General features: G+C 39.9%; 1 protein-coding gene, 1 long non-coding RNA gene and 1 other non-coding gene across 3 annotated transcripts; 1 reads left to right on the top strand and 2 right to left on the bottom strand.

Annotated features, from left to right (window-relative positions):
* Window positions 1-9,994: 9,994 nt before the first annotated feature.
* On the bottom strand, window positions 9,995-11,955 carry LOC132371887 (uncharacterized). The gene is made up of 3 exons (XR_009505004.1): window positions 11,674-11,955; window positions 10,465-10,602; window positions 9,995-10,058 (listed from the first exon to the last, which is right to left on the bottom strand). It is a non-coding gene; the product is annotated as an uncharacterized LOC132371887 (long non-coding RNA).
* HERPUD2 (HERPUD family member 2) lies at window positions 11,935-60,754 on the top strand. The gene is made up of 9 exons (XM_059933618.1): window positions 11,935-12,303; window positions 12,504-12,924; window positions 36,077-36,154; window positions 38,547-38,660; window positions 41,151-41,305; window positions 55,601-55,723; window positions 58,295-58,618; window positions 59,326-59,443; window positions 59,896-60,754. The coding sequence occupies exons 2-9, from the start codon at window positions 12,778-12,780 to the stop codon at window positions 60,055-60,057; spliced, it is 1,221 nt and encodes a 406-aa protein (XP_059789601.1). The 5' UTR covers window positions 11,935-12,303; window positions 12,504-12,777; the 3' UTR covers window positions 60,058-60,754.
* Window positions 60,755-86,775: 26,021 nt separating this feature from the next.
* On the bottom strand, window positions 86,776-86,882 carry LOC132372285 (U6 spliceosomal RNA). Its single transcript, XR_009505153.1, has one exon. It is a non-coding gene; the product is annotated as a U6 spliceosomal RNA (small nuclear RNA).
* Window positions 86,883-144,179: the final 57,297 nt, after the last annotated feature.

Genomic DNA, 144,179 nt, shown 5'->3' on the forward strand with positions numbered 1-144,179 from the left:
AAAAGCCTCACGGTAATAAAGAGCATGCACTGGCTAGCCTTGTCTTCTACATGTGTATTTCCTCTGGGGATCTAGCTGAATGGACAGGATTCAAGTTAGAGATCCTGGGTTCTATTCATCTCTTACATCCTTTTCACTAAAGATATTACTAGCAATCTAAAGGGGAAAAAAATGAATTCCTAGTAGAAGGGGAGTATTTGAAGGTGCTCAAGTGTCCCCCTTCCCCTTCAAATTCTACCTTTCTTAGTCTTGTATGATTGTCCTCGATTAAAAACTAACCAACTCTATGGAGGACAGTCATTTGAGTCCTGGGTCTTAATTTGATTTTTTTGGATTCTTTTCAACTCCTGTTAACTTAAAGTAGGTTTTGATAGGAAACAGATTAGAGAGAACATTAGGTCACTGGACAGTGGTGGTAGGTCTGGGGGAAAGGAGAAGGATGCAGAAAGGGGAGACAGAGCAAGAAAGTAAAACTTCTTACTTCACAATCTTAAAGAGGGGCAACTCTGCATTTACATTTATAGATATGAAGAAGTTTAGAAACAATATAAGAAACGGATATGTTGTTTTTGTCTGCCAATAGCCCCTCTAAGGCTCTCACCTCTTTCCAAGTCCATGGTTCTAGTAGGGCTGTCAGTCACGGTGCCTTGCCCTTCACCTCCCCACGCCCCCAGGGTCAGTATGTGACCAAGATGGGCCAAACTAAGTACAGTACTACGTCTTCATGGACAAAATGATTAATCCAGGGTAGGCATTAGAGTCAAGCAAGGATAATCAGAATCCATCAATGAGATCTGATCTATGGAAGCCATAGTCTTAAATAACTAGGCTTGAGATCTCCAGTGGCCATTTTCCTACTATGGAGAAAGCCCAACAAGGAATGATACCAATAATATCATTGGGAAATAAATGAAGAATGGGAAAGAGAACTCCTGAATCCAGCCATGCCTTTTTGATGGTTAGCTGATTATCACTTGCAACAAAATAAACTAAATGACATATTTTCAGCATATTTTAAAATGTTTGATGATATAATATATTAACAGCTGGACTAAAGCAAGTTAAAATAAATAATGCCAAATATTTAAATTTATTTTCAGTTGATTTAAAAATATAATGGACAATGTATATCAAGAGTTCAGATCCTTTGACTTACTAATCATTCTTCTGGGAATATATTTCAAGTATAAGGGCTAAGCAAACCAAGATGTTTATAGAAGCATTATTTTTAAAAATGAAAAACTGTGAACTCACATATCTAAGACTTGAGAAATGGTTAAATAAAATTATGGCATGTTGATATAGTATTTCATTTTGAAACTTCAGCACTGATAAATACGACTATGTAGAAATAAAAAATAACCAAATAGAAATAAAAAGAATTTATAAAAACACTTTTACGTGGAAAAAGGAATTTCTAAAATTGTGTGTGCATACTATTACAACGTTATAAAACTATATACATATGAATTTCATTATAAATATGCATACAGATATAATGAAAATCAGAAGAAATAAAAAATGATAGTTGCTAACTTAGGATGGTTAGGCTATACAAATTAGACTAGAATTTCTTATGAAGTTAAAAAATGTTTTAAATAAAAGAAAATCATAGCTGATTTAAAAAATCCTATGAAATAATAAGAAAAATGGTTTCTATTGACAATAAGTCAAAATGAGACCCCCTATCCAAAATGGAGGTTTCTAAATGAATTTCGAAAAAAAACCAAAAAAACAAAAAACCCCTGGAGAACCAATACATAAATGGTGGGGAGCAAAGAAGACCGTCTCTCACATGAATCTGAGAAAAAGTATTAATTTATGCTGAGCTTTCTTTTCCTTCTTTAAGCTTATTTTCTTTCATAGGTTTCTTGGCATCCTCACAAACGCAGGTGGTTATAAGGAGAGTGCCTCAAGTATTTCCCTTCCTGAAGAGTTACTCTATAAGCTGCAATTTGGGGTGAGAGTGAATAAGAGTGAATAAAAATGGTTGTGTTAACAAAGAATAACTTTCATAGACACAAAATAAAAAGCTGCAAGTGTATAATAATTATAGGAGATTCTAGTCATATGTGCAATAAAATATAATAGATTAAAATACTGAGTTTGGCAGAGGAGTTAGCAGGAAAATGCCTGTGGTATAGCTAATCATTAAATGTCAGAGGAAAGTATATAAGAGATAATTAGGTACAATGCTGAAATTCCTGTGGTTTTTTTCCTCTGTTTTTCTGCATAGTTAACGAGCAAGTTTATAGTTAATCAGGGATGCTGCTTTTGGCTACCTGAGATTCCTAGCAGATGTCTGAAGAGTGATGTCCCCCCATCACTTCTGAACTTTGTCCCTGTGATGCTTTTGCTGACCTCATGGTACATCTCCTCAATTTGGCCCAGATTTCTGTCCTGTAGTTTTCCCAGACACTCTACTGTCTGCTATTGCATACATGAAAAAGGACATAGATGGTTACCCCAAATCCTACAGATACGGAAGTTAGAAGTGGTGTTAAACACAAACAAATAGGAAATGCCATAAAATTCAGAGGCTTTTGTATCAACAGCTCTATCAATTATTAACTGAGTCACCTTGGGCAAATTACTTATCTCATTTACCTTCTCTGTAAATTGAGTATTATCATTTAGTCAATAATATTCATTGTTATTAAGAAAAAGGGATTGTGCTGGGCAATAGTGATAAAAAATTTGTTTAAGGTATAATATCTAGCCTCAGGGAGCTCACAGACTTATCAAGAGATAATTATCACATGGTAAATGAAATAGATTTCACACAGAAGCACAGACAAAACATCTAAGGATGGAGCAGGCAAAGTTTGCAAGTGAGGGCTCAGGGTTTATCTTGAAGGGATTCAAAGAGATCACTACACAAACACACCTAGCACGCTCCACGTCTGTAATAAGCCACTCTATTAATGTTAAATTGCTTTGTCTTCATTCTGGAATGATCTTAGTTACAAATTTTTGCAACAGAGCTGAGCATTTTGCACTGGGCAACATCAAAGTTGTGAAACATAAATTCCTTCAGAGAGATAAAATCCTGCATTCTTTAAGAATGAGTGTTAGAAAGACTATACTCAAGAAGCTGTCCTATTACTCTCTAAAGCCTGGAATTTAACAAATTTTCTTAGTCAAAGCTAGTTTGCTGTTTCAAAGACTCAGCCTAGTTTACAAACCCTAGGGAGTCATGACACAAAGAAAGAAACTAAGAAGACAAGATTTTTCTCAAGAACTTTGGCCTTTTCTATTGACCAGTTATGAAACTACTTAATTGCTATGCACGTTTTTGGCAGTATTTTTCGAGATAAGATAAAAAGTACAAAACCTTTGAAATGTGAAATACTTTGAATGAATGAAGTGGGTTTCTAGGGCACAGTATTTGAAGCACTTGACTTAGTTGTCATTCCCTTTCCTTACCCATGTCATTTAAATCAGTTATCCTGCTGATCCCAGATCTGGCCTCAGAATCTTAACACAGCTAATTAGGAAGCCACTGCCAACATAAAGAAATTGCTGCAGTTACTGGAAGCGAAATGGGAGGGATGGTGGAGAGTGTAATGAAAAAGGATGAAGCTGTCCTTAAGAATGGCACAGTGAAAAATAGGCCTTAAGAAGGGGGAGGTAGACATGCATGCCTGGTCGTGTGAGGTCCATCTTATCTCCTGTGGCATAGCTAGACCTCTCTGAACTCACAGTGTCGGCTGGGCTTGTGGAAAGGCAGTGGATTGGTTTTAATGAGCATATAATCTGGGGGAAATGTGAGAAAAAGTTGGAAAAAGCTGAGGAAAGGAAGAGTCAAGTCAAATTACTGTTTGCCTTTTGCAAATTGCCCCCAGCCCACTTCAATACAGCAAATCGCTCACTTTCCTCTTCTGCTTTTGGCTGAGACATAAACTGGCTGGGTTGCAGAAGGGCCTGGGATACTGCCCTTACTCTATTTTGTCTTACAGTCATTTGTGGGCTTGTCTTATTTTCTCCTAAGTTGTAAACCCCTTGAAGGCAAGTACATCTTACTATTCTTTGTGTCCTCTATTATAGTGAGTAGCACAAATATTATTATTGTAAATGGTGAACATTAAGTATTGTTGCAGTTGAGCTAAGAATTGACATTCCTCTGCATATAATGGTCTCTGATCCAAAGGATATACTGCATCCTATGAAACAGATTCTCATCCTTTCAGGGTGCTGTCTTCCAAATGGCACTATAACTAGGGAGTTCATCTCAGTGGCAGCATCCCCTTCAGTCATGCCTGGTCTACAAATGAGAGCAACACAGAGCTTTACAAGGATGTGGGAGCTCCCCTCACTCATGTATTTCTCAATGCCTTAGTGAAGTGAGTGTCTTCTGGGCCTTCTCATGGAACGTTGAAGGGGACGGGTGGGTGTGCAGGTAACACGCAATACATTTAACATACCTATTTCCCTAGGCCCCTGGATTCCTTTATCTACATGATGTAGATAGCTCTGGTATCTCAGCTGTATTAAATGTAGGCCATGGTTGAGTCCAAGTTTCAGTCGACCAATCAATCAATTGTGAGAGCTACCTTCAGCTTCATGAACTAACACATCAAACCTGGAATCTACTAAGTGCACTATATCCATTAATTTGGCTCAACCTAGTGTTGTATTTCACCCTCCGAGGTCTAACACTCTTAGAATATACTTCCTATTTCTGCTGATATAGATTAGTAAAGTCTTGCAATTATCTTGGTGTGTAAGCTATTTCTTCCTGGGTCACTGTGTGTACCTGTCGTCATGGAGAATGCTGAGATTTAACCCTAGTTTTAGGTCTAGGGGCAATAGTGGGTGGTTATAGTGTGTCTTGTGGAGAATAAATATTCCGTTTTAAGGCATCTTCCCCGGTGAGGTTATCACAGAGTTTTTAAGCAAAGGAAGGCTAGTCTCCAGAGGGCAAACTTCTTTCTTTAATAGAGGTAGCTTAGAGTGACTTGTAGTTTCAAGATGATTAGCTTCATCTGTGTTCAAGCAGCTGTCCCCATTCCAATTTTCAGGATCCCATTCTTTCTCATTCAATGCTTTAACTTTTATGTAAAAAATGAAAAAAAATTTAGCCATTTTATTTTAGTAATAATGATGATGATGATGATAATGTTAAAAAATGCAGGCTGCATCCTACTTTGGGTTTCCCTTTTTCTTTCTTGGCACACTTTTTCTTTTTGCCTAGTACACTTTGTTTTTTTCTGTAACCCTGGTCTTTCCTCTCTGCCCATTCTTTTCTGTTTTTTCCTTTTAAAAATGTTTATACAATTTTTAAAGGTTACACTCCATTTACAGTTATTACAAAATATTGGCTATATTCCCCATGTTGTATAATACATCCTTGTAGCCAGTCTTAACACCCAATAGTTTGTACCTCTCACTCCCCCACCTGTATACCACCCGCCCCTGCCACTGTTAACCGCTAGTTTGTCGTGTGAAAAATTTGATGGAACTGTGAATACAACTATTGTTACAGTTCAGCAATCCATATAATAAAATTTTGTGCTTGATTTTTGACAATATCACCCCTATGTCTGAAAGAACTAAAAGATTCTTTTATAGTTATCATGGAAGCTTCCTGGTCTTAGACTGTGACTTGAGCTGAGAGTTGAAAGAAACGAGCTTGTGATTTTCTTTCTATAAGTGCTAAAGGACACTCAGAAGACTCTATGCCATACCATTGTCCTTAGAGACATCTTAACTGCCATAGTGGTCAAGTGCAGCATCCAGCTGGGTAATCTCTTGCTTCAGTTGACATGTCATCACGATCAACCACAGATGACAGTTTGATTACTTTAATGCCCTCATCTCACTTCTCAGTGGAGAAGAACCCAGCCAAAGGGCATGACCAAGGCAATCCTCAAATTCTTTGTGTGTTTCTCTCCTGGGATCACTACTGATACCAATTCTGTATCAGTTAGGGTCCAATCAAGAGACAGAAATCAAACAATATTTTGAACATGGAAGGTTAAATATAAAGAATTACCATTTATAACAAGGAATTGGAGTGATAAGGAGATGGATAGTAAAGAACTAAGAAAATGCTAAAGAATATAGGAAAATCAGATATAGTGATCATCTACTGCCCTAAGGGCTGAGATAGACCCTCCTTGAAGAAGTCCAGTGACTGTGGCTCATTTGATGTCAGAGAAGTTTGCTGAGGGAGAAAAGTTGCCTAAGGGGTGTGAGGGGAAGCTATTCATGAACAGTGTTGTACTGGTGGTACTCCATGTGAAGCCACTTGATGGGGTTCCAGGGAAAGATGCTCATGGGTGTTGCCTGCAAAGTTGCCTGTTCATGGGAGGTGCTACACACTGCTGGCCACTGGGCACTGCTGGAACTGAGAGCTGCAGAAGCCACACGTGCTGTAAGAGCCTGCCTAAGGGAGCACACCACACTACACAGGTAGAGAACTCTATTCTTCCTCTAGTGTCCCTCCAGTGCTCTTTACTGACAAAGCTTAATATCATGAGAGCTGGAAAAGGCGAAGTATTGATATTTACAGGATTTATTTCTATTATCACAAAGCAGGCAATGAACAGTGTTTTGGGGCCCTTGAGGCAGTAACTTGGTAATTGGCTCAATAACCCATTTCCTTTAACTGGAAAAACCTTACAATGAGGACTAAATTTTGTTGCTGCTCTGAAAGGCATTACAAATGGCCCCTTCAAGAAGCTGATAAAGGGCTTCCCTGGTGGCGCAGTGGTTAAGAACCCGCCTGCCAATGCAGGGGACACGGGTTCGAGCCCTGGTCCGGAAAGATCCCACATGTCGTGGAGCAACTAAGCCCGTGCACCACAACTACTGAGCCTGCGCTCTAGAGCCCATGAGCCACAACTACTGAAGCCCGCGTGCCTAGAGCCCGTGCTCTGCAACAAGAGAAGCCACCGCAATAAGAAGCCCATGCACCGCAACGAAGGGTAGCCCCTGCTCGCCACAACTAGAGAAAGCCCGTGCACAGCAATGAAGACCCAACGCAGCCAAAAATAAATAAATAAACAAACAAACAAATAAAAGCTGATAAAAACCATGGACTCTCCCTCCAGATAAATGCACATGTGTACATATGTACACAGTCCTATAGATAATTCAGGGTATGTCTCTGGACCCAGATTAAGAACCCCTGAGTTAGGCCCATGACTACTCTCCATGTTCAATTTAGTGATTATTCTTACCTTTATTTGAATGTAGTGTAGCAAATTTAATATTCCCAAACTCAGCTAAACTATATTTACTTTTAGCAAAAAAGATAAACATTTATAAACATTTGAGAAATATAGGCAATAGAGTTAGATAGTTCTAATTTTGGGGGGAGGAAATTGGTGAAACATCTCTGGGAAGAGAGAGGCTAAATGCCAGAGGAAGGGTATGCAGTTGTGAACCAACTCCAAGGTTACTATTGGGATTTGGACTTGGATAGCTGCATACAGAAGGAGCAGGGTATCCATTATGACCTGCTATGCTTTGGTAAGGTACATTATGGTAACTGGCCTCCAATATGACAGGAGGTCCTTACCTCCTGGTATTCATGCTCATACTACTCTCCTCCTACAATGACTCAGGGCTGGCCTTTGTGACCAAATAGCACACCATGTAGGTGACAATGTATGATTTCAGAAACTAAGTCATGAAAGGCATTGCTGCTTCAGCCTTGGTCTCTAGGATTCCCTCATTCTGGGGGAATCCAGCTGTCTGGTTGTAAGGACATTCAAAAGCAGTCCTGTGGAGGGACCCACATGGGGAGGAACAGAGACTTCACACCAACAACCAGCCCAACTTGCCAGCCTTAGGAGTAAGCCATCTTGGAAGTAGATCCTCCAGTTCCAATCAAGCCTTCCGATAACCAAATGCCAGCTGAAATCCTGACTGCAATTTCACGAGAGACTCAAAACCAGAACCAACAGCAAAGACACTCCCAAAATTCTGACCCGGTTTTAGGGGCAATTTGTTTTGCAGCAATAAATAACTAATACATACATTTAGGTCAAAATTCTTTAGAGGGTGAAAAATATAAGGGATTTCCCCTTCCCCCCTTCCTCTGGTCACCTAAAGGAGGTCAGTGAGATGCTATTTGCTACAGTTTTCTCCAAGTGTTATGATAAATAAGTCAGTGGATTAACTCATCAGAGAAATTAGACTTCTGTCTTACCCAAATGGTCGCTCTAAGAACTGACTAGACATATAGTTTCTGAAAAGCAGGAAATCCAACTGCTAAACTACCGTATGAAGATTTATATTAATACAGAAATAGAAATATAGATGTGTCCTTATGAAGACTATTCTAGGGAAATCATGTGTCAAAATGCTCATTATGGCCACCATAATTGAGGAGGGCTATGCAAACTAGTGTGTTCAAAGGTTGAGTCAATGTTTTGAGTGATCTGGAAACTATTCTTAAGGATGGTTGAAGAATCTGGGGATGTTTAGTTTGGATAAGATGTAGACAGCATTTAACCATTTGAAGGGCAGACATGGAATAAAAGTAAACATATTTTGAATTAATCAAGAGGAGAAAAGTGGCCTAATGACAAATTATAGCAATGCAGATTTTAATTCACTTATAATAACCATGGCTGTTTAACAATAGGTCATGCTGTAGTGAAAACTATGGTGCTCCCTTTCCCTGGAAGGGTTTAAGCCAAAGTTGGGTGACTGCCTTTCTGAGATGCAGTAAGAGTGATTCCGGCAGTACTTGGAAAGCTATCTAGATGACCTCTAAGATGTTGTTCCTGAAAGCCTTTTCCTCCTGAATGTGTCTTGTTATGCATGAATATCTTTAAGACAGTTCAGTGTAGTGGAAAGACTGTGTATTACAGAGGAATCAGAATTCTGTTTAGAAGTTACTAGCTGTGTGACTTGGGGCAAGACATTTAGCCTTTCTGAGCTTCACTGACCTCACTACCTCTCAGGGCTGTTCTGAAAATTCATTAAATGACACATCACTTAAATCATCCACTTGGCATTTAATGCATGTGTGGTTTTCTTCCTTCCATTTTCTACAATATGGTTTATAATCAAACATCTGGGACCAATTAAGATTTTGAAAGTACAGTGTTGAAATGAGCTAATTTTCCTAGGCTTGAAGTGGAGGATTTCACTTGTTTTTAAACAATAAATTTGATTGAGATTTGATTAGATGCTTTGTGGCACAGCATCTTAAAAAAAAAAAAGACAGGTTTGGTGTAAACAGAAGTAGAAGGAATCAGAAGCCAGATGGCTATCATCATCTTTGAAATTTTCAACTGCAAGATCATCACTTGACTAAAGTCTTTCTTCCCAAGAGAGTTATCATAAAAACAAAAACAAAAAACCAAAACACTGAAAACTATATTATTCAACATCATAAAGTATTTTACCTTCCTGGAAGGTATTCCAAATTTTAGTAAGAAAAGCTCAGTAATAAGCACTCTATTTTCTTTAAAATTTTAAAAGAAACTGGAATCTCACAGAAGGAGTCGATATAAGCTTTTCTAGCTGTCCTCCTTCCCAATTAAAAGAATTAGAAGTAAATATCCCACAAATACTGGAAATCAGTTTTATTATTTACAAATAATTTTCTTTAAGTGTTTTACTTTGTCAACAAAGAAAGTTACTCCATGGGCAGAAATCACCCTGAATTACTGAACTAGCGACTAAAATTATGTGCATTGAATAGTTAATATTGTTAAAGTAGATTTGGCCTTAACAATCACAAATCCTTTATTATCTATTAGCATCCTACCCTTAAGCATTCTCATTAGAGGCTGTCTTTAAGTAGCAAATGGTAACTGAGATGTGTAGTTGTTCCCTTCTTATGTGCAACATGGACAAAGAACAAACAGCTCACAGCAGCCTCTAAGTAACTGCTATCTTGCATCCCCTCCATGCTGTTTTTCCTACTCCAAATTCCAAGTTAAACACTATCAATAGTCTAGGGACTACCCTTTCATACATTTTTCTATACACACATACACGTAATTTAACAAAAATGGGATCATATTTACATACTGTTTTTATTGTGGGCAAGTTCAACAGCATCAAAAGCATTTTTAGGTTGTTAATTCAGGTGGCTGTAAAGCAAAAAAAAAAAATCATTTCTGTCAGATACTCTATCATCTTTATACTCATATATTTCAAATTCTTGAATGTTCATTACATTTTAAAATGATTTTGTCCATGTTAGTGAACCTTTGATGAACTCTACTTTAAATAGTATCTATCACAGTGAAATGCATTCTCTCCATATTAATATTTATTAATATAATTCTCATTAATAACGTACATTTCAGAGTGCCAACCAAGGGGGATGACCACATTACTCTAAGGGGTTCCTGGAAGTGAGTCACAGGCATAAGTGACAGGAGCCGCTGGCTTGGGTGGTGGTGGTGCTTGTGGCAGTTGCGGTTGGGGAGACTTCCTGCCTTAAACAGGAATTGGACATAAAAGAATTCTTAGAGCAGACAGCTTGGGACTTACATGGTGGCACACTTATGCCATAAAGGTTTCAACCTCTTTCAATTGTTCTGTTCTGCCATCCTTGTAATATAGGCCTTTGTTCTCCTGTCTGTTGCTTCAGGACTGAGCTGTGGCTGCCCCACCGCCGGCATCACATTCCTTCAGGAAGAAAGACAGGTGTAGGGCAGGGATGAGCTCTGGTCTGCAGAACATGTTCATCTGGAAGCCCCAGTAGCAACTTCACCTTTCATCTTATGGACTACAGCTGTGTCGAATGGCTGCTGCTAGATGTAAGGGAGCTAGAAAAAGTACTTGTAGCTAGAATTAAGTTAAGGTTCTATTAAGATGACTAGATACTAGGTAGAAAAAGGGTCTGCTAAAGGAAATCCAAGTCATAGTAAACTGTTCTCATTCCATGACAAGAAATAAAGGAAACTTCACTCTTATTTTAGAAGAGCATTGAGAGGGTAAGGCTAAGATATGGTAGGTGTCCTATCACAAAGAAAAGAGGTGAAGGAGGAGAGGGTGTAAGGGATCCTGGGGCCCTAGCTGTTGAAAGGAAGAATTTCCTCTTGGTCACTAACTTTCACTAACTCCTCTGCAGCTGAGAGAGGAAGAGACCAGGTCCCCAAAGCCCCCTATATTATCTGCTTGTATTCACCTATAAGTGGAAGCCTGGACCTGTGCAAATGCACATTTCTTAACTTACCGCACTGACTCCTAAACCTGTGCAGAAAATGGAGAGTAAGTCGGCTTTGGGCAATAGCCTGAACCTTCGCGTTCCCACGTGTAAACCATAAACCAGAAAAATAACACTGCCATCCGTCTTCATCTCCCACTGTGCTGAGCACACAGTAGGTGCTCAGTAAACAAACACTTGCCAACTTTTGAGAAGACGGAGAGGAAATACATGGAAATTAATATTTAGTTGAGAGACTGATATACGCCAGAACTGTACCAGATGGCTTACCTACATAGCTCATTTAATCAACAGCACGCAGTCAGGTAGCCATTACCGTCCCCATTTAGGGAAGTAAACTGAGGCTCAGGAAGTTTAGCCAGGGTCACACGGAAAGTAGAGGTAGACTTCAGGTTTAACTGAAAGCCTTCTCCTTATGCAATGTACCCACAGTCTCTCCTTCCCCAAAGCTCCAGGTACCGTGCTTTACAGAGAGTCGACACAAGAAATTACGGGCAGAAGTCTGATTGAGCATCAGGGAGAACACTGACTTTTGCAGAGACAGCTCTAAGGATGAGGAACACTTCCCAAGTCTTCCGGGTGTGGTCAAAACAGAATGTGCTAACGCCAGCGAAGCTAGTGGAGGCCCGAGTTCCGCTGGGGAGGCAAGGCGGAGCGAATGGCCTGGCAGGGCGGGCTCGACACGCCCGAGTGGCTTCGAGGCGACACACAACTCGGCACGGGCCGCCCTGGGCCGCCCGGGGCGGTCGGCGACGGGACCTGGAGAGCAGCGCGCGTGGGCGAGTCGCCCCTGACGCACTTCCGCCCTGCGTTTTCCGGCTTAAAGGGGACCCGGACCTTATTCACAACAACAACAAAACAGGCGCACTCGCGGCCGGCGCCCCTATTCTAGTCCCCGCCCTCCTGCCACCTGTCGCCGCCTCGGCTGCGCCCGGCTTTGCGCCCCAGCTGCCCTGCCGGAGGCGTCAGGCGGAGAGCCTTTCGGCCAACTTCTCCCGCTGCCGCCGCGCCGCCTCGCGAGATCCAGGGCCGGACCGTGGGCGCCGCCGAGCAGTAGGAAGGGAGCGGCCGCCGCGGAGGACGCTCGGCCGGACTGTGCGATCGGTGGCCGTGCCCGGGGGCGGAGGGCGGCGGTGGCGGGCCCCGCAGCCATCTCTCAGGTAGCCCTGCCTGTCGCGGTTGGCCACCCTGAGCGGCCCGTCCCCTTCTCCAGCCCGCGTGGCGAGGCCGTCGCGTCGGGGCCTTGTTGCGTTTCAGCTTAGGGGTCGCGGCGGGGGCGGGGCGGTGGCTCGGGCTGTCGCGTCCTCACCCCTCCCTACCTTCTCACCGCTTTCTCTCTCCCCTTGGCCTCCCTCTGCAGACCGGAGCCCGGCGGAGCCCGAACCTGGCGGGGAAAACTGCACCCCCGGCCGGGCCCCCAGACCCCGCCGCCGCCGCCGCCGCCGCCACTGTCCATCATCCTCGGTACCGGCAATGGCCTTTGTATCGCCCGATGCACTTGTGACTGACTTGAACAAGGAATAGTAAGAACCCATTCGCTTCCGTCCCCATCCCAGCCGCGCCGGCAGTAACCACCTCGGCTCATTTGGGCTTAACTGCTGCTCCTCTTGACTCTGTTCGATCTTGGAGGCACCATGGACCAAAATGGGATGGAGATTCCTGTGACCCTCATCATTAAAGCACCGAATCAGAAATACAGTGACCAGACTATTAGCTGCTTCTTGAACTGGACCGTGGGGAAACTAAAAACGCATCTGTCTAACGTGTACCCTAGCAAACCAGTAAGTGTCTAAAAGCTGGGCGCAGCTGCTCTGGCCAGCAGATTTTCGTGTCATATACTCCCTTACTCCCTGCTTATCCCCACCCCTCTTGAGTCAAATAGGTCTCTTTTTGACTGCAAAGTATTTTGACCGCGAAGCATTTTGCGTTCCGAGGTTATGTGACTCTCTTGAGTGTCTGAACCATCATTAATATTTTCCTGATGAGGTCCAGTTAATTAGTAAGTGTAATTAGTAAGTGAAATATCAAGGCACATGAGAATCGGCAGGCATACAATAGGACCGTTTTCCTTGGACTCAAAGTCATCAACCTAAAATGGGAATGACAGGTGCATCCTTTAAAAAAAAAAAAGATAAGCACTGCAATCCATATTCAAGCTTTTATTGCTTATTAGACTAAAATTCCTTTTTACTTTCAACATCTGGCCCAGAAATTTGCTCATTGCTGAAGAGCGAATTTTGAAATAAGTATGTGACCCCTATGAAAGTTATACTTTACACACTAGTATGTTTCAAGAAGCAAAGAGTTAAACGTTTTAGATTCACTTTCTTCTGCCCCTCCCTCTCTCATTTTCCTCCTGTAGAGGACACAAATTTTCTTCATTTAGAAGAGAACAGTCCTTCCACACCCCCACCATTTGGTGCATCATTTTATTCCTTTCATATAGCCATTTGTAAACCAGTGCGGCAGTGTTTTTCATTCTGAATCACATCTGGATATTGCAAAGATAATAAATAAAATAGACAGTACGGCTCCATCTGTCCCCAAAGTTAGATTTGAAAGTTATCAACACAGTTGATAACTAAGTCTTGGAATAATTTAGAAAAGTATAATGTTGTGTAGTGTGTATGAAAGTTAGGCTTTCATGTTCTCCATTGTGTAAAAATTTCATTCCTGAATAAGTAGTTTTCAGTGATAACTAAACCTTTTTTTTTAATTAATGAAGAAGCTTGGATTTTTAGGGTGGGAAATATTTTTGGCATCTGGCAAATTTAAGCCAGCAGCAAGGATGTGTTGGAAGGCAACTGTGCTTTCTAGGTTTTACTTAACACTTGTTTTATGCAAATAAGTAAGGAAGGCACTTGATCTATATTAAGATGTTAATGAATTAGGACTGTTTCAGTGTTACAGTATTAAGTTTAGTTAGGCATTTAGGCTTCTAGAATAGCTATAGAAATAGGGTGGTTATTGCAAAAACAGGTGGTTTAGAAAAACAACTCTTAGTTGGCATTAGCTATGTTTGTCAGTACTTTTTGATTACAGATATTTTTAGTAGGAGAAATAAAAACCCTGAAGTATTTAAGTACTTAGAACAAAGTAGTTGGAACTCTCATTTTTTCAAATCTTTTCTTGAAAGGTAAGATTTACACAGGGGTAACAATTTCTTTTTAAAAATTTCTGCTTTACAAAAGATTTCCTATTGCATATGACTTGTTTTACACATTTTTGAAGTCGAAGATAGCTTTTCAGGATAGGCAGAATTGAAAGCCATAGACTTCCATAGCACTGTTCATAACATAGCCATTCCTAAGTACATTATTGAGCATATATCTAAGTACTTAGTTATATGCTCAAGTGTATACTTATGTGAGGATCTTTTACATTATATGATTAAACCAAAAGGGACTTGGTTTGCACTGTGATAGAACAAGAGTTATCACTTTTCTGAAACTTTTTCTTTTTTAAAAAGTATCTAAGAGAGGAGTGTGAACCCTATTTGTCTTATCTGCTCCTGGAATAAGCCTGTTTTTGGCAGGAGTTCTGCCATCTTAGCACTTATCTCAGTGGAGTGCTGTCAGTGCCCATGTGGATCAGTCAGCTGCTGGAGGACAGATCAGTTGCAAACTTCTCTACACCCCGCCCCCCTAAGCCACTTGCTTCTAGTACACACTGGAGGCACTTTTGGAAGGTGTACCAAATAATATACAGCCTATTAATTACCTAACCTTGTGGCAAACCTTTTTTCCTCTTCCAGCAAGTTTTCTCCAAGTGAATTGTAATATCTGAAGTTTATTTCTAGGTTAATGAGGGTGGGGATGGTGTACATGTGTTTCTTTTCTTTTTTTTTATAAATTTTTTTTTTTTTTTAAATTTTTGGCTGCATTGGGTCTTCGTTGCTGCGTGCGGGCTTTCTCTAGTTGCGGTGAGCAGGGGCTACTCTTTGTTGCGGTGCGCGGGCTTCTCATTGCGGTGCCTTCTCTTGTTGCGGAGCACTGGCTCTAGGCGCACAGGCTTCAGTAGTTGTGGCTCGCGGGCTCTAGAGTGTGGGCTCAGTAGTTGTGGCGCACGGGCTTAGTTGCTCCGCAGCACGTGGGATCTTCCCGGGCTAGGGATCAAACCCATGTCCCCTGCATTGGCAGGCGGGTTCTTAACCACTGCACCACCAGGGAAGCGCACATGTGTTTATTTTCATAGAGCTTCACTGAAAACTTTGTAAGGTTATTGACACACTCACATTCTAACTTTTTTATCACTTAGAACTGATTTGAAGTATCACAGTTGTTTAACAGACCAACTGTTTACTGATACTCCAAAGCCATAGGTAGTCCTCAGCATAGGAATTGGAGTCCTTAAAGTTTACTTGTAAAGTTGTTATTTAGAACAGAGAAATTTAACAATATAAGCAATATTATATTGTTGATTTAATATAAAGGAAGCTTAGATTCTTATGACCACCCACAATGACTACTTAACATTGATTCTGTTTTTAAGGGTCTCAAGTGCTGTTTGGTGTTTAACAGATCATTTCTTATGCCTGATTCCTTGCGCATAAGAAAGGTGGAGGTGGGTGGACTTGGAAGCAGAGAAGGGTTTAGTGCCTGGTAGAAGCAAGTGTTCCCCAGTGTGAAGTAGAACAGTTCGTAGACACTGCTCTTATGGGATCTGATGGGTCAGGGGAGGTAGAGGGCCTTGGTCCCTGCGGACAGTGGCTTCTAGGAAAATAAATGAGAGCTGCTGGAGGGAGAAGAATGGAGATTTGAAGTTGTTCATTTAGGATCTCTACAAGGATAGGTCACATGCCTACATGCTGTTAACGGAATTCTGGCTAAACTCTGCAACAGTGTGTAAAATCTTAAGATTTTAGCTTTATGGTCAGATATTCACTTCATTTAATCACAGATAATCTCCATTCGCATGGATATTTTAAATTCAACCTCCCCTCCCCTCAATAAACCCACAACAAATATACCCCTCCTTCCAAAGCACACTTTCTTGGGCTTCATTTATTTGTTTAATTAGAAATTTATTGACCTGGCATTTGAAGGTCTATGTATATACTAAGCAAAAAGGTGGTAAGAGTCCTTTGCTCTTAAGAAGCTCAGGTCTAGTGGGGGATACAGACATATAAGTAAATAACTACGATATTATGTACTAGTGTTATATAAGAGGGATGTACTGAGTGCTGTAGGAGCACTGGAAGGGAATGGTCTACTCTGGAGTGAGGGTAAGGGAATGTGTAGCTGTTTTAAGAAAAGATTCACAGGGACATTTTTCTTAAAGAATTGATAAGTTTTAGTCAGATAAGATCGTAGTTTCTTTTTCTTTTTTTTAACTGTTCTTTCAGAGCTATTGTTGCACTGATGATTCTAAATGCTTTATATTATTATAGTACTTAGTAGTATAGTACTATGTTAAAGGATTATAGCTCCATAATGGGCTAAAAGGGGGAAGTGTTTTCTAGTTAGGAAGCAAGGCAATTGCCACATTTATACAGAAGTTTACAAAGTCATTACTAAAAACCTCAGGTGTGAAACTGAGCTGTGGTGGAGTTTTGTTTAACTTTGAATGGTATTGATAATTGGTTTGGTACTTGGTTTAAGAACTGGGGAGGGGCTTCCCTGGTGGCGCAGTGGTTGAGAGTCTGCCTGCCAATGCAGGGGACACGGGTTCGAGCCCTGGTCTGGGAAGATCCCACATGCCGCGGAGCAGCTGGGCCCGTGAGCCACAGCTACTGAGCCTGCGCGTCTGGAGCCTGTGCTCCACAACAAGAGAGGCCGCGATAGTGAGAGGCCCGCGCACCGCGATGAAGAGTGGCCCCCGCTTGCCGCAACTAGAGAAAGCCCTCGCACAGAAATGAAGACCCAACACAGCCATAAACAACAACAACAACAACAAAAAACTGGGGAGTGCACCAGTTCATATTGATAGTGTATATAATTGTGAATCATATTCTAATATGACATTTGTCATCACTTCATGACTTTAGGTTTTCAGTTCCTAAAATTGGCCTGTAGTGTGAAATAATTATTCTGAAATTTAGGTAATTACTGCTAGTGGGTGAAGATAACCTATCAAGAGGGCCACTTTTTCTTGAGTAGTTTCAGACTTTGATCTAGTTTAGACTTATTTACTAGGTATGTAAAAATCAAAATGGTTGAACTTAATGTTATCCAGTAGAATGGACTATCCTAGAGAAAACTTTAAAAATAAGAAATAAAATAAAAAATAAGATCCTCTCAATCCAGTTAGGCACCTTTTTCATTATCTTGTTTCTTACTATTTGTTCTTATACACAAACAATAACTACGATGGACCTGACTCACCCTGAATTCAATTTTGAAGGCAAACCTTTCTGGGGCTTGTATCCTTTTGCTTCCCATTTTTGTCTTGAGGTCAAAATGCCTGTTGAACATGTCCTTCAGTTCTGGATAGACCTCCTTTCTCTTGGCACCTTTTCAAGTTGTGCCTTTGCTCTGAGATTTGTTAGAATTAAAGAAATAGGAATAGAACCAGTTGCATAGATTCTATTCTGAGAATATAACATTCTATAACCAAATTGCCTACAGTTCAGATGGAAGTCTTACTTTCATTGTCAGTGGAAGTAGCTTTTATAATATAATTTGAGGTTTATATCTGTCTTATTTTTGCAATTCTCTATTACCTTACTTAGGAAGGTCATTTTTTTTTTTTAATTTATTTATTTTATTTATTTTTGGCTGCATTGGGTCTTCGTTGCTGCACACGGGCTTTCTCTAGTTGTGGCGAGCAGGGGCTACTCTTTGTTGCAGTGTGTGGGCTTCTCATGGCAGTGGCTTCTCTTCTTATGGAGCACGGGCTCTAGGTGTGTGGGCTTCAGTAGCTGTGGCACATGGGCTCAGTAGTTGTGGCTCCCAGGCTCTAGAGCACAGGCTCAGGAGTTGTGGCTCGCGGGCTTAGTTGCTCCGCGGCATGTGGGATCTTCCCAGACTGGGGCTTAAACCCGTGTCCCCTGCATTGGCAGGCAGATTCTTAACCACTGCACCACCAGGGAAGCCCAGGAAGGTCATTTTTTAAAAAATTGTAAAATATTGGCTATATTCCCTGTGTTGTACAATATACCCTTATAACTTATTTTATATCTAATAGTTTGTACCTCTTAATCTTCTACCTGTTTATTACCCCTCCCCCCTTCCCTCTCTTCACTAGTAACCACTAGTTTGTTTTCTATATCTGTGAGTCTGCTTCTGTTCTGTTATATTCACTAGTTTGTTTTATTTTTTAGATTCCACGTATAAGTGATATCATACAGTATTTATCTCTGTCTGACTTATTTCACTTAGCATAAGTAAGCAGGTCATTTTTAAAATTTGCTTGCTTAACCATCTCAGAACTGTTGATTTAAAGGGGCTATAATCCACACACACAAATAATTTTTGTTTTATAAGACTCTTGTCAAAGGTTGATGGAAAGTTAAAAGTTTTGAATGAGTGCTGACTGAAATTTGTTTTGTTTAACTCCTTGCCTTTTTCTAATGTCTTTTTTGGAAAATAACAGTACTGTGAAGGTAATGTTTTGTTTAATCATGCATCAGTGCTTTTAAAAATAGGATTTTTCTAGAACTTTAAGTTTCTCTCCTTTACATAATAATTTTTTTTTTTGGCTGCGCTGCGCTGCTTGTGGGAACTTAGTTCCCCCACCAGGGATTCAACTCGGGTCCTCAACAGTGAGAGCATGGAGTCCTAACCACTGGACCACCAGGCAGTTCCCACACATAATGAATATTGACTTGATGGTCTTAAATGCTTTTTTTCAATGATTTTTAAAAATTTTTATTTATTTATTTTTGGCTGTGTTGGGTCTTTGTTGCTGCGCGTGGGCTTTCTCTAGTTGTGGCGAGCGGGGGCTACTCTTCATTGCGGCGCGTGGGCTTCTCGTTGCAGTGGCTTCGCTTGTTGCGGAGCACAGGCTCTAGGGCGCGCGGGCTTCAGTAGTTGTGGCTCGCGGGCTCTAGAGCGCAGGCTCAGTAGTTGTGGCGCACGGGCTTAGTTGCTCCACGACATGTGGGATCTTTCCGGACCAGGGCCCGAACCCGTGTCCCCTGCATTGGCAGGCGGATTCTCAACCACTGCGCCACCAGGGAAGCCCCTAAATGCTTTTATTTAACTGTCATATTTGGTGCTGTGATTTTAAGCTGCCGTTTACTAAGAGGTTGCTGTGTATACCAGGCATTCTGGTAAGCACTTTATATGTTTATCATACTTGTCCTTCATAGACAGCTTACGCTGTGAGTTCTGTTATCAGCTCTGTTTTATAGATGAGGAAACTGAGGCTTGGTGATTTTTTTTTTGCCCAAGGTCATAGAACTTTAAGTAGTAGAATCGGAGTTTGTACCCAGGTTGGTCTGACTTGCAAGCCTCAGGTCTTAACCATATGGTGGTTATATATAATAAGATGAAGGAAAGGCATTTAGGGATTTGGCCAGCTCAGTTATATACTTGCAAATTAAAAGGAAGTAAGTGGACTGTAAAAAGGCGTGTGTGTTTAGATGGTTTGTCATCTAAAGGCTACAGATGAATGGGTAACACAGTCTTAATACTGTTCTAATGCATGTCAGCTTAGTGTGTGGTTATTTTTGTTAATTTTGATAAATTATAGGGAAGGTATGGGAACATAATATCTTAAGACTTCCAAGTACATTGCTTTGCCCTATCTTTTCACATTCCCTGCTTGTTTGTATGAACCATAGCAGTCATGTATTTTGGCATCTCTGTTGTATGCATACCTGATTTGGCCTGTCAGTAGAAACAGCTAAGCAGGGAATGTCCCTTTGGAGTTCCAGAGGAAATTGTTGTGTAAGCTCTGTAAGCTGGTTTTGTTTACTGTTGTTGCAAGGGGATAAGAGGTAGAGGCAGTTTGGGTAAGCTCTGCTTCCATTTACAGTGTTTCTGAATTTCCCGAGGCTTTAGATTGGGTGGATTTAGTGGGAATGGGAGGGAGATATGTTCAGTACAAATTCACTGGATTCATTTCCCACAGAAACGATATTTTGTGCACTGAGAACCAGCTCTTTAAAGCTGTTTGACACTTACAGCTGAACTGTATATAAGAACTGAAATGTTAATAATTACCACTTTCAAAGAAATTGGGCTGTAGTTCTTTGCACTAATATATAAGTTAACCGTTGCTTTTACTGAGCTATTTGATTATGTTGAAGTTGGGTATACTAAGGACATGATTTTTTTAAGCCATTCATAATTATGAAAGACCCATTTAGTCCTTCACGTAAAAAATCTAATCTTTTGATACCAACTAGGTGACTTTCCAGAAATATAAAAGTGTTGTTCACCTTGTGAACTCATCTGTTAGACTTGTGAATATTCTAAGTGCATTAGGGATACATGGTATTTTATCTGTTTTTGCTATCTAGTTAAACAAACATTAAAAAGTCAGACACTTTAGATAAAGTATATTTAAACCTTTTAGAAAGGAAACATCTTTCCCCAGTTTAGGATTTATTTTTGCATATTATACTAGCAGGTGAGCTTTCCTCACCTTGGTTTTTAGCAACCTCTGTTAAGTGGGTAGCAGAGTTTTTGGGCCAGCTGGTTAAGCAGCCGTATATTTGGAGTGGTATAGTTTTGTCTCTGGGCTACTCAGAGTGCCAACAGGATGTTTCCAACTTGGTAATTTAGCTGCCTCTACTCTACCGTATATCACCAGGCTTCGTCTAGGGTGGAGCAGGGGAGATGGTAAAGTACTGTACCTATTAAGATTTGCTGACTGTTAGATGTAGGATGTGAGCAACAGGAAGAATTGGTGGTGTTGTTAACAGAGGTAGTCAAGTATATTTATATGTTAATCTGTGTAGCCAGTATCTTAACAGAAGAAAATTTTCATTGACAATTTAATTAGTACTTCATTTTAGATTATCCAATCCTGAGTCTTCTGAATTCTTATATTTAAAGGATACCATGTAACATTTTTTATTGAGAGAAAAATGAACTTTTATTGTGTTAAGCTACTGAGATCTTGAGGTTCGTTATAGCAGCTAGCATTACTTACCCTAATACAGAAGTGGATTTTTCATCAAGGTAAAAAATACTGTTAGTAGGTCTGGATAAATAAAATTGTGTCACTTTTACAAGTTAAACTGAATTTGAATTTAGATCTCAAAATCTGTTATTTTCCTAATACTGTAGATTATAATGCAAACCAATTGAAAATTCAGTTGATTATTGTGTGGTTTGTTATCATGTCTAACCACTGGTTTTCCAGATATTTAAATTAAATTCACTGATTTAAACTGAATTTTTTCACTAATTTTTTTAGTAGAAAAAATTTCAAATCTTCTTAATTTATGCACATGAAAACTTTTTCTCTGTTTTCACCCAAAGTAAAATTAAAGAATTCTTTTTCCTTTTACTTCTGATATCTGAAGGTGTTTGAATATTCAATTTAAAGTAACAATTTAAAAAATTAAGATATAATTCACATACTGTAAAGTTTACCCTTTAATGTGTACAACTCAGTGGTTTTTAGTAGTTCACAAATTTGTACAGTCATCGCCACTGTCTAATTCCAGAACATTTTTATCACCCCATACTCATTAGCAGTCACTCCCCATTCTCTGTCCCCCAGTCCTTGGTAACCAGTAATCTACTTTTTGTCTATATGTATTCACCTATTCTGAAAACTTCACATAAATGTAACTGTAATATATATGGCCTTTTATGTCTGGCTTCTTTCACTTAGCATAATGTTTACAAGGTTCATTCATGTTATAACATGTATCAGTTCTTCATTACTTTTTATGGCCAAATAATATTCCATTATATGTAAATGTCACATTTTGTTTATCCATTCATCAAAGCATTTGAGTTGTTTCGACTTTTTGGCTATTATGAATAATGCTGCTGTGCACATTGCTTTACAGGTTTTTGTGTGGACGTGTTGTTTTCAGTTCTCTTTGGTATATACCTAGGAATGGAATTGGATGTATACTGAGTCATATGGTGGCTTTCTGAGGAACTGCCAAGCTTTTCCAGAGGCTGTTCCATTTTACATTCCCACCAGCAATGTATGAGAGTTCTACTTTCTTCATATCCTCATCCACACTTGTTTTTGCTTCATGTATTTTCGGGGAGTTCCATGTAATTTTGTTACATTCTGCTTTTTTGAAAATTGATGTTCCCTTGCTGTGAAAAGATATGTTTACTTTAAGTTGACTATTAATTTAGAGTAAAGTTAATACTAAGATACTAACACGTGATTGCTCCTTCAATAGTATAATAATATGCTAATATCAGTACCATTTGCAGAAATGAACCAAATGAATTTAGAACCAGCAAGTGTTTTAAGCTAGTATTGTGATTCACAGACTAAATACTTCATTTCCATTCTTAATGATTACATGTAAAATAACTGATATAATGAACTTCAAATAAGTTGTGTCTTCCAAATCTGTGTAAGCCCCTTTGGACTCATAACACTTCATTTAATAAATCGGCATTTAGCATCTACTCTGCAGGACACAGTGCTAGGCTCTGGGAGTAAAGGGATGAGCTAGACAGACATGGACCCTCGTTTATTCTTGGCACTCATATTCCACTTAGGGAAATAAACATGTGCAGATAATTACAGATTATGGCTTGTGTTATGAAGGAAACAAACCGGGTGTGTGAAAGGAAATACTCTACTTTAAATTTGTAAATCAGATAAGACCTCTCTGAGGAGGTCATTTTAAAGCTAAGACCCAAAAGATGATTAAGAGCTAGCCCTGCGAGAGCTGGGAGAGACTGTTGCAGGTAGGATGTCTGAGTTGGGGAGGAGCTTGGCATATTTGGGGATCTAAGTGAATGCCAGTTTGGCTAGTAAGTGAGGAGGAAAGATTATGATCAGAGGAGGTTGGAAAGAGACAGAAACCAGATCTGCTGGGACCATCTGGTTATGGTGTGGAATTAGAATTCAATCCAGAGTGGTAGGAATCCATTAGAGAGTCACAGGAGTGATTCACATTTTTTTTTTTTTTTAATTTATTTATTTATTTATTTATGGCTGTGTTGGGTCTTAGTTTCTGTGCAAGGGCTTTCTCCAGTTGCGGCAAGCGGGGGCCACTCTTCATCGCGGTGCGCGGGCCTCTCACCATCGCGGCCTCTCTTGTTGCAGAGCACAGGCTCCAGATGCGCAGGCTCAGTAAGTGATTCACATTTTTAAAAGATCACTCTATTTACTGACTGTAGAACACAGTGTAAAGACCAGTTAAGAAGCTATTACAGAAGTTCAGGCAAGAGGTGATGGTTTTAGGTTAGGGTAATGGCAATAGAGATGGAAAGAAATGGACTGAGAGGGACTTTTGGAGATAGAGTCCGTAAGATTTGCTGATGGTTAGATATGTTAGACAAGGTGAGAGAAAAATTGAGGATAATGCCCAGATTTTTGGCTTAAACAACTGGTGGCAAGTTGCTATGGAATAGGGAACAAGCAAGAGGAAAGATCTGGGGAATTGGGAATTGAGAACCCCTGTAGATGTTTTGATTTTGAGTTGCCTATTAAGATATCTGAAGGTGGAGATTCCCTGGTGGTCCAGTGGTTAAGACTACATGCTTCCACTGCAGGGGGCATGGGTTTGATCCCTGGTCCAAGAAATAAGATCCCGCATGCTGCCTGGTGCGGCCAAAAAAAAAAAAAAAAGATATTTGAAAGTGTCAGATGTCTAACAAGCAGTTGGATATCTGGATCTGGGTCTGAGAGGGACAGAGAGGCCTTGGATAGAAAAGCAAATTTGCATCTCAGCTGAAGAAACTTCCTTAACTTTTAGAATTGGATGGAAGACACTGGAGAGGGACAGTGGCTAAAGATACGAATGAAATGTACAAATGCCTCTTAATGGATTTTCTAAACCTTGATTGCTCTTCCAGAGGTGCAAATGGTGAATGCTGTGGTCTTTTCTTCTTGCAAACCTTTTGCAGGGTGCTGTTGGTCATGCTGTTTCCTCATCCTGCTGAGGGACTTGCTTAGCCATTGCCCAGCTTTTCTGTTCAGTGGGTATAGGCTTTAAAAAACTAGGACTTGGGGATAAGGGATTATCAGCCTCTGGGCTTCTAGTAATGTTATTTCAATTGGCTGTATTTTGGGTTAAATAGATTATGTGCTATTAGGTTTAAAGGTTTGATGAGTATTTGTATTTCTGAAACTGGGATTCATAGTTTTAGGACTAGGAGTTTTCAAAATCTTTAATTTTTTTTAAAATTTAATTTATTTTTTTATAAGCAGGTTCTTATTAGTCATCCATTTTATACACATCAGTGTATACATGTCAATCCCAATCTCCCAGTTCATCACACCACCCCCGCCACCCCCGCCACTTTCCCCCCTTGGTGTCTGTATGTTTGTTTTCTACATCTGTGTTTCTGTTTCTGCCCTGCAAACTGGTTCATCTGTACCATTTTTCTAGGTTCCACATATATGTGTTAATATACGATATTTGTTTTTCTCTTTCTGACTTATGTCACTCTGTATGACAGTCTCTAGATCCATCCACGTCTCTACAAGTGACCCAATTTCGTTCCTTTTTATGGCTGCATAATATTCCACTGTATTATGTACCACATCTTCTTTATCCATTCGTCTGTCAATGGGCATTTAGGTTGCTTCCATGACCTGGCTATTGTAAATAGTGCTGCAGTGAACATTGGGGTGCATGTGTCTTTTTGAATTATGGTTTTCTCTGGGTATATGCCCAGTAGTGGGATTGCTGAGTCATATGGTAGTTCTAGTTTTAGTTTTTTAAGGAGCCTCCATACTATTCTCCATAGTGGCTGTATCAATTTACATTCCCACCAACAGTGCAAGAGGGCTCCCTTTTCTCCACACCCTCTCCAGCATTTGTTGTTTGTAGACTTTCTGAGGATGCCCATTCTAACTGGTGTGAGGTGATACCTCATTGTAGTTTTGATTTGCATTTCTCTAATAATTAGTGATGTTGAGCAGCTTTTCATGTGCTTCTTGGCCATCTGTATGTCTTCTTTGGAGAAATGTCGATTTAGGTCTTCTGCCCATTTTTTAATTGGGTTCTTTGTTTTTTTAATATTGAGCTGCATGAACTGTTTATATATTTCGGAGATTAATCCTTTGTCCGTTGATTCATTTACAAATATTTTCTCCCATTCTGAGGGTTGTCTTTTCATCTTGTTTGTAGTTTCCTTGGCTTTGCAAAAGCTTTTAAGTTGCATAAGGTCCCATTTGTTTATTTTTGTTTTTATTTCCATTACTCTAGGAGTTGGATCAAAAAAGATCTTGCTCTGATTTATGTCAAAGAGTGTTCTTCCTATGTTTTCCTCTATAAGAGTTTTATACTGTCCGGTCTTGCATTTAGGTCTCTAATCCATTTTGAGTTTATTTTTCTGTATGGTGTTAGGGATTGTTCTAATTTCATTCTTTTACATATAGCTGTCCAGCTTTCCCAGCACCGCTTATTGAAGAGACTGTCTTTTCTCCGTTGTATATCCTTGCCTCTTTTGTCATAGATTAGTTGACCATAGGTGCGTGGGTTTATCTCTGGGCTTTCTATCCTGTTCCATTGATCTATATTTCTGTTTTTGTGCCAGTATCATATTGTCTTGATTACTGTAGCTTTGTAGTATACTCTTAAGTCAGGGAGTCTGATTCCTCCAGCTCCGTTTTTTCCCCTCAAGACTGCTTTGGCTATTCGGGGTCTTTTGTGACTCCATACAAATTTTAAGACTTTTTGTTCTAGTTCTGTAAAAAATGCCATTAGTAATTTGATAGGGATTGCATTGAATCTGTAGATTGCTTTTGGGTAGTATAGTCATTTTCACAATATTGATTCTTCCAATCCAAGAACATGGTATATCTCTCCATCTGTTTGTATCATCTTTAATTTCTTTCATCAGTGTCTTATAGTTTTCTGCATACAGGTCTTTTGTCTCCCTAGGTAGGTTTATTCCTAGATATTTTATTCTTTTTGTTGCAATGGTAAATGGGAGTGTTTCCTTCATTTCTCTTTCAGATTTTTCATCATTAGTGTATAGGAATGCAAGAGATTTCTGTGCATTAATTTTGTATCTTGCAACTTTACCAGATTCATTGATCAGCTCTAGTAGTTTTCTGGTGGCATCCTTAGGATTCTCTATGTATAGTATCATGTCATCTGCAAACAGTGACAGTTTAACTTCTTCCTTTCCAATTTGTATTCCTTTTATTTCTTTTTCTTCTCTGAGTGCCGTGGCTAGGATTTCCAAAACTATGTTGAATAATAGTGGCGAGAGTGGACATCCTTGTCTTGTTCCTGATCTTAGAGGAAATGCTTTCAGTTTTTCACCATTGAGAATGATGTTGGCTGTGGGTTGGTCGTATATGGCCTTTATTATGTTGAGGTAGGTTCCCTCTATGCCCACTTTCTGGAGAGTTTTTATCATAAATGGGTGTTGAATTTTGTCAAAAGCTTTTTCTGCATCTATTGAGATGATCATATGGTTTTTCTTCTTCAATTTGTTAATATCGTGTATCACATTGATTGGTTTGCATATATTGAAGAATTCTTGCATCCCTGGGACAAATCCTACTTGATCATGGTGTATGATCCTTTTAATGTGTTGTTGGATTCTGTTTGCTAGTATTCTGTTGAGGATTTTTGCGTCTATATTCATCAGTGATATTGGTCTGTAATTTTCTTTTTTTGTAGTATCTTTGTCTGGTTTTGGTATCAGGGTGATGGTGGCCTCGTAGAATGAGTTTGGGAGTGTTCCTTCCTTTGCAATTTTTGAAGAGTTTGAGAAGGATGGGTGGTAGCTCTTCTCTAAATGTTTGATAGAATTCACCTGTGAAGCCATCTGGTCCTGGACTTTTGTTTGTTGGAAGATTTTTAATCACAGTTTCAATTTCATTACTTGTGACTGGTCTGTTCATATTTTCGATTTCTTCCTGGTTCAGTCTTGGAAGGTTATACCTTTCTAAGAATTTGTCCCTTTCTTCCAGGTTGTCCATTTTATTGGCATAGCGTTGCTTGTAGTAGTCTCTTATCATGCTTTGTATTTCTGCAGTGTCCGTTGTAACTCTTCCTTTTTCATTTCTAATTTTATTGATTTGAGTCTTCTCCCTCTTTTTCTTGATGAGACTGTCTAAAGGTTTATCAATTTTGTTTATCTACTCAAAGAACCAGCTTTTAGTTTTATTGATCTTTGCTATTGTTTTTTTGTTTCTATTTCATTTATTTCTGCTCTGATCTTTATGATTTCTTTCCTTCTACTAACTGTGGGTTTTGTTTGTTCTTTCTCCTGTTCCTTTAGGTGTAGGGTTAGAATGTTTATTTGAGATTTTTCTTGTTTCTTGAGGTAGGCTTGTATTGTTCTAAACTTCCCTCTTAGAACTGCTTTTGTTGCATCCCAGAGGTTTTGGATTGTCGTGTTTTCATTGTCATTTGTCCCTAGGTATTTTTTGGTTTCCTCTTTGATTTTTTCAGTGATTTCTTGGTTATTTAATAACGTACTGTATAGCCTCTATGTGTTTGTGTTTTTTACGTTTTTTCTCTGTAATTGATGTCTAATCTCAGAGCGTGCGGTTGGTAAAGATACTTGATATGATTTCAGTTTTCTTAAATTTACCGAGGCTTGATTTGTGACCAAGATGTGGTCTACCCTGGAGAATGTTCCATGTGCACTTGAGAAGAAAGTGTAATCTGTTGTGTTTTGATGGAATGTCCTATAAATATCAATTAAATCTGTCTGGTCTATTGTGTCATTTAAAGCTTGTGTTTTCTTAGTAATTTTCAGTTTCGCTGATCTGTCCATTGTTGTAAGTGAGGTGTTAAAGTCCTCCACTATTATTGTGTTACTGTCGATTTCCTCTTTTATAGATGTTAGCAGTTGCCTTACGTACTGAGGTGCTCCTATGTTGGGTGCATATATATTTATAATTGTTATATTTTCTTCTTGGATTGATCTCTTGATCATTATGTAGTGTCCTTCCTTGTCTCTTGTAACATTCTTTATTTTAAAGTCTATTTTACCTGATATGAGTATTGCTACTGCAGCTTTCTTTGGATTTCCATTTGCATGGAATATCTTTTTCCATCCCCTCACTTTCAGTCCGTATGTGTCTCTAGGTCTGAAGTGGGTCTCTGGTAGACAGCATATATATGGGTCTTGTATTTGTATCCATTCAGCGAGCCTGTGTCTTTTGGTTGGAGCATTTAATCCACCTACATTTAAGGTAATTATCGATATGTATGTTCCTGTTACCATTTTCTTAATTGTTATGGGTTTGTTTTTGTAGGTCCTTTTCTTCTCCTGTGTTTCCCACTTAGAGAAGTTCCTTTAGCATTTGTTGTAGAGCTGGTTTGGTGGTGCTGAATTCTCTTAGCTTTTGCTTGTCAGTAAAGCTGTTGATTTCTCTGTTGACTGAATGAGATCCTTGCTTGTAGAGTAATCTTGGTTGTAGGTTCTTCCCTTTCATCACTTTAAATATATTGTGCCACTCCCTTCTGGTTTGTAGAGTTTCTGCTGATAAATCAGCTGTTAACCTTATGGGAGTTCCTTTGTATGTTATTTGTCGTTTTTCCCTTGTTGCTTTCAGTAATTTTTCTTTGTCTTTAATTTTTGTCAATTTGATTACTGTGTGTCTCAGCATGTTTCTCCTTGGGTTTATCCTGCCTGGGACTCTCTGTGCTTCCTGAACTTGGGTGGCTATTTCCTTTCCCATGTTAGGGAAGTTTTCGACTATAATCTCTTCAAATATTTTCTCACGTCCTTTCTCTTTCTCTTCTCCTTCTGGGACCCCTATAATGTGAATGTTGTTGCGTTTAATGTAGTCCCAGAGGTCTCTTAGGCTGTCTTCATTTCTTTTCATTCTTTTTTCTTCTGTTCCGCAGCAGTGAATTCCACCATTCTGTCTTCCAGGTCACTTATCCGTTCTTCTGCCTCAGTTATTCTGCTATTGATTCCTTCGAGTGTATTTTTCATTTCAGCTATTGTAGTGTTCATCTGTTTGTTTGTTCTTTAATTCTTCTAGGCCTTTGTTCAACATTTCTTGCATCTTCTCGGCCTTTGCCTCCATTCTTTTCCCGAGGTCCTGGATCATCTTCACTATCATTAATCTGAATTCTTTTTCTGGAAGGTTGCCTATCTCCACTTCATTTAGTTGTTTTTCTGGGGTTTTGTCTTGTTCCTTCATCTGGTAGAAAGTCCTGTGCCTTTTCATCTTGTCTGTCTTTCTGTGAATGTGGTTTTGCTTCCACAGGCTGCAGAATTGTCGTTCTTCTTCCTTGTGCTGTCTGTCCTCTGGTGTCTGAGGCTTTCTAAGAGGCTTATGCAAGCTTCCTGATGGGAGGGACTGGTGGTGGGTAGAGCTGACTGTTGCTCTGGTGGGCAGAACTCAGTAAAACTTTAATCCGCTTGTCTGCTGATGGGTGGGGCTGGGTTCCCTCCCTGTTGGTTGTTTGGCCTGAGGCGACCCAGCGCTGGAGCCTACCTGGCTCTTTGGTGGGCTAATGGTGGACTCTGGGAGGGCTCACGCCAAGGAGTACTTCCCAGAACTTCTGCTGCCCATGTCCTTGTCTTCATGGTGAGCCACAGCCACCCCCACCTCTTCAGGATACCCTCCAACACTAGCAGGTAGGTCTGGTTTTGTCTCCTCTGGGGTCACTGCTCCTTCCCCTGGGTCCCGCTGTGCACACTATTTTTTGTGTGCCCTCCAAGAGTGGAGTCTCTGTTTCCCCCAGTCCTGTCGAAGTCCTGCAATCAAATCCTGCTAGCCTTCAAAGTCTGATTCTCTAGGAATTCCTACCCCCGTTGCCAGACCCCCAGGTTCGGAAGCCTGACATGGGGCTCAGAACCTTCACTCAAGTGGGTGGACTTCTGTGGTTTAAGTGTTCTCCAGTTTGTGAGTCACCCACCCAGCAGTTATGGGGTTTGATTTTATTGTGATTGCGCCCCTCCTACCATCTCATTGCGGCTTCTCCTTTGTCTTTGGATGTGGGGTATCTTTTTTGGTGAGTTCCAGTGTCTTCCTGTCGATGATTGTTCAGCAGTTAGTTGTGATTCTGGTGCTCTTGTAAAAGGGAGTGAGCGCACGTCCTTCTACTCTGCCATCTTGAACCAATCTCCGAAATCTTTAATTTTGGGTTTTTATCTTGATGTAAAAATTATCATTATAGATAACAGGATGATTACTTTGTAGCTGACTCTCATGAGATTTAGTACCTGCATTTTAAAGTAAGTGATCATTCTAAATATGTTTAATTTGTATGGTTAAGTTTTTCAAGCATGCGCTTCTGAAATCTGTGAGGTTGCTGACTGATGGTGATCTGTATTGTTTCTGTGAAAAAAAAATTGTTTTAAACTTATCTACTAAATAATTACGGGAGTAAACTGTCTAAGTTGGTTGCCGTTGTACTTAATTTATATATATATGTATTTGCCAATAGTCCAAAATAATGAGTGTTGTAGCATATTTTTATGCCCCATGTTGTTTAAAAGTGATACTTGTGATAAAGTACATGATTAATTCCATTACCATTACAGTTTAATAGTAAAATGGAGGTTACCTATGTAGAAAGCAGGTAATATATATAGATTTCTTACATTTTGAAGCAGTAGTTGGTAAATAACTTCTTTCATTTTAGCACCCAATACATCCTTTCACTAAAAATCTGAAGGTAAGTAACTTATGTTTTGGACATGGACTTCTTTTTACCAATGTCAAATTACTTTTCTTTCTGTGTAGAGAAGCTAAAATTAATTAAAAGCTTTCCTTTTGGTATTTGTAAATGTCATTTTAAACTGATTCTTGAAAGCTCTTCAAACATGGATTAGGGCTTGCTTTTTTAGTCATTAAAACTGATAGTTATTGCAACTTTAACCAAACCTATTTAGCAGTGTCCTAATCATGTTCTTATACATAATGAAGATAGTCTGCTATTAGTCATACAACTTATCAATACTTTCACATAATCTCTCATTAGATCCTCAGGAAACAGTATGATGTAAGAGAAGCAGGTATTAGAGATTAGTATCACATGTTCATTGAATGTTTACTAGGTGTTCTGCCCTGTTCTTAGAGGTTTGTGTGCATTTTCATTGTTGTGAAAATTCAACCCTGTGAAATAGGTACTATTATTGCCCTCATTTTTCAGTTAAGAAAACTGAGGCACAGACTGGTGGTAGTGGGATCATGTCATGTACAAGTTTCTCAACATTTCTTCACCTATCTGCCATATTCTTCTCTAAGTCCAACTCCTTCACACGAGATTCTACCCCTTATTAGCTACTCAAGGACATTGCTCTTGAAATTCTCTATTTTTCTCTCCTGCATCCTCAGTTTTTCCTTTCTACTGGATTATTCCTCTTGGCATACAAACATGTTATTTCTCTCTTCCTAAAAAAACAAAAACACGAGACAGTAAAACAAACAAGACCCTCTTTGATTCCACTTCCCTTCTAGCTGTTGTTTTATTTCTTTCCTGTCTTTAGTGCACAACTCCTTATAAATTACGAATATTCACTGTATCTGTACTCCTCTCCTGTTCTCTTGAATCCGTTCCAGTTAAGTTTTTACCCTACTGTTCCACCAAGATTGCTTTTATGAAGATCACCAGGGAGCTCCATGTTCCAGGATATGGTGGGGGCATAGAGAAATAAATAGAATAGTATGAAAGAAGGACACTACGATTAATAACAAAAGCCTGTAAACACTCAAGTATCCATACTGTAAACTTTAGTATTTCTGTGTAATGGAGCATTATGCATCTGTTAAAAAGAATGGGGAAGACATCTTTATACTGCTAAGGAGTAATCTCCAGGGTACAGTAAGTGAGAAAACAAGGTACAAAGGAGTATCGTGTACTATCTTTTATGTGAGAAAAGAAGGGAAATACAAATGTATTTGTATTCAGGTTTGTTATGTTGTTAAAAAATGATGGAAGGGTAATTCAGAATTACAGAGAAAGAGGGTAGGGACAGAAGCTAAACCTCTTTGTACCTTGTTCTATAATTTTTACTTTGTTTCCATGTGTGTTATATATAATTAAAAAAAAATTAAATAGAAAAAAATTCCTAAATGGTAACAAAAGAATTTAACAATGTCAGGATGGTGACAAAACTGTAAGAAGAATTATTACAAGTAATTTCGAAACAGTATTTTGACTGCATATCCCTAATGGGATATATCTAAGGACGGAAAAAAGTGACAAGAAATCTTAAACCTCATCCAATATTGTTATTATTATTTGAGATTATACATAGTACGATAAAGCATATAAGTACTTTTGCTAATGGCATACGTTTGTTAATATCATTAGCAAGAAAGATTTTCAGGGTGATAGAGATACAAATAAAAAACCATATACTGTTTAATTAAAATTGGAAATATGAATATATACTCAGGGTTTAAGTTTCTCTTTCTCAAAAATACATATTTTCTAGCTCTCCTCAATGAAGAATCTTAGAAATAATAGCAAGTAACAATAAGCACTCTTAGACCCCAGATTTTGTCTCTAGATGCCATTTCCCATTAAAAGGAATCAAGGCCCCTGGAACAGTGGCTGATTCCAGGCCTGGGGAAAGAAATGTGGAAGATGAACCTGGTGTGCCCGAAAGCAAGGAAGCTCTTAGAGACTACAGAGGTCATGTCAAGGTGACATAGGATCCAACCTGAAGGGACTCCTACTGGCCAAAGATGGTGCAATTTGAGGATTAACAAAAAAACAACCAGGTGGCAGTATATTGAAAAACATAAAATTCCACAAGCTCATAATGATACTTAAACCAAAACTTTTTGGTCACTTCTGGAGGTTGCTTGGGCACTCATTCTGGAAACTGATAAAGGGAATAAATTGAGCATTTTTGCTGTCTTTCTTGTGTAATCTAGGTATGCAAATGGTCGATGAGGTAAAGTTCTTTTAGAAGAAGCACAGCTAATACAGAAAGAATTAGAGAATTAGAAAATATTTTCTACCCCTAATGAAGTAATGGATCTAGGCAGCTGGATCTAGGTTGTTAATAAGGTGAATGTTTGATGGCAGACTTTATAAGGGATGAATTCGGCTGACAACATTTGAACCCACTGATCAAACTTAACATGACTAAAAGTAAGTCACTCAATCCAGTGTGCTAATAATGATGTGATGCAACAGGAAGTTCTCTTGTCAAACAAAAAAGAACCTGAATTTAATCAACCCTCTAGATCTAACTGCATTATACAGAGACTACAGGACATGCTGTACAATACCAGGAGGACATAGTCACCCAAATCCAGATTGCAACATGTTTTCTTCAACAAATAGCTAGGGAAAAATTTTAAAGAAGTGGAAGCTGTTAAAAGATTAAAAGAGATGTTAACAGCCCCATCCCATGTGTGAACCTTGTTTGTATTCTGATTTAGACAAACCATTCCTAAAAAGACATTTTTGAGCAAGTGGGAAAAACTGAGCTGTGCTGGATACCACATTATAAGGAATTAATATTTATTTTGTTGAATGTGGTAATATTGTGGGTAGTTGGAAAAAAAACTGTTACAGATACATTCTGTTTTTTACAGGCAAAAAGAAATATGTGGTATTGGCTTTAAAACTCTCTTCCTTGCCAAAAAAAAAATGGGGGTAGGTGGGTAAATGAAACAGCAATAGCAGAATGTTGATAATTGTTGGAGCTGGATATTTGGGAATTCTTGAAGATGGTAAGGGGGTTCATTTTATTCTCTCCACTTTGTGTATGTTTGAGAAGTTTCATAGTAAAGTAAGGAAAGAACTGATATTTTTTATACAGAATGATATGACATAGAAGTATCTATTAAATGTTTGGACTGGTGAAAGAATGATAGTTTATGATGGCTGTAGTATTTATCAAAGAAACTTCTTTAGGTTGCAGCTGAAGTAATAAGTATATTGTGGAAACTTATAAAGCATTACATAATTCATTTGTCCAGGGATTAAATCAGTCATTATCTACTTAGCATTTAACTTACGTTATATAATTTACTATTTGTGCTCCACTCAATATTTATATGTATCGATTGAAGTTTCAAGACTTGTGATATGTATTTTAAAAAAAATCCTTGGGACTTCCCTGGTGGTGCAGTGGTTAAGAATCCGCCTGCCAATGCAGGGGACACGGGTTCGAGCCCTGGTCCAGGAAGATCCCACATGCCGCGGAGCAACTAAGCCCACGCACCACAACTACTGAGCCTGCGCTCTAGAGCCTGCGCACCACTACTGAGTCCACGCGCTGCAACTACTGAAGCCCACACGCCTAGAGCCCATGCTCCGCAACAAGAGAAGCCACTGCAGTGAGAAGCCCACGCACCGCAACAAAGAGTAGCCCCCACTTGCTGCAACAATGAGAACCCAGCGCAGCCAAAAATAAATAAATTAATTAAAAAAAATCCTTTGTTGTATTTGGTTGTTAATATAAGAATTTTTATATGTGCATTTTAGGAATGGTACACTCAAAAATACTTCCAGGGGAAGCTAAATTATGCCTAAAAGCTAAGTATCTTGGAAGGACAACTATACCTTCCCTTGATCTTTGGTACCTAAGGACCCCTGAATCACAGATATTACTCAGTATGACTCTTTCTACTATGGTTATTTTTAATGTAAGACTTTTTTAGTAGCCATGTTGCATATGTAGTCTGTTTGAAGATTGTTATAGTTATTGCTTGGATTTGGCATGTTTAGTAATTGTTGATATAGCTGATATTTAACTGTTTTAATAGAATTCAAGGAACATTTGCCTGTTTCTCAGTTATGAAATAGGAGGTCTTATGGGGACTCTACATAAATGCTTTTATTTTAAATACTTAATGCTTGTAGTGTGAGCACTTAGCAGATTTATTTTAAGTACAAAATAAGGCAGAGATAACCAGAACATATCTCCTATTTTGGGTTGCATATGGAGATGGCACTTGAATCTCCATGCACTTGAGTTGATTTTTCTTTAGTCTTGTGTTTTTGAAAAATGTATGAAGGTATTCATGAGAATGGCAGGAATAATAAAAACAAGAATAGTTACCTAAAGCTGTAACTAAATCCAAATGGCTTTGGAATTAAAACCAATAAATTGTCCTGCATGATGTTAATAAAGAATAAAATAAATCTTATGTTTACTTTTGATTAAAAATACTGGCAATGCAAAATAACACTGGTGACCTTGTAATTTTATCCCATTGTTGACTGTTAATAGAAAGTCAGCCACCTTCTCATTTATAATCTTGAAGGTTTTTGTTTGTTTTTGATTTGAGTATTTCTTGTGCCCATTTTTTTTAAAGGGGCGGGGCCTAAGGCGGGACCGAGCGTGACCTCGAGGAGCGGGGCGGGATGGAGGAGTCTTCTTTTTTTTTTTTTTTATTTATTTATGGCTGTGTTGGGTCTTCGTTTCTGCGCGAGGGCTTTCTCTAGTTGTGGCAAGCGAGGGCCACTCTTCATCGCGGTGTGCGGGCTTCTCACTATCGCGGCCTCTCTTGTTGCGGAGCACAGGCTCCAGACGCGCAGGCTCAGTAATTGTGGCTCACGGGCCTAGTTGCTCCGCGGCATGTGGGATCCTCCCAGACCAGGGCTCGAACCCGTGTCCCCTGAATTGGCAGGCAGACTCTCAACCACTGCGCCACCAGGGAAGCCGCCCTTGAAGGTTTTTAATGACAGTCACACGTGGATTGCATTATGGCTGAAAAGACAAACTTCCAATTTACCTTTTTTTCCTCGTTTTAAAAATAATTTGGTAATTATCTGTATTTTATTATATCTACAGTAGATATGCTACCATTTGCTGAACTTTTAATGTCTTAAGTGGAATTTGGAAAAACAAAATTCTTAAATTATGTCCGTTTTCTGCTTATTTGTGCCTAAAGGGAGTTTTACTTTACCCATTGTAAGGCATCTTATTCCCAACCTTCAATTTGTATGATTAGAAAAAGTTGAATTCTTTTCTTTGTCCCATTTCTTAGTTGACAAAGGATCAGAGGTTGGTGTATTCTGGCAGACTGCTTCCCGATCACCTGCAGCTGAAAGACATTCTCAGAAAAGTAAGCTTTTCTACTACTATTTGATACCAGATACTCAGAGTGCCAGAGGAGATATGTTCTGAAGTTTTATTGATATCCAACCAGTTTAGTTTTTAGATACTTAAAATCAACTCTTCTGGGTAGCATAATAGGTGATTCTGATTAGTTTAGGTAACAGTTTTGTGTATCCATCTGATAGCTAAATCTGAAATAGGATTATATATTTGTGTTCAGGGATTTGTTATCTTGTGTAAGAAAGCAGTACTGAGTTATCAGTAAACTGTGCAGGAGTAGAGTGCTCAAGTAGTGGTGAAGGATTTTCATTGATAATAGTCTCCTCTCTTAAATACCCTTTTGACCAAACTACGTTTTAATACAAGTTAACTTGGGTTAGGAGTTTAATTTCAGGACAGAAAATAGAAGGAAGCCCAATTGGTCCATCAGTTAGCAAACTTTGAATGCTGGTACTCAGAGTTAAATATATTTGAATACAGTTTTTTTGACAGATTGAATGCTAGTTATTTTAATGGCAGCCTTTTAGCTCATGTTTATTGGTGGAATTTATACTTTTAGAACTTTTCTGTGTTTGAGATTCTTTTTGGTTGTGAGTGTAGCAGAATTGAATATATAGCTGTTAATGTTTTGCTTTAGATCTTTGACTTAACTCAGTGTTTTCTGGATATCCCTAATCTCTCTGTCCTCTCCTGTATGTTTATTGATCACCTGTGGGAAACTTTAAAAAATCTTACACTGGTGTGTTCCTTCTGTTAGATAGTTGACATTTTAGCTTTGCCAGTGTGACTTCTTGCTGTCATTTTCATTTTAATCATGTAGTTTCAGGTTGCCAAAGTGGTTTAATAACCTTTCTGTCTCCCTCGCTCTCTCTCCCTCTCAAAAATAGTGGAATTTGCAGCCGTCTCACCCCCCCACCTTTGTTTTCTTAATAGACTTTGTTTTTTAGAGTAGTTTTAGGTTCACAGCAAAATTTAGCAGAGGGTATAGAAATTTCCCACATACCTCCTGCCTCCGCACATACACAGCTACCCCCACTAACAACATCCACGTCAGAGTGGTATAGTAGTTACAGTTGATGCCTACATTGACCTCATTATCACCCCAAACCCATAGTTTCCATTAGGGTTCACTCTTGGTGTTGTACATTCTGTAGATTTTAACAAATGTAAAATGACATGTATCCACCATTATAGTATTGTACAGAATATTTCACTACCCCCCAAATCCTCTGTGCTTCACCCCTTCATTCTTTCCCTGTTTTTATCCTTAAAAACCTTTTTGCTATATGCTCTTTGAAATATATATTTATTATTTTACCCAAGTGTAGCTAGAGGCTGCACATGCGTACATTTAAAAAGGCTTTTGCTGCCAGAAATCATTTCCAACCAGAAGACTTAAAAGAAGAATGCCTCAGGACTTCCCTGGTGGTCCAGTGGTTAAGACTCTGCACTTCCACTGCAGGGGGCACAGGTTCGATCCCGGGTCTGGGAACTAAGATCCCACATGCTTTTTTTTTTTTTTTTTTTTTTTAATTTTGGCTCCACCACGCTGCATGTGGGATCTTAGTTCCCTAACCAGGGATTGAACGCACGCCCCCTGCATTGGAAGGTGGAGTCTTAACCACTGGACCGCCCGGGAAGTCCCTTTTCTTTCTTTTTTAAAATTGCTGAGCCATCCTTTGTTCTTCTCTGTCCCCCTTTATTCTCTTTCCTTTCTCCATCTTATTTACTTGCTTTATGCCTAACTATAAATATACTCATGAAATTGCTAAGCTAAAATGCCAATTCTAATCATTTTTAGCACATTTTCCTTCAGTCGTAGTTGTAGATTTATGGCAACACATTTGGAATATTTACAGAATATAGTTCAAATATATGCTTTATGTCTGTGCATAAGTGTTATAGATAAAAACAGTTTTTGACTTAAAAAAATAAAACACTATTGCTAAAACTAAGACAAATGAGATTATAGTGAAGTTATTTGAGTTTCTTTATCGCTGTAAGGTCTCAAATGATGAAAACATTTCACTACTCAAAGTTTGTAGGCCTAAACTTAAATGTGACTATCACAGTTCTGATATTAACATGCTAGATGTTTTTATATTGAAATAATAGATAGTGCTGACACAACTTTACAGCAGTGTTTGCTTCAAAACACCTTGGAATACAAAATAATCATTTTTTTCATATAGCAATTCCTGAGTATTGAGACCATTTTCTAATCATGGACAAAATATTGAATTCACAAGGGTCCTAATGACAACAATTTATTACTAATAATATGGCTGTGGTAGGAAGGAACTTAAGTTCTGAATTAAGTATTTCTGCTTAGCTACTGACATTTTTGAGCTGTGTATTTTCCAGTACTACTCTTTAAATGTAATCTTCTTTAATTTTAGCAAGATGAGTATCATATGGTTCATCTAGTATGTACTTCTCGGACTCCTCCCAGTTCTCCAAAATCCAGCACCAGTAGAGAAAGTCATGAAGCATTGACATCCAGCAGCAATTCTGTGAGTTGTTTTGGGCAGAGTAAATGTTGAAGTTTTCTGATTATCCTTTTTTGCCTCTAAAAATTAAGTGGAAAACAGAACAATTCGCTCTTGTGGGTTGTGAGACTGTGTTTTGAACAGCTCAAGTTAAGCATTTAAACTTCATTTTTAGAGATCCAATACACAGTGTTATCCCCTGAAGCCTGTTCCCCATGAGTTATAATTTACTATATGGCAGGTCAGTAATAGATCCAATCTTCAGGGGTTTAATTACTGAAATACTCAAAAGACAGAATTATGATCTGGTTATATAATATAAACTCTAGGGCCAGTATTTCAGAAATATTTAAAGTATTTGATATAGTATATTTAATCAAGGTAGATTAAATTATTTAAACTTTAAGTTTCCTAAATCTTCTTGGTAGATTGCTTGGTCAAGAACTTTGTTTTTTAAAATGATTGCATTTGAGCCTATATTTCAACTGTGGGAGGAATAATTACTTAACCTACTCAGTTCCTTCAGACTTGAGTATTCATTTCTCCCTTCTTATTTTTACATCTGCTTAAAACTGTTTTGGAAATTCTAAAAACTAGTTGAACTTTTCAACTTAGATATTGTCTACAAGTTTTAGAGACACCGTCTCAAATCCTTTTATATTAAATTATTTTTGGTTTCCCGTAAAACCTTTATGTGACACTTTTGGAGGTGAAAGAAAAGGACTGGATGAGTGGAAGCTTGCTTAAAACTTCCTGGGCAGGGAACTTTTGTACTGCTAAGTGTACTTTCCTTCTTGTCAAGAATGTAGCCAAAACTTTAAGGAGGGGATGAATGGCATGGGTGATATAGATACTGCCAGTTAACTGCTTCTTTAAGAAACTAGATCTTCTAGTTGCTGTATTTAATTAGCATAGCCTCAATGGTATTTTCTAGTACCAGCCATGGGAGTTTAGCTTACATTAAATTGAGATATGTTTTGTCAGTAAACCTAAGGGTCTTTCTATGTTTCCTACCTTGCATAAGAAGGGACAAAACCCTGGCATTGGAATAGAGTTCTGTATATAGTCTTTGGACACAGTTGTGTTGCTCCTGTTTTTGTTGACGAAGAACCTTCTCACTTTTCTAGTGGTTCCTCGTTCATGATTTCATGTCATTAGTATATATATTCAGTTTTTTAAGGTGTGTTATAAAAATCTAAAAAGTATCAAAGGAGAATTAAGTTGAATTCCTCTTAATTTTTTATGGCAGATAAATTTCAATGGGACTTGAAAATGTCTTAAAAATCTGTTCATGAAAGAGTTATCCAATAAGGCCAGAAATAATTAGTTCTAGAGAAATTAGGCTGTGCTGCCAAATGGCTAGGCCTTTCTTCTATTAATTTTTTAATGAACACCATATTTTGATGGTCCCTTTAACAAGAAATCATGCCAAAAAAGAACACTTTCCAGGTTATGTGCCTAACAATCAGGCTCCCTAGTAAGGTTTCTGGTGTCTATGTGGTGTGGAATAACATCTTAAAGCTTTTGTTAGTTTTGCAAAAGACCAGTGTCCGTGGGACCTTTCACATGGCAGGACTAAGGAAGGTAGAGAGGCAAAAAGACATGCTGTAAATAGGAAGGCAGTACAGGTAAATGCAATTTTAATGAACTTGGAAGGATGTTGAAATTATTTTGTACCCAGCTTTTTAAAGTGGGTAATTTATATAAAATGTAATTGTGTTTTAAATTTACATAAAACACTTGACAAACTATTTTCAAGCAGCAGCAAATTGAGGTGGTCTTCAAGAGATTATATTGTTTGAGGTTATTTGAATCTGTGAGTTACTGACATCACTGAAGCATGAGAATTTTAAAATCCTGTTTGGTATCTTGTTCATGTTGTAAAAAAACAATATTTGTTGGTGGTATCTATAAACTAATAGAATTTTAGAACTGAAAGAAATCTTGAAAATCTAGTTCAATCTCATTTTTTATAGGAAAGCTGAGACTCAGGGGTTAAGTGAATTTTAAGGTTATGTTCCTTGTTAATGTCAGAGATAGCACCAAATTCTAGCATGTTCCTCAGTATTTTAAACAAGTGTACTACTAATAGCATGTTATACAGTAGCTGTTATACAGTAGTAGTTCATAGTAACTGTTTAAGTGACACAGTTTTTAGTACCATTTATTAAACACTTCCTATGTGTTAAGCATCATGAAAAGAGCTTTGTATGAATTTAATTTTCACAAATTTTGTATGCTATTATTTTTGTATATAATTACTACTCAGCCTTTTATAGTTGAGAAATGGACTAATGTTGTGTAATTAAGTGATTTTGATATTCTAAACTCTTCAGTCTCGTAAGAATTAAAATATCTACCTATTAAGCTGGGCACAGGAGTCAAATCAGTAAATTTCTAAAATTCACTCTTTGCAGAGGGATTTCATAAGTACATTTTTAGCAATGTGTCTATAATATTGTGATTGTAATGAATTAAATCTCCTTGAAAAAATAATTACATTTTTGTTTGTAGAGTTCAGATCTGTCAGGATCATCAACTCCATCATCCAGTCAAGAAACCTTGTCTTTAGCTACCAGTTCGTCCTCAGAAGGATTGAGGCAACGAACCCTTCCACAAGCACAAACCGACCCAGCACAGAGTCATCAGTTCCCATATGTAATGCAAGGGTGAGTGAAACTGATAGCTGTGGACCTCTTAATAATCTGTGACTCCAGACTTTCATGGTAGTCCCCTTCAGTAATCAAAGTACATTTGAAATTTATTCATATACCTGATTATATGTTTTGAGAATTAGAGGGTTAGGTGGATCAGTGTTTTTTAAATTTTTTTGGCTGTCCCACATGGTTTTTGGGATTTTAGTTCACTCATCAGGGACTGAACCCCAGGTCCTCTGCAGTGAGAGCATGGAGTCCTAACCACTGGACCGCCAGGGAATTCCCAGGAGCAGTGATTTTTTTTTTTTTTTTAAAGTGAATGGTGTTTTGTTTTGTTTTTTTAAATTTATTTATTTTATTTATTTTATTTTTGGCTGCGCTGGGTCTTTGTTGCTGCATGTGGGCTTTTCTCTAGTTTAGGCGAGCGGGGGCTACTTTTCGTTGCAGTGCACGGGCTTCTCATTGCGGTGGCTTCTCTTGTTGCGGAGCATGGGCTCTAGGCGTGCGGGCTCAGTAGTTGTGGCCCGCGGGCTCTAGAGCGCAGGCTTAGTAGTTGTGGCGCACGGGCTTAGTTGCTCCACGGCATGTGGGATCTTCCCGGACTCAGGCTCGAACCCGTGTCCCCTGCATTGGCAGGCAGATTCTTAACCACTGCGCCCCCAGGGAAGCCCAGGAGCAGTGCTTTTGAAAGCTGGTTGGACATTAGAATTGTCTAGGGCAGTACTTTTCAGTCTTTAATGTTTGTGCTAATCACCTGGAGATCTTATTAAGATGCCGGTTCTGATTCAGTAGGTCTTATGGGGCCTGAGATTCTGTATTTCCAGCAAGCTCCCCTGTGATGCTGATGCTTCTGATACTTAGAACATACTTTGAATAACAAGGATCTAGGTAACTAAAATTTTTGTTTTTACTCAGTCTCACTATAGGTCTATGCAAATTAGTCTTCTGGGGAGCAGATGGGTGAGTAAGGGTGTTCTTGGAAGAGTACAGGGCCCAGTAATATGTTTTTAAAAACTTCCACTGGTGTTTATGATCAGCCAGGCTTGGTAACAACTGAGGTAGAATAAAACTGTGATGTATTATGAAGATATGCTAACCATTGCATGTTATCCAGAGTCTTTCTTAGAGGAGTTTACTCAAGAAGCTTGCTATGGCTACCTTATATTCAGCAATTACAGCAGGCCTCTTGGGTTAGGCAGTTCCAGGGGGGAATGCAGTCGACAGCCACAGCACATCTTTCAGACAGCTCAGAAAGGAGGATCTTGGAGAATACAGTTTAGACCTGGGTTATGTCTAAAACCAGAGTACTTTTGAAGTAAAGGAAACATGAATAATAGGTAGTGGCAGTTGTTTTGTGTTGCGTATCATGCTGTGGGACTGCAGTGTGTGACAGTGCTCCGGATCCATGCTGGTGAGGCTGGAAATAAGGAAATGGCTAGGACCCCTCAGAATGGTAGTAAGTGATACAACCAAGGAGTAGCCACTGGCTGTTATGCCAAACAGGGTGTAATAACATACAGGTACTTTCTACTTAGAACTTTAAACTTAATTCAATTCTTAATGCAGAAAAACAAAGCGGAGTATATAGCAAAATATTTAAAGGACTCATTTGTCTCATATTCTTGAGTTTTTCTTCTAAAAATAAGTATTTAGATGAGGCTGATTGTAGACTTTTATGAAGCATCCTATGAAACTATCAATATTTTTGTTTTCAGAAAATGATTATTACAAACCAAAATTTAGTTATTTATAAAAAACAGTGTTGTCACGGTTTACATTATAGAATAATGGCTTAAAATACTTTCTGTCTTATGACAGTGATTCCTTTCCTGTCTTTTTTGCAGAGTAAGACAGTTCAGTTCCTCTCAATTTATACAGAGTGATTTTACTAATATTTTACCAAATACGGTGGTAGTGATAGAAAGTGAGAAAATTATGGATATAATAAACCTGGAAGAATATGTAATGACATGTTAATAATAGTTATCTCTGCACAATAAGATTTTTAACTCTTTCTCATACTTACAGTGAATATATTTTGTAATAAACAAAACAAAGTGTGTAAAGTTGCACATCTTCAGAATAAGACCATGGTTATCTTGGGAAAAGATTAGTAATTTCTTTAGGCTGTTGAGAAAATCAACAAACTTTGGAGACAAAGGCATTTAGCTCTTAGAAGTATATAAAACAGATTAGAAAAATCTGAAATAGTGTTTATTTTGCTAAAAATGAGTATTAAGATGATAAGCAATAAAATCCTTAAAGATTTGAGCTTCACTTAGGCAATCTATTACTAGATGAATAATGTTTTAAATCAGGAGGGCAGTATAGCTTAGTGGATGTACAGATTCAGGAGCCAGCCTGCCTTGGTTTGAATCCTGGCCCTAACCACTGACTAGCTTGGGCAAGTCTCTTCTCTTCTTTGTTTCAGTTTGCTCATGATCTGGAGATAACAGTACTTATCATACAGGATTTCTGTGTGGATTAAGAGTTCACGTATGTAAAGTGTTTACTGATGTGTTAGCAAATATTTATAAATGCATTCATATTTATAAATGAATGTTGTACATTCATTCAGCAAACAGATTTATAGTCATCTGTGAGTCTGATGCACTGAAACATTTGAATGAATGCCAGTGCTAGGTGCTGGAAAATGAATCTATATTTGGAAAGAGCACTTTGTGATTTACAAAACAATTTAAGGGAAAGTTCAGTAAATAAGTTATTCATTTTTACTAATGAAGACTTTACATCTGTCTTTAAGTAAATTTTATTGAATATAGCCTTAGCCTTAAATGTACAAGAGCAGTAATTTAGTGACCTTGAAGAATTCACCAACAAAATATAATCTCTGCACACCTTTTTTAGACTTCAGTACAGCTTATGTTTAACTAGTCACATGTGTTTTCCACCATGTAGGTTAGTACTCTCAATCTTTAGTGAACTTGTTAAAATTGCTGAATTCTGATCCCTACTCCCTGAGTTTTTGAATCACTAGGTTTAGGGTAGTGCTTAGGAATCTGCCAACTTAACAGCATTCTGGGAACCTCTCTTTTTAAGAAGCTTTAATGCAGGTGATTATTTGCCCATCAAGATCTTGAGGAAACATGAGAAGACCAAACAGTACATGTATATCACCACATTACCACATTGGCTATCCATTTATAATGTCACGTTTATAAATCTTGACTGACTGTTTTGGACTCAGTGTGCTGTGCTGTCATATTTATTTAACTCCAAAAACTGCTGACTGGTTTATAGAATACCCACTGTTTTGTACACTCAATTTTTCCCCCTGAAATAGTAACAACCTTGTTTTATAATTACTACAACTGAAAACCTACTCATTGTACCCTTCTGTGTTATCTGATTTTTTAGTAGTAAAAATTGCTTATAACCCACCACCCAGAAATAACTATTGCTAACATTTTTGTAGTTTCCTTCCAAATAATTTTCTAAGTATACTTTTTAAATAGAAATATCATACTATTTTATTTTATAAACCTTTTAAAAAAGCATAATGTAGCCTGGACATATTTCCAGATCGAATATAAATCTACAACATTTAAAGTCTGTATTAGCAATAAGTTTAGCCAAGGAGGTGAAAGAGCCATGCACTGAAAACTATAAGACAATGATGAAAGAAATTGAAGACACAAATAAATGGAAAGATATTCCATGCTCATGGATTAGAAGAATTAGTGTTGTTAAAATGTCCATACTACTCAAAGCAATCTGTAGATTCAGTCAATCCCTATCAAAATTCCAAATGATATTTTTCACAGAAATAAAACAAACAATCCTGAAGTTTGTGTGGAACCACAAAAGACCTCAAATAGCCAAAGCAATCTTGAGAAAGAAGAGCAAAGCTAAAGGCATCACACTCCCTGATTTCAAACTATACTACAAAGTAACAGTAATTAAAACAATATGGTATTGGCATAAAAACAGACACATAGATCAATGGAACAGAATAGAGAACCCAGAAATAAACCCATACATATATAGTCAATTAATTTATGACAAAGGAGGCAATAATATATAATGAGGAAAAGACAGTCTCTTCAATAAATGGTGTTGGGAATACTGAACAGCCACATGCAAAAGAATGAATCTAGACTACTATTTTATACCATACTTAAAAATTAACTCAAAATGGGAATTCCTTGGCAGTCCAGTGGTTAGGACTCTGTGCTTTCACTGCCGAGAGCACAGGTTCAATCCCTGGTCGGGGAACTAAGATCCTGCAAGCTGCGGGGCATGGCCAAAAAAAAAAAAAGTTACCTCAAAATGAATTTGACTTGAATGTAAGACTTGAGACCATAAAACTCCTAGAAGAAAATAAGCTCCTTGACACTGGACTTGGTGATGATTTTTTAGATTTGACAACAAAAGCAAAAATAAATGGGATTACATCAGACTAAAAAGCTTCTGCACAGCAAAGGAAGTCATCAACAAAATGAAAAGGCAACCTACTGAATGGGAGAAAATATTTGCAAATCATATATCTGATAAGGGGTTAATATCCAAAATATATAAAGAACTCATACAATAGCAAAAACACAAACAATCTGATTAAAAAATGGGCAGAGGATCTGAATAGACTTTTTCCCAAGAAGACATACAGATGGCCAGCAGGTACATGAAAAGATGCTCAACATCACTAATCATCAGGGCAATGCAAGTCAAAACCACAATGAGATACCACCTCACACCTGTCAGAATGGCTGTTATTAAAAAGACAACAAATAACAAGTGTTGGTCAGGATCGTGGAGAAAAGGGTACCCTTGTGCACTGTTGTTGGGAATGTAAATTGGTGCAGCCACTATGGAAGACATTATGGAGTTTCCTCAGAAAATTAAAACTAGAACTACCATATGATCCATCAATTTCACTTCAGAGTATTTATCTGAAGAAAATGAAAATACTTAATTTGAAGAGATATATGTACCCCCATGTTCACTGCAGCATTATTTACAATAGCCATGATAAGGAAGCAGCCTAAGTGTCCATAGATAGATTAATGGCTAGAGAAATTATGGTACATATTTACACAATGGAATACTATTCAGCCATAAAAAAGAAAAGTTATACCAGTTTACTTTTCCAATAACAGTTGTTAAAAGAGCCCGATTCACCATACCATTACAGATATGTACTTCCCAGTATGATAAATTGGGATGTCCTTGTTTTAATCTGACACGATAAAGAGACATTCTTTTTGTTTTGTGAAATGCTTATTTGTTGGCGTGTTGGTATTTTAAAAAGTTAATTTGTGACAGTTCTTTATCTAAAAGGATATTAATAATTAATGCTTATTGAGCACTTAGCTCAGGCTAAGCATTGTATTAAGCACTTATACATGCTTTATTTCATTGAACTTTTTACCAACTCTGTGGTCTAGGTACTATTCTCTCCCATTTTATGGATGAGGAGAAGGAGGATGAAAGGTTATGTAGCCTGCCTAAGTTCACAGAAGTGGTCAGTAGCAGGACTAAAGTTCAAATCCATATCTGACTTGAAAGTCTGTGTTAACTGTCTTGTTGAAGTGAATATTTTGTCTGTCATTTGTTTCAATATAATTTCCTAGCTTACCATTTGTATTTTGACTTCATTTATAATGGTGGTTCTCTCCCCTCTGCTCTCCCATTTAAAACTTTTCTCTAGTAAGATCTATTGGCCAGATTTTACGTACTGGTGACTGAATAAGCATATTTGTCTGTATGAGGATCTTGTGGCTTTCTTCAGGAAAAGTTTACTTTAGAATTTGCTGTAGCTGGGCAATGAAGACAGGAAAATGAATTATGTAGTTGCCCTCAATGGAAGTAGGTCAGATCGGCAAATAAACTGCCATTCACTGATGTGCTATCATGGTCTTGAAAAAGTTCTGCAGGAGCCTGGAGGAGGGAGTGACTGTCTCTGCTTGGAGGAAGGGGGAGGGCTTCATAATTGGTAACATTTTGGCTGATTTTAAGGGAGGTTCAGCAGAGGAGAACAAAGCAGTGTGGAGAGTCTTGAAAAGGCATATTCTGGAAACGAAGTGGGGATTCCATGCAGGTTTTCTATGAAAGAATTTGTCCCTGATTGTTGAAGTTTCCAGTTCCTTTCATCTCCTCTCCTTTATAATTCTTAACTTTAAAAAGCATACTAATGAATGTCTATTATAAGGAACCCTTACTTACCTAACATCCAGCTTCAGCAACTATTAATAGACTACTATTCTTCAACCATTCCCCCTTGCTCCTCCTTTTCTTCTTGGGCTGGAGTATTTCTAAAGTAAAATCTAGACATCATATCACTTCATCTGTAAATACTGTGTATCTGTAACAGATGTGACAGATATGGACTAAGAATCACAATACCATTAGAACACTCAACAAAATTAAAACATTTTTAATATCATTTAATATCCAATTCGTGATCCATTTTCCCTGATTGTCTCGAATGTCTTTTTATGGTTGTTTTGATTGGGTCAGTATTGAAAGAGATTGACCTACTGCATTTGGTTGATGTTTCTTAAGGCTCTTCTAATCTAATCCCTATCCCTACCTTTTTTTACTTTATGCCTTTTCTGTTCTATGTAATTTCCCATAGTAGTCTATCTAGATTCGGCTCACTACATCCTTGTGGCATCATTAATATTTTCCTTTGTTTTCACAGATTGCCTGTAAACTGGTAGTTAGATCTAGAGCTCAATTAAATTCAGTTAAAGTTCAACTTATTTTTATTTATTTTTTTTACTTTAGCTTATGTGGAAAATGTGAATTTTATTAACTCACTTTTATAAAACATTTTGACAGATGATTAACAAATAATAATGTAACTAACAAATCTTAGAATCTTAACATCATAGAAGTTTGCTTCTTACTCACGTAGTAGTCTGATTCTAGTGTTTAATCCCATCTAGGTGATTTTTCGCCATCTGGTAATTCAAAGACCCAGGGTTTTTTCAATTTTATGGCTTTTCAAGACTCATAAGGGAATTCCCTGGCAGTCTAGTGGTAGGACTTGGTTCTTTCACTGCCAGGGCCCGGGTTCTATCCCTGGTCGGGTAACTGAGCTCTCCCGCAAGCTGTGCTGCCAAAAATAAAAAATAAAAAAAATAAAAAAGGGAGGGATAGATTGGGAGTTTGGGATTGACACGTACACACTACTACATTGAAAATAGATAACCAAGAAGGATCTATTGTATAGCACAGGGAACTCGGCTCAATATTCTGTAATAACCTAAATGGGACAAGAATTTGAGAAAGAGTGGATACTTGTATGGGTATAACTGAATCACTTTGCTGTACACCTGTAACTAACACATCATTGTTAATCAACTATAATATAAAATTAAAATTAGAAAAAAGGCTCATAAAATCTTGGAGTTCCTCTGTTCATCTGTATGTACTTGGCAAATGGAGAAAGGAGCATAGGGAAACACACCTACTTTGTAAATACCTTGGCCTAGAAGTGATATATTCCACTGTCACTCATTACATGAGCAAGAACTAGCCACATAGCTCAATGAATTGCCAGAGGACCTAGGAAATGTAGTCCCTAGCTGGGGAGACACACTTCCCAGCAAATACTCAAGGAGGAAAACTATAGGAGGAAAGCACAGATTTTGGTGAACACATCATTATATTTCCCTCCCTAGCAATGATAATAACAATATTTTATTAATATTTGCTTACTTTGTACCAGACATTGATGTGCTTAATATATATATATAATTTAACAACCCTAGGGGATAGGAAATGTTCTCATACCTATATAAGGAAACAGGCACAGAGGATGCTCCAGAATATATTTTACAAATGATTTTCTTATGACAGAAGCTGAATCTTACTGTGATTTTTAATAAGAAACAGTAAATTGTATTTAAATACAATACTAAAATGGAATGTGCATATAAATATAGATCAAAGAATAAAAATTTCATTGAAAAAATTGAAAAACATTGCATGTATCATGAAGCAACACCTCATGCTTCTTTTACAGCCAGTCCCATTTAAAAAACTTTCATACATGAAATTATTTCATGATTAGTAGATGTTTTCAAATGCTGTTTTTAACTGATAAATACTAGAAATTTGATTGCTATATCATATATTTCTATCATGTAAACAGAAAATTACCAAAGATAAGGAAAAGTCAGTTTTCTCTATATGCTAGTACTTCTGATTTGGATAATTTTAACCTAAAGACTTTGTTAATTTCCATCACTCTGCTTTAGATTTGAGCAAACCAGGAAAAGATCTGTTATCTACTTGATGACTAAGTGGTCTGCTTTAGGCCATTAAAAAACATTATTTTGGAATAACTGAAAATTTGCAAAAATTCTTAAGTTACTTTTTATAACAGACTGGTTAGAGGACACTTAAGAGAACGCACACATATTAAAAACATGAGAGCATTATTTTTCATTTCCATTTCCACATACTGTCTTCTTTGAACAGCCTATCTGATTAAGCTCCCATAGGTTGTGTTCTCTGTATAATGTGGCCAAAGGCAAACCTGATTCCACACACTATAAAATTATAAGCATTGTAAATAGTAATGTTTAATTATTTGGCTGACAAGATCAGTTATAGAATGAAAGATGACAGTGTGTGGAAATGGAAAAGAGAAATACTGATTTCATGTTTTTAATATGTGTACATTCTCTTAAGTGTCCTCCCTCCCTTCCGCTTATTTTTTTTCAAAGGAATTTTTTTAGGTAGTGCTGTGTCCTTGCCTCGCTTCAGGAGGCACCTAACGTTTGGCTGTCTTATTACCTCTAGTCATGTTAAAGTGGAACAGTGGGCACAGGTGTTGCCAGCCTGATCCTCCATCGTACAGTTCCTTGTCAGCCTTTTAGTAGTCACTGATAATCACTGACTAGATCCATTATTTCATTAATTGTTACAAAATGGTAATTTCCTAATCCTATCGTTTCTCTTCTGTTTATTAGCTATGCTTCTTGTATAACACACTTTCTCTCATCATTTTGTTATCCTAAAATACAATCCATTCAAGAAAGGTCTGATAAATGCTGGGTTCTTTATCAGTTTTCAGAGTAGTAGTTGTTTCCCTAGTAACCATGAAAGGTGATGAATGAGGTTTTTTTGTTTTTGTTTTTTTAGAGTGTCAATGTGAACTTAAGACTTTTATTTTTTTAAGAATTTTTTTTGATGTGGACCATTTTTAAAGTCTTTATTGAATTTGTTACAATATTGCTTCTTTTCTATGCCTTGGCCCTTTGGCCCCGAGGCATGCAGGATCCTAGCTCCCTGACCAGGGATCGAACCCACATCCCCCCACATTGGAAGGGGGAGTCTTAACCACTGGACCGCCAGGGAAGTCCCTGAACTTAAGGCTTTTAATATGTTTGTGTTTGGTCTACAGACTATCTACTGAAAGAAGGTAGTCATTCATCTTGATACTCTTTGATACTCTTGATTCATCTTTGGCCTGTGGGAGCCTGTTCAATTTTCTGCTGTGTCCTTTTGCGTTATTTTAGTAATTTTTGGATAGTGTCCTAGATTCATGCTTGACTAGACTTTCCAGGCTCATCTTGATCCCATTCCCAGGGAATCCTGATGAGAGATAGTATTCATAGATTAAAATTTTTATGGTTCTTTTTTTTTTTTGAGCGTGATTTTCATCTTTATTGTTGTGCATCACTTTACTTTAAAAAACAAACAAATCTGTTTATCACTTTACCATAGGAAACAGGGACTGAGTTGATAAAGAAGGTATACTTAGGTAGGAAAAACAAATAACTATGGCTTAGAAGCTGCCACTCTATCCTGACAACAAATAAAAAGCTGAACAAACTGAAAAACCAGTAACTCTTCTTAGGTCTGTCAGAGAACTGAGGTCATAGGGCAGACTGCTGCCCCTCAAATTGGAGAGACAGACAGACATATACAGAGAATCACAACTTAATGAAGCAGAAATCCATGAGGAGAAACCTCCATGGGAACCAGTGCTGGGGTAGGAAAACCTGAATTGTAATTGATGAATTACAGTTACAGTAAACTGAGCTGGAGGGTCAATATGGACGACTCTGGGGTTAAAAACTCCAGAGGGACCCAGTCATATGTGGGCCTCCACACGTTTGTCAGTTTTGCTTCTAGGAGCTTGACCAGGTCCTCACAGTAAATACCAGAGAGGAATTCCTTCGTGTTTCTAGCAAGCAGAGGAGAAAAGAAAATGATTTTGAAATAACACCAGACCATTCTGTTCTTCTTAACAAGGTCTGCCCTCAGGAGAAACGATTTTACCAGAACATCACATGCTAGGGTTTATCAGAGCCTAACCTACTTGGTGCTTCTCAGTATTCCTTCCCCTTAGGTGGGACAGGATGGGCGGAGGGGACTGGAGTTGAGTGTTTCCCTTCCCCCAAGTATGGTTCTTTTTTGTCTTTAGAATTTATCCTATTACAGTTAAAATACTATGTTTTGAAGTCAGTAGAATAAATCTTCTCTGTGTGGTATGCTGCAGACTTGATACACGAGTTCATTTGTTTCAGTTTCTTTGAATTTTTTTTATGTCTTGTTATTTTTTCTTTTTGATTTAGCTTTTTTCTTAATTGCATAAAACATTTCTATGGTTCCAGTCTCAAATCTATAAAACAAGATACATTAAGAGCCCTGCTTTCATTTTATTCCCTTTTCCTGTTCTCTCTCTCCCCATAATACGTAACTACTTTTATGACTTTTTGGTTTTGGTTTATCCTTCCACTGTTTCATAGTGAAAATTTAAGAAAGTGTGTATACACACACATACACACAATGTATATACACACGTATAAATATATCCTTTTCATTCTAACATGAAAGATAGCATATTATACATAATCTGCACCTTGCTTTTTAACAAAATATCACATAACAATATACAGGAGGTCATTCTGTGGGAGGATATGGAGATTTTCATTCCTTTTTACATCTGCATACCAATTCACTGACTGCATAAATTGTGAAATCCACTCTCCTATTGATGAATATTTGAGTTATTTTCCGTCTTTACTGTTACAGATAGTGTTGTAATGAATAGCTTTGTGCGTATATCATTTCAGATTTTTGCCATTTATATTTAGGATAGACTCCTAGAAGTAGAAGTAGGTCAAAGTAGATAGATGAGAGAATAAATGCCTTCATAGGACTGGAATTAAAAACAGGTGATTTCAGGCTTCCCTGGTGGCACAGTGGTTGAGAGTCTGCCTGCCAATGCAGGGGACATGGGTTCGGACCCTGGTCTGGGAGGATCCCACATGCCGCGGAGCAACTAGGCCCTTGAGCCACAACTACTGAGCCTGCGCGTCTGGAGCCTGTGCTCTGCAACAAGAGAGGCTGGGATAGTGAGAGGCCCGCGCACCGTGATGAAGAGTGGCCCCCGCTCGCTGCAACTGGAGAAAGCCCTCGCACAGAAATGAAGACCCAACACAGCCAAAAATAAATAAATTTAAAAAAAAAACAAAAAAAAACCCAGGTGATTTCAGCATGCTGATAAGTGCTATGATAAGGTTCTCTCTTTTTAATCATGAGCTACTGTCCTTGTTTTCAGTTTCTCTCTGTTATTAGGGGAAAGGAGGCTGGGAGTGGGAGTAGGTTGAGTGTGTGGTTCCTAAGAGGGATGAGTACGTACAAAGGCTTAAAAGGGCAGACATGTGAAAATTTTTTCCATATTTCATATTTCTTCAAGCTAATTCTCAGGAGCAGAATTACTTGGGCAGTTGAGTATAAGTGAACATTTTTAAAGGTATTTAATTTTATGAAATTGTTTTTTAAAGCCTTATTCCAGTTTATCCTCCTGGCGATGAAAGAGTTGGGTTTCACTTGTACCCCTTGCCAACACTGGATATTGGCAGATAAAAAATCCCTATCTTTATTTTATTTGCATTTATTTGGTGTCCTAATGATTATTTCCATTTCTATGAGTTCTTTATTTAGAAAAGATATTAACTAATATTTATTGCAAATGTTTTTTTCTAAGCTCAGTGTCTTTAAATTTTATGTTGTCAAATACGTTATCTTTTTTGTGCTTTCTTCTATTGCTTATAAGTTAGGAAAGTCTTCCTCCTTCCATAGTTTTGGTAAATAGTCAATTCTAATTGCATCTAGAGTTTCTGTGGTTTAACTCAATACTTTATTTTAGTCTACTTGAAACTCATTTGAAACTACTTGAAACTCATTTGAATATGGAATGAGGTGAACCTTTAAACTCCCTTCCCCCAACCACCAATTTGGTCATCACTTTAACCAGCTCCAAATAATAATTCTCTATTGTGTTATTTAATGATGCATCCTCTAGAATATATTAAATTCTTATGTAATATGTTTCACTACTCTATTATTATGTGCTTTAACAGTAACTTTATAATTTCATATCAAATAAACTCTTTTTTCTTGTTTTCTGTAGAGTACCAAATATATAACATCTTGTCTGAAGGATAATTAACACAATGGAAAGTTGTAGTATACCAACCTGGGCCTGGAATGTACCTTAGCAATTATACAGTCCAGTAGTTTTTAACTTATTGGTGAGAAAGGGAAGAAGCATCTAGGGGAATTTATTAATTTATTTTCTTGACAACATAGTTTCAATAATCACATGTATGTTTTTGGCTGCAGGAAGGTGAGGTGGGAAGCTATAGTAATTTTTTCTAAGTGATTGTTAGTGGCCTTTTCTTCCCTTGACCTTTAAAAACAGTGACAAAGTCCAGCCTTCACATTTAACAATTGAAGTAATGGACTTGTTTGAGGTTATATTTCCTCTTAGTGGTAGAGATTGGTTGAGTTCTACTTTTAGGGGGATGAGTTTTTTCTTAGTTGGAAATACTAAGAAAATTTAAATATATACCTAGATACAGACTCATATTGTGGCTAATACTTGATTTAGATAGTTTTCATTTTGCTCAGATGCATCAGTTCACTGGGGGAAATGCTAACAGCATTTATACAAATGCCAAAACATTTATATAAATGTTTTATAATACGTCTCTGCTCCAGTGGTATGGCTTTCTCTCCAGATTTGATCACTAATTGATATCTTTTTAAATGTATAGGTGGGGTAAGGTTCTTTTCCTCTTCTTATACAGGACTTGTTTATCAAGAGCTGGGAGGAACTCTCATGGAGGAGTCTCTGCTTTTCCTTCTTCATTCAGTATGTGGGAAAGCTTGGGAAGTAGTGGGGAGGGCTGCATTCAGGAGGCAGGAGGATCTTCTGAGGATGGGAGCCACTGTATGGCTCCTATTATTCCTCCAAGGATGAGGAAATTTCAGGTTACATGCAGGAGAGCTGATGCCTTAATCTAGCACCAAGTTGCCTTCAGTACCGTTTGTTGATAAGTTTTAGCCTCCCAAGCTCTTCTAAATTAGGTTTCTATAATCAATATTTACTAATTGTATGTTAACAGTCTTTAGAGTATAAAATTAAAGTTCATGAATTTGTTAATTATTCTTGTCTCACTCTGGATAGATCAAACTAATATTAGCTAAGATAAAATTCAAGTAATGTGAAGAAAAGGAGAGTTACAAAATTCACAAATTCTGCATTTACTTATATGTTTATCCCTGTAGTTGTCTTGAGGTATGCGAATTTCTGCAAACCTCACATTACACACTTTGAAGTCATGTTCAGAGTTAGTGGTAGGGGAGAGTAAAAATAAAAACAGCTAACATTTACTGAGTACAGACTAGCAAGCCTGTGAGGAAGATTCTATTGTTAGCCCCATTTTAGAGATGAGGAAACTGAGGCATAGAAAAGTTAAATGTGACCACCCACAAATTTTACTGAATTAATAGAATTTTAATCTACTTTAGGAATGCATGTATAAATATGTTCTGCTAATCTTGGTTATTTAACTAAAAAATATTTTACAGATTTTAATAATGTTCATTTTTTATTTTACAGTTGATAGGTGCTATGTTTTAAATAATATTTTATTACTAATGTAAAATATCCTTTTGCTAATTCCCCCAAGTTTAGGGTTTTGGTTCTCAAGAAGAATGTACTAAAAATGTAATGAAAGTATTTTTTGACTTCTGTGCTGAAATGAGAAGATAGCAGATGTTTAATCTGGCCACACATTTGCTTTATTTTTCCATTAAAATTGGGCTGTGATGTTACTTGTTCTGTATGCCTGGGGTCAGGGTCATCTTACATAAGCTATAATGTCTTACTTGAGGAATGCTGAAAATAAGTATTTTTCATTAAGATTTAATACGTTTTGTCAATGGATTACTTGTAGTTCAGAAATAAAAATGTAGAGAAATGCTTTCAACGTCTTCTGGAGCATTAAAAGGCATTTCTTTATTACTCTATTTCAGAAATGTAGACAACCAGCTTCCTGGGCAGGCTGTTCCGGCTGGATTCCCAGTGTATCCCGCTTTCAGCCCACTGCAGATGCTATGGTGGCAACAGATGTATGCGCATCAGTATTATATGCAATAGTAAGTTAATTTGAGTTTATTTTTTTACTCATTGTGTTATTTGCTTTATTTTCTTTTTGATTCTAAGTAAGTTGATTTGGGATTTCATTTACTGATGTGTTTCATTGGTTTTTAAAAATTATTTTAAAGTATTTGGCTAAAGGAAAAAGGGTTCACATCCTGTTCACATCAACTAAACCTATTCTCTGCTTCTCTCTCTCTCCCCTAATTATATTTAGCAGTATTCAGGTGCTTTCTTTAATAGAACATTTTATCTATTTAAGAGGAGAAAACTTAGGAAAGTTTCACTGGAAGGCAGCAAATCTATGTGAAGGTAGGATGTCGAATAAAAAAGGGAATAGAAAGAATCATATGTCAGGGAGGCTCATATTGATGTAGGCTCAGTTGTGGCTAATATGCTTTCTGGACTGTTGGTATTTTAGTAAGTCTTGCTTCTGATCAGCATGGAACAATCTTAGTACCAAATACAGTTTATCGGTTTTCTTTCTTCTGGACTTCCTGTGTGTTCATTTAAAATTTCTAGCTTCTCTTTAATGTTTTCCTGTCCTTGTTTCTGTGATTCTGTCATCCTCTTCATTCTTTTTCTCTTTCTGATCACTCATTTTGTGTCCTTTGCTTTTTCCCTTTTTCTAAATCGTAACATTTCTTGTTCAGTTAGGTATTTGTATACCTACCATGTGCCTTGTGATACTCAGTCTGGTAGGGAAGATAGGATTCAGTCCTGGGCCAGTCATCTTGGATTTCCTTTTTCCGTGGCCTTAGTTGTTAGCTCTCTGTGATGACTCCCGTTCTTCATCTCCTGTGCCTCCTCTTGTGTCTCCACTTAATTGTTGGAGATTTCCATAGAGAAATTTGCCTTTCCCTTAAATGCAGTATGTCTGAAATTTAACTGCACCATCCTCTTAAGTGCATTCTCCTTCTTGACTTCCTTGTCAGTGATACTGTCTCTTCTTAATCATCCTCCAAGCTCTTAACCTTAGTCAGCTTTGATTCTGGCTTCTGTTATCCCTGAATCCAACAACTTACCAAGATGAGTTAGTATGTTGTTTCTAGTTTCTGTCCTTCCCTATATCTTACTTCCAATATTTTGTGCAGATCTTTTCTAATATTAGACCCACTTTACTGCAATCGCTGTTTCTCCTTTTAGGCTCTTTACTGTATTTCATTGTACTACTGCCAGGTTAATTTGCGTAACACATAATTGAGTCTGTCATTCTCCATCCCCTAAAACATCTGATGGCTCTCTTGCCTACAGTGTGAAGTCTGTATCCTTATCCTTCCTCTAGACCTTACCCCATGAAGCTAACCTGCTTTATTAACTTCATATCCTAATGCTCTCCTGTATAACCCCTTGGCTCCAGGAAGGCTCTTTATACCTTACCTGTCGCCATAGTAATGGTTATCATTTGAGTGACTGCTTTGTCCTTAGTACTCCACTAGATGCTTTACACCCCTTGTCTTGTTTATAACCTCAAAAGAACTGTGTAAGATAAGTGGGGCTTATCGTAGTTTGCTACTGAATCATATAATCTTATGTACATCATTTAACTTCTGAGCCTCAAGTTTTCACATTTAATGAAATAACTCACCTATGAATCAGAATGTCCATGAGATAGGAAGTGTTTTGGAAATGAAAGAACCCTCTACATATACAATGTATTAGATAACTGGCTTAAATAGGCTTTTGTAGCCTGGAAAACTTCTATTTTATTTTATTTTGCTATCATGATTTTAAAACTTTATTGTAGAAAAATTTCAACATATAAAAAGATAGAAGAGTGAAATGAATCCCTGTGTTCTCATCACCCAGCTTTTCAACATTTATCAATTCATGACAGTCTGGTTCTACAACTTTCCCCCTTTGCTAAATAATTTAAAGCAAATTTCAGATATATTATCATTTTACCGGGAGTCTTTTACAGGAACATTTATTCTGACTTTTAAGCAATCAAATTATAAGCAAACTTCAGGACCACAGTTCTTCATAACTTGACAAGGACCTACACCAGTGTTCTCCAGATGGAGTTCCCAAAAGTCAGGATTGGGGTTGAGGGATTGTTACCTGGGATCTTGTTAATATTTTAAAATACTAATACAAATCATTTATCACTGAGAGTGGACACACAGGGTAATGATTAATGTACTTTTTTAGACAAATCTTTCAAAACACGGGTCTCAGGAACAGGTGGTGGGTGTGGGGGTCATTTATCGTCTGTAGAAGAGCAAAAGAGGCCATTAGTGAAAAGTTCTGGGAAAAGATCTGGTCATTACCTTATAATTTAGTGAAAGAGAGAAACAGTAGTGATCACATGGCTGTTCTGATCTCTGCCACCTCTCCCTGCTAACCTAGACTACCAGGCTGGGAGATCATCCTTTCCTGAGCTACTCCTGCCGTCCATGTTGGCTCCACTTTTCTACTGGAAATTATGCTTACCTAGGAAATGAGGTGCGGGAGTTGTGATATTCCATATTAGGTTTATGACAAATACATATGACTTCCCAGGAAGTTTTGAAAAATATAGTATATAAATGTTTTTTTCTTTTTAATATTTATTTTGGTGAATATTTCAGTCAAGCTGCAGTTTCAGCTCAGGCCACATCAAATGCCAACCCAGCCCAGCCTGCTGCTTCACAGCCTCTAAATCTGGCACACGTTCCCGGAGAAGAACCCCCGCCAGCTCCAAACCTAGTGGCCCAAGAAAATCGACCCATGAATGAAAATGTTCAAATGAATGCACAGGGAGGTCCAGTGCTAAACGAAGAAGACTTCAATCGAGACTGGCTAGACTGGATGTACACGTTCTCACGAGCTGCAATTCTCCTTAGCATTGTGTACTTCTATTCTTCTTTTAGTCGGTTTATCATGGTAATGGGAGCCATGCTACTGGTTTATTTGTGAGTGATGTTCATTCACTTTTTGTGGTTTCTTTTAATTACTTTCTAAAACTGTTCAACACGGAGTCTGGCATGTGGTAGTCTGTTGTGAATGTTGAGTGAAGGAATATGAATGTTGGCCTTCAGATATCTGGCATCAAAAGCAAAGCAGGTTATGTTACGTAAGAACATTTATCAGAATTGTCTAGAAGCAGATTTTTTCCTTTACTGTCTTTTATAAAAATTGTTAGTTCAGTTAGACATGCTCTATCAATTATTTAGAATTTGAGGTGTGTATGATGCAGTCTTGCAGAGGATATGCTTTTTAATTAATTATATTTATCAATAGTAAGTCCTATAGGTATAGGTCAGATTTCTTTTCATAAGCAGACTAACTGTCCCTTGCCCCCCCCTTTTTCCCAAGAGGCAAACAAATATCTAGTTGAATTTCATTTTGAAAAATATCAAAAAATGATTTTATGACTCCTGATATGTCTTAATATCTAGCATAGAGTCAGTTAAGCTCATGATAGACTTTAGACTTAAATTGATTCCTGTTTTCCTGTCATTGTTTTGAGAGGGGTAGTTCTTGGCCTGAAGTAGGAGATTTGGTCTTTTCATTTATCATAGTTCTAATCATTTTTCTCTTGTAGGACACTAATGTTTGATAGTATTACAAATAAAAACAGTTGTGACTTACTTTCTTTTCTCTTTATTTTACTGAGCAGACACCAAGCTGGATGGTTTCCTTTTAGGCAAGAAGGAGGTCAGCAACAGGCTCCCAACAATAATGCCGAAGTCAACAATGATGCGCAGAATGCAAACAATCTAGAACTTGAAGAAATGGTATGCTAATGAGGTTTTCGTATACTTTAAATATAGATGTTTCTTCAGTACTGTATGAGACCAACATAATAAAAGACTCTTGGGGTATTCCATAGTATTGAAGAAAAGTTAACATGTAAATGTGTGGTTTCATCTAGGAGAACTTATAATACTGTCAGTCATAGAATTAAGTGGAAAGAACTAATATCATTCTTCCCAAAAATAGTCTAAAAAGAAAATTATGCACACAGTGAGAATTTATTGTATTAAATTGGCAGTTATCCCTTTGAACTTGAATGAGGAATTTATCAATTTTGGATTTAATGAAGATTTCTAACGACCATGAAGTTCCACTTCCATATTATATGCTCATATTCCTTCTTTAGGAAGAATTTAACTCTCTCCTTTTCTGTCATGAGTTAATTGTAGCTGTTCAGATCACTTAGGAATATGTTTCTTCTTTTGTTTGAAAGGAGCGTCTTATGGATGATGGGCTTGAAGATGAGAGTGGAGAAGATGCAGGTGAAGATGCCAGTGCAATTCAAAGGCCTGGATTAATGGCATCAGCTTGGTCTTTTATCACCACCTTCTTTACTTCACTAATACCAGAGGGGCCTCCCCAGGTTGCCAATTAGACCTGAAAAACTGTGCCAGTTGCAAAGGAGGGTCTGAATTTAGGAAAGTGTTTTAAATAACAGTGCAATTTCAAAAAAATTTATTACTTTCTTTTCATCATCATGTATAGAGGTGTTTTTTTTTTTCTTTAAGCTTCTCATGCATATGAATATTTTAAGCACAAATGGACTACTAAATGTGTGATTTTTTTTTTTAAGATCTTAACATAGCGTAATAATATTGGTCTTCCAGGTTTTATTAATTTCAATTATGTATATTATACCAAGACAGACCTGTTTGTGTGTCTTCTTTAAAGAGCTGCTTCACATATAAATGTCTAGCTAATATCTCAGCCCTTCAGTGTATAATTTGAATACATATATCTATTTTCTGTGAATTATCCTGAAAGTTTTAAACAGAATGACCTCATAGTTTTTAACAAAGAATATTATTTACCTAAAATGTGCTAGTAGCATCTTGCCCAGCCATAAAGCAATAAACTTCTCAATAATCTTAATTTTGACATTTGAATAAATGGAAACTTTCTATTTTAAGGGCATATCCCATCGATTGGAATTAGTACCTTAAAAAAAAAGGCAGCTCTTCAATGGAATTAATAGTGATATAAAATGTTTGATATAGGCAGTACTTTTATAAAATAAGATTCTGGAAATTGCTCCCTGTAATTTTTTAAAATAAAAGGTCAATTATGGTAAACTGTCTTATGGGATATTTATTCAAACTCTTCCATAATGTACCCATTACATGCAAAATCTATGTAAATTTCAGTAGTTTTGGGGTTGCTAAAGTCTTCAAGGTCATTTTCACCTCTTTCCATTCCAGATGGATATCTTCTAGTTCTCTGGTAGTCTGAAACCTCATTAGTTTATTTAAAAATCCCTGTGAAAGTCAATTCAATATTTCTTAAGAAATGAGTAAGTTTCTTATAGGGTAGCTAATTAAAATTGAATAAGTGAGGATAGGAGAGCTTACTATGGAAGAACTTTTATCTCATGATATGTATTATAAAGTAATATATGGTACTGGTACAGTAATATATGATTAGATAATAGAACAAAATATAAAATTAAGAAGACTCCATGAATTATTCTCTGAGTTTTTTTTTTTTTTAACTTTTTTTTTAAGTTAATTAATTTATATATTTTTGGCTGTGTTGGGTCTTCGTTTCTGTGCGAGGGCTTTCTCTAGTTGTGGCAAGCGGGGGCCATTCTTCATCGCGGTGCGTGGGCCTCTCACTATCGCGGCCTCTCTTGTTGCGGAGCACAGGCTCCAGACGCGCAGGCTCAGTAGTTGTGGCTCACGGGCCTAGTTGCTCCGCGGCATGTGGGATCTTCCCAGACCAGGGCTTGAACCCGTGGGATCTTCCCAGACCAGGGCTTGAACCCGTGTCCCCTGCATTGGCAGGCAGATTCTCAACCACTGCGCCACCAGGGAAGCCCTCTCTAAGTTTTTTACTTCCAGTGTTAAAGGTGACATTTCAAGGGTAACTGGTTACCCTTTGAAAAGTAAAATTAGGTTTCTGTTTATAGATGTCAGTCGAAACATCATGATTGAATACGAGCAGTTCAACCATGAAATTACTAATAAAAAATATAGATGAATACTTTTATTAATATTGGGAGGAGAAAAATACCTTTATGACAGAATCCCTAAAAGAAAAGGTTGCTTATGTATATAATGTTTTGACATATAATTAAAAGGCAAACAGGAAAAAAATATTAAAACGGTAATAAGCAAGTCTTAAATTTAGCTTAAAAAAAAGACAAAATCCCAGTAGGAAATGGGCAAGGGCAATCTCTTAGTCAGCTTGGGCTGCTATGCTAAATTACTGCAGGCTGGGGGCTTAAACAACAAGCATTTATTTTCCACAGTTCTGGAGGCTGAGAAGTCCAAGACCAAGGTGCTGGCAGATTCAGTATCTGGTGAAGGCCTTCCTGGCTTGTAGGTGGCTGTCTTCATGTGTCCTCCATGGCAGAGAGTCAAAGCAAGCTCTCTGCTGTCACTTTTTACAAGGGCTCCAGGTCTGTTCACGAGGGGTCTGCCCTTATGCCCTAATTATCTCCCAAAGCTTCACCTCCTAATTGGCTGTTAAGATTTCAACATATGAATTTTGGGGGGACACAAGCATTAAGTCCATAACAGATACAAACATGGGCAATAAACATGAAAAAAAAAGTAATGTGGACAAGTTAAGACTAACAAATTGGTAAGATAATAATACTCAGTGTTGGTAAAGGTACAGAGGAATGTAAAATAGTATATAGCCTTTCCAGCAAGTATCAGATTTTCAAAATGTGCACAGAATTGCTGTGTTATCCTGTTGGTCGTAGAATAAAATCAGACTCCTAAAAATGGCTTTACTACATCCTGAAAGGTTGAGTCCTTGCAACCTCTCAATCTGTGTTTCTCCTTAATACCTCTGTTCTAGCCAGGCTGGCTTTCCAATTCCGGCACTCTCCTTCCAGCCCCAGGACATTTAAAATGACAGTTCTTTTTGTTTGGAACACAGTCCCATCCTTCTTTGCCTTGTGACCACTTACTAATCATCAGCTCTTAGCTAATGGCCTTTGCACTTAGCACTGTTGGTAGTTTACATTTATTTACTTATTTGTCCTACAAAACATGAGAGCTAAAAGGTTGGGGAGTGAATATATGCTCATTAGTGTATCCCCCATACCAGAAGAGTGCCTAGTAGTTAGTTCAGTACTGCATGAGTGATTGAAAATGTGCACACCCTTTGAATCAGAAAAGGTTTGGAAGAGTATCATGCATGTGTGATTTAGCTTTTAAGATTTTCTTTTTTTTTTTTTTTATAAATTTATTTTTATTTATTTATTTTTGGCTGCGTTGGGTCTTTGTCGCTGCTCACAGGCTTTCTCTAGTTTTGGCGAGCAGGGGCTGCTCTTCGTTGCAGTGCACGGTCTTCTCATTGCAGTGGCTTCTCTTGTTGCGGAGCACAGGCTCTAGGAGCACAGGCTTCAGTAGTTGTGGCTCGCGGGCCCTAGAGCGCAGGCTCAGTAGTTGTGGTATGCTGACTTAGTTGCTCCGTGGCATGTGGGGTCTTCCCGAACCAGGGCTTGAACCCATGTCCCCTGCATTGGCAGGCAGATTCTTAACCACTGCACCACCAGGGAAACCCACCTTTTAAGATTTTCATTGCATTGTTTATACAGGAAAAAATTAGGACTGACAGATGTTCAACAGGGTGAGCTATGGTATATTTGTACACTGTTTGGGTCCATAGTTAGGGATGGCTTGTTTCAGGGCTGATGCAATCATTGCATCCAGAGGGAGGGTCTGGATTTTAACCTGGGAACTAAATAAATAAACTGTCAAAGCTGGAAGAAGTGTTCCATAGGTCACATGCTAAAATAGAGCAGGCGAGTAGAGTAAGAATGCAAAGATAATTATGAGATTGATCAGTCTCCTTTCTTCTGTTGGGAGTTGGACAGGGGAGAAGTGGAGCCATAGAATTCATAGAGGGGAGCATTATTGTGGGGGACACCCATCTGAAGGAAATGAGCAGGTCTCTGCATCCTAATTGTAGGTTGGAGCCTAAGGAAAACGATGCTGGTCATAGACTCCCCCTCTGAAGGGCTGTGGCTGAAGGTTCTAAGAACAGTGGAATGTGTTACTCAATTTTAATTATTTTCCCTACATTGTTAATTCCCTCATGTTAGTCTTACTTTCAGTAAGTCTTTGTCAGAAACTACAGCCCAGTGTCAGCTGTGTTTAGATGTTAAGGGAGGAGCTGTGTCCATGCTGGGGCCAGATGGTGCCTAGAGGGCAGTGGTAGCTTGGAGATGGTTTCCAGATGGCAAAAGAGCAGCACAGAAGCCCAGACACTGGTCTCTAGGCTAAATGGTGACTAGCAACAACCAGGATGGGACATAAATACTTCCCAGGACTTTTCCCATTTCTTACACATCACAATAAAGACTAGACTTTCTACAGTCAAGCAGTATGGGTGAGACGGTTTGATTTTGTTAGCTGGGTAAAAGGAAAGAATGATCTGAAGGCTGAAGAATTGGAGATACTTTCACTATAGTTTGATGCTACCACCCATCATTATTTCTAACTAGTTTCTCTGGCTCTGGCTCCATCATCACTGTTGAAATTTGGCTTTTCAAATTAAGGGAGAAGAGGCCACATTTGGAGTTTCATTAGTTTTGGAGCCCCATGGCAGTTTTTACTTCACTGAGAAAAGACTGAGGTGTGCTGATTTGTATGTCAGCTTTCTGTAAGTTTGGTGTAAATCAGACCTTAAGACCTGTTGTATCTGGAATTGTGTTGATGGATCTGCAAAACTCCACCAGGCTCTGGAATGTGGTATTCCCAACTACCAATCTTTCCTGGGAGCCCCAGTGTGGTTGGCTGACTCACCTCCCCACGTGGCATCACACGCTCTCACTGCAACCTGGGAAACTGGCTGCGTGGTGGGTACAAAGCATGTTTATTATATTTTATATCTTACACATAAACAATATTTCGGATGTTTCAGTATTTAAACATTTGAATTTAAAAAATTGTGGGGACTTCCCTGGTGGTGCAGTGGTTAAGAATCCACCTGCCAATGCAGGGGACATGGGTTTGAGCCCTGGTCCGGGAAGATCCCACATGCCGTGGAGCAGCTAAGCCCGTGTGCCACAACTACTGAAGCCTGCGCACCTAGAGCCTGTGCTCCGCAACAACAGAAGCCACCACAGTGAGAAGCCCACGCACCGCAGATAAAGCCCGTGCGAAGCAATGAAGACCCAACACAGCCATAAATAAATAAATAAATTTATAAAAAAAAGAATTGTGGTAAGAATGTTTAAAATGAGGTCCACTCTCAACAGATTTTTAAAGTGTATAATAACAGTAGCATTTAAAAACATTTAAATATTTAAAAACGAGGAATAAATGGTGATGCTTCTTAAACATAAGTGCTGTGGAGCAATGCAAGCCTTTTTTATTAAAACACTATGGAATCTTTTAAATAAAGGTTTTTCTTACAAAGAGAGCCCAGAATAATTAGGGTTTCTGGAGCTTCTCTACCGTCCAGGAGTCTTAGTAAGTAGATAGAAAGCTTTTCCCAGCACAATGAGGTCTCAGCCCTAATAGGGGGAGGGCAGCAAAAGATCGGACTCCTTCCAGAGCAAATCTTGGTGGTTACTGTCTCGCATCACACTTGGGGGATAAGCCTTGGAGGCCCCAGTCTAGGGTGTCAGTTTCATGAGTCTTCTTGCCAAAGCTTACTTCCTTGATCCTGCTGCTAAATTCTAACTCTCTTACTCCAGTTGATCTACTTTCCAAAATGAACATACTGATTCCTGCATAAACTATTTCATGTGGTACAGTAAGCCATTCCACTCAGGAAAAAAGCCATAGGAAAGTTGGAAAAATTAAGATCTGTATAGGGTCTTTACCAGTTACCACTCCTCACAGAGGGTGCAAAGGAGAGAGGCTGCCATTATGTGTTAATTTATATAATTAACAATAAAAACCATTATAATGCTTTAAAAACTGTTATTACTAACATATGAACATTTGTTATATTCCTGGCTCTGTGCTGAATACTATACCTGCATTTAAAAAAAATCCTTAATTCAAGGTAGGTGCTACTGTTACTTCCATTTTCCAGATGAGGAAACTAAGACTCAAAGAGGTTAAATAGCTCACTTAAAGTCCTATAGGTAGTAAGTGACAGAATAAAGTCTATTTTACTTAAGAACTTGAATTCCTTAAAATTAATCATTCAAATAAAGCATGTAGAGACTTTAGGTTCCAGCAATGGGTGATTAACTTGTTTTGCACCAAGCCCTCTGCTGAGAAAACCAGAAAAGTCAGAAGATAGATATCTATTAGGGCATCAGAAAGCTATCAACAAAGCAGGGACCAATATTCCACACAGATGAGACCTACATTTGGTGCCACATTTTACCCCTAAAAGCACTTGCTAATTCAAGAACAAGTGAGAGAAGCTGAGCAAAATTTTTGATAGACTCATAGGAAACAAATATTAGAGTTCTGGCTGCACCAAGAAGAAATGTCCTTTAAACACCCTAGGCTTTTTATTCAATCCCCAAAGGGCTACCCCTTGAGTGAAGGTGAACTGGAAATGGATCTGTCCTCACAAGGACTGAAGCCCAGCCTCAAATCATCTCAGTCCCTAATTGAATGAGGCAATTGTCCCCAAACCTAGTGGACAGCCACAAGCAAAAATAAATCCCCTCTGAAGAAAGATAATATCGTGCAAATTTCTCAAATTTTCTCTATAATTTTTTCAAAGTCTATTCAGCAATAAAAAGGAATAGCTAGGAATACAAAAACATAAGATTTGAACAAAAAGGAGAAAGTAAAACAGATAACCCTCAGAAAATTAAGATATTTAGCATTGAGGAGAGGAACTAAGATGGCAGAATAGAAGGATGTGCTCTCACACCCTCTTGCGAGAACACCAGAATCACAACTAGCTGCTGGACAATCATCGACAGGAAGACACTGGAACTCACCAGAAAAGATACCCCACATCCAAAGACAAAGGAGAAGCCACAATGAGACGGTAGGAGGGGCACAATCACAGTAAAATCAAATCCCATAACGGCTGGTTGGGTGACTCACAGACTGGAGAACACTTATACCACAGAAGTCCACCCACTGGAGTGAAGGTTCTGAGCCCCATGCCAGGCTTCCCAACCTGGGGGTCCGGCAACAGGAGGAGGAATTCCTAGAGAATCAGACTTTGAAGCCTAGTGGGAATTGATTGCAGGACTTCGACAGGATGGGGGGAAGCAGAGACTCCACTCTTGGAGGGCACACACAAAGGAATGTGCGCATCGGGACTCAGGGGAAGGAGCAGTGACCCCGGGGCGGAATGAACCAGACCTACCTGCTAGTGTTGCAGGGTCTCCTGCAGAGGTGGGGGGGGGGGGTTGTGGCTCACCGTGGGGAAAAGGACGCTGGCAGCAGAAGTTCTGAGAAGTACTCCTTGGCGTGAGTCCTCCCAGAGTCTGTCATTAGGCCCACCAAAGAGCCCAGGTAGGCCCAGTGTTGCATTGCCTCAGGCCAAACAACAAACAGGGAGGGAACCCAGCCCCACCCATCAACAGTCAAGTGAATTAAAGTTTTACTGAGCTCTGCCCACCAGAGCAACAGTCAGCTCTACCCACCACCAGTCCCTCCCATCAAGCCTCTTAGATAGCCTCATCCACCAGAGGGCAGAGAGCAGAAGCAAGAAGAATTACAATCCTGCAGCCTGTGGAACAAAAACCACATTCACAGAAAGACAGACTAGATGAAAAGGCAGAGGGCTATGTACCAGATGAAGAAACAAGATAAAACCACAGAAAAACAATGAAATGAAGTGGAGATAGGCAACCTTCCAGAAAAAGAATTCAGAATAATGACAGTGAAGATGATCTAGGACCTCGGAAAAACAATGGAGGCAAAGATCTAAAACATGCAAGAAATGTTTAACAAAGACCTAGAAGAATTAAAGAACAAACAAACAGAGATGAACAATACAATAACTGAAATGAAAACTACACTAGAAGGAATCAATAGCAGAATAACTGAGGCAGAAGAACGGATAAGTGACCTGGAAGACAGAATGGTGGAATTCACTGCTGCGGAACAGACTAAAGAAAAAAGAATGAAAAGACATGAAGACAGCCTAAGAGACCTCTGGGACAACATTAAACGCAAAAACATTCGCATTATAGGAGTCCCAGAAGGAGAAGAGAGAGAGAAAGACCAGAGAAAATATTTGAATAGATTATAGTTGAAAACTTCCCTAACATGGGAAAGGAAATAGCCACCCAAGTCCAGGAAGCGCAGTGAGTCTCATACAGGATAAACCCAAGGAGAAACACGCTGAGACACATAGTAATCAAACTGACAAAAATTAAAGACAAAGAAAAATTACTGAAAGCAGCAAGGGAAAAACGAAAAATAACATACAAGGGAACTCCCATAAGGTTAACAGCTGATTTCTCAGCAGAAACTCTACAAGCCAGAAGGGAGTGGCATGATATATTTAAAGTGATGAAAGGGAAGAACCTACAACCAAGATTACTCTACCCAGCAAGGATCTCATTCAGATTCCATGGAGAAATCAAAAGCTTTACAGACAAGCAAAGGCTAAGAGAATTCAGCACCACCAAACCAGCTCTACAGCAAATGCTAAAGGAACTTCTCTAAGTGGGAAACACAAGAGAAGAAAAGGATCTACAAAAACAAGCCCAAAACAATCAAGAAAATGGTCATAGAAACATACATATCAATAATTACCTTAAACGTGAATGGATTAAATCTCCAACCAAAAGACACAGGCTTGCCGAATGGATACAAAAATAAGACCCATATATATGCTGTCTACAAGAGACCCACTTCAGACCTAGGGACACATACAGACTGAAAGTGAGGGGATGGAAAAAGATATTCCATGCAAATGGAAATCAAAAGAAAGCTGGAGTAGCTATACTCGTATCAGATAAAATAGACTTAAAAATAAAGAATGTTACAAGAGACAAGGAAGGACACTACATAATGATCAAGGGATAAATCCAAGAAGAAGATATAACCATTATAAATATATATGCACCCAACATAGGAGCACCTCAATACATAATGCAACTGCTAACAGGTATAAAAGAGGAAATCAACAGTAACATAATAATAGTGGGGGACATTAACACCTCACTTACACCAATGGACAGATAATCCAAAATGAAAATAAATAAGGAAACAGAAGCTTTAAATGACACAATAGACCAGATAGATTTAATTGATATTTATAGGACATTCCATCCAAAAACAGCAGATTACACTTTCTTCGCAAGTGCGCAGGGAACATTCTCCAGGATAGATCACATCTTGGGTCACAAATCAAGCCTCAGTAAATTTAAGAAAATTGAAATCATATCAAGCATCTTTTCTGACCACAACGCTATGAGATTAGAAATGAATTACAGGGAAAACAATATAAAAAACACAAACACATGGAGGCTAAACAATACATTACTAAATAACCAAGAGATCACTGAAGAAATCAAAGAGGAAATAAAAAAATACCTAGAGACAAATGACAATGAAAACACGATGATTCAAAAGCTATGGGATGCAGCAAAAGCAGTTCTAAGAGGGAAGTTTATAGCTATACAAGCCTACCTCAGGAAACAAGAAAAATCTCAAATAAACAATCTAACCTTACACCTAAAGGAACTAGAGAAAGAAGAACAAACAAAACCCAAAGTTAGCAGAAGGAAAGAAATCATAAAGATCAGAGCAGAAATAAATGAAATAGAAACAAAGAAAACAATAGCAAAGATCAATAAAACTAAAAGCTGGTTCTTTGAGAAGATAAACAAAATTGATAAGCCATTAGCCAGACTCATCAAGAAAAAGAGGGAGAGGACTCAAATCAATAAAATTAGAAATGAAAAAGGAGAAGTTACAACAGACACCGCAGAAATACAAAGCATCCTAAGAGACTACTACAAGCAACTCTATGCCAATAAAATAGACAACCTGGAAGAAATGGACAAATTCTTAGAAAGGTATAACCTTCCAAGACTGAACCAGGAAGAAATAGAAAATATGAACAGACCAATCACAAGTAATGAAATTGAAACTGTGATTAAAAATCTTCCAACAAACAAAAGTCCAGGACCAGATGGCTTCACAGGTGAATTCTATCAAACATTTAAAGAACAGCTAAAACCCATCCTTCGCAAACTCTTCCAAAAAATTGCAGAGGAAGGAACACTCCCAAACTCATTCTATGAGGCCACCATCACCCTGATACCAAAACCAGACAAATATACTACAAAAAAAGAAAACTACAGACCAATATCACTGATGAATATAGATGCAAAAATCCTCCACAAAATACTAGCAAAGGGAATCCAACAACACATTAAAAGGATCATACACCATGATCAAGTGGGATTTATCCCAGGGATGCAAGGATTCTTCAATATATGCAAATCAATCAATGTGATACACCATATTAAGAAATTGAAGAAGAAAAACCATATGATCATCTCATTAGATGCAGAAAAAGCTTTTGACAAAATTCAACACTCATTTATGATAAAAACTTTCCAGAAAGTGGGCATAGAGGGAACCTACCTCAACATAATAAAGGCCATATATGACAAGCCCACTGCCAACATCATTCTCAATGGTGAAAAACTGAAAGCATTTCCTCTAAGATCAGGAACGAGACAAGGATGTCCACTCTCACCACTATTATTCAACATAGTTTTGGAAGTCCTAGCCACAGCAATCAGAAAAGAAAAAGAAATAACAGGAATACAAATTGGAAAAGAAGAAGTAAAACTGTCACTGTTTGCAGATGACATGATACTCTACATGGAGAATCCTAAAAATGCCACCAGAAAACTACTAGAGCTAATCAATGAATTTGGTAAAGTTTCAGGATACAAAATTAATGCACAGAAATCTCTTGCATTCCTATACACTAATGATGAAAAATCTGAAAGAGAAATTATGGAAACACTCCCATTTACCATTGCAACAAAAAGAATAAAATACCTAGGAATAAACCTACCTAGGGAAACAAAAGACCTGTATGTAGAACACTATAAGACAATGATGAAAGAAATTAAAGATGATACCAACAGATGGAGAGATATACCATGTTCTTGGATTGGAAGAATCAATATTGTGAAAATGACTCTACTACCCAAAGCAATCTACAGATTCAGTGCAATCACTATCAAATTACCAATGGCATTTTTTACGGAATTAGAACAAATCAACTCAAAATTTGTATGGAGACACAAAAGACCCCGAATAGCCAAAGCAGTCTTGAGGGGAAAAAACGGAGCTGGAGGAATCAGACTCCCTGACTTCAGACTATACTAAATCTACAGTAATCAAGACAATATGGTACTGGCACAAAAACAGAAACATAGATCAATGGAACAAGATAGAAAACCCAGAGATAAACCCACGCACCTATGGTCAACTAACCTATGACAAAGGAGGCAAAGATATACAATGGAGAAACTACAGTCTCTTCAATGAGTGGTGCTGGGAAAACTGGACGCTACATGTAAAAGAATGAAATGAGAACACTCCCTAACATCATACACAAAAATAAACTCAAAATGGATTCGAGACCTAAATGTAAGACTGGACACTCTAAAACTCTTAGAGGAAAACATAGGAAGAACACTCTTTGACATAAATCACAGCAAGATCTTTTTTGATCCACCTCCTAGAGTAATGGAAATAAAAACAAAAATAAACAAATGGGACCTAATGAAACTTCAAAGCTTTTGCACAGCAAAGGAAACCATAAACAAGACGAAAAGACAACCCTCAGAATGGGAGAAAATATTTGCAAACGAATCAACGGACAAAGGATTAATCTCCAAAATACATAAACAGCTCATGCAGCTCAATATTAAAGAAACAAAGAACCCAATCCAAAAATGGGCAGAAGACCTAAATAGACATTTCTCTAGAGAAGACATACAGATGGTCAAGAAGCACATGAAAAGCTGCTCAACATCACTAATTATTAGAGAAATGCAAATCAAAACTACAATGAGGTATCACCTCACACCAGTTAGAATGGGCATCATCAGAAAATCTACAAACAACAAATGCTGGAGAGGGTGTGGAGAAAAGGGAACCCTCTTGCACTCTTGGTGGGAATGTAAACTGATACAGCCACTGTGGAGAACAGTGTGGAGGTTTCTTAAAAAACTGAAAATAGAATTACCATATGATCCAGCAATCCCGCTACTGGGCATATACCCAGAGAATACCATACTTCAGAAAGACACAGGCACCCCAATGTTCATTGCAGCACTATTTACAATAGCCAGGTCATAGAAGCAACCTAAATGCCCATCGACAGACGAATGGATAAAGAAGATGTGGTACATATATACAATGGAATATTACTCAGCCATAAAAAGGAACGAAATTGAGTCATTTGTTGAGACGTGGATGGATCTAGAGACTGTCATACAAAGTGAAGTAAGTCAGAAAGAGAAAAACAAATATCGTATATTAACGCATATATGTGGAACCTAGAAAAATGGTACAGATGAACCGGTTTGCAGGGCAGAAGTTGAGACATAGATGTAGAGAACAAACGTATGGACACCAAGGGTGGAAAACCGCGGTGCGGTGGGGATGGTGGTGTGCTGAATTGGGTGATTCGGATTGACATGTGTACACTGATGTGTATAAAATTGATGACTAATAAGAACCTGCAGTATAAACAAACAAACAAACAAAAAAACAACTAATACTAAACTTTCTTTGGGTTATTTGTATGGGAATATGTTAATATAAATGTTTCAGACATTACATGAAATTTCTAAACATCTTATATGTTCTGGTATAATGTTATAAGTTATAATTCTAGTTATTACTTTAAAATGTATATCTCAGAAATAACTAAATTTCCTTGTCAATTGCATTATTATGAACTTTCATCAAATCTTTAACCGTGGTCATTTTTAAGTGTTTTGTCATTTACAGACATTCTGGGTGTACTCTGATGCTTTTGCAAAAATGTTCCTATAAAAGGGTTTCATCTTCAAGGAATTCATGGAAAAGACTCTGACAGGTACAGTTTTCTGGTAACTGACTATACTGCTGAACTGAATGAATAAGCATTTTCACAACTCTAATGGAAAACTGATGAATTCATAAAACTGCTAACAAAAGATCAAGATAAAAAAAATTAATTACATGGGACTGAGTGAACTGATGAGAATGAGTATAATTTTTGTGACTTTCTGTTTGAATAAAAAAAAAAAATCCCACAAGGACTCAGAGGCAAAAAATATACAAATCAATTTTCACTGCAAAGTAAAGGAGCTGTTACAGTGGAGGATTACTGGACTGAATGTCAATATTATGACATAGTATGAGTGTGTTTCATGTTTGGTAATTGCAATCATTGTTGCTTTTGTTGTGGTCATCCATTTACAATGCTTGGTGTCAGTTTATCTCTTGTAAAAATAAAATACAGTGTGTGTGTGTGAGTTGTGAAAAAAATAAACATTACCCTTAAATAAGATGTAAAAATTAAATTATATTGTAAAATTTAAAGCAAAAAAAAAAAAGATATTTAGCATTATCTGACAGAGACCTTATAATAACTGTGATTAAAATGATCAAGGATTTACATGACAAGATGGAGAAATTTCAGTAGAGACCTGGAAATTATATAAAAAGAAAATTCTAGAATTGAAAAATAATATAGCTGAAATTAAGAAATCAGTAGATGGCGTTGATAGTCACATTTTAAGACAGAATTAGTAAACTGAAAGGTCAAAAAAAAAAATATATCCAGAATGATGCTGAGGGAGAATAGGGCAGACACAATATTTGAAGAGATAATGGCTAAGAATTTTCCAAAATTGATGAAAGACATTGAGCCACAGATGTAGGAAATGCTATTGGCTTCCAAGCAGGATAAATACAAAGAAAATCACAGCTAATTACTTCAGAGTAAAACTGCTGAAAAACAAATTTTAAAAGTAGCCAGAGGAAAATGTAGATCACTTTCAAAGGAGCAACAATAAGTAAGCCTAGTAGGTGATATTTTCAGAGAGCTTACAGAAAATAATAGCCAACATAGAAGATTATGTACAGCAAAAATATCCTTCAAAAGACATTTTCAGGCAAATGAAAACAGATTTTGTCAACACCGGAAAGTACTAGAAGTCCTACAGGAAAATACTAATGGGTGTTTGGGCAGAAGGGAAATTATCACAGATCACAGCTTGGAGGTGCAGAAAGAAACTGAAAAGCAATGGAAAGGTAAATTTGTGCATAAATATAAAAGAATATTGCCATAAAATAATACATTTATGCTTTATGGGGTCTTACATGTATAAAGAATTAAAATACATGACAAAAATAGCATATAAGTCTGATGAGAGGTAAATGGAATTGAGTATTGAGGTCCTTGAATTGTCTTGGAAATGGAAATGGTTAAGACACTAATTTATATTAGAAATGAATAAGCCAGGGAGCATGTTTCAATTTCTATGATAGTTAATAAAAGAATGTAAAACTAACAGGATAATAGAAAAGGAATATGAAATTTAAAATCCAAATGAAGGCAAGAAAGGAGAAAAAAGAACAGATGGGAACAAACAGAAAACAAAAAGTTAAGAAGGTAGATTTAAATCCAAATGCATCAATACATCAAGCATTAATGGACTAAATATTACAACTTAAAGACAATATTGTCAGCTTAGTTAAAGAACAAAACCTGGGAATTCCTTTGTATGTTATTTGTTGCTTTTAATATTTTTTTGTCTTTAAGTTTTGTCAATTTGATTACTATCTGTCTCAGCATGTTCCTCCTTGGGTTTATCCTGCTGGAACTCTGTACTTCCTGAACTGGGGTGACTGTTTCTTTTTCAGCTATTATATCTTCAAATATTTTCTCAGGTCCTTTCTCTCTCCTCCTGGGACCCCTATAATGCAAATGTTGGTGTGGTTAATGTTGTCCCAGTGGTCTCTTAGACTGTCCTCATTTCTTTTCATTCTTTTTTCTTTATTCTTTCTGCAGCAGTGATTTCTACCATACTGTCTCCCAGCTCACTTATACATTTTTTTTGCCAGAGTTATTCTGCTATTGATTCCTTCTAGTGTATTTTTCATTTCAGCTGTTGTACTGTTCATCTGTATTCTTTACTTCTTGTAGGTCTTTGTTAAACATTTCTTTTATCTTCTTGATCTGTGCCTCCATTCTTTTTCCAAGATCATGGATCATCTTTACTATCATTACTCTGAATTCTTTTTTTTTTGCTATGAGATTAGAAATCAACTACAAGGAGAACAAAACCTAATTCTATGAGACTTAAAAGCAACATGCCTTAAGTATAAGGATACAAGAAGGTTGAAAGTAAAAGATGGAAAAAGACTTCTCATGCAAATATGAACCAACAGGAAACTGGTATATTTAGTATCCAAAGTAGAAGTTAAGGTAAGAAGCATTACTAGAGTAAGAGAGTATGCAGCTCACTCAGGCGTTTGAGCTGTTTGTGAAGCTCAGAAAGGTCCCGCCTCAGCTTAGAGATGGACCAGGAAGCTAACTTAGTCAAGAGGCACCAGATTCAAAGTATTTGAAGATAGAATGTGTGTGCTTGTGTATGTGTGTATGTTTAGGGGAAAACACAAGGGATAGAGTAGTAGCATTCAAAAGGAGGAGAAATGTAACATGTAACATTTTCTTTTTATGAATCAAATAAATACTGGCTTGGAGCTTTCCCACCCTCACCCCTGTTTTTTTTGGGTCAGCATTATTAAGAAATGTTATTAATAATAGGTCACACGTATCAAATGCTTACTGTTCTAAGTGCTTTGCAGGTATTAACTTATTTAATCCTCACAACAACCCTAGGAGGTAGGTATCATTATTACCATTTCTGTTTTACAGATGGAAAACCCAGCAACTGGCAGAGCTGGTATTCAAAACAAGGCGGCCCCCTGCCAGAGTCCCTGCTCTAAACTCTATGCAATCTGGCCTCTGAAATTTACAATGTCTGACTTTATGCATAAAGATATCGAACCTCTCACAAACTATCCCTTCAATTCTGATGACTCTAGGTTGTCATGCAAATTGTGTACAAGGGGTTAGAGAGGAGTGTGAGAAGAAATACATGTTCATTGGGGATCTACTGTGAACCCAGTACTCATCAAGGTATAACAACTTTACATGTAGATATTATGAGCCCCATTTTAAATATGAGGAAAACAATCAGGGACATTCAGAGACTTAACAAGTCACTTTAAGTAAGAACAGGAAAGGGATTCTCTCCTGGTCCATTTGACTCCATTGCCTCTTCCCAATAAACCACATTGGCTTGTTACACTATTAGAGTACATTGATTAAATCTTGGTGTGTTGCTTCTTCAAGGTTGTCAACCTCTGCTTAATGACTTGTTATATCTTCAGAAGTGTGGGGATAGTGTTGTTGCACTTTACTACTTTTAGCACTAGATGGTGGTGTAACACCATAAATCTTTTCTGCTGTGGGCCCAGAGGAACATGATTTCAGAGCCTGGGGGCACTGGAGGGCAGGCTGCTATTTCAAAGTAGCATGAGAAAGCATGGAAAAAAGGAACCCCTCTCTTGGCCCTGACATTCTGGTCCTTGATGCTAAACTCTGAGAAGGCTAGAGAGTGTGACCCTCAGTGAGCTTCAGGATGTGTAGTACTGACAGCCTGGGCTTTTCTCAGACAGTCTTCGGTTGAACCCCCGGCTTCACCAAGCCCTGGTGAATGGACTTGGGCACGCACTCATCCACAATAAGCTCCCCTATCTCAGAAGTTCCTGCCAGTGAGCTGAGGTTTCTAGGCATCTAGGAACTTGGCACTGCAGTAGGTATTCAGAAGACTGTAGATTTAAAAACTCAGTAATCCTACTGGGGTATAGTCTGCCCCTGCTCAACCACTTTCCTATCCTCCTCCTGCCCCTTCTGGGGACTTCCTTGAGATTACAGAGTCACCTGGGATTAGAACCCATATCAAGGCTCTTCCCTGATGTGCTGGCAATTATCTGAAGAGCTTCCTTTAATAAAATTGTTTTGGGGAGATAGTCATAAACTTGATGGGTTTAACGATATTATTTTGACTCCGCAGAAGTGTTAAGGGCATGAAAGACAAAGTTTAAGGAACTGCTTCACATTGGAGGCATGGCAAGTAAATGCAGTGTGGGATCCTGGATTGGGATCCTGGACCAGAAAAAGGACATCAGTGGGACAATTGGTGACATTTGAACATAGTCTGTAGATTAGTTAATAGTATTGCTTCAAGTTAGTTTCTTGGTTTTGATTATCGTACTGTGGCTATATAAAATGTTAACATTTGGGGAAGGTGGGTGAAGGGTGTACATGAATTCTTATATTATTTTGCAACTGTTTGTCAAGTCTGAAATTATTGAGTCTGAAAGCTCAATAGGAAAATAATTTATGAAAACGTTACCTTAACATTATTATGGAATATTTCAAAACATACAGAAAAATACAGAGAATAAAAATAACCACTTGTATAGGTGACTCAAGGGTGCTGTGTGTGGGGGGGTGGTTGGGGGGAAGAGAGAAGCGAGTGGCTCCTGAAGGAGTTAAGCATTGTTGTCTCACTGTCTTTCTATACCCAGAGTTGGCTCCTGATGACTGAATCAGACCACTATTTTTCAGGCAAGGGCCATTTAAATTTTTGACAGCCTCTACTTTAGGACAATTTAGCAGAAAATTCAGTGATGAGACCATGGTATTTGATAATGAGATGGCACCCTATGCCTTAAGCCTTACTTAGTAATTCTCTTGGGAAATAGTTTTCTTCAGTCCTCATTTTTTATTACAGGGATATAATCATTAGTGGCTAAAACTAAAGCATATATAGATAAAAATGGCCTCAGCTGCTTAATGTTTCACTGACCTTTTTCTTTAACTTTTTTAAAAAATGAACTTTTAGAAGTTGTAGATTTACAGAAAAAATTGCAAAGAAAGTACAAAGAGTTCCCACATACCCTGCAGCCAGTTTCCCTTATTATTAACATCTTAATATTGGTATGGTACATTTGTTGCAATTAATGAACCAATACTGATATACTGTTATTAACTCAAGTGCATACTTTATCTCCTTAGTCTTTACCCAATGTGCCTTTTCTGTTCCAGAATCCTCTCTAGGCTATCACAGTAAGTTTAGTTTTCATGTCTACTTAAACTACTCTGGGCTGTGACCATTTCTTAGACGATTTTTGTAACTTTTTGATGACCTTGACAGTTTTTTTTTTTTTTTTTTTTTTTTTTTTTTTTTTTTTTTTTAAATTTTATTTATTTACTTATTTATTTTTGGCTGTGTTGGATCTTCGTTTCTGTGCGAGGGCTTTCTCTAGTTGCGGCAAGCGGGGGCTACTCTTCATTGCGGTGCGCGGGCCTCTCATTATCGCGGCCTCTCTTGTTGCGGAGCACAGACTCCAGATGCGCAGGCTCAGTAATTGTGGCTCACGGGCCTAGTCGCTCCGTGGCATGTGGGATCTTCCCAGACCAGGGCTCGAACCCGTGTCCCCTGCATTGGCAGGCAGATTCTCAACCACTGCACCACCAGGGAAGCCCCACCTTGACAGTTTTGAGGAGTACTGGTCAGGTATTTTGTAGGATGTCCCTCCTTTGGGATTTGTCTGATATTTTTCTCATGATTAAACTGGGGTCATGTATTTTTTTTAGGGAAGAGCACAGAGGTAAAATGACATTTTCATCACATCATATCAAGAGCACACACCATCAACATGACCTATCACTCTTCATGTTGACCTTGGTCACCCGACTGAGGTAGTGTTTGTCATATTTCTCCACTGTAAAGTCACTCTTATTTTCTCCCTTTCCATCTTGTGCTCTTTGGAGGGAAGTCACTGTGTGCAGTCCACATTTAAGGAGCTGGGAGTTCTGCTCTGCCACTTTGAGGGCAGAGTATCTACATAAACTATTTGGAATTTTTCTGCATGGGAGATTTGTCTCTTCTCTCTCTTTTATTTATTTTTTCAATCATTTATATGTCAGTATGAACTCATGAATACTTATTTATTCTATACTTTGGATTTTAATCCAAAACTTCTTTATTTCGTTACTCAAATTGTTCCAGCCTTGGCCATTGGGAGCGCTTTCAGTTGGCAAGACTGGAATTCGAGAGGTGGGTTGTGCAGGATGTGGATGTGGGGATATACACAGAAAAGTGTTAACCGATATTGGTGCCATAGTAAGATCATTGTAAATAATTTAAAAGATTTACTATTTAATGTCAAAACCATCAAAGATGAATACGTATTAAAATGCACAATTGCATAGGTAATAATTAAGTTGGAATAAAGACTGCAGAGAACGTTAGGTTTTGCAGTAGGCTGTTTTGTGCCTCAGGCTCTTAGGGGCACAATCACTTGTCTCTTTATTAAGCACATGTATACACCACTCTTCCCTTTGCTGCCTCCTCCTTGTTTTGTGCCCACTAGACTGTGTCTGACTCTCTACAGTGCCCATGAGAGTACCTGGTCCACAGTAGGCATCCAGATGCAGAAGGATGCTCATTGCAGCACTGTTAATAATAATAAAAATGGGAAACAATATGAATGTCTAAAAAGGGCATGGTTTGGTAAACAAGGGCATATCCACTTAATGGAATGTTGTACAGTCTTTCTAAATGATGGTTGTAAGGACTATGTTGTAACCTCAAAAAAGCATATGGATTTTCTAAAAAAACTGACTTCTCCTGCATCCTTTCTGAAGAAGCTGCTGGAGGATGTGTTTCTGCAGAAAAAACAGAGAATTGGAAAGACCCTCAGGACTCCAGATATTGGAGTTAAGAGTTACAGACTTTAACTATACTTACTAAGTTCGAGGAATAAAAAAAAAAATAGAGTAAACAAACAAAAAAGAAGCCATGGGATACTGGAATCAATAGCAGAGAGGGGAGACTCAATATCAGAGAGAGGTGAAGGGAATCCACAGGGTGATGATGAAGGGATTTCCCAGGATGGCAGCCACTTGCAGACAGAGAAGGCAGCCACCATATGCTGAGAACTGTGAATTCCAAGATCCCCGCTGCCTTATGACCATCCTTGTGACCTTGGGACTAAATGTCTGGGCAAGACTGGCCCAGATTCTTAGCACTTGGTTTGTCCTGACTACATATCATTAAAGTTCCTACGTTCCCGCTTTGCCTTGATGCTTGGATTAGGTTTAAAACACTCCTGACAGCTGACAGAAGATGACTGTGAATTTCGGGAAAAAACTACAGAGTAGCCTCCTCCCTCTGAAGTGTCTATTTCTGATGGACATCTAGTACATGATCAAAATTATAGTTCTTTCAAATGCTCTAAACTTGTTGATCCTTATGATTTCCAAGACTCACTCATGACCTTGCCCATTGACATCCCCAGAGAGGGCTCTTGCAAATTCTCAAGGAAGCTGAAGCCAGACTATGACTCAGACACTTTGTTATCTTATCTTCTTTCAGGAGCCTTTATATAATAGTATCAATATTATCATTCTCTCAGTTAGGTCTGTGCTTCCTAGTCAATTTTTTTAAACTACAAAGAAAAGGTAGGGAATGATTAACACAGAAGTCAGGAAGGGGTTATCTCTTGGGGAAGGGCACTGTGGCAGAGGCTATGTGTGATGGGCAGCACTGTTTGGATATAAAGGAAGACCACGTTGGCCAACCTCCTTTATAATAAAGTTCAGGCCAAGTGGTAGTTTTCACCAAAGACAGCAGAGACGTGTCACTTCTTGAGAAAGGCAGTTAAAGGCAGACATGAATTCTCCATGCCCTCTCTGTTTTTTAAAATTTTAATTTTGTATTGGGGTATAGTCGATTTACAATGTTGTATTAGTTTCAGGTGTACAACAAAGTAATTCAGTTATACACATACATATATCTATTCTTTTTCAGACTATTGAGCAGAGGTCCCTGTGCTATACAGTAGGTCCTTGTTGATTATCTCTTTTATATATAGTAGTGTGTATATGTTAATCCCAAACTCCTAATTTATCCCCCCTCCCTTTCCCCTTTGGTAACCATAAATTTGTTTTCTAAGTCTGTGAGTCTGTTTCTGTTTTGTAAATAAGTTCATTTGTATCATTTTTTTAAGATTCCACATAAAAGTGGTACCATATGATATTTGTCTTTTTCTGTCTGACTTACTTCACTTAGTATGATAATCTCCAGGTCCATCCATGTTGCTGTAAATGGCATTATTTCATTCTTTTTTTATGGCTGAGTAATATTTCATTGTGTATATGTTCTACATCTTCTTTATCCATTCATCTGTCAATGGACATTTAGATTGCTTCCATGTCTTGGCTATTATAAATAGTCATGCCCTCTCTCTTATTTGCCATACTTGACTAGGAGCAAAAAACCTCCAAGATGGTAGAATTACAAGATGCGAGCAACCTAAAGTCTTAAATTACTGCTGGAGGCGTCGAGAAGAGCTCCTTAGCCTGCATGGGCTGTGATGTGAACAAGGTATAAAGGTGTGTGTGTGATGTGTGTGCATGTATTCTAAGCTAATGAAATAATGAGATCTGTCTGTAGCTGCTACAGTACACTATGGGGGTTCTAAGGTATTCATAATATTCTATTTCTTGAACTGGGTAATGGGTGTTTATTATTATTCATTAAACTGCATATATTTTATATACTCTTTGTACCTATGATACATTTTACAATAAACACTTACAGTCACCCTCTTCTGTACATTATGACCACCTTAAATTGAAAGTTAATTAATCCTGTTAATTGAATAGGATATGTAGGAATATAGATTGGAGCAGTGTTTTGGGAAAGTTTTCACACTATATCTCAACAATCTAAATATTATCCTTTGATTCAGTAGTTCCACTTCTAAGAGTTGAACCTATGGAAATAATCCTAAATATTAAAGAAGTTTTATGCAGAAAGATGCTCACTGCAGTATTATTAATAGGGGTTTGTTAAAGTAGCATGCGTCCACTCAATGGAATGTCATGCAGCTTTTCCAAATGATGGTTGTAAAGCTATGTTTAACCTCAAAAATGTATATGATAGGCTAGATTAAAAAAACAGAATACAAAATTTTGTCTATTGGATGAGTATAGCTATGTAAAAATATTGTGAAACAAAAAGCTCTGTGCAGCATTTGCCAAGTTCATCCTATGCCTAAGTAGTCTTTTTAAAAAAATTTTGGCTGCGTTGGGTCTTTGTTGCTGCATGTAGGCTTTCTCTAGTTGCGGCGAGCGGGGGCTACTCTTCATTGCGGCGCGCGGGCTTCTCATTGCTGTGGCTTCTCTTATCGCGGAGCATGGGCTCTAGGTGCGCAGGCTCAGTAATTGTGGCACGCAGGCTCAGTAGTTGTGGCTTGCAGGCTCTAGAGTGCAGGCTCAGTAGTTGTGGCACACAGGTTTAGTTGCTCCGCAGCATGTGGGATCTTCCCAGACCAGGGATCAACCTGTGTCCCCTGCACTGGCAGGCAGATTCTTAACCACAGAGCCACCAGGGAAGTCCCTACGCCTAAGTATTCTTTAGCAATACAGCAATACAGTTGAAAGAATTGTACACATTTGTGGGTGAGGATGGAGGCGGTTAAGACTGAAAAGGCAGGACTGTGAAGGGGAGAGGGACAAGGTTCATTCTGGTCCAGTGGCTGGAACTGTGACAGAAAGGATTCAGTTATTTGTCAAATGAATGTGAGATGACCCCTAAAATTCCTCCCATTGTGTCTAAGACCTTGCATTTCATCATCTGAAAAGAAGTTATAAGATGTTCTGTTATAATGTTCTTTCTTCTCAAGACTTTCCAGTTATGAAGGCTTTCTCAGAAAGACAGAACACTCATGGATAAAAAGTCAGTTTCTAAGAAGGTGGACAAACATACCTTCCCTACTTTCCTCTCCTCTTTTCCCTCTGAAAGAACAAATGGCTCTTCCTTACCACAGTAAATTCAGTCCTTCACTTGTTTACTCTCTCAATTAAGCCACCATGTTTTAAAGTAGTAAGACATGTTACCACTTCTCAAAGGTCTTTAATTTCCTTGCAACAATTTCTCTTTGGAGGGCTGCCAGGGTGATGGAATTTCAGATCACAGACACAGTTAAGATGGACAAAAAAAGAAAGATACAAGAAGGAGGTAAAAATGCCCATAATGCACTCACATATCTTGAGGAAACCTTTAATCTAATGAGAATGGATTTTGTTGAGAAGACTGTACATGAACAATTAATTATTCATGGAAGAGACATCATTAGGATTTCATTTTGTTTAAAGGCCTCTAAGTGACTTAGGCAATTGGGTTAAGCTGGAGAAGAATTTCAAGAAAGAGACAAGGGAATGCTTTTCATCATACTGACTTTTTCTAATATTTTCATGATAGTTATTATGACTTGGCACATTAATTACACTCCAACTAAAAACCTCCAATGCTTTGCCTGGGCAAGAGTTTCCACAGGGGTGGGTCATGGACCAGTACGGTCAGATGGTAGCAGATTGACAGAAATTTCTGAAAGGATTAAAAGATTTATTTCAGAATTCTGTAATAATTCAATGTGGCTTTTTGGTTACTTTGGGAGTGTAAGGAGTCTCATTGAAATAACAATGGGATTTGTGGAAGCTGTGACATTTGTACTCAATGATCCTTTTCCCAGGGCCCTAGGGGAGGGGAGCACCTAAATTTGTAGTAAGTGTAAAGTAAGATACTTTAATATAAACCCCAGAGATCTGGAGTATTATAGGCCCTTATTGCCTGCGTGTCTTAAAGGCAACCATCCAAAATTGGTGTCAGGTTGAGATTTCAAAGTGACATTTATTCTAAATGTAGAGAAATAGGGTACATTTATAGAGAGGCATTGAATAAGGGATCAATTTCAAAGGACACTGAAGAAATGTTAGTTGAATTAATTCAGGAGTTTTTGTCTGTGTTTGTATCCCAAGCACCCAGGACAGTGACTGGCACAGAGTAGGTGCCCAGTAAGAATTAGTTGTTGAGGAATTTTAAGGGTGAAATAGTAAATCAGGGCAAGTCTGTGTGGGCACCAAGTAGGGGTTGCAGTTGTGGGGTGGAGTTGGTAAAAGGGAGAACCTCTTCCCTGTTTGGGAACCAAACAGCCCTGTAACACCTTTAGGATAATGAAGTGTTAGAGTTAGCACCCTAGGCCTGAGGTGGAGCGGTAGAGAGGAGACAGCTGCAGATGTGGAGGAGGAAACCTTGGGGCTGAAGCCTTAGCTGAGTCCTGGGCCAGCAGTCACAGCAGCGGCTGCCACCATATACAAAGATCTACATGTTACAGTAGGACGGAGAGTCAATGAACAATAAATGCAACAGGTAAGTAAATTATAGACCATGGTAGAAGGTGATAAGTGCTATAAAAAACTTTTAAAATAGGGGCATGCCTAATATGGTTTCATTTACAAAAATCTACTTCACACGTTTTCAGAAACATGTCTCATGGAAAAACAAGATATTCCTTTATCTTTATACATTCCCAGGAACACATTTTTATCACCACTGCTTAACTGATGATGATATCAAGCCAATATTTAGGCAGTTTTTATACAATGGCAGCTCTGATTTTTCAGCAGCAAAGTTTTCCCAGCAGCTCCCATATTTTAATATCATAACTAACTACACATATATGTGTTTATCTGTCTCAGCCTCTCTGTATCTCCGTGTTAGGTAGAGTGGTGAGATGGCATGTCGTTTTCTTAGCTTGACACACACCACAGCCAGAATTCCATGACACGGTTTACACATTTTAGAGCTAAATTTTTAGGCCTTGAGAACAGGCCTTCCTCTCTTAAAATCAAATGCTTTGCTTTCAACACTGCTTCCTTCATGCGGTGCAAGGAGAAGTCTCGCCCCTGAGTTTGGCCCTGAGTGGGAAACACAAGCACTGGGATGAAGCAGAGAGCTGGGGCCGAAGGAAATGTTTTTTTGTTGGCTTAGCTTGTGGCCAGACTAAAAGAATTTGATTTCATACCAACCAAACAGACGCTTCCGGGTAGGGAAACGGACACTAATGTTTGTGATTGAGTCTCAGGATGGTTCCACCCTGCCCTGCTTTCTTTTAGCTTATTAATATCTTGTGGTTCTTGCCTCGTGAGTCCTAAGAATTTTAAGATTCGGGTACCCAGTAATAGTTTACAATAAAAATATGGGCTTTGTTTTCTGGATCCTTTTTTGGGAAAAATAGAATTTGCCGAGGTGCCTTTCTTCCTTTATCTCTATCCTATACAATCCTTCCCACCTTCCACATTTTAATCTAAAGGTAGCTGTAGTTCCTTGTTTACTTTACTCATTCAAGTCTAGGAAGCACATTGGTCAGAAGGCTGAACACTAAAGCTCTTTCCTCTTAGCCACAGAAGAATAAACTAGAGGTTTCATGCATCACTCTGATAGTATTCTATTTCCTTCACCACTGTAATTCCATTATTACAGGAAAAAAAAAAAGATGATGATACTTGGATGGAAGGGAGTCAGTGCAATACAAATTCTTGGAAATATGTGAGTGGTGTGCATTAAGATGTCGGGTTTCCATCTCGTTTACGTTTGTTTTGTAGACACTACAAGTAGGTAACCTGCAAAGAAGCTGGGGGGTGGTGTGTGGAGGAGCCATAGCTCCAAATGCTACCTCCACATTAGGATTACTATTACCATTTGGCATGGGGCCAAAGTTTCATCTTCTAACCACTGAGATTCTTCAATTTGTGGGAAAAAAGGAAAATAAATCAAAACAATGGTATAGTTTTAATTTCTTCTCTGAGAGAAACGATGTCAGCCAAATCTGTACCTTTAAGCCAGTATGACCTGCCCATGAGGGCAACTGGCAAAGAGTCGCTGTGGGTGCTTTAGCTCAGTGGGCTTAATTTTGCGATTTTAAATTCCAGTTTCATCCCTGTTATACTTGGCTTCTGTCATTGGCTTGGTCCCACAGCATCAGCCTTACTTTTGCTGGATGGATTTTGTGTTGGAAGTTTGTTTCCCCAACTTTGACTAGCAGATGGCCAAAGAACTCAAGTTCTGGCCCATTCCCCCTCCTGATTGTTTCAAGTATATTCAACGTAGGGTCTGAGCATCAAATACCCACCTGGGCTCAGGTCAGGCCACCATAATTGCCTAAATATTTGGATTTCAAACAGTAAGAGCAATGCTGATTCTCAACCACCAACCACCATGACTATGGTCATGATGAAGGTACTCTGGATGTGCTGAGAAGTCTTGTTCCCTATCTGCAGCCTGAGACTACAGTCTCAAGCCTTCATTTGAAGTTTGAAGACTCGCCTCTAGGTTGGAAGGGTCATCATTTGCTTGAGAGGGACACCAAATTTTTTTTTTTAACATCTTTATTGGAGTATAATTGCTTTACAGTGGTGTGTTAGTTTCTGCTTTATAACAAAGTGAATCAGCTATACATATATCCCCATATCTCCTCCCTCTTGTGTCTCCCTCCCACCCTCCCTATCCCACCCCTTTAGGTGGTCACAAAGCGCCGAGCTGATCTCCCTGTGCTATGCGGCTGCTTCCCACTAGCTATCTATTTTACATTTGTTAGTATATGAGGGTCCGTGCCACTCTCTCACTTTGTCCCAGCTTACCCTTCCCCCTCCCCATGTCCTCAAGTCCATTCTCTATGTCTGCATCTTTATTTCTGTACTGCCCCTAGGTTCTTCAGAATTTGTTTTTTTTAGATTCCATATATATGTGTTAGCATACAGTATTTGTTTTTCTCTTTCTGACTTAACTTCACTCTGTATGACAGTCTCTAGGTCCATGCACCTCACTACAAATAACTCAATTTCATTTCTTTCTATGGCTGAGTAATATTCCATTGCATATATGTGCCACATCTTCTTTATCCATTCATCTGATGATGGACACTTTGGTTGCTTCCATGTCCTGGCTATTGTAAATAGAGCTGCAATGAACATTGTGGTACATGACTCTTTTTGAATTATGGTTCTCTCAGGGTATATGCCCAGTAGTGGGATTGCTGGGTTGTATGGTACTTCTATTTTTAGTTTTTTAAGGAACCTCCATACTGTTCTCCACAGTGGCTGTATCAATTTACATTCCCACCAACAGTGCAAGAGGGTTTCCTTTTCTCCACACCCTCTCCAGCATTTATTGTTTGTAGATTTTTTGATGATGGCCATTCTGAGATGGTGTGAGATGATATTTCATTGTAGTTTTTTTTTTTTTTTAAATATGGAATGCTTCACGAATTTGCGTGTCATCCTTGTGCAGGAGCCATGCTAATCTTCTCTGTATGGTTCCAATTTTAGTATATGTGCTGCCGAAGCGAGCACTCATTGTAGTTTTGATTTCTATTTCTCTAGTGATTAGTGATGTTGAGCATCCTTTCATGTGTTTGTTGGCAATCTGTATATCTTCTTTGGAGAAATGTCTATTTAGGTCTTCTGCCCATTTTTGGATTGGGTTGTTTGTTTTTTTGATATTGAGCTGCATGAGCTGCTTGTAAATTTTGGAGATTAATCCTTTGTCAGTTGCTTCATTTGCAAATATCTTCTCCCATTCTGAGGGCTGTCTTTTCATCTTGTTTATGATTTCCTTTGCTGTGCAAAAGCTTTTAAGTTTCATTAGGTCCCATTTGTTTATTTATGTTTTTATTTCCATTTCTCTAGGAGGTGGGTCAAAAAGGATCTTGCTGTGATTTATGTCATAGAGTGTTCTGCCTATGTTTTCCTCAAAGAGTTTTATAGTGTCTGGCCTTACATTTAGGTCTTTAATCCATTTTGAGTTTACTGTTGTGTATGATGTTAGGGAGTGTTCTCATTTCATTCTTCTACATGTAGCTGTCCAGTTTTCCCAGCACCACTTATTGAAGAGGCTGTCTTTTCTCCATTGTATATTCCTGCCTCCTTTATCAAGAATAAGGTAACCATATGTGCATGGGTTTATCTCTGGGCTTTCTATCTTGTTCCATTGATCTATATTTCTGTTTTTGTGCCAGTACCATACTGTCTTGATTACTGTAGCTTTGTAGTATAGTCTGAAGTCAGGGAGCCTGATTCCTCCAGCTCCATTTTTCTTTCTCAAGACTGCTTTGGCTGTTCAGGGTCTTTTGTGTTTCCATATAAATTGTGCAATTTTTTGTTCTAGTTTTGTGAAAAATGCCATGGGTAGTTTGATAGGGATTGCACTGAATCTGTAGATTGCTTTGGGTAGTATAGTCATTTTCACAATGTTGATTCTTCCAATCCAAGAACATGGTGTATCTCTCCATCTGTTTGTATCATCTTTAATTTCTTTCATCAGCGTCTTAGAGTTTTCTGCATACAGGTCTTTTGTCTCCTTAGGTAGGTTTATTCCTAGGTATTTTATTCTTTTTGTTGCAATGGTAAATGGCAGTGTTTCCTTCATTTCTCTTTCAGATTTTTCATCATTAGTGTATAGGAATGCAAGAGATTTCTGTGCATTAATTTTGTATTCTGCTACTTTACCAAATTCATTGATTAGCTCAAGTAGTTTTCTGGTAGCATCTTTAGGATTCTCTATGTATGGTATCATGTCATCTGCAAACAGTGACAGTTTTACTTCTTCCTTTCCGATTTGGATTCCTTTTATTTCTTTTTCTTCTCTGATTGCTGTGGCTAAAACTTCCAAAACTATGTTGAATAATAGTGGTGAGAGTGGTCAGCCTTGTCTTGTTCCTGATCTTAGAGGAAATGCTTTCAGTTTTTCACCATTGAGAATGATGTTGGCTGTGGGTTTGTCATATATGGCCTTTATTATGTTGAGGTAAGTTCCCTCTATGCCTACTTTCTGGAGGGTTTTTATTGTAAATGGGTGTTGAATGTTGTCAAAAGCTTTTTCTGCATCTACTGAGACGATCATATGGTTTTTCTCCTTCAGTTTGTTAATATGGTTCATCACATTGATTGATTTGCATATATTGAAGAATCCTTGCATCCTGGGATAAACCCCACTTGATCATGGTGTATGATCCTTTCAATGTGCTGTTGGATTCTGTTTGCTAGTATTTTGTTGAGGATTTTTGCATCTATGTTCATCAGTGATATTGGCCTGTAGTTTTCTTTTTTGTGACATCTTTGTCTGGTTTTGGTATCAGGGTGATGGAGGGACACCAAAATTTTTATATCCCATGTGGTAGGCAGAATAATGCCAATACAAAAATGTTCACATCAGAATCCCCAGAACCTCTGACTATGTTATGTTACATGGCAAGAGGGAATTAAAGTTACAGAAAGAATTAAGCTACTAATCACCTGATCTTAAAATCAGGAAATTATTCTGGATTATAGAGGTGGGCCTAATGCAATTATAAGGGTCCTTTAAAGTGGAAGAGGGAGGTAGAAGAGGAGGTCAGAATTAGAGATCTGAAGATGATATGCTACCAGCTTTGAAGATAGAGGAAGAGGCTATGAGCCAAGAAATGTAGAAATGTAGGTATCATATGTGTAGGAGGCCTCTAGAAGCTAGAAAAGGCAAGGAAATGGATTCTTTCCTAGAGTCTCTGGCAGGAACACAGCCCTGCTGACAACTTGATTTTGGCCCAGTAAGACCCATTTCTGACTTCTGACCTCCAGAACTGTAAGACAGTAAATTTGTGTTGTTTTAAGCCACTAGTTTGTGGAAAACTGTTAAAGCAACAATAGGGAACAAGTATACCCCTCAACAACAAAAAAGCCCCTTTCTATTCCACGGTGAATTTTTATAACCTAAAAAAAAAAAATCCACTCTTAAACATGTAAGATTAAACTGCTACTTAATATGCCTGGACTACTGGATATAAATACAGCTTTGTGCACATCCTTAATTAAATCCTTAAAGAAGAAATTTAACTATGAAAGTGTTTGCTCAAAGTATATGGACATTTCAGAGACTTTGGAGACAAATTTCCTGATAAAAAATGCACACGCTCTCCAGAAGTGTATAGAGTGCTGTTTCTGTGAGCTCTTGCCAATACTGTGAAATTTATTTTTAAATCTTTGCCAATTGTTAGATGAAAAATTGTTTTTCACATATACAATAAATATTCATTGAGTAGTCACTTTGTGCCAAGCACTACACTGTGCAATGTGTTATTCTAATTTGAAAATGTTTAGTTGCCTGTTGAGATTGAACATTCTTTTCATAAACTCAATATTACAGATACATATATATTTACTGTTTGTAAAGCTCACTCTGGCTGTGGTGAGATGAATGGACAGTGGGAGGGGACTCGGGGCCAGAACTGAGGTCCAGTGATCCCTCCAGAGGCTATGGCAATAGTGCAAGTGGTGGCTGAGAATGGCTGGGCTGGGTGTGTGCAGTGCAGAGGACGAGAAGTGGTCAGGTTTGGGGTGTCCTGTTGGGTAGAGCTCAGAGGGCTTGCCGATGGATTGCAATGGGGGCTGTGAGGGAAAGAGGGGAATCAGAGAGTCATTGTGTGAGATAAAGGCAACCTATAAAGGCATGTGAAAATGCCTTCCAGCATATGTCTAGTGAGCAATAATTGTTATTTCTATTTGTAATTTCTTCTGTTTTCCCTGGGAATTTGATCATTTTTGGATCAAATGACTCAAGTTAGTTCTTGGTGCTAATTAATGTTGACCACAGCCAGAACTCCCCAAGAGCACATCTGTAGTGGAACAAATTTGCCTGTGTTACTTGCTACAGCAAAGGAGACCATACCAGGAATCAACTCAGGATTTAAATTTGTGTCAGGTGATTCTGTGGAGTGTTTAAAGAAGCGGGGTACTTCTCTGGATTTGACACTGTCAGGAAGTTAAATAAACCTATGCTTAGATAACAATAATTTTTATCTGGGAGATGAGAGAGAAATGGAGTGGAACTAAAGATGTAATAAGCAAAAAGGCAGTGGTCACTCATGTTAGCTGAAAGAGGGAGACATTTGTTTATTTTCATGTTTTTCCCAGTATCCTTGTTTTTGTCTGTACTCAGACATAATTTGAGAGGAGTCGTACCTCTGTCTCACTCTATCATGATCCCAGAGTGACTTCATCTGATGTTGGTGTTCTGTGAAATTGTATCTTTAGTAGAACATCAGGGTCTTGCTGTTAGTGCCAGCTGATGGCTTTCAGAGATTTTTTTTCTAATTCTCACTTTTGGTCAAGGGCAGATAAAGTTAGGTCACAGGACATTAATCTGTGATGTTGAGATTTTCACCATTACTGAAATTCTGCTTGTCAGGAGGTTGTCCACAGAATATCATTTGTACTTGGACAAGTTAGCACTTCTTGCTCCTTTGATTGCAGGATACATTGTTGAATGATCTGATGTGACAGTGGTTGTGCATGAGACAATGGTTGTCTCTGTACAGGATGTCCCAGGCAAGTGGGATATAGGCAATTATGAAAGACAAAATTAGTCTTTGTAGTAAGCTGTAAAGTCAGGGGCCAGATGACTAAACGCAGGCCAGGAAACCATGTCCTGAAGTCCAGGTGGGTCTTCTCTAGGGATGCAGGTCATGCCCCTTTCTTTTAGTCTAATCACAGACTCTTCCATCTCTCCAATTGTACTTATGTTGACAAAGTAAGGAGTATTTACTATAGCATACATTTGGCCTTAGCTAGTGAACTGAACTAGTTTCTTGGGGCCTTCAGAGTAGAGATACTGTGTACATAAAAATAATACTGTAAGGAGCACAGATTCTATCGAATAATAGTCATTTTTTACAGAAAAAAAACCCTTTTCTAGTTTTACTCAATTTATATATTATTCATGTAGCAATTTTTAGTACATGAATTTTCAATTCATTTACTAATAACCCTCATGACTGTATTTAGACATATACAGATATACAAATATAAGACATAATAAATATAAATATTCTAACTATAGATTTAAAATATAACCTACTGATATATTTCAAAATAGTGTATATATTATATTGGACTTATCATTAAAATTTTTTCCATCATTCACATATATTTAAATGATTATTTCATTAATGAGTGAAATGGCATGAAAGAACTTGATCCTTAAATGATAATACATCTATTTCTGACACTTTATCAAATTAGAAAACATATTTCTAAACAAAACGAAAAGACAATCTTCAGAAAGGGAGAAAATAATTGCAAATGATGTGACCGACACGGGCTTAATTTCCAAAATATACAAATAGCTCATACAACTCAACAACAACAAAAAAACAACCTAATTGAAAAATGGGCAGAAGACCTAAATAGACATTTCTCCAAAGAAGAAATACAAATGGCCAATAGGCACATGAAAACATGCTCAATATCGCTAACTATTAGAGAAATGCAAATCAAAACTACAATGAGGTACCACCTCACACCAGTCAGAATGGCCATCATTAAAAAGTCTATAAATAACAAATGCTGGAGAGGGTGTGGAGAAAAGGGAACCCTCCTACACTGTTGGTGGAAATGTAAGTTGGTACAGCCACTCTAGAAAACAGTATGGAGGTTCCTCAGAAAACTAAAAATAGAATTACCATATGATCCAGCAATCCCACTTCTGGGCATACACCCAGACAAAACTCTAATTCAAAAAGATGCATGTTCCCCTATGTTCATAGCAGCACTATTCACAATAGCCAAGATATGGAAACAACCTAAATGTCCATGAACAGATGAATGGATAAAGAAGATATGGTACATATATACAATGGAATACTACTCAGCCATAAAAAAGAACGAAATAATGCCATTTGCAGCAACAAGGATGCAACTAGAGATTACCATACTAAGTGAAGTAAGTCAGAAAGAGAAAGACAAATATCATATGATATCACTTATATGTGGAATCTAAAATATGACACAAATGAACCTATCTATGAAACAGAAACAGAATCATGGACATAGGGAACAGACTCGTGGTTGCCAAGGGGGAGGGGGTTGGGGGAAGGATAGAGTAGGAGGTTGGGGTTAGCAGGTGTAAGGTTTTATATATAGAATGGATAAACAACAAGGTCCTACTGTACAGCACAGAGAACTATATTCAATATCCTATGATAAATAGAAAAGAATACTAAAAAAAGAATGTATATATTTATATAAAAAAAGAAAACATATTTCTTTCATGGTTGGGAATAGCCAGACGTCATTATAATTCTGGATTTATCATCTGAATACACTGATTTTAATAAGCAAACAATCAAATCACATCCATCTAGGAAACTTCAAAGGCCCCAAGAGAGGCAGCCAAGGACCCTAAATGAGGGCCCATATCTGAGTTACATGGTGATACAAAGAGGGGACTGTAGAAGCTTAGTGTGAGCTGGAAGGGGGCAGCACTGTGAAGAGCCCAGGTGCACACCACCCTGAGAGGGGCTCTGGTTGGAAACGTGTAGAGTTAGAAGACAGAATAAACAAAGGAAAGGGTTTGGATTTGATAAAAGTACATAAATCTAAGTGTAATTATGGAGGGACCTTCTGGGACCCCACAGTGTATCATTTCTCCTGCTGATGCTACTCAACTCATTGTAGGTGGAAAATCATGTAGCTCTAATTCTGTCTTTCCTCCATCACTCTAGGGAGGACACCATGAACTGGCAGAAACAGGCTCACTTTCTAGCGCCCTAGGTGAGCTGACCTTGAATAGCTGCCGCACTGAAGTTGTGTAATTCTCACAGCAACCTTAGTAGTAGATACTATGGTGATCTTCTATTTTTAAAAAAAAGCTTTACATTTTAGAATTTAAAAAAAATTTTTTTATTTTTATTTTTGGCTGGGTTGGGTCTTCTTTGCTGCATGCGGGCTTTCTCTAGTTGCAGCGAGCGGGGGCTACTCTTTGTTGCGGTGCACGGGCTTCTCATTGTGGTGGCTTCTCTTGTTGTGGAGCATGGGCTCTAGGTGCACGGGCTTCAGTAGTTGTGGCGCATGGGCTTAGTTGTTCCGTGGCATGTGAGATCTTCCCAGGTCAGGGATCGAACCCGTGTCCCCTGCATTGCTAGGCGTATTCCTAACCACTGCACCACCAGGGAAGTCCCCACTATAGTGATCTTGATGTTCCACAGGAGAAACCTGAAGGTTAGAGCAATTAGTACCTTGCCCACATGCACAAATCTTGTGAGTGAGCTAGCCAGCCGTGAACGCAGGTGGGCTGACTCTAGCGTCCACACTCCTAACCCCCATGCTCTTGTGACACCTCGTGTTGTGGGTCTTTCCCCCCAAATCACAGTCCTTTTGCAAGTGTCCCATGTTAGTAGGGAATCAAGGTTGACTTTGACTCTGAGGTTTTCATGCCGAACAACTGAGTGGGTTGTGGTGTTGTTTCCTAAGGTGAGGAAGACAGGAGTGGGTCAGGTTTGGGGAAGGGAGTGAATCAACATTTCTGTTAAGCTTACGATACTTATCAGACAGCCAAGTGGAGAGCTGAGTCAGCAGTTGGATTTATAAGACTGGAAAGACTAAGGACAGGGACTTACAAAATTTATTGTCCCCCACAAAAGCTCTTTTCTACTCCATCATGAATTTCAAGAGAGAGAGATACTGAGAGAGAGGAAAGCATGGCAAAATGGTAAACATTAACATTACTGAATATAAGAGATAGGTACACAGGTGTTCACTGTATTCTTTTTACTTTTGGTAATGTTTGAAATTTTTCCTAACAAGATATTACCTGTGAATTCTTTATTGAATCTGTCCTCCCCTCTCCTTGTGCTCTCATGTTCTTTGCTGGTTTGGATTCCAGGCAGAACACTTGGGGAGGCCCTGCCGTGTGCTGTGAGGTGTTGCTGGTGGAGCCATGGTTACAGGGGAGCTCTTGGGGCTGGGCTTCAGGACTGTGTTGGGCTGTGGCCCTCTGTGACACTCTCCTTGGAGGCTGTCCTCAGGAAGGTGAGCGAGGAGGTGACTGTGACATCTGGTGGCCTGAGGCCAGGCTCTGACTTCCTTCAGTTCTCTGGGAGTTAGTGACATGTGCAGCCATGGTCAGATTTTTCATAGATCTCATACTTTTATATGGAAATCATTCAGAAATTTTTATTCAGCTGAAAGTTGGCTTTATGGCAGGAGATACAATTTTGTTGGTACAAAACTTGCCCCATTGATTCAGGAAAAATGTAAATCCACTGACAACCTTAGCTCTGATAAAAAGGAGTGTGGGAAGCTGTAGTCCCCTCTAGGGTGCTCTGACCTCCAGAATCAGCCATCAGGAGCCACATGTAGGAAAGCCATGCTGAATTGAAGGGACCCACTGATTGGTATAGGGAACCATATGCCATAACTGAGGCCATATAGGTGGGCTAAGAGAGAGAGAAGGCAATGTGGTAGGAGTAGAGGACATACTTCCTCATGGAACACACTAGTGCCTTCAGGACCTACTGGAGCTCCATCTCAAATAGACCGCCTCCATTTGATGATGGGGAGCTGCAGCGCATTCAAGTGCCATCCATGCTTGTGGGCACTGTGCCTGCATGGCAGCCTGGACCTATGGCAGAACCTCCTCTTGTTCTGGAACCCACTCAAAACTGGGAGGCTGGGACTTCCCTGGTGGTGCAGTGGTTAAGAATCCGCCAATGCAGGGGACACGGGTTCGAGCCCTGGTCTGGGAAGATCCCACATACCATGCAGCAACTAAGCCCGTGCGCCACAACTACTGAGCCCACGTGCCACAACTACTGAAGCCCGCGTGCCTAGAGCCCATGCTCCACAATAAGAGAAGCCACCGCAATGAGAAGGCTGCGCACCACAACGAAGAGTAGTCCTCGCTCGCCACAACTAGAGAAAGTCCGCGCACAGCAACGAAGGAAGACCCAACGCAGCCAAAAATAAATAAATAAAATAAATAAATTTATTAAAAAAAACTTGGAGGCTTTCGGATCACTGGGTAAATGGGCTGGAATAACACGCCCAAATGAGGTATAAATTGCCTCCAAAATCCAAACAGACTCACTAGGGATTGTGTTTTATCTTTGTGGTAGGAGGGGCCAGATGCAGCAATATGCTCTTCACCTTGGAAGGGATATACCGACATGCCCCAGACCACTGGACCCCCCAATTTTTTACTGAGGTAAAAAGGCCCTGATTTTTGGTGGGATTTATTTCCTATCTCTGGCAGGAAATACCAATGGGTCTAGAGTAGTCACTACCTCCTCTCAACAGATCCAGTTAACATAAATATTGTCAATGCAATGAACCAGAATGATGCTCTGCAGAGTGGAAACGGTGACCAAGATCCCTATAGACTAGGGCTGGAGAGTTGATACCCCTGAAATAGGAGAGCGAAAGAAAATTACTGGCCTTCTCAGCTGAAAGCAAACTACTTTTGATGGTCTTTATTAACAGGTAAAGAGAAAAAAGCATTTGCCAGATCAATAACAGCTTATCAGGTATGAAGGGATTTGTTGATTTGCTCCAGCAATGACACTATATTGGGAATAGCAGCTGCAACTGGAGTCACCACCTGATTAACTTTATGCTAATCCACTGTCATTCTGTTTACTGCACAGGCCAAATCAGCGAGCTGAATGGGGATGACTGGGGATGGATACGTAGGAATCACCATGGTGGTACTGATCTCTGCAATACCTCTAGGAATGAGATGTTGCTTTTGGCTTACTATTTTCATGGGTAGAAGCAGTTCCATTAGCTTTTACCTGGATTTTTCTATCATAATAGTCTGAGCATAAAAATAAAAATGGCTGCTGCTTCATTTTAACCCTCCAAATCTCACAAAAAAATGTCTTTTGAGGTGTACCTTAACCAGAAACATTTCTGGGAATTCTGGGAGACATGGTTCAGCCTAGCCAAGTTGAACTGTTTAAAAACATTTCAGGGCTTCCCTGGTGGCGCAGTGGTTGAGAATCTGCCTGCTAATGCAGGGGACACGGGTTCGAGCCCTGGTCTGGGAAGATCCCACATGCCACGGAGCAGCTGGGCCCGTGAGCCACAACTACTGAGCCTGCGCGTCTGGAGCCTGTGCCCCGCGACGGGAGGGGCCGCGATAGTGAAAGGCCCGCGCACCGCGATGAAGAGCGGTCCCTGCACCGCGATGAAGAGTGGCCCCCACTTGCCTCAACTAGAGAAAGCCCTCGCATGAACCGAAGACCCAACACAGCCAAAAATAAAATAAAATAAATAAATAAAGTAGCTATAAAAACATTTCAAAGTAAACTACAGATATCTTTACACTTCAGCATGCTTTTTCAAATTATGACATCCTATTCTCTAATTATATGCTATTGTGGTACTTTGTTATGCCCATTTCACAGATGAAGAAACTAAAGCACAGAGAGAGAAGGGAATGTGTCCAAGTTACACAGTAAGTGGTGGGGCTGGAGTTTATATCCGGCTCCGTCTGGCTCCAAAATCTGTGCTCTTTCTACTATTCTCATATTTGCCAAGCTGTAGGATGTGCATATCTGATGGTATTTAAAAGGACTTTACATGGCATGTGGACATGATGTAAAATCACATAATAAAAAAATTATTCCCTTTTTAATTATGTTCATTATTATGTCAAAGAAAAAGTCTCAGGTTAATACCAGTGTGTTTCTAACACCTCTCATCTCTGTAACATATTCTTTTTTTTGGCTGCGTGGCATGTGGGATCTTAGTTCCCCGACCAGGGATCGAAACTGCACGCCTTGTAATGGAAGTGCAGAGTCTTAACCACTGGACCCCCAGGGAAGTCCCTGTAACATTTTCTTATCTCACTTTAAAAAAAGAAAAATCAGGCCTCAGGCTTAGAGCCTTGCAGATAACAGTATCCCTAATATATATACATATAGAGAGTCCAAAGCTGGGGGAAGCTTTCTAAGGATATATATATATATATAGTATAATTTATTTATTTAAATTTGTGGTAGAGATTTGCAGTTCTTTTTAAAATAAATTTACTTAAGCAGAAAAGGAAAAAGAGTAAGTTTCCAAAAGGAAAACAATGAGTTCATTAATTTTATGCTCGTACAGGTAAAAACTGTAGCCCAAATTGTGCATTTGGTATGTGAATTACTAAAATTTCAGGACACTCTTCTCAACTGTGCTGCTTTTCACTAGACAAATCACTTCCCTTGAGAAAACATGTTTTATCCATAGCCTCAGTGAATGAGCACCACTAAAATATTAATTATCTGAGCATTCTTAAGCATAACTGAATCAGCTTCAATTTGCCTAGACAGATAGACATTTTAGTGGTTCATAGCAAAATGTAATAAACTGAATAACTGTAGGCTTTAATGTAATCTCACACAAACCTATTACATCCCAATTACTTTTTTGACCTTTTTAGGATAGTTCTTGACTTAAAAACACACACAATCTGCAGTTCTGAATGTCTTCTTTCTGTGCTAAGCCACGAAATCAATAGATCAGAAAGAATTAATATCTTGCCATATCTTCCATTTATAACAATGCTGTCCCAGGAAAGGCATAATGCATGCTTCCCAGGCATAATAAATGTTTACTGAGCATTGTTTGTGAAAAGCTCCTTGCTTTTCACTCTTATGAGTTTCAGGACCTTAATAACATATTTTATTTCCCTTAAATTAATAAACAAATTCAGGGTCAATCCTATTGCTGCAACAGAAAAGGTGGGAGACTGGCTGAGTTAGACATAGATCTGCCACTGGAAAGAAACTCCTCTTGAAAGTAGGTTTATAATGTGTTTAGAGGTAAATGACAGTGTCAGTTATACAGCCCAGGTAGAATTATCAAGAATTATACCATCTCCACATAGAATGATCAGCATGAAGTCCAGTTGTCCCCAGCCACTTCCACATAAGCAATGAGTTTGCCAAATGATTATAATATTAATAAATTAATGCACTCATTCAAAATTAAATAACCAAACTACCATTTATTGAACATCTATTATGTACCAGGTTCAAAGCTATATTTGGGGTAAACAAAGCTGTGTAAGACATGCTGACTGCCCTCTGGAGACTCCTGGTTTAATAAGGATGAAAACTAGACTAAATAAGTCCCAGTAAAATGAGATAGGGGCAAAAATAGAGGAGAGTGCCAGATATGGTGGAGGCACAGAGGAGGCTGTGGTCTCCTCTACTTGGAAGAGGCAGGGAGCACTTCATAGAGGGGGAGGGGGATGGGTAGGGTCCCGAAGGCTGAGGAGGGGTTACAGAAGCTCTAAACGAAGGCAAAGGAAAGTCATTTCGAAGGGGAAACTGATTCTAAGGAGGAAGATTAATTCTAAAGTTACTGAAGTAAGTTCTAAAATCATTACTCTTTGGGAATGATTATTTTTAAGGTTTATTATGACTGCATTCATTTGCGGCTTACAGAAAGCCCAGTTAACAGTGCTCTAAATAGGTAAGGATTTATTTGTTTCAAGCAATAAGAAGTATAATGTAGGCCAGGCTAGGTCTGGTATGATAGTTCAGGGATGCATCTGTAAACCAGGCTCTTTTCATCTTTTTCTTCCACTAGCACTAGTGTATAACCTTTGTCCTTACATTTGTGCCTCATGGTCACATGTTGCAGCTTCAGGCTCATGTCCACATCACAAGCAGGAAGATAGAAGAGGGAATGAAAGGGGGAAGGGATATTACAGCTGAATCTATTCTTTTAAAAAAGCTTTCCTGGAAGTTCCTCTTAGAGACTTCAACTAACATCATAGGCCAGAACTTGCTTATATGACCATCTCATCTAAGTGCAAGGGAGTATGAGAATGAAGAATATTAGCTTTCCAGTCCATGATTGAGGAAGACAAGCAAGAAGGGAGCTGTGGATAGTTTGTGAATAGCTAATGTACAACATGTAGTACAAAGGTCTTGCAGGGAGGCAGTTCTAAACCCAAATCATGCAATTTTAGCCCTACAATTAGTTCTAAAGGAGGTCTAACTAATCATCCAAAGGAGGAGAAAACATCTCCTTTAAGCTCTTCGTTTTGTAGATGAGACAACTCAGGCCCAGAGAGGCTAAGGGACTTGCTCAGGATCTCATAGGTAGCTAGTGATAGAGCTGAACTAGAACTCAGGTCACCTGGTTTCCGGTCCTAGGCCTTTTCTCATGTACACTGAAATGATGTGCTGAACTTTGAGTATAGTTTACATGGATCTCAATTCAAACTGCAATTACAAAATATTGAAAGTGTCTCTAATTATTACAACCAGAAAAGAAAAACAACAGTTATAAGAAATAAAAAATCTCAAAGAAACTGAAAACTTAAGATACATGAGCAAATATTAATAAAATAGTTCAATGTGTACTTGGTACCTTTTTTTTTTTATTAGGGTATAGTTGTTTTACAATGTTGTGTTAGTTTCTACTGTACAGCGAAGTGAAGTAGAGTGCCCTGTGCTATACAGTGTACTTGGTATCTTACTTATCCCTGGAGAAGAGATGAAAGACCATGATTTATATTGTGCAAGAATAAAACCTCCCATCTTCTGAGGAAGAAAGATCTAAACCAAAGCTGGTTTTTCCAAGCAGAATTCAACTAGCCTAGAAAACATTCGTCAAATCTTTCTCCTAACCCTTCTTCAGATCTGTAAAAGCAAGATGATATTCTTCTACACGAAAGCTATTTTCAGTCCTGTGGAGCCTATTTCTGATGACGGCACTCCTGCTTATCACAGAATGTCTACAAGCTTGTCAAACAGTAGTTTGCAGAGGGGAGGATAATGAATGAGAAAAGTATTCCACAAAGACATTTTTCTTCCTTTTGCAATGAGAAAAGCCTGTTGTCAGATTATTGCCTCTTACCTAAAGTAAGGCCACTGAACATCCACACTGCAATTTAAACCATGGAGAACACAGGCTGTCATTAAAACGTATGTAAACGTTGATTTGGAAAGAAAACTATACGAACATGTTGTAATGACTCAATTAGGAAGCAAGTATGCCAAATATTACCTTCCACTTCTACACATTTTGAGAATGAAACATAAGAGATGCATGATTATACATTTCTATAAATTTTATCCATCAAGACGTTCATGCAAGTGGTTGCTCAGATAACCTCTGTCTAAAGTCTGTTGTTTTGATGTGAGTCAAGTATGTTGGTGGCTTATTCTTAAGTCTGTCTTTAGAGATTTTTCTCATTTTGTGATATTTTGTGTTTTCAAGTAATATTTTAAAATTTGTTCAAGTTATCTTAATGTCTGCTCTGAATGCCACCATTTTGAACCCATATGGCAATTAGTGGCCTCCTTAGTCGTATCACTAATGTGGGTGGAACGTTATTATAATTCTAGAGTATAAAAAATCATATTTTATTTTCTTGTGCTTAGCATATGGTAAGCACCAGATATCTACTAACTGAATCAATTTATATGTGTCTTTTCATCATTCAAACTATACATACATTGCAGTGAAATACTATGCTTCATCTGACCTAACCTTATGTAGAATTCTTGGCCATCTTTGAGTGTGGCCACATTCTCCTCATCTCAGTGAAGTGAAGCCATTGAAGGAGTTCAAAGTATAAATGGGCTGTATATGTTATTTTTGTCATATGGATAACAGCAAGAATAAATGACCTCATTAATCACAATCATAGGATCATGGGGATGCAGAGTATGGTAGACAATTAGTGGCTATTAGTAAGTTAAAAGTGCCTGAGTTTCAGCCCTCCAAATCACTAGTATGCATTTAAAAAAATCAGTTTAGGATATTAATCACTGTCATATCTTTACTATTTTTCTGTATGATTTCCCAAGGCTCCATCAGCGTCTCTTTGCAGAAAGCACAGTTTCTTCATGTCAAAGCCTCCTCCATTTGCCTGTGCTGGGGTCATCTCAGTCCTATGAGCTCCAAGCCAGCCCAGACTCCCCTTGCCTCATGGAAAGGTCCCCTTTGCTGCCTATGGTCCTTGGCTGGGACAATTCCATGCCTTCTGAAGCTCTAAATGGACAGAGTCAGGTGTCCATCTCTTATTTTCCCAGGAGGCATCTTGATACTTAGACAAAGAGGTCCATGGCCCAGAAAACTAGCTCTGCACACCAAGAGGGCTGGGGAAATGAGCCTTCCAGGCCACAGAGGTCCTGCCTGCTCTTCTCCCCACAGGGGCCTCAGCCCCTTATATTTCATATGGAAAAGAGGCCCCTTCAGTGTTCAGACCTGCCAAATGAATACCTGTTACTAGGTGACTTCTGTTTATAGCCAGAAGCTTCTGACAGCTTTGAAAACAACAAAACCACAAAACAAAAAAATCCCCATTTCTAGAACTTTTGACTTCTTTCATTTAATCAAGAAATATTTACAGAACACTATGATGTACAGAACACTGTTCTATACCAATGTATTTCAAATCTTTTTAATGGAGAAAAATATTTTGCATTGAAACCCACTCCACACACACACACACACACACACACACACACACACACACAGTGAAACAAAGTTTCCTTTACTGAAACTTATCCTTAAAAGTGGGTATATCCTTAATATGCTGCTATTTGTTATTCCTTCCTATTTGCTTCTGTTTTATACTATGTCATTAATAAAAAGGTGGTCAGGCCACTAAGTTGATTTGTACTACTGATTGTGAACTGCAAATTGAATAACACAGCTATAGGGGACACAAAAACCTTCTGATGGGCTAACATAGCTCCAGCCACATAGTAGATACTCAATAAATATCAGTTGATGTACATGATCCTTTCTCCTAAGGGTTTTATAATCCCTATAAGACATTAAAAATAAGAATACCATATAAGAATTAATTGGGCTTCCCTGGTGGCGCAGTGGTTGAGAATCTGCCTGCTAATGCAGGGGACACGGGTTCGAGCCCTGGTCTGGGAAGATCCCACATGCCACGGAGCAGCTGCGCCCGTGAGCCACAACTACTGAGCCTGCGCGTCTGGAGCCTGTGCCCCGCGACGGGAGGGGCCGCGATAGTGAAAGGCCCGCGCACCGCGATGAAGAGCGGTCCCCGCACCGCGATGAAGAGTGGCCCCCACTTGCCTCAACTAGAGAAAGCCCTCGCATGAACCGAAGACCCAACACAGCCAAAAAAATAAAATAAAATAAATAAATAAAGTAGCTATAAAAAAAAAAAAAAAAAAAAAAAAAAGAATTAATGAGCTGAACCTATTGTGGTAATCGTTTCGCAATGTGTGTAAATCAAACCATCATGCTGTATACCTTAAACTTACACAGTGATGTAGGTCAATTATTTTTCAAAAAAACTGGAAAAAAAATTAATGACCTAAATCAGCTAATGAATTATGTCACAAGGAGGTAGTATAGGATTAAGAAAAGAAAAAGTGGTATAGATGGTAATTTGTGTTAAACTAATAAATGGTTATCCCTTGCAATATAAATATAATTTAGTTTTATGATTAAAAACCCAATTCTCGGTATCAATTTTCATTTGGTCTTTACTTGTGAAACATTTATGCCGTATCTAGACAAGTCAGTCAGTACAGTAAAGGGAGAAAAAGGAGCACAGTGATAAACTGTACTTTTATTTTGCCTCCAAATCCAATGGGTAATACGTTATTGAAATATGTCCAGCTTTAATTTTATTTATTTATTTATTTATTTGGCTGCATTGGGTTTTGTTGCTGCACGAGGGCTTTCTCTAGTTGCGGCGAGCAGGGGCGACTCTTCGTTGTGGTTCACAGGCTTCTCATTGCAGTGGCTTCTCTTGTTGCGGACAGTGGGTTCTAGGCACGCAGGCTTCAGAAGTTGTGGCACATGGGCTCAGTAGTTGTGGCTCACCGGCTCTAGAGCACAGGCTCAGTAGTCGTGGCGCATGGGCTTAGTTGCTCCACGGCATGTGGGATCTTCCCGGACCAGGGATCGAACCCGTGTCCCCTGCGTTGGCAGGTGAATTCTTAACCACTGAGCCACCAGGGAAGTCCCTGTTCTGCTTTAATTTTAGATCTTGGTAAATGAAGAGACATTTGAATTTTTCAAGTTCTTCACTGTGTAACATGGGATAGCCCAGTAAATGAACTTTGATATGCAAATATCTCCAATCTGAGTAGGTGTTTTTTCTTAAAGTAGTTTAAAGATATGGAAAATTAATTTTGCTCACAGACCCACAAAGATTTAGCAGTAAAGTGTTAAGACGGTAGTTCCCAAACTTTGTTGCACATTGGAATTACCTGGGAAGTTTTTACAAATTGTACAAATGTCTGACTTCTACCCCCAATGATGCTCATTTAACTATATGGGGTGCAACCTGGCATAGGATTTTAATGTGAAATAAAGTGTGGGAACTGTGTTAAGGGGATTGCAGCCATCCCTCTAGCCCAAGAATCCTTCAATATCTTATGGTGATCATTTGTCCTTGCCTTGGCTAAGGTGTAAAGATGAAAATGTCTTCAGTCAAAAATATCTTTTTTAGGATAGATGTGATATATGAGAGAAAAGTGTTGTTGTTGTTGTTAAATTTATTTTATTTATTTATTTTTGACTGCATTGGGTCTTCGTTGCTGCGCGCGGGCTTTCTCTAGTTGCGGCGAGTGGGGGTTATTCTTTGTTGTGGTGCGCGGGCTTCTCACTGCAGTGGCTTCTCTTGTTGCGGAGCATGGGCTCTAGGCACGCGGGCTTCAGTAGTTGTGGCACATGGGCTCAGTAGTTGTGGCTCACACGCTCTAGAGCGCAGGCTCAGTGGTTGTGGCGCACGGGCTTCGTTGCTCCGTGGCATGTGGGATCTTCCTGGACAAGGGCTCAAACCCGTGTCCCCTGCATTGGCAGGCGGATTCCTAACCACTGAGCCACCAGGGAAGCCCAAAAGTGGTGTTTTGATTTTTAGATTATCTGGCTAATCCCTCTTTGTTAACCTAGGAAAGTAAGAGTTGACTATGTGGGTATGAGAAAAGTATTTACTAAAAGCTATCATAAAATCCCAGAGCAGCAGAATTTTACATGTGCTCCAAGGTGATCTCATATTTTTGATATACTGGGAAGAATTATGGAGGGAAGTGAACATTGTGTGAAAAAAAGGGGGCTTGGAGATGCTTATGAAAAAATGTTTGTTAAAGTCACATAAAAGTGCAAAATAATTGGGTTTTTATTGAATCAGGTAGGTTGGTCCATTTAATAGAGATGGGAAAAACTACAAAAGGAAGGCAATCTAAAGTCAAAAATTGAGATTGATATTTTGAAAAATAGTAGTAAATTTTGAATATTGCCTGGGGGTTAATCACTCCAGATTCTTTTAATATGTTCATTTAGCCATTACAGAGTGGCATGCCTTAATGCATACACAGCGGGATCACTTATTTGGCAATGAAAATGAAGTGCTAAGTCAGTTGTTCTCAGAACTGGCTGAACATTAGAATCACATGGGGAGTTTTGAAACGTCCCCAGACCTCGGGCTGCACCCCAGATCAATCACATCAGAATCTCTGTGATGGGGCCAGGTTCTGGCACTGGTGACTGCAATGTATACCCATGGGTGAGAGCCCCTGTACCAAGTAAAGAACACCGTAGATGTTGAATACAGTCCCTTCCTCCTGTCATTAGAGAATAAATGGCATTACTGGGGTGTGTCTGCACAGTTACAGTGGAGTTCTGGAATTTGGAGGATTTTCTGAAAGTTAGAACAAATGAGGCTTCCTAAAATATTTTCTTCCTAGAGCACTTTTGTAAGAGGGGTTCATTATTAAAAATCTTGTTTTACAGACAGTTCAAAAGGTGATCCTCAAGATTAGGGACTCTAAGATAGCCAGAACCTACATACCTGTGAGGTTTTTCTATATAAGTATGGTTTGGGTGGGGAGGGACAGGGATGCAGTACATTTCTACTTGTGTGCTAACTCTGAATGATTTGGTGGTGATTTCCTGGAACATGGTGTGAGAGAGAGATCCTGAGGCCAAGTCGAGCTCCAGCAGAACGAGTACTTGGATGGCTTATGAGGTCTATTACAGATGCGGAGGTGAGCTGTGGAAACATTTATGCTACGTTTTTCCTACCTTGGGTATCAGAAAAAGAGCTGGAGTTGTATGGTCAGAAAGGGATAAATGAGACTTCCAGTTCTGCCTTTGTGGTGATTTCAGAATATGTCATAGATTCTTTGACACACTTCCTCTAAAAAAGTGGAGGCTCTTTCTCCCTCCACTGAATGTGGGTTGGACTCAGAGATTTGCTACTAACAAATAGAATGTGGTTGAAGTGATGCTGTGGGTAACCAAATGGATAACTTCCATTTCGTTCTCTATATTTTGGATCGCTCACTCTGAGGGAAGCCAGATGCCATGTCATAAAGACACTCATCAGCCCATGAAGAGGCCCACATGGGGAGGAACTAAGGCTTCCACCAACAACTAGCACCAGAGTGTGAGCCCCCTTGGAAACAAATCCTCCAGTCCTAGTCAAGCCTTCCAATAACTGCAGTCCCAGCTGACAGCTTGACCGAAACCTCATGACAAAGCCTAAGCCAGAAGTACCCATCCAAGCCATTTCCCAACTCCTTACCTGCAGAGACTGTGGGAGATAATCAATGTTTATCATTGTGTTAAGCTACTAAGTTTTGGGGGTAATTTAATATGCAGCAACCAATATAGCTATTTAGTTGTTTTATTCTCCAAGCTTTGGTTTCCTCATCTGTAAAACGGAGATAACAAATATCTCATAATGTTGTTTTGAAGATAAAGTGAGTTGATAGTAAAATCTATAATTTATTGAGTACCTTTGAGTACTATTACATGATCTTGCACTGTATTAGCCCATGAATTTTTTCAGGGTGCAACAAAGCAAAGCTTTTGGAATGCAGGCTGAGCCATACAAGCAATCCCTAAGCATTGTGAAAAGAGGGTATTTTCAGTGATATTTGTGCTCCTCTTGCATTGTATAAAGTCTGTTTTTAGCAACGTGTATTTCTTAATATCTTAAGTGGAGAGAACTCAGACCCAGGCATTAGATTTAAATGTTCTCTTCTACATGTGAGGAAGTCCCTGCATTGTGAGAGTTCAGAGGAGGCGGTAGTTGAGCATTTGGGGAAAGCTGATCACCCATCATTATGAGAACAAGGAACCACTACATGATGGCTGGGGATCTAGGGAGCTGCCTTGTCTACAGCTTTGAGGTTTTGCTGTCAGGAAGACCTGGATTCAAATATCAGCCTTTCCCTTAATGTCTATGTTGTTTTGGTCAAATAATTCAAACTCTCTGAGCTTCTAGTATTTTATCTATGAAATGTGAATAATACTATCTACTTTATAAGATTGTTGTGAGATGTATTGAAGTTAAGTACGAAAAAGTACCTAGTACAATCTTGGTACTTAATAGGTGGTCAATAGATGTAAATATTTTTTCTCTTGGGCCTCAAGTGGAGGTCAGTCCGTGCAATATTCCTACGAGGTATTATTATCATCCCTATTTTATAAGTGAGGAAACTGAGGCCAGAGGCATCAACCCAAGGTCACATAGCTGATTAATGGGGTGGTCAGAATATGAACCCAGTCAGTCTTGCCCTCAAATAAAACACATATTTCCACCTCATTATTCCTTTCATGGAGCAAATATGTATGTGTATGTAACTTAAGTTTCTCTGTTAGAAGAAAGTAAGATCTAAATAAATAGGCAAAGAGTAGTTTTAAAAATATATAGAAAATACTTTTTCATATTTGCAGCTTCTAGGTGGTTTTGGTTTCCAACCATGTTTCTGATTTACTCATGTAGGATTTTCTCTTTCCTCCTCAGGTTTCTAGCTCTTTCCTGTGTTTTGGCCACTAGAAATTTCTGAGGGAATCTGCTTTGAAAGATCGGTACATGAAAACTTGGGAACCCAGTGTACAGCAGTTAGAGGGAATTAGTATAAAAGGAAATGCATATCTGGGCTGAATTCCATGAGTGCCTCTCTGTACCCTGAGCTAAGAGCTGCAGACAAAGGTCTAGGGTGAGCTGTCTGGTTGATGAGCTCAGTGAGGTTACAGCTTGGCCACATGCTTTTGCTTTTGTGAAACAGATTTTTCTCCTAGACTTTTCCCTCTTAGGATAAGGGACAAGGTCATGGGGTTCTTTTCTAACTTCTTTAAGAGGAGAGCCCAGATTTCCTGCACTGATGCAGAAATGGCTTCCTGTTAGGGAAGTCTGTGTTCTTCAAACTGGGGATCTTGTTTGTTAACAAAGCGGAAGAGGAATGCCAGCTGGCCACTCAGGTGGGCCTCCTCTCAGGTGGGGGTCAAGGTTTATAAGTCTAGAAACGTCAATCTCCAGGGCACACTGAAAAAATTTGTTCATTCATATACTTCAGCCAGTATTTATTGAGAGCCTACCATATGCCAGGCATAGCACTGAGAACTGGGTAGAAGCCAAAGCGGTAAATTAGTAATATACGATGAAAAACATGCTCTTCACCGGGCTAGAATGTGTCAGCGATGGTCTACTCATCCCATGTGTACTTGAAACAGGTAAAATACATGTCACAAGGATGCAACTTGTCCTTCATCTGTTAATCTGAGACCACTTCCAGCCAGCTCTTGGTTCCCCTGGTTCCTTAGCGCCCCTCCCACCTTTGGCTCTAGACGTTGGCTCCTGAGGCTCTCTGACCAAGAGGGTGGACTTAATTTTGGCCTCAGCACCTCCCCCAGGAAGCGTTTTGATACTCATCCTCCAAACCATGCAACCCTGTTCAAGGCCTGGTTGGCTCTGAGGATCGGTTGCTGGCTCCCGTTGATGGTACATGATTTGAGTTTGTTATACTTCAATAAAAAGTGCAAACAAATTATTAGGTATGAGATGACTAGAATTGGTACTACAGCCTTGGTTGTAACTGTCCCATGTGACACTGGAATCAAAACACAGAACTGCCTATACAGAATATAAATATAGAGTTCATAATGAAGGGAAGAATCCCAATAATCTAATAAAAGTCCAGTTTTTGCCATAGTGACATGGTTATTTTAGGAGCAAAGAAATTTAATTCCCCTCTTTGTCCTGGCGGAATTCTTTTCAGCCCATTCAGCCCAGAATCATACTAGTTTGAGAGCTAGCTGTTACCCATGTGACCGTATCTGAGCTGCAGCTTCCTCACCTCTTAAAGGGGAAGATTCATGCCTACTTTGCAGTTTGCAGAGTGGATGTGAGGAGAAATACTGTGATGCCTGTTCCGTGTCTAACACAGTACTGGAACATGCATGTCCACAGTAAATAGGAGTTTGTTTTCCTCCCTCTCCCGGCCCTGCCTGTTCTTCTCCCTCCTTCCCCCCCACCCCGCCCATTTGCATTCCTCTGTTTTTCCCTCTAAAGGCACCAATGAGCGTGCAGTATGGGTTTACTGGAAGGGGTACCCCATTCCAGATAATGTGGGTAGGGTGCCAGACCAGTGCCCACTGTATAGTAAATGTCCAATGATGTAAAAAGGTTATATCTTGGATTTTCTGCAACAAAAAATGCATCCAAAAATAAAGAGTTGACTGTGTTCAACAGCATCCCCTTTCTCTAGACAGTGACCATTCTCTCTCTCCCTCTCTCTTTCTGTCTTTCTCTGCTCCACTCCAACCTCTCTGTCTCTTTCAGTTTTTGAATGCTTTAACAACATTAAATGTTTTCTCTCAGACTTTTTTTTCAAATCTTCCCTTCCATTTCAAGCCTAAACTGGACCTTGCACCTCTAATGCTGGGTTACAACACAAGTCCCAGCAATGAAAATTGGGAGGGGGGCGGTCAATGAACAGGGCTGTGTGACTATGAGTAGGAGGAACCCTGTCGCCTCCTGAGTTATGGGACGGGAGGCCAGTGAGCCGGCGCCGGCGCTGAAGGGGCCCGGCTTCCTCCCGGGGGCTCTGGTCTGTCACCAAGGCTGGACCCTGGCTCAGGGGCACCACCTCTGGTAATTGGTTGATTTGCTCTGATCTCTCCATCCTCCACTTTTTGGCAGCAACACATGTGCAGACAGAACCTAGCAATTGAGTACTGAACGAAGCCAGGAAAGCAGGGACATCCATATCAACTTCTAAAGGCACTGCTCATTATTATCCTAGGGGGAGATGCAAAAGTCGGCAGCACCATCTTATTGTCTTAAGGGGCTAATTTTCTAATCAGCCAAGGGGAAAATAGTTATGTCCAAACAGACGAAGAGGCACTGGCATGACAGTATGTCTGTTCTTTGGTCATCGGCAAGGAAGGGGGATCTTAAACAAGTCAGCTGGGCAGAGTGACCAGGAAACAGCATGGGTGTTGGACATGGGCAAGTTGGGTTTAGATCCCAGGTCTGTTACTTGCCATCCACGTGTCTGTGATAGACCAGCTAGCCTCTCTGAGCTTCTCCTCTCTCATGTGTAATAAAATGAGGGGGATGGTCACTCCTTCCCAGGCTGCAGTGAGGAGTAAGGAGAGGACAGTGAGAATGCCCAGCTCTGTGTCTGATACACGGTTGGGGCTCAAATGTGAGCTTCTGTTCCCTAGACCTAACCTGAACCTGTATTTCTTCTTTCCAGACCCCATGTCAGCATGTATTTAGAAAACAAAATCATTTGCTTAACCCTCCAAAAAATATTTCCTCTTTCTAAACTCTGTGAGGCTAGTCACGGAGAGTGTTAAGCTAAGTCGGGGGAATTAAGTGCGTGATCCTCATTCCTACCCAGAGGGGCTCTGGAACCACTCTTCTTCTCAGATAATTTCTGGGTAAAATCAAAACACAGCAGCTCCACCGTGCGCCCTGTAACCCGCAGAGAGGGCCTCGCTATTTCTGGAATGAAGGAAGTGGAAAGCAGGACAAATTCTGTTTGTGTAGGGCCAAAGCTCCCTTCCCCTTGTCTCTCGGCCACGCCCTGGGGGTGTTGGGAGCCAAGGCCAGTACCCCGCCGAGGCAGGGCCCCTGGGTGTTGCTGGGCCTCTCCAGGCTGTCATGGGAGGTAGTGGCAAGGCTAGAAGTCACTTTAGTCTTTCCCATTTTGTGCGTTTTAGGACCATAATGATTGCAGTAACATGATTTATAATCCCTTACATTTTACATTGCCTTTTAATTTCCAGAATATCTCACCCTGCACCATCTCATGATTGTCTCACCAAATTCTCAGACTTTTCGGAGTTAGAAGAGGATTAGCCCCAATTTACAGATAAGGAAATAGAGTCAGAGCAGTTAAGAGATTTGCCTTAAATAAGGTTCCATGGCAGGTGATGCTCTTGGCACATCCTCATCTGAGCACAGTGGGTAAGAGCAGACCTGGGCATCCCACAGAACCCTGCAGAACCATGTTCCAACCCAGCTCCACTGCTTGTTGGTTGTGTGACTTGCAGATTAGTCATCTTTGCTGAGCCCAAGTTCCGGGAATGGGGAGTAATGATGGTGGTTGCTTCTTTTGGGTGTCCCCGAGGAAGACAGTATCTTTACTCCACTGGGTCATCTCTGAGGAAGCTTTACAATCCTGGAATGTCTTCGGGGAGGGAGACATTCTCTCTCCTTATCATATGCACTCACTCTCTCCAGCTTCCAAGGCTTGTTTGCTATTTTAGTCATCTCCGAACAGAGCTTGTCAATGCCTTCGCTCAGAAGACTTGGACCTTGCAGAAATACCAAGAAATCTGAGGAAAATTGTCTCCCAATAGTGACAAAACCCGACCCACACTGAGAAAAGACTTTAGAGTCATTGTTTATGCTGTTTGAGGACCAGTACCAAATTTTGCTGCAGAAACGTTCATGTGTCTGATTAGCGGGTGTTGCCCTAACTTCCGTGGGGTGTACGTTATACACAGTGTGTGCACCATTTTGCCTCTCTAGCATCCAAAGGAAAATCTAAAACACATTTGGCCCCAAAGATTTCAGATAAGAGATTGTGGCCCTATATAAGAGGACATTTTAATATTTTCTTCCTGTGCCCCAGTATGTCTTTTTGCAAGAGCCCCATTTTGCAGACTGCTGCTCTAGAGAAGTACGATTCCAAGTATGGTACATCTGCTGCTGGTCTGTGATGGGGTGAATGTAAATCAATTCAGTCGTTATATCAGCTCACTTGTTGCCTAACCAGACTTAATAAAGGAATCAACAGGTTGCTTTTCTTTGCGGAGAATGCTCCTTATCTCATTGAGGATGCGCTTTGAGAAGCACTGCTCTAGAACATGAGCCCCTATAGGACAGGAGCCTCATCTTAATCATCTTTGCGTCCTAGTCCTAACCCAGGGCCTGAAACATAATAAATGCTGGACACTCTTCTTCTCCTGTGCTGTGTGGCTTCCTGCCCCACGATGGACTCTCCCCAGCTTTTGCCTGCCTTCTGAGTCCTGCCCCCTCTCTCCCATTCTCCCACCCCCTTGCCCTCTCTTCAGACATCCATCCCTTCCTCTGACAGCCTTCCCAGTGTCTCCTCTGCAGGAGAAATTGCCCTGTTCTGAACCTCTGTAGCAACAGGTCCACAGTTCAGTTCTTACAGTATCACGATGCTTCCTTTTCAGTTATTTTACTTTGTGATTCATGTCCTCTGCCAGCTGTAAATTCCTGGGGGCAGAGACTCTGTTCTACTCGGTGTGCTCAGGACCCAACCTGCAACTTTTCTCAAAATAGGTGCTTAAGAAATATTTATTCCATGAACAAATATAATGATCAGTAATATGATCACTGCTAAATTCTCAGCAGTCATCTATTGCCATGACACACGTCTAATGTGAGATTTTCAGAAATAACACTGCCTAAATTTACATCAATATGGAAGAAACTTCCATGCCCATAGAAACCATTTCTTCCAAATACTGCTCTAGTTGGCTTGACTTTGATTTACACTAAACTCTACAAGTTATAGCAAGTTAAGTACTGATTCCAATGCTTGGCACAGAGGAAGTGCTCAATAACTATTGCTGTTATCATTTTTGTTGATGTTAATATTACCAGATATATACTTTTGTGTGTATTCTCTGGGATGGAGAAATGTTTTTTGTTGAGTGAGTCTGTAATGGTTGTAAACTCTAGAGTAGCCAGTCGGCTGGCAGAAATTTGCTCATCTGTCAGCCTGGCCATTTTCTAAAATATTCTTAGGCTGCATCACACTGTGTGGTGTTAATCCTTTCCAGGATTCACAGTTGGTGGCTAGCTGACATGGCTGGTGTGCCCGTGGCATGAGGATTATATACTGTGCTGTTGGCCCTACAGGTTGTCACAAGGAAAACTTTCTGTAACTGTGGGGCAAGTGCAGAAAAGACAGATCTGAAATACAGGTACAAGCATCACAGTCACTGAGCTCTTTGGTCTTTGGCAAATCATTCACTGGGTTTTCACTCCAGGAGCTGCTGAGTTGCTGTATTGTAGACGGAATCATAATCTCCAGAGGAGTAGGGGGAGTTTGTCTGTTGCTCCCATGTGCCTTTTCTTTGGTACTTCCTCTCTTTCTCTACAGCGACCCTGCCACCAGGCACCCAGTAAGCCTTTGGGATGTGACCTCTGGAAAGTACACACCATCAGGAAATTTATACTTCAGTGTGAAGTTGATTCTGAGTGGGCCTGTCCTAAGGTGCATTGATTCTCATTATTTACAGTGTTTATGTCTCATAAAGTTGCCACAAATACTGAATTAGTGAGTATGGAACCCTTGTTCCTAGAGAAAATACAGGGCAGGGCTCCTGCAAGTGTCTCATTGTAACATTTTTGTCAACTGTTCAATACATAACCTTGTTTTATGTGTGTTTCTGTTCAAAGACACCTTATTTAACATATTTCTTACAAATAGTTCATTAAATGCAGTGTTTCTTTATAATAAAACAATATTTCAATTACAAATTCCTTTGGCTTTTAGCCTCATGGCCATGCTGCCCACTGTGCTTTTTTAAAATTGGTTGTCATCTCATGCATCCACAAGTTTAGTTGCTTTTTCATCTTTTCCACAGCTCCATCATGCACTGTAGGCATTACAGTAATCCCTGTCAACTAGACACACCGTGTGAAATTCCAGTTCAGCAGTAATCAACAAGAGAAAGCAGGGCTGGCTAGACTCAGACTTTCGGTGAGGGTGGTGGCAAAGTACCTTTGGTGTGTATCTAGTGTCTTTGTTGCATTGTGGTTTGGGCATTGCTCCAGCTGCCTAGCCCTAAGACTGACTCTCTGACTCCCCTGGAAATTCTGTGAGCTGCTTCATGGCCTTGAATAGATTCACTTCCCGTTTAAACTAGGTAGAGTGGATTCTGTGGTTTGCAACTAAGAACCTGCATTGTAGAATGTTTAGCAGCATCCCTGGCCTTTACACACTAGATGCCAGTAGCACCCCACCCCCAAGCTGTAAGGGTAAAAAATGTCTCCAAACATTGCCAGATGTCCCCCAGGGAGCAATTATTGAGAACTAGTTTAGCCTAATCACACCTGGCAAAATTTCCTAGTGAAAAGGACTGGTAGATAATTTCAGAAGCATAATGTCATTAGACTTGTATACTATTTGAATTTGTAAATGTATGTATTTGTGCTTCAGTTAACCTACAATAACATAGCTAGATACATAGATAGATGATAAATACATAGATAGTCGATAGATAGACAAATATAGAGATAAATGTGTATATAGTTCATTGCATATTGTGTGTTTGAGGTATCTTAATCAAGTTTAAAAAAACTTCTTTAGAAGAGAGATCTGAATTAGCAGACAAATTATACATCAGGTCTCACCATCTTTGGCCCTCTTTGGGCACTAAATAATGAGAATTTGCACCTTTAGTGCATGAACTCGATATATTTACTCAACTCGCCATTTGCAAAATGGTACCCAAACAGGGATCAGGTAGACATTTAGTGTCCAGTGGTTCCTGGGCATATTTCTTCAAGCAATACAGCTGTCTGATTCTCATCAGGGACATTGTGATTTTCTAAATTTTAAATGGGTAGAAGAAGCCAGCAGTTTAAGCCTCCCTTTAAGCATGAACTCTCAATTAACTCATGCTGTATCTTTGGAAAACTCAGCTATACCTAATAAATGTATCAGGCTACTGCTTTAGGGTTACATATTTCCTGTCTAGTTTTTTGTTTGTTTGTTTGTTTGTTTGTTTGTGACATATTCAGATAAAGGGTTGCATGGAAGGAGAGATTTATTGGTTTGCATTGACTGTCCCTTCCTTATCATCTCACTTTACTGAATTGGAGCTAACCAACAACAGCAGCTTCCACTGTGAAAAGAGCTTGACCTTTCCAGCATTCTGCTACTGCTTCTTTCCACATTCAGGCTTGAAATGAACTCAACATTTTCCAGAAAGCAAACCAGCGTCTTCGGGCATCTTTATCCCATGATGGTGGGAACTCATTTCCTCTCAGCTATTTAATTGCCACTGTGTTACCTCAGTTTCTCTAAGATGGTTATGCTGGGGAGGCCAAAGACACAACAATTTGGGGAAACCACAGACTGAAGTGAGTGCAGAGTGGGTAGGTAAAGCATAAGCATGAAAACCAAGCACATGGTATTGAGTGTACGGTAGGGGCGCAATAATTGCTAGTCTTCTTACTCCTCCTCCCCTGACCTTTGACACCTCTCTCAAACTGAACTCTTCCTGATATGACCTCCGGAGCTTGGTCCTGAGCTCAGAGAACCATACATCACATATCACGTAATCAGTCCAATTTGGCAACTGTTGTTGGCAACTGTATTTTTCTCTGGATTCTCGATTCTTGACTAGTCTTTAGTTTCTGGTAGTACCCTTGTTGCCAAAACTCTTTGATGGGGAAAAAACACTGTCCCATCAGGAGGGACCAGGTTAAATTGTATTGAGCAATATCTACCAGCTTGGAGGAAAATTCTCATCTAGCCCAGACAAGAGGTTCTTCTGGAAAACTACGTAAAATCCAACCTTAAAATTTAATTTAAAAAAATGTGCCTCAGTTGTGCTTGTGCAGCAATATTTCTTAATGCAAGTCCTCTATCATCTGAGAGTGATAAACTTTCTTCCCCTTACCACTAACCAGTATTATTTTATTCCTAGTAATTGTTACACACATACACACACACACACACACACACAAAGGCATATAGAAGATTTGGTCAATTTATCCCTTTTTCTTCCTTTAGTCTTGCTTTATCGTATCTATGAGATAGTTTCTTGTTATTGTAGTTGGCTTCCTGTGTTGTTAGAGAATCTTTGGTCTCTGATAACCGACTGACTCCATGCTAATGGCCACTCCACGATGTCAGGGTGGCCTAAGTGAGAGAAAGTTGAGCTGCCATATTTGGGGGGTACTTTGCTATGCTCAATAGCCTCCTCTCGAAGTATGTGTGTGTATGAAGGGAGCTGGTACATCGGTCCTATCATGATCTTTCCCCTTCTGAACCCACTGTAGACCAATGGAAAAATTGGGAGCCCCAATTTTCTACAACAATTTGGCTCCACAGGAAGCTGGGGCATTGGGAAAAGACTGGTGACATGTTCATCAACCCATTTTTTCTTTCTGGAGACTCAGTTAAACAACATTCCCATGCTCCCTTGCATCTGGGCGGGGCCCTGTGATTAGTTCTCACTAACAGAATGTGAGACATAAGTGTTATGTCTATTTAGGGTCAAAGCAGTTAATGGTGGGCATGGATTCTCCATGGTCTTTCTTACATGCTGTGTTTCTGAATGTGGAAGAGCCAACAGAGAAGCCTGAGCTGGCTCAAGGAGCCATTTTTGGGTAAGGTGACCAAGTCATCCAGGTTTGCCTGGGGCTTTTCTGGTTTTAGGACAGAGTGTTCCGTGTCCTGTGAAACCCTTCAGTATGAAGAAAACTAGAATGGTTAGCCACCCTGTTCTTGGAAGACAGACATTAACCACTGGACTGAGCAGGAAGAAACTTTTATTGTACTTATCCTCTGATAATTTGGGGTTGTTGTTCTCAGATTAGCTTACCTTGACTAATACAGGTAATTTTTATGCACTCTCCCCTTTACAACATCACTTCACTCACTCTGGGATTTTCCTCCAATACCTTAGTGGTCCTTTTCTTGCCTTGACTTTCTTCACAAAATACCAGTAAAGCTTGGGATTGATTTTAATTATTTGTTTCCTGGACCATGTTTACTCAGACGAAAAATTGTGCAGAGCTTAAATCACTTGATGTATTAGCTATCTGTTGCTTTGTAACAAACTACCCCAAAACTTGGTGAGCTTAAAACAACACATTTATCAACTTACGGTTTCTGCAGGTCAGGAATCTGGGCATGGCTTATCTGGGTCCTCCAGTTCAGGGTCTCTCATGAGGTTGCAAACAAGTGTCCCCAAAGTTGCAGTTCTCTCAAGGCCCAACTAGGGCAGGGTGCCCTTCCCAGCTCACCCACACGCTTGATGGTGGGATATGATTCCTTACTGGATGTTGGACTGAGGACTTCAGTTTGTCCCTGGTTGTTGGCTGGAGGGCCATGCTTAGTTCCTTGATTTATAAACCTGTTGAAAGAAGGAATGGGCTGGTCAGCAAGGAGGCAATGGCCCGGAGGAGGGGATGCAGAAGGATGGCATGATGGAAGAACAACAAGAGGCCAGATTGGCTGGAGCACATGTACAAAGGTGGTTGCAGGTGTTAGGGAATGAGGTCAGAGACTGAGGTAGAATCCAGATCCAGACTTGCAGTGGCAAAGACTTTGATTTTAATACATTTGAAGGTTTTTTTGTTTTTTTTTAAATTTTTATTTATTTTTGGCTGTGCTGGGTCTTTTTTGCCGTGCATGGGCTTCTCATTGCAGTGGCTTCTCTTGTTGCGGAGCACGGGCTCTAGGCGTGCAGGCTTCAGTATTTGCAGCATGCGGGCTCAGTAGTTGCGGCATGTGGGCCCTAGAGCACGTGGGCTTCAGTAGGTGTGGTGCGCGGGCTCAGTAGTTGTGGCTCACGGGCTCTAAAGCACTGGCTCAGTAGTTGTGGCGCATGGGTTTAGTTGCTCCGCGGCATGTGGGACCTTTCCGGGCCAGGGCTCGAACCCATGTCCCCTGCATTGGCAGGCAGATTCTTAACCACTATGCCACCAGGGAAGTCCTCATTTGAAGGTTTTGAGCAGGGACATTTTATTTACTTGAAGAGGATCAACCTGGCTCATGGCAGTTATTAACCAGAGTTTAAGAAATGGACTTTTCCGTTTTTATACTTCTGTCTCTTGAGCTTAGTTTATGTGTGTTGCTTGAGAGGATAAACCTTCCTAGTGCTCTGAAAAAGCAATAGATTTCTGAACCCACGTCAGACCCCAGACAGTGGTATATCCCCTGAATTAGTGGATGTCACCTGTGAGACCTCTTGGGGCCATGTGGAACCCACCTCCACACACACATGACCTGCCTCAGCATTTGAATTTCTTCCTAGGAGACACCTAATTGCTTCTCCTTGGGCTTCCCTGCCATAGGTTCATTGTCCAGCCTGGAGCTCTGCACGATTCCTCAGTGCCTCTATCAGTTACTCTCAGTACATCGCACCACAAAAGACTGACAATAAAAGTAGCTGGTACATAAGTGGACGCTGCCAGCCAGAGAGTGTGGTATGTTGTCTTCTGCTTGTCTCTTGAAGGTGGAGCTGTGAACCCATGTGTGCATTTTTAAATTTATTTGTCTAACTTCTTATGATTGGTAACTTTATGTGTCCACTTGGCTGGGCCATGGTGCCCAGCTGTGTAGTCAGACTTTATTCTGGATGTTTCTGTGAGAGTGTTTGTGGATGAAATTAACATTTAAATCAGTGGACTTTGAGTGAAGCAGATTGCCCTCCATAATGTGGGTGGGCTGCATCCAATCGGCTGAAACCTCAATAGAACAGAAGACTGTTCTCCTCTGAGCAAAAACTCTGCCAGCAGATGGCCTTGGGACTGGAGCTGCAGCATTGGCTCTTCCTGGGTCCCCAGCCCGCTGGTCCATCCTGTAGATTTTCAACTCGCCTGTCTCCATAATTGTGTGAGCCAATTTCTTAAAAGAGATCTCTTTCCATACACACAGACACACATTCTATTGGTTCTGTGTTTCTGGAGAGCCCTAATACCCTTCCTCAACAGATGTCATCTACCTTACATAAGAGGCTTGTAGAGCATTTCCCAAGAATGAGCACAGAATAGGTACTGTATTTGTCAAATGCTTACTCGCAGACAGGCACCGTGCCAGCCCTGGCAGGGACATGAAGCTGAATGTGACCCATCCTGTTCCCCAAGGCTGACACCCTCACAGGGAGTTCTTGTTCTATGGCAGAAGGTGCACATGGCTTTAACAGGCCAATGTTGGGATGAAGCCCCATGGGCTCTGCCACTAGGACCACCTGGGTGTGAATCCCTGCTCTGCCACTTAGTGATCATCAACATTTAACTTCTCTGAGCCTCTGTTTCCTCCTCTGTTATGTGGAGTCAGTAGTCCCCAGCATAAGGATGAGGCTGCTGAAAATATTAAAAGAGCTAATGTATGTAGAGTATTTGGCAAATAGTATGTATGCAACAGATACGTTATTATAAATACCTTATTATATGCTTGTGAATAGCTTCAGCAAATTACTTAGCCTCTGAAATACTCAGTTCACTCACCTGTAAAACGGCCATAATGATAATAAATTATTTTTGCTATATTAAATTTCATATTAGTAGGGACTTCCCTGGAGGCCCAGTGGTTAAGACTTCGCCTTCCAATGCGGGGGTGTGTGGGTTCGATCCCTGGTAGGGGAGCTAAGATCCCACATGCCTCGCGGCCAAAAAACCAAAACATTTAAAAAAAAAAACAGAAGCAATATTGTAACAGATTCAATAAAGACTTTAAAAATGGTCCACATCAAAAAAAAAAAATCTTAAAAAATTTCATATTGGTAGACCAGATTGTAAAAATACTGTTCTTTTGGGCTATATATTTTGATGCTCTCTGTCCACTGAAAATGGTGTCTGACAGCACACACAACAATAAAGATGTTTTTATGGTTAATTTTATGTCCATGATCGCTTATGCAATATTCTCTTCCTCATTCATTAATTTAAGTATATGGGTATTGAGTGGCTACTCTATGCCAGGAACCATGTTAGGGGCTCTAGGTGCATAATTTACAACGTTCTCTGCAGTTTCTACTGTGTAGGTATTATCACCCCCTTCTTAGAGGTTAGAAAATTTTGGCTTAGCTGAAAACAGAGCACTTTGGAATATGTTCAGAGATAAAGGATACCATTCTCGTCCTCACAGAGCTCACCGACTTGTTAAAAATTATCCGAGAGAATCCTTGTTTGAACCCAAAGTGGTGGCATTTAGGGTACCTAATGGCACTGTCCTCTCTGCAGACACTCCTCAGGCTGTGCCTTAATGCAGCAGGAGCCCCTCCCATTCTAAGCAGTTAAGAGCTTCTTTGCTGCCCCAAGGCTGTCCTTTAGGGCAAGATAAGCACTGCAGTGAAAGTAATGGAGTTAGCTAATTTACAGTGGTCTTCTTGGCTAAAATGAGCGATTTAATTCCCTGCCCATCTTCTTCAGCGAGATAATGACTTGCACAGCCTGTCAGGGTATACTCAGAGCTATCTGAATGCCCCAAATGAGCCTGTAGCAAATGTCTGACCAGACACTGGCTTGCAACACCTTGAGAAATTCTGTCTTGGTAGAACTTGGCATTCTTCCTGCCTGAGACATTTTTAATAATTTGGCTGTAAGATAAAACCCTTAATTCATGGGTATGTAAAACAACTCTAGCTCAAAAGTATCTGTTAAGTCCACCCTTTCCAAATATAACTACAAATGGAAAGAGAAACTGTAAAATGTTTTCAGTGAAAAATTTCACTCCAGAGGGTCTAATTGCTCCAGAAACGGTGGTTGACGCTCCCAGATCGTCCACTGGCAGCTGTTACTTCTCTAAGGATCTGATGCTCTTTTAAGCTGAAGCCCACAAGCCATGGAGTTTGTGCTTGTTTGGGGAGCAGCCCAAGCCCATCGCCGGGTATGACAGGGTCAAACATTCATCCTGAGTGAGTGTTCACTGTCTCCCCTGCACCCCACCCTCTAAGGCAAATGCTGTCTTTGCCTGCCCTATCCACGAGCTTTGCTAGGGCCAGGAGAGGCAAAACTGGAGAGATGGTGGTGGTTTGTGCCTGACATGGCCAAGATATATTTGCCAAAGAGAAGAAGGAATAGACATTGAAGGAAAGGGAAAATGAAAGGCAAGAGATGGAAGCTGCAGTTTTTTAACCTAATTTCAGAAATGACATCCTATTGCTCTTACTGTTTGCTATTCTTTAGAAGTGAGTACCAAGTCCAGCCCATACTTGAGGGGAGAGGATTACACAAGGGTATGAATACCTGGAGATGGGGATCACTGGGGTCCATCTCAGAAGACTGTCTACCATGCTTGTTGCCTCCAGTGAGGTTTGGGGTCTGTAGATTTTCCTGAGTAGTTGATGAGGAACTGATTCTCATTGGGATGTGAGCCCCCATGAAAAGAAGCCTGGCTCTAGTTCCTCTGAACAGTTTTGAATTGTTAGTATCATCTCTTAACTTCTGTTTTTGGGATGCAGTCTCTATCACTGTGATCACTTCCTATAATTTTCTTAAATTGAAGCAAGGAAGAGAACCAACATTTATAAAGGCAGACTAGAGTTTATAGCATGTAGGTATGCTATAGCTTATAGATATACTATAGCATGTAGGTATATACTACAGCATGTAGGTATTCTATATATTTTATCTCTTTGCATGCTATCTATGAAGCAACTGTCATCAGCCCCATTTTCTAGATGAGGAAACTGAGGCTCTGAGGTAGAGCATCTTGCTTAATGTCCCTCAGTGAATAAGAGGCAGGGCTAGGATTCTAACTCAGGCCCGTCTTTCTCAAAGCCCGTGCCCCTGCCACCTCCCTAAGCAGCAACAGCTTTGATCTCAGGAAATTCTTCCCTAGATAGAGCAGTAGATAAAAGTCTCCTACCAGATACTACAAATTTTCTGAACCCCAAGCAAAAACTCAAACATTTCTGCTATTCCTAGACAATGGGCTCTCTGATCTGACATAGGGCTGAAACTATAGACAAATAGAAAATGCAGCAAATTACTTGCCACGTGGCAGTGCAGTCGACTGGTTGAGTGGTTGAGCTTTGGAATTCGACAGATCTGATGTGTTCAAATGCCAGCTCTGCCGCTTGTCATCTGTGCCATCACGGCAAATTGCCTAATCCCTCTGACACTGTTTCCCTAACTGTCAAATGGAATTACTGTGAAGATGAGATGGCCTTAATGTATATAAACCTCAGGGCCCAGCACATAGAAAGGCCTGAACACCTTCTGAATATTCCCCCTGCTCCCTCAGTATTCCAAATACTATTCACTTAATGTGTGTACCTTTGTTTTTGTCAGTCTCTTCTGGGCAAAACCAAGTCCCAGGCACATCAGGATATTTGTCAATGGAAGTTAATTCTTGGTGCATGTCAAGACCCACACTGTAAACTTATTTTGTGCAAAGTGGAGCCCATCTAGCTGCCTCACAGCAATTGTCACTCAGCGCTCTGTTTCTCCACCTATTTCTACAGGAAACCCAGAAGAGCAGCAGTGTCTTCTGCTGGTGGAGACTTCTACAGGGCTCTTGGGGACACAGACGCAGTCTCAGACAAGTGTTTGGTCCCAATTAAACAAGCCAATGGTTCACCCCTCTTCTTGGGGTGGTGGTGGGGGGCAGAGGAGGGCTGAAGGAATGGCCAAGAGAGTCATGCCCTTCACATGGAAACATGAAGCCAGAGGGCAGGCTACTCTCCCAGCCCAATACCCGGGTTTGCCATCCTTGTACTTGGCTATGCTAGAATGCAGCATTTCCTCATTCTTAACCCCTCTCTTCTCTTACCATGCTCTTCAGCAGTTGTACGTGGGATCATTAGTGATGGCTCCAGGAAGAAGGGGGAAGTGCTTACAGACCTGGATTATGTGACAAGAACCCAGAGTCAAATCTCTAGTTAAAATGTCTCCCTGTTGTCCTACCGACTTAAGCAAGGTCCTTGCCTCGTCCTGCCTGTGTCATCTTGTCTCCTGGTCCACCACACGGAGACAATGTGTAACTTTGTCTTAGAATATTCATATTTTACTCTCTCCCCAACTGACCTGTAGGACCAACGTGATTTCAAACCCCCTCTGTTCTCTTGATGCTGGACATAGAGAAGGGGTCCAAGAGTTAAGACAGTCAGCATGTGACAGATGCTCAGAGCTGACAGGGAGAAGACAGACATGGCCAAGGTAAGGTGAAGGTCACTGTGGCTGGCAAATGTCTCCCATTTCTCTTGATAATGCTCTCCCTACCCTTGTCATAGGATGTGGGTTGTTAAGTGTAGGGAAGGAGCTGAAAATGGGAGTGGATCATGATATGTGATATGGGATAATATGTGATGAAAAAAGAGTTTCCTCTTTTTTTAATTAAAATGTTTTTATTTTTTATTTTACTTTTTTGGTCGCGCTGCACAGCTTGTGGGATCTTAGTTCCCTGACCAGGGACTGAACCCCGGGCCACCGCAGTGAAAGCGCTGAGTCCTAACCACTGGACCGCCAGGGAATTTCCCCCAATTAAAAAAATTTTTAAAGCCTGTTCAGAATGTCTGGGAGCTTGTGCTTTACATAACTTGCCTCAGTTACCCTGGGTTCCAGCCAGAAATAAGGCATCAATAAAATTTCCTATGATTTGGTGAGTTTCCTATGATTTTGTGACTCTTGGTCTTACTTTATGTGACTCGAAGAACCCCAAATGCCATGCCTGCTTAATAATGCTAACATCACCCCCATCTTTGATGCTGGCTTCTTGTCATCTGTGTGGCCTTCCACGCATGCAGCTCATTCACCATTGTGAAATTTGACACCTCTCCCATTACTCACGCCCCACATTGTGTGGTCCCTTCCCCTGGCTAAAGAAGCATGACTCAGATCTTCCTGGGAAACTGCTCTGTGTGTCTGTCATCTGGTCACGGTCTTGGCTGTTTTACTACTCTGATTGTTGTCATCCTCATTGGTTTTTCTTGTACTTTCTGGGTCTTAATATTTTTGTTCCTTAGTAGCTACGGCAACCACTTTTTCTTTTCATTCATTTTCTCCCTGGGACAAAAAGCTCATTCACTATCAGCGTTTAAACCACTATCATGCGATGAAGCTTAGAAGTCTGTGTCTCCAGGTAGAACTTTCTCTGGAGCTCCATATTCTATGTCCATCCAAATGTTTCCTTGAATGTCCTAAAGGATCCTCAAACTCATCCTGTCTAAAGCTAAGTCAATTCCCTACCCCAGCCGGCAAGCTCCTCTCTTGATTTTCCTAGTTACTAGGAGATGTCACCACTTCCCCAGATTCCAAAGCCAGACCTCCCACCCCCGCATTCCTCCTTGATTCTTTTTTTTTTTTTTTTAATTTATTTATTTTTATTTTTGGCTGCGTTGGGTCTTTGTTTCTGTGCGAGGGCTTTCTCCAGTTGCGGTGAGCGGGCCCCACTCTTCATCACGGTGCGCGGGCCTCTCACTGTCGCGGGCCTCTCTTGTTGGGAGCACAGGCTCCAGGCGCGCAGGCTCAGTAGTTGTGGCTCACGGGCTTAGTTGCTCCGCAGCATGTGGGATCTTCCCAGACCAGGGCTTGAACCCGTGTCCCCTGCATTGGCAGGCAGATTCTCAACCACTGCGCCACCAGGGAAGTCCCCCTCCTTGATTCTTGCTCTTTCTCATCCCATATCCAATATGTCCCAAAGATTTTACCTCCTAGATGTCTCTTTCATGTGTCCCTTCCCACCTCACCTTCCGTTTACAGCCCTAGCCTCATCTCTTCTTACCTGGGCCATTGTTTTCATTAGCTTTCTAGTCTTCTTGCCTCCATCTGATGCCTTCCATTCCCATTCCTTAGTCACCAGAATGGTCTCTATAAAATGAAAACCTGACCATGACACTTTTCTTTCCACACAGCTGTTGCAATATAATCTAACTCCTTTTCATGGTATACACAGCTCACTGTGCTTTGGCTCCTGCCTCCCCACCTCTCTCACTCCCCTCCCATGGGGTCCCTCACCCTCTACACTAGCACATCTCATACATCATGTGATTTGATACATAACAACCTTTGCACCTGCTGCTCCTTTTGCTGGAAATGCCCTTTACTTCTTATATCCATTGGGCAAATGCATGCTCATTATTAAAAACTCAGCTTGGATGTTACCCCAGTGAATCCTTCCCTGAACCCTCTCCCAAAGTCAACCATTCACCGCTCAGCACCATGCCACATCTGGTATGCACTTTTATTCAGACCCGTATGACACTGTACTGTCCTATTTTTTTATGTGCTTAGCTACTTCCCAAACTGTGAGATGCTGTATCTTCAGCAACCATCACAGTGTCTTATAAGAGATACATGCCCAATAAAAGTTTGTTGACATCAACTTAATGTGCGTGCCTTCTTATGTTTTCCCTATAGGATCTTTCACATATAAAATAATACAGTTTGAAAATTTTTCTTTTCTTTAACCTTTATAAAGCCTTTCTCATATGAAAGAGCAAAGAATATTTATACCAGTGACTCATTATGTTATTTGAAATAAAAACATCTGAGTAGATCTTTGGAAAGGTGAATTTCCAACAAAAGAAAAACATCGTAAAATTTGTTGTCACATGTCGGATTACATGGAATCCAGTTAGCAGTGATGTATCTGTTCCAAAGTTTTCAGTCTGAGGCTTGGATGAAGCCCTGGACGGAAGCCCAGAGCCTCGAGTCCTGCCTGGCACACTTCAGACTCTTGGCAAATCTTTATTAAATGAATGAACCTCTCTGGGCCTTAGCTTCCTGCAGAGTGAAGGGAGGGATGAGAGTAGATTGCATCTGAGCCTTCTCTCTGCTCCCATGTTGTATGATTCTGATTTAATTACAAATACAGAGCAACTTAGAAGGAATGGTACAACTGCTTGTCATTGGAGAGATGGCTCTATCTATGAATGGACATTCTCTAATGGGGTTTCTATCTTTAAAAAATCTTTATCATTATTATTTTTGCTTACAAAGGTAAATGCATGCTTCCTAGATACCCTTAGTAGTTTGGTGTATAATATTTCAGATGAGTTATTATGCATGTACAGGCATACTTCGTTTTATTGCAGTTTGCTTTACTGTGCTTCAAAGGTATTGCATGTTTTACAAATTGAAGGTTTGTGGCAACTTCATGTTGTCAGATGATAGCAATAAAATATTTTTTTTAAATTAAGGTATATATATTCCTTTTTTAGACATAATGCTATTGCACACTTAATAGACTACAGGATATTGTAAACATAACTTTTATATGCACACACACACAAATTTGGTTGACTCGCTTTATTGCAGTATGCACTTTATTGTGGTGGTCTGTAACTGAATCTGCTATATCTCCAAGGTATGCCTGTACCTGTACATAATTAAAATCAGATTTTTTTGGCCATTGATTACTTTTTTTAAAAAACTCATCAAAATATCATGAACATCTTTCAGAGACAATTTTCTTTATGGAAAAAGGCAGTGAAATTCTTTGGTGGTTGATGTCAGTGGCTTCTGTTAAAAATATAAATAATACTCTCCTCTTTCTACCACACTCTTGACCAGACAGCTGAGGGAGGGGGAGTCCCTAACCTGGAATTTTGTTTAAAATACAAATTCCCATCTCACATTCCATATAATTCCTGGCAATCCCTTGAAAGTTCTGCTCACTTTTAGCCCTGGAATGCCTTCATTAGCACCTTTTGACTGCTGTCATTGAACAAAAAAACTGGGCTTTTGGCACCTATGGGAAATGCCATGAGGGGGTGCCAGGGAACCCACATCCCTAAGACTTACAAGATTCATCTTCGTTTGTAGTTCTTGTTCTCCCTTCTCCACCCCCTGCTTTGAGGCTATAGCTCTTCCAGGGGCAGCCCAGCTAAGTAGCCTGAATCCCTCCTCCTCTCTGCCCTCCGCCTCCCACATCTCACTCTGGGGGCTGCTTAATATGCAGCCAGCATCCACTCAACATAATGTGCCTTTACCTGCCAATGTGCTTTGAGGGATATTGTGAGCATTAAATTTGCCATTTACATTTTCATGTCTGACATAATTGAGGAATGAATGCTCTTATGAAAATTAAACTTGTGGTTCTCCGGGGCTGCTGTAACCCTGTTAAAATGTAATGTGATTTTTGATGCTTCTTCTTGAGGTTTTTATTAAATAGAATATCAGGATGACTAATTCCCTGGGCCTAAATGCAGGCTGGGAAGCAGCATTATTGATGGGGCCGTGTCCAAATGGTCCTCCGTGCTCAGCCTCTAATGGCCTAATAATGCATTATACTTGAATCAGAAATACTTTGAGTCGTAGTGCTTATTGCCATTATTGAAAACACCTGGATGCTCCATTCATCAAGGTTACATCCAAAGGGGCCCATTTGTTTATTAGGCTGTCAGTAAACATCTCTATTTGTTCTGGGTTCAGTCACATTTGGCCACACTGGAGAGAGAGCTCAGATCCAGCCTGGGGATCTCTTGTGGTTTCTCCTGATTTGTCTTCTTGTTAAGAAAAAAGCAAGCTAATGAGAAGTTGGGAGTGGCTTTATAAAGAACGCATTTTACCTCACGTAATCTGCCGTGATGGAAGCAGAGATCGGGGAGGTGGGCTCCTGCAGAGGCCCCTGGAGGCTCCGTCATTCAGCAGCTGCCAGAATGGCCGCCCTGCTTCGCTGGTCCTCTCACCCCGTGCCGACACCCACCAGCTCGGACACTCTGCAGCCCTGCAGCCCTCGGGCATGGATGCCCGAGGCCCACACACCCTGGAAGGGCGTATCTCCCCTGTCTGCCTCCTCCCACAGAACAAAATCAAATTCCTCTCTCTTTGGGTGCCCACAGAGTGACATTTCCCTTTCACAGACACTTCCTGACTTACACCCCTGTCAGGAGAACTTGGCCACAATATTGTGATTAAACTGGAAATGCTTCAGGATGCCTTTTTAAAAAGCCATGTTTCGAAGAAATTATAAAATGCAATGAACATCCCCGCTGCATGAAACAGAAGTATATTTATGACCTTTTGTTCATGACTTAATGACTTTTTGTTACGTAAAAGGATGCCTGCACCCCATCCGGGTCAAGACCTAAAACACCGCCGGCACCCAGGAGCCCTCCCCCAGTGTCCCACCCAGATCCCTTCTGCTGCTGTGGTAACCACCTTGCAGCCTCGTCTCCCAACTGAGTCGGCCGCCATGATAGTTCAGTCTGTAGACCACCCAGGACCAGCCACCAGATCCATTCAACTTTCCCTCTCAAAGACATCTTTGAACAGGCACCTAGCCTTTGCTTTCCAGTCCTGACTAGAATGCATTAAGGAGTGAGGGAGAGAGGGGACAGACAATGCAAATAGCAAAGTGGATGCAGAGAAACTCTACCCAGTAAGAAAAGCCTGAGACCGAAACTGAAAAGCTTCTCCCCATGGTTGCTCGGCTGTGCTGGGGTGCTGTCTTGGCATCTATTCAAGCACGGGAGGCAAATGTTTCCACACCCCCTACAACTGTGTTTTCTGTCTCATGAAACAAAGCAGGAAAGGCTGAATTTGCATCAGTTAAGAATTACATACTCAGCGAGTATTCCATAATTGCCACCCCAAAAGGGGAACAAAATCCGTCAAAGATGGTCACGTGTTGGTCTTCAAAAAGCATGTTCCCCATAGCTTTTACTGCCTCTCTGGGGACGGCTCCGTGATCTTTTCAGCTTCCCTCGCTATGGGGGTCAGAGGAGGCCTGAGCTGTAAGCCCTGGAGGCTGTGGGGCAGGATGGGGCAGGGCTCAGGTTGCCTGGTCTGTGGGCCCACCTGAGGGAAAGGTCATTCTGCTCAGAGGGACAGTCTGGCGACTTAGGTCACAGGCGTGTGGACTGACACAAGTGACCTCTGTTAGCAGGGTTTGTTTTTGAAGCCTCTGGGGCCAAGAGGGGAGTCGGATAGGAAAATTTGTTCTCTCCTGCAAGTAGGAATTACCTGAGCACCATTCTTTTCCCTGAAGCCCTCAGAAGCTCTCCTTTGTTCACAGTTCTACCACTGGGGGATGCATCTGGCTGGGGTGAGGCAAAGGCTTTCATACCTGCTGCTTTGAACCCCCTTCTTGCTTTTGTAAAACATAAACAAAAATCTCAATTAAATAGAGTTGGGAGACCAGCAGGGGGAGCTCTGATACTCTGCCTCATACCCGAATCCAGGAAGAAGAAACCTTCTTCTTTCCTCCAAAGTGTAGGCTTTTAGGGTACTAAGCAAAATAATTTAAAGCAGGCTTATTTGTGCATCTGAATGACACGAGGGCCTGTTAAAATACAGATTGCTGCCCAACCCCAGATTTCTGATTCAGTAGCTCTGTAGGGGCCCAAGAATTTGCATTTCTAACAAGCTCCTGCTGCTGCTGGTGGTGGTGCTGGTGGTCCTGGGACCACACTCTGAAAACCATTAATATAAAGGCTAGGGACATGGGCACCCAGAAAGCCTAAAGGAGAACAACAAAATAAAACTAGAGTATCTTAAGTCTTCAGGGTGCAAACTTCTAAAGCCACATCCAAGAGAACAGAATACAACAAATGCTTTGTAAAAGAAAATACATGTTTATGATATGGAAAGCTGACAGGATTGATGGAAGTAAATCCGTCCCCAAACAAATCCACTTATTTAGTAAATGAGGTTAAAAAAAAAAAGTAAATGAGGGCCATCCTATGAAATGGATTTACTGTAAGAAACTGTAATCATTCATCCTGTTTCTAGCTTCAGATGGCAAGTGCGGGGATTCCGGGGAAGAGGAAGCCATTTCTCCTTAATGGCCCCGGCTCCAGTGAAGATGGAAAAGATGTGGTTTCCTCCCTCCTTCCCTTATCCTGGCCTCATCAGAATCACAGCTTCTTGAGGTCAGAGCAGCCGAAGATAGCTTTTCTTCGAGAAACGTGAAGCCCTTAGAACATGTGTCTTCTCTGACCTTAATTGGTTGCTGTGTGTGAGGGACACCTGGTGTGACGTGATTAGCCCACCCGGGTGGTTGTCACCCGTGCCACACACTAGAGTCCCCTGGGGAGGCTAACAAAAGTACAGATGCCTGAGTTCTCTTTCCACTCAGAGTCTACTCTAAGGGAGGTTGTTTCTGGTTTTTTTTCTTTTTTGTTTTGGCCGCACCACAAAGCTTGCTGGAATTTAGTTCCCCGACCAGGGATTGAACCCAGGCCTTCAGCAGTGAGAGCGCAGAGTCCTAACCATTGGACCACCAGGAAATTCCCTCTCTGTTTTTAAGTCCTGCAGTGGATTTTGATGTGCATTCAGGGCTGGGAATACCTGCCAGCAGTCCTGGTACAACAGCCCCCTTGATTTGTCCTGCTCCCCCTTTGCCTCCTCTTCTGTGCTTTTCTGTATTTTCCCCTTATATTTTTTCAGAGCCTGGCACAGGGGTTCAGTTGATGGTTTGCTGACAGACTCTCTCCTTGACCAAACTTTAGCCAGGCTCCTCTGAGCCTTCTTCCCAAATAGGCCTTGACTTTTGGGCTTTTGCCTGTCCTCGCACCATCTAAATGTAGCAAGAACCCTGCTAAGCTGGTTTAGCCAGAAGCTCCCCGCCTCAATATCTGATCTGGTTTCTCACCCTCCACCATGCCCCAGGGGGTGGCTGATCACCCTGGTCTGCCTTCAGCAAGAATCCTATTAGGTCAGTTTAGTCAGAATCCCCCTCATACCCCTGATGTTCCCCCTTACTGATTTTCCATCCACTGACCCCCACTGGGCTCCTTAAATTCCCACTCCTTCTTGTTGTATTCAGTTAAGCACAGTCTCTCTCCCGTACTGCAAAACCCCACTGCAGTAGTCCCTATACCTATCTCAATGTCTTGAATAAAGTCTGCCTTACTGTTTTAACAAGTGTCATGAATTGTGTTTTCTTTAACATCACTCAGCTGAGAGGCCTATCTGTCTTGAGAGTTCACCCCCTGGATGCAGCATTTTCCATTCTGCGGTCCTAGAAACACTAGTGTCCCTGATAGGTTAAGAGAAGTTCTCTGAGAGAGAGAGAGAGAGAAAAGGGAGGGAGGGAGGGAGAGAAGGAAGGAAGGAAGGAAGGGAGGGAGGGAGGGAGGGAGGAAGGAAGGAAGGGAGGGAGGGAGGGAGGGAGGGAGGGAGGAAGGAAGGAAGGAAGGAAGGAAGGAAGGGAGGAAAAGAGGGGGATGGGGAGCAGAAGGGGGAGAGGGAGAGAGTTCTGTGGTCAACTAGTTTTGGAGGACATTGGAGAAAATAAATTCAAAAGTTCTTTTTCTGTGGGATTTTTATCAGATTCTTTATTCTACTAATATGAATTCCCACTTTATTTTTCAGGGAATACCATTAACATCTCAGAGGATAGATTTATACCATGGCTTTGGTATCACTGCAATCCAGCTTTTCAGCCCCCTTTTGCCACTGACCAGGTGCCTGGGAAAAGTCCTTCTCTGTTTCATCAAGTGTAAAGTGGAGACAATGACAATCCCACTTCATGGAACTGCTGGGAGGATTAAATGAGCTAATGCATGCTAAGTGCTTAGTTCAGTGACTTTGGATATAGGAGGTGCTCAGTTTAAATGATCATTACCCAGGGACTTCCCTGGTGGCGCAGTGGTTAAGAATCCACCTGCCAATGCAGGGGACACTGGTTCGAGCCCTGGTCCGGAAAGATCCCACATGTTGTGGAGCAACTAAGCCCGTGCACCACAACTATTGAGCCTACACTCTAGAGTCTGCGAGCCACAACTACTGAGCCCGTGTGCCATAACTGCTGAAGCCCGCACACCTAGAGCCTGAGCTCCGCAACAAGAGAAGCCACCACAATGAGAAGCCTGCGCACCGCAATGAAGAGTAGCCCCCGCTCGCCGCAACTAGAGAAAGCCCGTGCACAGCAATGAAAACCCAACACAGCCAAAAATAAATAAGATAAATAAAAATAAAAAATAAATGGTCATTACCCAGTAGAAGGATCAGGAGTGTCTATGAAGGACTAGAACAGGAAGAGGATGAAGTTCAGATACAGTGGAGTAATGACCAGGCTGGTTCCTGAGCACCAGCGAGAACTGGTTTGGAAACAAGACCACAGACTCAAATTTTTGCCGTTTGATTTGTCATTTACCCAAGATCCGCACAGAGAAGAAATGAGGAGACCACAAACCATAGGATGGAGACCACCACCCTCCAGTTTTTCTTTAAATCAAGGTAAAATTCATGTAATTCAAAGTAACCATTTTAAAGTATACAATTCAGTGGCAGTTAGTATACTCACAATGTTGTGCAACTATCACCACTAAATAGTTCCAAAACTTTTTCATCACCTCAAAGAGAAACCCCATATCCATCAAGCAACCACTCCCTACTCACCCACCCGCCCAGTCCCTGGCAGCCAGCAATCTTTCTGTCTCTGGATCTACCTATTCTATTCTATTTCATAGAAATGGAATCATTAATATGTGACTTTTTGTGTCTTGCTTCTTTCACTTACCATAAAATTTTCAAGGTTCATCCACGTTGTGGCATGTATCCGTACTTTGCTCTTTTTCTGTGGCTGAATGGCATTTCAATTGTATGGCCAGATCACATTTTATCCATTCATCAGCTGGCTATCTGGATTGTTTCCTTTTGACCATCGTGAATAGTGCTGCTATGAACTTTTATGTACAAGTTTTGTTTGAATATCTGTTTTCAATTCTTTTGGATGTATACCTAGGAGTGGAATTGCAGAGTCAATTAGGCTAATTTTACACTTAACTTTTTGAGAAACTGCCAAACTGTTTTCCACAGTGGCTGCACCCTTTTTCATTCCCACCAGCAGGGTATGAATTTTCCAATTTCTCCACATCCTCACCAACCCTTTTTATTGTCTGTATATTTGATTATGGCCATCCTAGTGGGTGTGAAGTAGTGTCTCATTGTGGTTTTGGTTTGCATTTCCCTAATGACTAATGACGTTGAGCACATCCCTCAGTTCTTAACAGTCAACCTGGTGGGTTTTCTTCCTTCCAGGATCTGCTTTGGGATCCACAGGGAAGGTAGGGTCTTGTATCACAAGGAAACAGACATTAAAGCCATTCTGTTTGAAAAAATTTTTAAATACATTTTTTAAAGAACACTATGAGACACAATAAAGATGGCAAAATAGACATCTGAAATTCAGATACACATTCAAAAAGAAAGTGAGTCACTGTATTGACTTAGAAGGACAAAGAGGATGACGAAATTGAGGATATCTTTTGAGTTGAGATTTGTAACTTTTAGAACATTGGACACAAATTCTGTTAGTCCAGGACTTGTTGACCCTCTTCAGAATCTCCTGGAGACCCTTGGGAATCCTTTAAAGGTAAGGAGTCACTTTGTAGACTCAAAGTCAGATCCTGCTTTGGCAGGTGAAGGCAAGGCTTTCAAGCTACTCATGCTGGACCAGAGACCAGAAGTTGCCTGGGGATTTCATAAGACTTTTAACCTTGATGTATATTCTTGTTAAGTCACTTCCCAGGACAATATTAAAAATGCTGTTAAAGTGGATGTGGAGGCTTGCCTATCAGGCAAGCAGACATTCCTAGGAGGATGGGATGAGCTATGTTGTCCTAGGTGGTATTTCTAATCCTGTGACCTGTGTGCTGTCTAGAAGGAGGTGGTAAAATCTTTGCTAAATGCCCAGAGGGAAAAGTTCCTACACGGCTGGGGGGGTGGGGGTGGGATAAGTTTAGGGGGAGAAAATTGCTGTCCCCTGGGATTAGAGGAAAGAGGCACCCACTGAAACTTTTCTATCCTCCCTTCCTCCCTTTTTCCCTCCTTTTCTTTCCATTGCCACTTTCAGAAATGCTCTGAAAAATAGATTTTAGGAGGTATTATAAATAAATGTTAAGAATGAGGCAAATCTAATTGGCTGTTATAGCTTTTAAATTGGATCTTGTAAACCAGTTAGGGCAGACTCCAAGAGTAGAGGCTTTTTTGTAGAAAATAGTTCAGAAACACTTGGAAAAGGTCATTAAAATATTGTTTTTATCATTCTCTTAATGTGGTATATCACATATATTTATTTGCATATTTGGACCATCCTTGCATCTTGGGAATAAATCCCACTTGACCATGAAAAAAAAAATATTGTTTTTACATTTCTGAGGAGTGACACATTCACATGGTTCAAACTTCAAAAATTAAAAGTAAAATACTGAAATGTCTCCTTTCTTCCCTGTCAGTCTCCTCAGTTCTTGCTCTTCTAACCTAGTTACCACTATTGTTAATGTCTGGTATAGCCTTCCAACGTCTATGCAAAGACCGGAATCACAACTAACAGCTGAACAATCAGTGACAGGAAGGCACTGGAACTCACCAAAAAAGATACCCCACATCCAAAGACAAAGGAGATGGTAGGAAGGGCACAATCACAATAAAATCAAATCCCATAACCACTGGGTGGGTGACTCACAAACTGGAGAACACTTATACCACAGAAGTCCACCCACTGGAGTGAAGGTTCTGAGCCCCATGTCAGGCTTCCCAACCTGGTGGTCAGGCAATGGGAGAAGGAATTCCCAGAGAATCAGACTTTGAAGGCTAGTGGGATTTGATTGCAGAACTTTAACAGGACTGGGGGAAACAAAGTAGTGTGCACACCAGGACCCAGGGGGAAGGAGCAGTGACCCCATAGGAGATTGAACCAGACCTACCTGCTAGTGTTGGAGGGTCTGCTGCAGAGGTGGGGGTTGGCTGTGGCTCACCATGGGGACAAGGACACTGGCAGCAGAAGTTCTGGAAAGTACTCCTTGGTGTGAGCCCTCCCGAGCCCTCCCAGAGTCCGCCAATAGCCCCACCAAAGAGCCCAGGGCCTCCAGTGCTCAGGTGCCTCAGGCCAAACAACCAACAGGGAGGGAACTCAGCCCCACCCATCAGCAGACAAGCAGATTAAAGTTTTACTGAGCTCTGCCCACCAGTGCAACACCAAGCTCTACCCACCACCAGTCCCTCCCATCAGGAGGGAAGCTTGCACAAGCCTCTTAGATAGCCTCATCTACCAGAGAGCAGACACCAGAAGCAAGAAGAACTACAATCCTGCAGCCTGTGGAATGAAAACCACATTCACAGAAAGATAGACAAAATGAAAATGCAGAGGGCTATGTACCAGATGAAGGAACAAGATAAAACCCCAGGAAAACAATTAAATGAAGTGGAGATAGGCAACTTTCCAGAAAAAGAATTCAGAATAATGATAGTGAAGATGATCCATGATCTCAGAAAACGAATGGAGGCAAAGATTGAGAAGATGCAAGAAAAGTTTAAAAAAGACCTAGAAGAATTAAAGAACAAACACCTATAAGAATTAAAGAACAAAACAACAGAGATGAACAATACAATAACAGAAATGAAAAATACACTCGAAGGAATCAATAGCAGAATAACTGCGGCAGAAGAACGGATAAGTGACCTGGAAGACAGAATGGTGGAATTCACTGCCACGGAACAGAAAAAGAAATGAAGACAGCCTAAGAGAACTCTGGGACATTAAACATACCAACATTCGCATTATAGGGGTCCCAGAAGGAGAAGATAGAAAGAAAGGACGTGAGAAAATATTTGAAGAGATTATAGTTGAAAAACTTCCTTAACATGGGAAAGGAAACAGCCACCCAAGACCAGGAAGTGCAGAGAGACCCAGGCAGGATAAACCCAAGGAGAAACACGCCGAGACACATAGTAATCAAACTGACAAAAATTAAAGACAAAGAAAAATTATTAAAAGCAACAAGGGAAAAATGACAAATAACATACAAGGGAACTCCCATAAGGTTAACAGCTGATTTCTCAGCAGAAACTCTACAAGCCAGAAGGGAGTGGTATGATATATTTAAAGTGAAGAAAGGGAAGAACCTACAATCAAGATTACTCTACCTGGCAAGGATCTCATTCAGATTCCATGGAGAAATCAAAAGCTTTACAGACAAGCAAAAGCTACGAGAATTCAGCACCACCAAACCAGCTCTACAACAAATGCTAAAGGAACTTCTCTAAGTGCGAAACACAAGAGAAGAAAAGGATTTACAAAAACAAACGCAAAACAAATAAGAAAATGGTAATAGGAACATACATATCAATAATTACCTTAAATCTGAATGGATTAAATGCTCCAACCAAAAGACACAGGCTCACCGAATGGATACAAAAACAAGACCCATATATATGCTGACTACAAGAGACCCACTTCAGACCTAGGGACACATACAGACTGAAAGGGAGGGGATGGAAAAAGATATTCCATGCAAATGGAAATCAAAAGAAAGCTGGAGTAGCAATACTCATACCAGAAAAATAGACTTTAAAATAAAGAGTGTTACAAGAGACAAAGAAGGACACTACATAATGATCAAGGGGTCAATCCAAGAAGAAGATATAATAATTATAAATATATACGCACCCAACATAGGAGCACCTCAATACATAAGGGAAATGCCAAGAGGAAATCGACAGTAACACAATAATAGTGGGGGACTTTTAACACCTCACTTACACCAATGGACAGATCATCCAGACAGAAAAATTAATAAGGAAACACAAGTTTTAAATGACACAATAAACCAGATAGATTTAACTGATATTTATAGGACATCCCATCCAAAAACAGCAGATTACACTTTCTTCTCAAGTGCACATGGAACATTCTCCAGGATAGATCACATCTTGGGTCACAAATCAAGCCTCAGTAAATTTAAGAAAATTGAAATCATATCAAGCATCTTTTCTGACCACAATGCTATGAAATTAGAAATCAATTACAGGGAAAAAAACGTAAAAAACACAAACACATGGAGGCTAAATAATACGTTACTAAATAACCAAGAGATCACTGAAGAAATCAAAGAGGAAATCAAAAAATACCTAGAGACAAAGGACAATGAAAACACGACGATCCAAAACCTATGGGATGCGGCAAAAAACAGTTCTAAAATGGAAGTTTATAGCAATACAATCCTATCTCAAGAAACAAGAAAAATCTCAAATAAACAATCTAACCTGACACCTAAAGAAACTAGAGAAAGAAGAACCAAAAAACCCCAAAGTTAGCAGAAGGAAAGAAATCATAAAGATCAGAGCAGAAATAAATGAAATAGAAACAAAGAAAACAATAGCAAAGATCAATAAAACTAAAAGCTGGCTCCTTGAGAAGATAAACAAAATTGATAAACCGTTAGCCAGACTCATCAAGAAAAAGAGGGAGAGGACTCAAATCAATAAAATTAGAAATGAAAAGGGAGAAGTTACCACAGACACTGCAGAAATACAAAGCATCCTAAGAGACTACTACAAGCAACTCTATGCCAAAAAAATGAATAACCTAGAAGAAATGGACAAATTCTTCGAAAGGTATAACCTTCCGAGACCGAACCAGGACGAAATAGAAAATATGAACAGACCAATCACAAGTAATGAAATTGCAATTGTGATTAAAAATCTTCCAACAAACAAAAGTCCAGGACCAGATGGCTTTACAGGTGAATTCTATCAAACATTTAGAGAAGAGCTAACACCCATCCTTCTCAAACTCTTCCAAAAAATTGCAGAGGAAGGAACACTCCCAAACACATTCTACGAGGGCACCATCATCCTGACACCAAAACCAGACAAAGATGTCACAAAAAAAGAAAACTGCAGACCAATATCACTGATGAACATAGATGCAAAAATCCTCAACAAAATACTAGCAAACAGAATCCAACAGCACATTAAAAGGATCATATGCCATGATCAAGTGGGGTTTATCCCAGGAATGCAAGGATTCTTCAGTATACACAGATCAATCAATGTGATACACCATATTAACAAACTGAAGGAGAAAAACCATATGATCATCTCAATAGATGCAGAAAAGCCTTTTGACAAAATTCAACACCCATCTATGATAAAAACTCTATGATAATCTATGATAAAAACGCATAGAGGGAACTTACCTCAACATAATAAAGGCCATATATGGCAAACCCACAGCCAACATCGTTCTCAATGGTGAAAAACTGAAACCATTTCCACTAAGACCAGGAACAAGACAAGGTTGCCCAGTCTCACCACTATTATTCCACATAATTTTGGAAGTTTTAACTACAGCAATCAGAGAAGAAAAAGAAATAAAAGGAATCCAAATTGGAAAAGAAGAAGTAAAACTGTCACTGTTTGCAGATGACATGATACTATACACAGAGAATCCTAAAGATGCTACCAGAAAACTACTAGATCTAATCAATGAATTTGGTAAAGTAGCAGGGTACAAAATTAATGCACAGAAATCTCTTGCATTCCTATACACTAATGATGAAAAATCTGAAAGAGAAATGAAGGAAACACTGCCATTTACCACTGCAACAAAAAGAATAAAATACCTAGGAACAAACCTACCTAAGGAGACAAAAGACCTGTATGCAGAAAACTATAAGACACTGATGAAAGAAATGAAAGATGACACAAACAGATCGAGAGGTATACCATGTTCTTGGATTGGAAGAATCAACATTGTGAAAATGACTATACACCCCGAAGCAATCTACAGGTTCAGTGCAATCCCTATCAAACTACCAATGGCATTTTTCACAGGACTAGAACAAAAAATTTCAGAATTTGTATGGAAACACAAAAGACCCCGAATAGCCAAAGCAATCTTGAGGGAAACAAACAGAGCTGGAGGAATTAGACTCCCTGACTTCAGACTATACTACAAAGCTACAGTAATCAAGAGAGTATGGTACTGGCACAAAAACAGAAACATAGATCAATGGAACAGGATAGAAAGCCCAGAGATAAACCCCATAGCACCTATGATCAACTAATCTATGACAAAGGAGGCAAGGATATACAATGGAGAAAAGACAGTGTCTTCAATAAGTGGTGCTGGGAAAACTGGACAGCTACATGTAAAAGTACGAAATGAGAACACTCCCTAACACCATACACAAAAATAAACTCAAAATGGATTCGAGACCTAAATGTAAGACTGGACACTCTAAAACTCTTAGAGGAAAACATAGGAAGAACACTCTTTGACATAAATCACAGCAAGATCTTTTTTGACCCACCTCCTAGAGTAATGGAAATAAAAACAAAAATAAACAAATGGGAACTAATGTAACTTAAAAGCTTTTGCACAGCAAAGGAAACTATAAACAAGATGAAAAGACAACCCTCAGAATGGGAGAAAATATTTGCAAACGAATCAATGGACAAAGGATTAATCTCCAAAATATATAAACACCTCATGCAACTCAATATTAAAAAAACAAACAACCGAATCAAAAACTGGGCAGAAGACCTAAATAGACATTTCTCCAAAGAAGACATACAGATGTCCAAGAGGCATATGAAAAGCTGCTCAACATCACTAAATTATTAGAGGAATGCAAATCAAAACTACAATGAGGTATCACCTCACACCAGTTAGAATGGGCATCATCAGAAAATCTACAAACAACAAATGCTGGAGAGGGTGTGGAGAACAGGGAAGCCTCTTGCACTGTTGGTGGGAATGTAAATTGATACAGCCACTATGGAGAACAGTATGGAGGTTACTTAAAAAACTAAAAATATAAATGCACATACAAGCCTATTATTTCCCTTCTGTTTTACAAGCGGTTGATTATTACTCCATGTTCTGCACTTTGCTTTTTAACTCAACAATATAACCTCTTCTGAGCTCAGATGCACTTTGTCTTACTTATCCTTGTTGTTGTTAAAATATCACCTCTACTTGGACACTTTCTGGCTCTTTCCTGCTGACTTCTTGTCAGATATGATTGGACTGTCATAACTTTTATCGAATAACGTAGCTGCAGACTCGCTCTCAGGAGGGGCGGAAGTGTCACTGCCAGCTTCCTCTTGCTGCTTGCTGTGCTTGCATTATTATTATTATTGTCATGTGCAACCTGCCATCTCTTGGCAGGAATCTTTTAAAGCTACTTGTCTATTTCCCGAAGGCTAGTTTAGTTAAATCTGAATCCCAGAGTCATACACCAATGTAACTTTGCACACGTAAAGTACATAGGGCATGAGACAAGGGAAGCAAGTGAAGGAGAGAGTGAAGATCTCTGTCCCAGGAGCCCATCTGCCATCAGGAACTCTCAGGCCACTTGACTGTGCCTGGCTCACCTGAGGACCCCTTAAGGTCCCAGTGTTAGCTTGTTTGTTAAATGTTACTAACACTTAACATCTTCCTAGTTTTTTGATGAAAAATAAATATAAATAGAAGCTTTAATATTTTCTCCCCACATCTCCATGTATCATCTTCTGCACACACTGGCATGCATGTAACCTACTTTGGAGACCACTGCTCAAGACAAAAAAGTCTGGTTTCTTTGGCTTTAATCATATATATATATATCTATATCTCCTAAAAATTACAGTATTAGTGCATATTCATTGAAGAAAAAAGCAGAAAATATAAAATCAGTCCTAATTCCACTTTATTTTTTGGTTTACATTCTCCTAGACTTTTTCTTAAACATGTGTGTATGAATTTTTTTTTTTTTTAACAAAAATGAGGTCATACAGGACGTACTGCTTGTACTTAATCTTATGGTACATCCTTATCTATTTCCTCAGGATAAATCCCTTAAAGTGAAACTGATAAGCAAAGGGCAGGCACTTTGTAAAGATGTGTGATGTATATTTCCAGTTGCTCTACAGAGAAGTTGTACCACCACACACCAGAAGAAAATGGGAGGGCCTTTCCCCATGCATCCTCACTAATACTGCCACCTTAAAACAAAACAAAACAAAACAAATCCAAACATTGTAAAGGCAATGGTCCAGTGTATTTCATTTCATTGAAGTTCTATAGAACTTCAGCAGTACTTTCATGTGTTTATGGCAATTTCATGCTTATCCTTTTGTGGATCGCTTTTTCGTGTTATTTATTTTTCCATTGGAGTGTTCTTCTTTCAATTAATTTGAAGAGATCAATTGGATTATCAATTAATTTGAATTGATCAATTGATTAATTTTGTTCCCTGGTTAACTCAGGCTGTGTGATGGAGGTTACATCCTTTCCTCCCATTTTGGTTGTATGGACCAGCCGTGAGGGTGGAGAACAGAGCTGACCTGTGCTCCTTTGGCCAGTCGGTTTGTATGTGGCTTCTTTTCAAGGCTCTGAGATAAACCGTGATGTACCAAAATGAAAGCTGCATGGGGTGGTAGGAATCAGGAACTGGGAAATGTGAAGTGTTAAGAAATCTTTGACAGAAAACCAAATTCTCAATATAAAACTCCTTTTCCCAAAACCTGAATGTTCAAGATTGAAAAAAGGCTTGCTTATTAAATGTTATTACTTCCTTGTAATAGATGTAGTAATTATAACTGTAACTTTCTGCCATAGGTCAACACAGCTTTGGAGTCATACAGGCTTTTGTTGGTGTGGCTCTGGACAGACAGGTCTGGGTTGGATTCCACATTCTGCCACTTCCCAGCTCTGTGACCTGAAATAAGTTACCTGATCTCTCCAAGCCTCAGTTTCTTCCTCTGGAAAATGGAGTTGACCATCATAGCTAACTCACAGCAGTACTGCAGGGACTGAATGAGAAAATGAACACTAAATGTTTTGTAAAGGGCCATGCACATATTAAACACTCAATTACTATTTCTGTTATCCATTCTCAATATTATGTTTTTATTATTCCTATTCCTATCAGCATGAGAGTTGTTCCAGGAACTACATCCTGAGCTCCAAACAATTAATTCACAAGCCTTTTTGGGAATACAGTCCATTTGTTGGCTGGACCCCTCAGCCAAAGTTGGTGACTTACAGACAGATACAAACTTTGGTGAAATGGCCAGTAAAATATTGCCACCATTAGGTGGCGCCAGTGCCCAGCGGATCCGTGCTTGGACGCCGGCATCACCCAGGCAACAAGGGCAGGCCGGGGCTGAATCTGTACTGCAAAGGGGCAGCCCTCGGTGGGGAAACACTGAGGAGAGCAGCGGTGGTCTCAGGCTCCTGTCTGCTTTGATACGGCCGCACACATGGCCCCCGTGCCCCCATACACCCACACCCCCATTTGCCCTGACACTCCTCAGCATGCCCCCAGGCCCCCGAAGTTTCTTACAAGACTCCTCCTCCCCAAGCTTTCCTCCCGTCCAGGGCTCCACATGCCCCCTTCATGTCCTTGGCACACTTTCGACAGCATTCTCACCCTCCTCCACGCCCTTCTCGGGGGGCGGTGCCCATGTCCTGCCGCCCTGTCACCGGCTTAGTGTCAGCCTGGGCAATCCTGAAAACAGCACCCCCAATCCCAGACCTCTTGTTTTTTCAGGTTTTGGGTTGTATCTGTGGGTTTTTCCTGTTTTCCCATGGGGCATGACCCTGGGCTTTTGAGTATCCATTTGAACCAGTGCCCTTAGCTCATCCTGCAGTTCCCAAGTGTCATGTGCCCTTTATCCCAATGGCTGTGACCTTGGGCAGGCTGGCTAGTCTCCCAGGCCTCATTTGGGGTATTAATACATGTACCTTGCGGTGAGGCTTTACTGAAGTAACATATGAAAGGGCCCTTCTCAGTACCTAGGTCAAAGATCAATGACTATCACTCACTTATTTATTCGTTCAATTCATGCCAGAATATGAGCTCTCTCCTCTCTGGCTCCAAGCTGTGGTAAGGTGCCACCCCAGTAGACCTCCCTTTGATCCTGTTAGGTTCTGACACCTCACTGGAGAGAGGGTCTCTGCTTTTTTCCTCCCCACTTTGGGTTTCCTGTAAGATGCGGCTGTGGTGCTAGTTGCTAAGAGTCGTGTTTGGCTTGGCAATATGGGGGCTTTCTGGCCCTGGATATTGCTTTTCCTCCATTTCAGTCGTGGGCTTGGGCCAGGCAGCCTTTGGGGGACAGTGTCGTCTTGGCTCGAAGGTTGTTGTTTTCCACCCCCCATTAGCACACAGTGGGTAATGTGGCAGGTCAGAGGGGCAGGCCAGAGCTCCCAGGTGCGGAGACCTGACTATGAGCCTGTGTTCAATGGGACGGGGCTGATCTTCAGAGCTGCAAATAATACCAACAATTCGTCTTGATCTTCTAGCGGAGTCTGCAGTCTGTAACGCAACACAGATGTGGACATATAAAATTAAGCTGCTGCTGGGCATCTTGGGGCGGAGGCTGGAGGAGAGCCCCTGACTGGTGGGTTCTTGGTCTTTGGCTTGGCTGCCCCAGGGCTGTGGTCCCAGTGGGTGTCGCTAGCAGAGATGGAAGGTCCAGCTCCTTACCTGGGGCTTTTTACCTTTACACTGGAGGGCCCCCCTGAGGTCCCAGCAGGGAGATACAGGGCACACTGAGACCCACCATTCAAGACCTTGGCTGGTAGGGTCACGTATAAGAGCTAATCAAGTCAACTCACTGCCTTTCTTCTCTTCTCCCTGCTGTCCAACGAGATCAGGCACTGCAGAATGATTGTTTTCCCCTGGAGAGCGCCTAGGAAGATCTGTATGTAAGGGTCAGAAGGGAGCACCCACAGGTCTGATGTAGAGCATCCTGGGTCTTCACCCCATTCCTGGTATATTCTTTCCCTGGTGATGTGATTGTGGGGAGGTCACAGAGCCACTCTGAGCCTTGGTTTGGGCCACCCACTGCCTAGGGCTTCATGATCCCCAAGTTCTTTGCCAGCCCTAAAAATCTAATGGTGGAAGGAACAACTGCCCCATGCTGCATGAGGGGCCTGGGGGTGGCTCAGCCCAGCCCAGCCTCCCTGCTGGGAAATAAAATAACTCAGGCTCCCACTGTGCTCTAGTCCTCACAGGCAGAGCAAGGAGAATGTCCATCACTAGAGCTACCCACTTCTCAGCTTGCCAGTTCCAAACCCATGGATGATATCATTGGAGAGCACTGATTAGATGGTGCACGTCAGAGTTCTCTAGAAAGCTTTTAAAAAATATCAGTGCGTGGGTACTGCAGACCTGTTAAAGTATAATCTCTGGGGTGGGGTCCCAGCATCATAGTGTTTACCATATACCAAGTGATTCTAATGAGTGTCCGGCATTGAGAACCCCCGTGGAGTCACTTTCCTGCTTACAAATTGTATGTATTTAATGGTACAGGTCTCCCTGCTTTCCATGTCCCCTGGAAAGGGCTCTCTCTCCCCCCTTCGGTAGCTCCAGCTTGTATATTTAATATGTTGAGTTGATTGGACTTGTTGGAGTGTACCCACACCTTCGCAGTGTAACATTTTAGGCCATTTAAAACCTTTTGCTACTCAGAGTCTGGTTCCCAGATCAGCAGCATCAGCATCACTTGAGAGCTCGTTACCAGTGCTGCCCCTTCCCCACCTCCTAAGTCAGCCTGGTGTTTTACCAACATCCCAGGTGGTTCTTATGCATATTAAATTCTGAGAAGCACTGGTTTAAAAGAGCATTCTTCTCTCTCACCATTTTTCTAAGTGAAAAATTCCAAACATACAGTGGAACTGAAAGCATTTCCCAGTGGATACCCCCAAAGCAGTTCTTTGGTCACAGCCCAGCATCTGTAGGGGACAGCGTTCTGCGGAGCCTTCCTGGAGCGGGTGCGTGTGTTGCTTCTCCACGGTGCCTATCGTGCGTCCCATTTCAGGGACTGTGGGCTCTGGGGACAGGATGCGTATTAGGGCAACTCTGTACGTCCATGATTTTATTATCCATGCAACACAGTTCCATCACTGCTGGTGGCCTGTGTAGGTCTCCGCTTTGCAATTTTAGTCCTCTGATGAGTGTTTTTCATCTTTGAATCTCCAGCTCTCTGATGATGCCTGGCACATAGTATGTACTCAAAATATCTTTCTTGAATGGACTCTCCATCTCTCATCATGAACATGGCAAGAGTAATTAATTCAAGGAGCAGAGAGGTTAATTGAGTCACCCGATAACAGTTAATATAAATTTGGTGAGCTGGAGAGAAACGAAAATTGACTAAGTCAATACAATTTTGTCTTTCTGGGAGCTGTCTGTGTCTTCATTTTCTAAGGGCAA

This window comes from Balaenoptera ricei, chromosome 9, assembly GCF_028023285.1.
Source record: "Balaenoptera ricei isolate mBalRic1 chromosome 9, mBalRic1.hap2, whole genome shotgun sequence".
In the NCBI taxonomy this organism is placed as follows: Eukaryota; Metazoa; Chordata; class Mammalia; order Artiodactyla; family Balaenopteridae; genus Balaenoptera; species Balaenoptera ricei.

Coding starts and splice junctions, on each gene's coding strand:
- HERPUD2 (XM_059933618.1), top strand. CDS start 12,778: ATGGACCAAAATGGGATGGAGATTCCTGTGACCCTCATCATTAAAGCA. Junction 38,661..41,150: donor TGACATCCAGCAGCAATTCT/GTGAGTTGTTTT, acceptor TTTTGTTTGTAG/AGTTCAGATCTGTCAGGATC. Junction 41,306..55,600: donor TTCCCATATGTAATGCAAGG/GTGAGTGAAACT, acceptor ACTCTATTTCAG/AAATGTAGACAACCAGCTTC.